The sequence below is a fragment of the Rhinoderma darwinii genome, chromosome 5 (assembly GCF_050947455.1).
Source record: "Rhinoderma darwinii isolate aRhiDar2 chromosome 5, aRhiDar2.hap1, whole genome shotgun sequence".
NCBI lineage: Eukaryota > Metazoa > Chordata > Amphibia > Anura > Rhinodermatidae > Rhinoderma > Rhinoderma darwinii.
This window is the reverse complement of record NC_134691.1, coordinates 311,952,851-312,097,029: the sequence shown is the minus strand read 5'-3', so window position 1 is coordinate 312,097,029 and position 144,179 is coordinate 311,952,851. Positions and strand designations below refer to the sequence as shown.

General features: G+C 42.3%; 1 protein-coding gene across 3 annotated transcripts; it reads right to left on the bottom strand.

Moving 5' to 3' along the window:
* Positions 1-55,549: 55,549 nt before the first annotated feature.
* On the bottom strand, positions 55,550-129,461 carry CUL2 (cullin 2). 3 transcript variants are annotated; one of them, XM_075827453.1, is made up of 21 exons: positions 129,317-129,461; positions 121,249-121,389; positions 116,190-116,292; positions 114,319-114,413; positions 113,073-113,178; positions 110,786-110,868; positions 106,511-106,607; positions 106,316-106,426; positions 105,727-105,889; positions 99,302-99,426; positions 97,987-98,094; positions 96,444-96,503; positions 95,575-95,703; positions 89,392-89,478; positions 85,342-85,494; positions 81,386-81,463; positions 80,336-80,402; positions 77,829-78,031; positions 76,375-76,476; positions 67,845-67,961; positions 55,550-56,195 (listed from the first exon to the last, which is right to left on the bottom strand). In XM_075827453.1, exons 2-21 carry the CDS (start codon positions 121,365-121,367, stop codon positions 56,064-56,066), a joined length of 2,238 nt encoding a protein of 745 aa, XP_075683568.1. In that variant the 5' UTR covers positions 121,368-121,389; positions 129,317-129,461; the 3' UTR covers positions 55,550-56,063. The 3 variants fall into 3 exon arrangements, with proteins under 3 accessions (XP_075683568.1, XP_075683566.1, XP_075683569.1); XM_075827451.1 differs by lacking the exon at positions 129,317-129,461 and adding an exon at positions 129,178-129,281; XM_075827454.1 differs by lacking the exon at positions 129,317-129,461 and adding an exon at positions 128,891-128,984.
* Between the last annotated feature and the right edge of the window lie 14,718 nt (positions 129,462-144,179).

Below are 144,179 nucleotides of genomic sequence, written 5' to 3'. Positions count from 1 at the left end.
GAATAACATTACATTGGCTTACCCATGCCAGAGGTGCAGTCGGGTGATAGCTGTAACAATATGTAACCAGTTTAAAGAGGCTCTGTCACCACATTATAAGTGGCCTATATTGTACATGATGTGATCGGCGCTGTAATGTAGATCACAGCAGTGTTTTTTATTTAGAAAAACGATAATTTTTGACAGAGTTATGACCTAGTTTAGCTTTATGCTAATGACTTTCTTAATAGACAACGGGCTGTTTTTTTACTTTTTGACCAAGTGGGCGTTGTGGAGAGAAGTGTATGACGCTGACCAATCAGCGTCATACACTTCTCTCCATTCATTTACTCAGCACATAGTGATCTTACTAGATCATGATGTGCAGTCACATACTCAACATTAACGTTACTGAAGTGTCTTGAGAGTTAATAGACATCACCTCATACCAGGACGCGATGTCTATTCACAAACCCGACACTTCGGTAACGTTTGTGTGGGACTTACAGCACAGCAGGCGTAATCTCGCGAGATCACGCTGTAAATGACAGCTTACAGCGAGATCACGCTTGCTGTGATGTAAGTCCCACACAAACGTTACCGAAGTGTCGGGTTTGTGAATAGACATCGCGTCCTGGCTGGAGGTTATGTCTATTTACTGTCAAGACACTTCAGTAACGTTAATGTGTGTGTATGTGACTGCACATAGTGAACAACGTAGGATCACTATGTGCTGAGCAAATGAATGGAGAGAAGTGGATGATGCTGATTGGTCACTGATTGGACAGCGTCATACACTCCTCTGTACAACGCCCACTTGGTCAAAAAGTAAAAACACGCCAAGTTGTCTATTAAGAAAGTCATTAGCATAAAGCTAAAATAGGTCATAACTCTGTCAAAATTGATCGTTTTTCTAAATAAAAACCACTGTTGTTATCAACATTACATCGCCAATCACATTATGTAGGAGATAGAGCATTTATAATGTGGAGACAGAGTCTCGATACTTACATTGTTATTAATGGACAGCTTTTTGTGTGTCCATTATCCTTCAGTTAACCCCTTCCCTCTTTAGCCACTTTTGACCTTCCTGACCGAGCCTCATTTTTCAAATCTGACATGTGTCACTTTATGTGGTAATAACTCCGGAATGCTTTTACCTATCCAAGCGATTCTGAGATTGTTTTCTAGTGACACATTGGACTTTAAGTTACTGGCAAAATTTGCTCGATATGTTCAGTATTTAATTGTGAAAAACACCAAAATGTAGCGAAAAATTGCAAAAATTAGCATTTTTCTCAATTTAAATGTATCTGCTTGTAAGACAGGCAGTTATACCACACAAAATTGTTGCTAATTAACATCCCCCATATGTCTACTTTAGATTGGCATTGTTTTTTGAACATCCTTTTATTTTTCTATGACATCACAAGGATTAGAAGTTTAGCAGCAATTTCTCACATTTTCAAGAAAATTTCAAAAGGCCATTTTTACAGGGGCCAGTTCAGTTGTGAAGTGGCTTTGAGGGCCTTATATATTAGAAACCCCCAAAAAGTCACCCCATTTTAAAAACTTCACCCCTCAAAGTATTCAAAACAGCATTTAGAAAATGTCTTAACCCTTTACACATGTCACAGGAATTAAAGCAAAGTAGAGGTGAAATTTACAAATTTCATATTTTTTTGCAGAAATACATTTTTAGTAACATTTTTTTTATAACACAGAAGGTTTTACCAGAGAAATGCAACTCAATATTTGTTACCCAGTTTCTGCAGTTTTAGGAAATATCCCACATGTGGCCGTAGCGTGCTACTGGACTGAAGCACCGGCCTCAGAAGCAAAGGAACACCTAGTGGATTTTGGGGCCTTATTTTTGTTAGAATAAATTTTAGGCACCATGTCAGGTTTGAAGGGCTCTTGCGGGGCCAAAACAGTCAAAATCCCCCAAAAGTGACCCCATCTGGGAAACTACACACCTCAAGGAAATTATCTAGGGGTACAGTGAGCATTTTGACCGCACAGGTTTTTTACAGAAATTATTGGAAGTAGGCCGTGAAAATTAAAATCAACATTTCTTCAAAGAAAATGTAGGTTTAGCGATTTTTTTCTCATTTCCACAAGGACTAAAGGAGAAAAAGCACCGTAAAATTTGTAAAGCAATTTCTCCCGAGTAAAACAATACCCCACATGTGGTAATAAACGGTTGTTTGGAGACACGGCAGGGCTGAGAAGGGAAAGAGCGCTATTTGGCTTTTGGAGCTCAAGTTTAGCAGGAATGGTTTGCGGAGGCCATGTCACATTTACAAAGCCCCTGAGGGGACAAAACAGTGGAAACCCCCCACAAGTGACCCCATTTTGGAAACTACACCCATTGAGGAAATTATCAAGGGGTATAGTGAGCGTTTTGACCCAACAGGTTTTTTGCATAAATTATTGGAAATAGGCCCTGAAAATGACAATCTAAATTTTTTCAAAGAAAATGTAGGTTTAGCTAATTTTTTCTCATTTCCACAAGGACTGAAGGAGAAAAAGCACCGTAAAATTTGTAAACCAATCTCTCCCGAGTAAAACAATACCCCACATGTGGTAATAAACGGTTGTTTGGAGACACGGCAGGGCTGAGAAGGGAAAGAGCGCTATTTGGCTTTTGGAGCTCAAGTTTAGCAGGAATGGTTTGCGGAGGCCATGTCACATTTACGAAGTCCCTGAGGAGACAAAACAGTGGAAACCCCCACAAGTGACCCCATTTTGGAGACTACACCCATTGAGGAAATTATCTAGGGGTATAGTGAGCGATTTGACCCCACAGGTTTTTTGCAGAAATTATTGGAAGTAGGCCCTGAAAATAAAAATCAAAATTTTTTCAAAGAAAATGTAGGTTTAGCTTATTTTTACTCATTTCCACAAGGACTGAAGGAGAAAAAGCACCACAAAATTTGTAAATCAATTTCTCCCGAGTAAAACAATGCCCCACATGTGGTAATAAACGGCTGTTTGGAGACACGGCTTGGCTTAGAAGGGAAAGAGCGCTATTTGGCTTTTGGAGATCACATTGAGCAGGAATGGTTTGCGGCGGCCATGTCACATTTGCAAAGCCCCTGAGGGGAAAAAACAATGAAAACGCCCAAAAAGTGACATCATTTAGGAAACTACACCTCTTGAGGAATTCATCTAGGGGCGTAGTGAGCATTTTGACCACACAGATGTTTCATAGAATTTATTAGAATTGGGCAGTGAAAATAAAAACAATCCTTTTTCTTCAATAAGACGTAGCTTTAGCGCAAATTTTTTCATTTTCGCAACAAATAAAGGAAAAAAAAGAACCCAAAATTTGTAAAGCAATTTCTACCGAGTACGGCAATACCCCATATGTGGTCATAAACTGCTGTTTGGGCACACGGCAGGGCTCAGAAGGGAAGGACCGCCATTTGGAGTGCAGATGTTGCTGGATTGGTTTCTGGGCGCCTGTGGGCCCAAAACAGTGGAAACCCCCCAGAAGTGACCCAATTTTGGAAACTACACCCCTCAATGCATTTACCTAGGGGTGTAGTGAGCATGTTAACCCTGCAGGTGTTTTGTAGAAATTAGTGTGAACTCGATGTTGCAGAGTGAAAATGGGATTTTTTCCACAGATATGTGGACAATATGTGGTGCCCGGCTTGTGCCACCATATCAAGACAGCTCTCTAATTATTATGCTGGCTTTCCTGGTTTTAGAAACACCCTACATGTGGCCCTAATCTCTTGCCTGGACAGTCGACCAGGCTCAGGAGTGAAAGCGTACCATGTAAAATTGAGGCCTAATTTGGCGATTTACAAAGTATTGGTTCACAACTGCAGAGGCTCAGATGTGAAATAATAAAAATAAACCCCTGAGAAGTGACCCCATTTGGAAACTGCACCCCTCAAGGCATTTATTAAGGGGTGTAGTGAGCATTTTCACCCCACAGGTCTTTTCCATAAATGAATGCGCTGTGGATGGTGCAAATGAAAAATTTATATTTTTCCCTAGATATGCCATTCAGTGGCAAATATGTCCCAGCTTATGCCACTGGAGACACACACCCCAAAAATTGCTAAAAGGGTTCTCCCGGGTATGACGGTGCCATATATGTGGAAGGAAACTCCTGTTTGGGCACGCTGTAGGGTTCAGATGGGAGGAAATGCCATTTGGCTTTTGGAGTATGGATTTTGCTTGGTAGTAGTTTTGTTTAGAGTCTTACTGGTGTTTCCGTTTATAATGTAGGGCATATGTAAGCCGGGCGGAGTATATAAGGGGCATAGTCAGGTGGTATAATAATGGGGTAAAAAAAAACAATAAAATAATCCATAGATGTGTGTTACGCTGTGACACAATCCTTTCTGCACAGGCCGGTGTCGCACTGATATATGGCGTCCTTTATTATCCCCCTTTTGATCCACACTCCGCGCCTTTGTAGTTTGGGGAATTTTGCTAGGAAGTGTTGTCCTGGTATAATACGGGCACCGTCGCTTCCAGCGGATATGTTTGGGCCCTCCCTTTCCTGGTTCCCTAATTTTAGGTCCTTGATAAATCGCCTCTTCAAACAGAAGAAATGTTCCCCTCGGGCACAACTGCATATTTTTTTATTTCCTGACTTATTGGAGCCATAACTAATTTTATTTTTCATAGACGTAGCGGTATGAGGGCTGGTTTGTTGTGGGACGAGCTGTAGTTATTATTGGTACCATTTTGGGGTACATGCGACTTTTTGATCACCTTTTATCCTATTTTTTGGGATGGCAGGTAAACAAAAAAACGCAATTCTGGCACAGCTTTTTTCGTTTTTTTTTATACAGCGTTCACCACGCATTATAAACTACATGTTAACTTTATTCTGCGGGTCAGTACGATTCCGGCGATATCTAATTTATAGCACTTTTTTATGTTTTACAACTTTTTGCACAATAAAATAACTTTTGTAAAAAGAATGTATTTTTTCTGTCGCCAAGTTGTGAGAACCATAACTTTTTCATTTTTTTGTCGACGGAGGTGTATGAGGGCTTGTTTTTTGCGGGACGAGCTATAGTTTTTATAGGTACCATTTTTGGATACGTGCGACTTTTTGATCACTTTTTATTCTAACATTTGTAGGGCAAAGTGACTAAAAAACAAACTCTGGTAAAGTTTTTTACGTTTTTTTTTACGCTGTTCACCGCGTGCAATAAATAATATAATATTTTGATACCTCAGGTCGTTACGGTCGCGGCTATACCAAATACATATGGTTTATTATTATTTTTCAATAATAAAGGACTTGATAAGAGTAAAAGGGGGATTGTGTTTTATTTGATTACTTGAAACTTTTATTGTTTTCAAAATTTTATTATTTGCACTTTTTTTTACACTTTTTCTCAAGTCCCACTAGGGGACTTGAAGGGCCAACGGTCAGATTTTTTTTTTTCTAATACATTGCACTACCTATGTAGTGCAATGTATTAGATCTGTCAGTCATTCACTGACAGCAAGCCGATTAGGCTTCGCCTCCCGGCGGGGCCTAAATCGGCTTCCGTAATGGCAGAGCAGGAGACCATTGTGTCTCCTGTTGCCATAACAGCAGTCGCCAGTCCTGATTGCCTGTCAGGGCTGGGGATCTGCTAGTAACCGCTACAATGCAGCAATCGCTTTCGATTGCTGCATCGAAGGGGTTAATGGCAGGGATCGGAGCTAGCTCCGGTTCCTGCCGTTACAGGTGGATGTCAGCTGTACAGTACAGCTGACTTCCACCGCTGATGACGCCGGATCAGCTCCTGACCCGGCGCCATCTTGCCGGCAGCTACGGAAGCCGATCAGGCTCCGCCGCCGGGCGGACCTTGACCGGCTTCGGTGCTAGGCAGACTGGGAGGCCAGTATTAGGCCTCCGGTTGCCATTGCAGCCACCGGAACCCCGGCAATTTCATTACTGGGGTTCCGATGAGCTGCAAACACCTTAAGTGCAGCGATCGCGTTTGAGCGCTGCACTTAAGGGGTTAATGGCGGGGATTGAAGCTAATTTCGGTCCCCGCCGTTACAGCCGGATGTCAGCTGTAAGATACAGCTGAGATCCGGTGATGATGGCACCGGCTCAGCTTCTGAGCCGGTCCCAAACATTCGGCGTACATGTACGGCAAGATGCGGGAAGTCAATGCTTTCCATGACGTACATGTACGGCAAATGTCGGGAAGGGGTTAAAGGTGTGCCCTCGAACCTTCAGTTGACAACACTACTTAGCCACCTACTAAGAGCAGCAGTTTTAAAACCCATAGAGCCCCCTATTACCTGTTACATTGGCAGTAAGGAGGAGTAAAACAGGGCCCGTGTTACTTCCTACTCACTAGGACTGCAGTGCAGACAGGACATGTGAATGAGTGGCTAAGATCCCGCCCATAGAGGAGGAGCTTATCACAGCATACAGAGCAGCCCAGGACCGTGCTGAGGTAGAGAAACTTTTTAATGTGTGACTATAATGTGTGTGTGTGTGTGTGTGTGTGTGTGTATGTATATCCGTGGTGTGTGTGTGTGTGTATATATGTGTACATTTTCTGAATGACTTGTTCATGGTCGGTCTATGAAAGTTGGTGTTTTGGACGACCGCTATAAGTTAACCCCTTAATGCACTATGACGTAACTGCACATTATGGTGCGCCATACACACTGAGCCAGCACCATACGCTCCGGGTGTTAGCTGTGTATTACAGCTGAAACCCTGCGCTAACGGCCATGAACAGAGAGCGCTCTGTTCCTGGCCGCTTAACCACTTAGATGCCATGGTTATTAGCGATCACAGCATCTAAGCCATTAGAAAGAGGTGGCGGCCATCGCCCCCCCGCGACACGATCGGAGGGTGCTGATGGTTGTCATGGCAGCCCGGAGGCCTAATGATGGCCCCACGTCTGTCTTCTTTCTGCCTCTGTTAAGCCGTGCCTCTGGCACAGTTTAACAGATGCCTGTAAAAATGACAATACACTGCAATACATTAGTGGCCTAGTCCTAAGATCTTTCATAGACATCAATAGAAAATGACAAAAATGTTAAGCAACATTAGCAAAATTTTAAGTGGGTCCTGGGATTTGACCAGCCCTGTCACATCAGGACAATCCGTGTCTATATGCCTCTATAGGAAAACGCCTCTGTCTTTTAAGAATGGATTGCAGAGGTGTGACTATGCCTTCCTTCACACGTTGTATAGATTTAGAATTAATACAGAGTATATCGGAAAACTGATTAACTTTTAATTACACACACAAAAAATTATTCTGCACTTAAGGTTCTGGTCGGGGGTCTGAATTAATTTTGCCATGTGTGAGGATATGGAGACTTTGTCTAGGCGCTCTATGGCGTTGGTACATAGTAGAGGCTGCATGAGCCAGAAGCAGCAGCAATAGCTGCAATTTTTTGTATGACTGTGCTGTGTACACCCACTTTCTTTACACCTCCCCCCCACATAGCCCCTGCCCACCTGTCTCTACCCTGCCTCTCCACAGAGCCCCTGTCAGAAAGCGTCTCCCACTGGCCCCACACCCACCCCTGCCACATTCCACTCTGTATATATCTGTCGAATAGACAATCAATAAAGGGATATTCTAAGAGTTTAAGAAATCTTATTAAAGACAAACAAACAATACCCACCTGTTAAATCCCCTGCTACTCCAGCACCGATGCTCCACTAGTCCCCGCCGGTCTTTGTTCAATTTTCTGTAGCGGTAACTTGCTGTACATCCACGTGACCACTGCAGCCAATCACTGTCCTCAGAGGTCACGTACCATGCATGCTAGCATCACCACTGAGGCCAGTGATTGTTTTCAACAGTCACTTGAATCGTTCCAGGAATATAATAAACATAGACTAACTGGGACCACCAGAGCATCGGCGGTGGAGTGGCGGTGGATTTAACAGGTGAGTAATATTTCTTTTTTTTGGTTTTATAAAATTTGCTGCATCTACTTGAATTTCTTAAACTCTCAGACAAACCCTTTAATTTAAGTGCCCTCCACCCCTCCCCTATTCTCAATCCCCAGCGTTATTTATAACACATACTCTCCATTTCCTTACAAACCTATCTACATTTGCATTTCTCAATGCTGGTCCCGCTGGCCACCCTAACAAATATCTGTGAAGCAAGCATTAAAGGTGTTGTCCATTACCGGACAACTGATGACCTATCCACCGGATAGGTCATCAGTTTATGATCGGTGCGGGTCCGACACCAGGACCCCGCACCAATCAGCTACTCCGGCTGCCTCCGGGCATCGAACGTCCATGCCGTAGCAGATGGCTCCAGTCATGGAATAGCAGCCGAGCTGCAGTACTGAGCCGGCCGCTATGCAGTGTACGGAGTCAACTGCTTCTGGCTCCTTACACTGCATGCTGTGCAATAACATGCGGTGGCCACAGGCAGCTAGAGCAGCTAATCGGTGTGGGGTCCAGGTGTCGGACCCGCACCGATCATTTACTGATGACCTGTACGGTGGATAGGTCATCAGTTGTCCGCTAGTGAACAACCCCTTTAAACCCCAGCATATACAGCATTATCACACAGAGCGTTTGTTTTTGTTTCTTTAATCCATAAATTGCTTCCTCCGCTCAATGGAGACTTAGGCAGCCGCCTACTCTGCCTACCCCTTGTCCAACCTCTGCTGGAAGCACTTTCCTGTTACAGGTATGACTATGGCTATTTTGTTTGTATAGTCAACAGTAGGTGCACAGTGATTTTTTGCTCACACTGTATAATATAACATAAAAATGAAATGTTATTAAAAAAAAAGAACATCATAAGATATTGTACGTTTCACTTGTTCTACTCTAAATATTGTTTAGCCATGTATAAGCAACATCACAAAGGATTAAGTGTATGGATAGAAAATAATGTGATTTTTTCTTTGTGGAGTTTAATTGCTCCATTTACGAGCCTCTTCAGAACCTCTCTGCGTATACCGGTATATGAGAAGAAGATAGACTGGTAAAGCAAAAACACAATGTGGAGAGCGAGCACAAAGCAGCTTTTCACGTTTCAAGTTTGAACATGTTACTAAGCTGAGTGGTTTTCCTTTGGCAGCATTGCTCTAAAGTAAAGTTTGTAGAAAAGTTTAGGTTCAAGAGCAATAATTATAGGGCGCCAGGAGGCTGCAATAATATAATAAAAAAGCAGCGAAAACAAAAACTAAGTCTTGGTTGGAAATACATTTATTCCAGATGTAAAATGAATGACATATTGATATGTACAGTATATACTATAGGCATGTCACATTTACAAATATAAGAAATACTATGTAAAATGTCCTTTTTCTGGGAGCAACCACAACGACTAATAACTACATGCTACCTCGGATACAGGATTTTGTCAACTCAGGGTACATAGACACATAGATAGTCAGCCATAAATGTTTCCATAGTCCTAATGCCCCTTCTATTCATCCTGAGCAATGTTTGATTGTTATGAAGTTTTCACAACATTAAAGCCCCCTGCATACGGCAGTGCCCGTAATCACGACCGGAGATCACGGGCACGGCCAGTCACCCGCATTTGCGGACCTTGCTCTCATTATAAAGTATGGGAGCACTGTCCATAAAAATAAAAAATAGGGCATAACCTATTTTTTGCTGGTCATTTCTATGGCTCGGACACAGGAATGTGTCTGTGGGCAATATAAATAAATGGGTACGTACTTTGATACCGTGCGGATCAAAATTACAGCCGTGTGCATGTGTAACAAAAATGCCACTTAAAGAGGTTTTCCCATCAGGGACATTTATGGCATATCCACAGGAGGTAGGACTCGCACCTAGCTCTAAAACACGGCCCCCTATACCCCATTCTATGTTTCTCTGTTTCCGCTATGACTTGGAATTTCCGACCATGTAAGTAGAACACAGCGTAGCTCACTGATCAACGCTGTTTACGTAACTACCATAGGATCTATCTATCTATCTATCTATCTATCTATCTATCTGTCTGTCTGTCTGTCTGTCTGTCTGTCTGTCTGTCTGTCTGTCTGTCTATCTATCTATCTATCTATCTATCTATCTATCTATCTATCTATCTAATCTATCTATCCAATAATGCACTCCCCTTCTGTAAATTTATACGATTGCTAGGAGTCACGGAGGAGTTTTGTGACCATAACAAAGTACAAAGACACAGACCTAGTGACTCTTTTATACAGAACAGGCAATTCTGAGGTGGAAAATTGGGAGGAGGAGAGTGCTGAAGGAGGCGGTGAGACAAAGGATCTAGGGGGACATATTTGGGATTTGTTTGTTTAGTGGGAAATAACACTCTTTACTGTCAGGTAATGTAGAAGTGCGGCACTGCTTCTATATAATAGTGAAATTCTAATTTAGGAACGTTATGGTTAGGGCTCTCATTTGTATTAAGGCTCTGAACAATCTTCAAGTTGTACAAAGTCGTAAAACAACGCACACAAAAATATGATGTCATACAGAGGTATACAAAGGTATTTTTTTCACTGATTCATATGGACGCTTTATTACAGGGGTATTCTCCACAAGGGAAGAATATGTCTATAAAAAGACATACTAAAACAATAATAATAATAATAATAGAGATAATTAATGCTTTCTTAATTTTGTAGTATCACTTTAGGCTCAGTTTAATTATGGCATTTAGGTGATGTTCACACGGCGTAAATTGGAGGCTGGACAAAAAGTTGTTGGTTTTTAACCTACGTACTTTACCATGAATACTTGTATTTTAATGTGCATTTGAGGCGTTTTTAGAGGAGTTTTTTCCGTCCCATTGAATTGAATGGAATACACCATGTGTGAAACGCTCCAACAATTGACATGAGGCTTCTTTATTACACAACACGTAATTGAATTTTACACGTGTAAAAAAACATGCACAATGCATTTTCCAATTAGAGTCAACGGAAAGCTTAATCAAAGCATTTTTTTATGCGTATTTCGGCATATAAAAAGCAAAATACACGCTGAAAATACGCCATAGAGCCTAACTGGTATTAATATGCAAATTTGACATTAAATGTGACGGTAATCTATGTGGACATAACTATAGTAAAGAGAACAGCTTGCTGAATGGCTGCCAAATCCGTGAATTCATGAGCAGCTCTGAAAAATCTATATAAAGATCGATACAAAGCGACTGCAGAAAGATCTGCTTACACTACAAGAACCTACAGGTGTATTACAAGGACAACAACATCAGATATGAAGAGCCGTACACAATGTGAATGTAAAACTGGTCCTAGGTTCCGGGCAAAATGGCAGCAGTAATTGTGAATATGTTGCCCAGAGAGACACAATGAGGGAGAAACTACAGAGGGTTTTATCCCTTTTCTTATGTATTTGACAGGAAGCACTTTGCACTTTTGCCCTAGTTCCCACACCTCTTCACTTGTTTGTTTCCCCTTAATCATGAAAAGTGTAATTATAAAGGAGGAGCGAGAAAGTTGCGACTTTTCTGTGATATCTACAATATTCTAAATGTAAAGGATTTGCCAGACACAGCTTCTGTGTCTACGCCCATGGGCAATCAGTCTGCACCTGCTCCTATGTCTGTGAGACTGACTCCATCTTCCACCACTCAGGATGGCAGGCTTAGGAGTGGGAGAGCCTGTCACAGCCTGGCCAGACGGAGCTAGCTCCCGCCCACTGTCTATTTATACCTGCCTTTCCTGTTCCTCCTTTGCTTGTGATTCTGCTCTGCTTGTTTCCTGGCCTTGCTGCTACTGCTTGTACTACTCATCCTCTGCTTGTTATAGACCTTGGCTTTCTGACCTCTCTCCTGCTCAGTGTTTTTGTACCTCGTTCACTCCAGGTTTGACTCGGCTCGTTCACTACTCTGGTTGCTCACGGTGTCTCCGTGGGCAGCTGCCCCATTTCCCTAGCTTCTGTGTACCCTTGTCTGTTTGTCTGTCTTGCACTTACTGAGCGTAGGGACCGTCGCCCAGTTGTACCCCGTCGCCTAGGACGGGTCGTTGCAAGTAGGCAGGAACTGAGTGGCGGGTAGATTAGGGCTCACCTGTCGGTCTCCCTACCCCGTCATTACATAATCACAAGCCCATATACCTAGTCTACCCTGGTCCCTGACACATCTATGGATCCCCTTGAGACCCTGGCTCAGCAGATGCAGGTCCTCTCCCTACAGGTCCAGGCCCTGGCTCAGAGGGACAACCTGCATGATGCTACCCTGGTAGTGCCCCCCACCTCACCTCTTGAACCCCACCTCAAGTTGCCTGACCGGTTCTCAGGGAACCGGAAGACTTTTTTCTCCTTTCGGGAGAGTTGTAGGCTCTATTTCCGCTTAAAGCCCCTCTCCTCAGGTTCTGAGAGCCAGCGGGTGGGAATAATTATGTCCCGGCTCCAGGACGGGATCCAAGAATGGGCCTTCTCCTTGGCTCCTGACGCCCCTGAACTTTCCTCCGTTCATCTTTTCTTTTCTGCTCTCGGGCTCATTTATGACGAGACTGACAAGACTGCCTCTGCCGAGAGTCAGCTGGTGACCTTACGTCAGGGTAAGAGACCTGTAGAGGAGTATTGTTCTGACTTTAGGAAGTGGTGTGTAGCTTCTCGGTGGAATGACCCTGCCTTGAGGTGCCAGTTTAGATTGGGTCTGTCGAACGCCCTGAAAGACCTGCTAGTTAGCTATCCCTCTTCTGACTCCCTAGATCAGGTTATGGCTTTAGCGGTACGACTTGACCGACGTCTCAGGGAACGACGACTTGAACGTTTTGGTGCCTTCTCCTCTGACTCCCCCATGATGCCTCCCGAGTTTCCGTTGCTTCATTCTTCCACGGAAGACTCGGATGTACCAATGCAACTCGGGGCCTCCGTGTCCCCCCAACAACGTAGAGAGTTCCGCAGGAAGAATGATCTCTGCTTCTACTGTGGGGATGACAAGCATCAAGTGAACAACTGTCCTAGGCGTAAGAATAAGCAGCCAGAAAACTTCTGTGCCTAAGTGATCATCGGGGAGGTCACTTGGGTGCACAGGTATTTCCCGTAATGATGAAACCTAATAAAATCTTGCTTCCCTTTCAGGTCTCTTTTGGTGGTAGGTCTGCTACCGGCAGTGCCTTCGTGGATTCAGGGTCTTTTGCTAATATTATGTCTGTGGAATTTGCTATGTCTCTAGCTATGCCATTGATTGATTTGCCTAAACCTGTCCAGGTAGTGGGTATCGACTCCACTCCTCTTGCTAATGGTTATTTTACACAGCAAACCCCTGTTTTTGAACTCCTTGTTGGCGCCATGCATTTGGAGCAGTGCTCTGTACTGGTGATGCAGGGATTATCGTCCGATTTGGTTTTAGGCCTTCCCTGGTTGCAGTTGCATAATCCCACGTTTAACTGGAATACTGGGGATCTTACCAAATGAGGTAATGAATGCATGACATCATGTTTTTCTGTTAATTCTATTTCTCTCCCTGAGGAGGTGAACACTCTACCTGAGTTTGTTCAGGACTTCGCTGATGTTTTCTCTAAAGAGGCCTCCGAAGTGTTACCTCCTCATAGAGAATACGATTGCGCAATCGATTTGGTACCAGGAGCTAAGCTCCCTAAGGGTAGGATATTTAATCTCTCTTGTCCCGAACGTGAAGCCATGAGAGAGTATATCCAGGAATGCCTGGCCAAGGGTTACATTCGCCCCTCTACTTCTCCGGTAGGTGCTGGCTTCTTCTTCGTAGGGAAGAAGGATGGTGGTCTTAGGCCGTGCATCGACTACCGGAACTTGAATAAGGTCACTGTAAGGAACCAGTACCCCCTTCCTTTGATTCCTGATCTCTTCAATCAGGTTCAGGGGGCCCAATGGTTCTCTAAGTTTGATCTACGGGTGGCTTATAACCTTATCCGCATCAAAGAGGGGGATGAGTGGAAGACTGTGTTTAACACGCTCGAAGGTCATTTCGAATACCTCGTCATGCCCTTTGGGTTGTGTAATGTTCCCGCGGTCTTCCATAATTTCATAAATGAGATTTTAAGAGACTACCTGGGGGTATTTCTTGTAGTGTACCTTGATGACATACTTGTGTTTTCCAAGGACTGGTCCTCCCACATTGAGCATGTCAGGAAGGTGCTCCAGGCCCTTCGGGAAAACAAACTGTTTGCTAAGACCGAAAAATGTGTGTTTGGGGTGCAAGAGATACCATTTTCGGTCAAATCCTCACTCCTCATGAATTCGGCATGGACCCCGCCAAGGTCCAGGCTGTGGCGGAATGGGTCCAATCTGCCTCCCTGAAGGCGTTACAGTGCTTCCTGGGATTCGCTAATTATTACAGGAGATTTATTGCTAACTTCTCGGTCATCGCTAAGCCTCTTACGGATCTCACTCGCAAAGGTGCTGATCTCCTCCACTGGCCTCCTGAGGCTGTCCAGGCTTTTGAGGTCCTTAAGAAGTGCTTTATCTCGGCCCCAGTGCTGGTTCAGCCCAACCAAATGGAGCCATTCATCGTGGAGGTTGACGCCTCCGAGGTGGGAGTGGGTGCTGTCTTGTCCCAGGGTACCAGGTCCCTCACCCATCTCCGTCCCTGTGCCTACTTCTCCAGGAAGTTTTCGCACACTGAGAGTAACTATTATATTGGCAACCGCAAACTCTTAGCCATTAAATGGGCATTTGAAGAGTGGCGCCACTTCCTGGAGGGGGCTAGGCACCAGGTAACGGTCCTTACCGACCACAAGAATCTGGTTTTCGTAGAATCTGGCCGGAGGCTAAACCCGAGACAAGCTCGATGGGCGTTATTTTTTACCAGATTCAACTTTTTGGTCACCTATAGGGCTGGGTCTAAAAATATTAAGGCTGACGCACTGTCGCGTAGCTTCATGGCCAGCCCTCCTTCGGAGGAAGATCCTGCTTGTATTTTGCCTCCAGGTATAATTTCCTCTATTGATTTTGATTTAGTCTCCGAAATTGCGGCTGATCAAGGTTCAGCTCCTGGGAACCTTCCTGAGAACAAGCTGTTTGTTCCCCTGCAATTCCGGCTAAGGGTACTTAGGGAAAATCATGACTCTGCACTATCCGGCCATCCAGGCATCCTGGGTACCAAGCACCTCATTGCCAGAAACTACTGGTGGCCTGGGTTGCTTAAAGACGTTAAGGCCTACGTCGCCGCTTGTGAGGTTTGTGCTAGGTCCAAGACTCCCAGGTCCCGACCAGCGGGCTTACTATGTTCTTTGCCCATTCCCCAGAGACCTTGGACCCATATCTCCATGGATTTTATCACCGATTTGCCTCCATCTTAAGGCAAGTCGGTGGTCTGGGTTGTAGTAGACCGCTTCAGTAAGATGTGCCACTTTGTGCCCCTCAAGAAACTAGCCAATGCTAAGACGTTAGCTACCTTGTTTGTCAAACACATCCTGCGTCTCCATGGGGTTCCTGTCAATATTGTTTCTGACAGCGGGGTACAATTTGTTTCATTGTTTTGGAGAGCCTTCTGTAAAAAATTGTAGATTGATCTGTCCTTCTCCTCGGCTTTCCATCCTGAAACTAATGGCCAAACTGAGAGGACTAATCAGTCTCTAGAACAATATTTAAGGTGTTTTATCTCTGACTGTCAACATGATTGGGTCTCATTCATTCCCCTCGCCGAATTTTCCCTTAATAACCGGGTTAGTAACTCGTCAGGGGTCTCCCCCTTTTTCTGTAATTTTGGGTTTAATCCACAGTTCTCCGTTTCACCTGGTAGTTCCAACAATCCCGAGGTAGATGTCGTTCATCAGGAACTGTGCACAGTCTGTGCCCAGGTTCAGAAGAACCTAGAGGCGTCCCAGAGCATACAAAAGACTCAGACAGATAGAAGACGTTCTGCTAACCCCTTGTTTGTGGTCGGGGATCTGGTGTGGCTATCTTCTAAAAATTTGCGCCTTAAAGTCCCGTCCAAAAAATTTGCTCCCCGATATATAGGGCCGTACAAGGTCATTGAAGTCCTTAACCCTGTCTCCTTCCGACTGGAGTTGCCCCCGTCTTTTCGAGTGCACAACGTCTTTCATTCCTCCCTCCTTAAACGCTGCTCCCCGTCCTTGGCTCCCTCGAGGAAACCTCGGGTCCCTGTTCTCACCCCTGAGGGGGTAGAATTCGAGGTGGCCAAGATTGTGGACAGCAGGATGGTCCAAGGCTCCCTCCAGTACCTGGTCCATTGGAGAGGATACGGGCCTGAGGAGAGGACTTGGGTACCCGCCCGGGATGTTCACGCTGGGGTATTGCTCAGGAGGTTCCACCTTCGTTTCCCCAATAAACCAGGTCCACCTAGAAAGGGTCCGGTGGCCCCTCATAAAAGGGGGGGTACTGCAAAGGATTTGCCAGACACAGCTTCTGTGTCTACGCCCATGGGCAATCAGTCTGCACCTGCTCCTATGTCTGTGAGACTGACTCCATCTTCCACCACTCAGGATGGCAGGCTTAGGAGTGGGAGAGCCTATCACAGCCTGGCCAGACGGAGCTAGCTCCCGCCCACTGTCTATTTATACCTGCCTTTCCTGTTCCTCCTTTGCTTGTGATTCTGCTCTGCTTGTTTCCTGGCCTTGCTGCTACTGCTTGTACTACTCATACTCTGCTTGTTATAGACCTTGGCTTTCTGACCACTCTCCTGCTCAGCGTTTTTGTACCTCGTTCACTCCAGGTTTGACTCGGCTCGTTCACTACTCTGGTTGCTCATGGTGTCTCCGTGGGCAGCTGCCCCGTTTCCCTAGCTTCTGTGTACCCTTGTCTGTTTGCCTGTCTTGCACTTACTGAGCGTAGGGACCGTCGCCCAGTTGTACCCCGTCGCCTAGGACGGGTCGTTGCAAGTAGGCAGGGACTGAGTGGCAGGTAGATTAGGGCTCACCTGTCGGTCTCCCTACCCTGTCATTACACTAAAGTTCTTGACACTTTTCTTCAGGTCAACATATCAGAGACTTTTAAATGAGAGCGAAGTGTGAATGTGAACATTGAGGTACGGCGGCTGGAAATACACGTTCTTATGCCTGAGGTTCTTTGTGTAGGAGCAAATAGCAACAAATATATACAGTGGAGGAAATAAGTATTTGATCCCTTGTTGATTTTGTAAGTTTGCCCACTGTCAAAGTCATGAACAGTCTAGAATTTTTAGGCTAGGTTAATTTTACCAATGAGAGATAGATTATATAAAAAAAAAAAAAGAAAATCACATTGTCAAAATTATATATATTTATTTACATTGTGCACAGAGAAATAAGTATTTGATCCCCTACCAACCATTAAGAGTTCAGCCTCCTCCAGACCAGTTACACGCTCCAAATCAACTTGGTGCCTGCATTAAAGACAGCTGTCTTACATGGTCACCTGTATAAAAGACTCCTGTCCACAGACTCAATTAATCAGTCTGACTCTAACCTCTACAACATGGGCAAGACCAAAGAGCTTTCTAAGGATGTCAGGGACAAGATCATAGACCTGCACAAGGCTGGAATGGGCTACAAAACCATAAGTAAGACGCTGGGTGAGAAGGAGACAACTGTTGGTGCAATAGTAAGAAAATGGAAGACATACAAAATGACTGTCAATCGACATCGATCTGGGGCTCCATGCAAAATCTCACCTCGTGGGGTATCCTTGATCCTGAGGAAGGTGAGAGCTCAGCCGAAAACTACACGGGGGGAACTTGTTAATGATCTCAAGGCAGCTGGGACCACAGTCACCAAGAAAACCATTGGTAACACATTACGCCGTAATGGATTAAAATCCTGCAGTGCCCGCAAGGTCCCCCTGCTCAAGAAGGCACATGTACAGGCCCGTCTGAAGTTTGCAAATGAACATCTGGATGATTCTGAGAGTGATTGGGAGAAGGTGCTGTGGTCAGATGAGACTAAAATTGAGCTCTTTGGCATTAACTCAACTCGCCATTTTTGGAGGAAGAGAAATGCTGCCTATGACCCAAAGAACACCGTACCCACTGTCAAGCATGGAGGTGGAAACATTATGTTTTGGGGGTGTTTCTCTGCTAAGGGCACAGGACTACTTCACTGCATCAATGGGAGAATGGATGGAGCCATGTACCGTCAAATCCTGAGTGACAACCTCCTTCCCTCCACCAGGACATTAAAAATGGCTCGTGGCTGGGTCTTCCAGCACGACAATTACCCGAAACATACAGCCAAGGCAACAAAGGAGTGGCTCAAAAAGAAGCACATTAAGGTCATGGAGTGGCCTAGCCAGTCTCCAGACCTTAATCCCATCGAAAACTTATGGAGGGAGCTGAAGATCTGAGTTGCCAAGCGACAGCTTCGAAATCTTAATGATTTACAGATGATCTGCAAAGAGGAGTGGGCCAAAATTCCATCTAACATGTGTGCAAACCTCATCATCAACTACTAAAAATGTCTGACTGCTGTGCGTGCCAACAAGGGTTTTGCCACCTAGTATTAAGTCTTGTTTGCCAAAGGGATCAAATACTTATTTCTCTGTGCACAATGCAAATAAATATATATAATTTTGACAATGTTATTTTTTTTTATTTTTTTTATATAATCTATCTCTCACTGGTAAAATTAACCTAGCCTAAAAATTCTAGACGGTTCATGACTTTGACAGTGGGCAAACTTACAAAATCAGCAAGGGATCAAATACTTATTTCCTTCACTGTATATATATATATATATATACAAAAGTTTACGTTTCCTTCGTCAGATTACATGTTCTGTTGATATTCTGTTTTTAGTTAACAGTACATTTAAGCAGGGTCTGGACGAGTAGGCGGTAGCCTGGGGCACCAATAGGGGGAATCATTTATGGGTTTTGGAAAAAAAATTCTTAGATACGTGAGAGATAGCGCCAGGAGAGGAGCTGTAGGAGCCAACGAACCCTATCACAGATACATGATAAGATGGCATTGAGAACTGCACATGTGTTGAGGGGATGGAAAGGAGGGAAATGTGGAATATGTGTAATGCTAGTGATCGGTGGAAAAGGGGGGTGTCATCCAAATGATTGTCTATCCCAACAGCTTTCATCCCGAACTTTAGGGATTGAGGATGTGGGGGCAGATTCTGAAACCCCTAACTTTGCACCAAAACAGCTGGTTCCACCATTGCATGTAAGTTGACAAGGTAAATTTTTTGCACAAGATTAAATGTAAATATATATATATATATATATATATATATATATATATACACTGCAAATACAGAAACAGCAATGTTGAATTTGGAATTCAGCTCTCTGCAGCTGCAAAGATCTGTTTGTGAACCAGTATCACTCTTATTGTTAAAATTTACATTGATGGCCTAAGACCCCAGGACCCCCACCGATGAGCAGAACAAAGGAGTTCTATCACTGTTGTAGCAGACACAGAAGTGCACACTGGAAGTACCTACTACTGCAGATTAGCCCCATTGAAATGAATGGGCCTGAACGAGGGATGGAAGCTATTGCCAGGCACGGAACTGAAGCGCCACTATGTCTGGTTAATCCTTTCAGACCTCCACCACTCCTAAGGATGGAACATGATTGTAAGTTCCTGGAAAACTTTTGACCCTTAAAGACTAAGCTAATTTTTCCGTCTTTTTTTCATTGTTGGATTCAAAGAGCCATATTTTTATTTTATTTTTACGTGATAGAACTCTTTTGTTCTGCTCATCGTGGGATGAGTTGTATATTTTGCAGGATGAGTTGTATTTTTCAGTGGCACTACTTTGAGGTTCATGTGGCTGATCGATTAACTTTTTTTGGGGGGAATGGAAAAAACAACAACTCTGGCATTATTTTTTGTTTTAAATTTACGCATAAATAAAATGTTACCTTTGTTCTATGGGTCTATATAATTATGCCAATATCACATATGTATAGTTTTTTTTATGTTTTAATACTTTTGCACAATAAAAACACTTTCAAAAGAAAACAATTTTTTTTGCATTGTCGCATTCCATGAGACATAAAATTATATATTTTTCGTCAATGTCGACATATAAGGGCTTGTTTTTTGCGGGACAAGATGTAGTTTTTATTGGTAGCATTCTAGGGTACATGAGAGTTTTTAATTAACTGTTATTAATTTTTGGGGGGGAAGGGGATGGAGAAAAAGCAATTCCATTGTTGTTTTTTCAGGTTTTTTTTAGGAGGGTCACCTTGTCGTTAAAATAATGTGTTAACTTTATTGCTCTGGTTGTTACAATTGCTGCAATATCATATACGTGTACTTTTAATTTATTTCTTTACGCTTTAACAAAATAAAATGACTTTTTTATGTAAAAAAAATTCTTTTGGTTTTTACTGTGAACATTTTTTTAAATTAATTTTATTTCACATTAATTAATTACTTTTGTGGTCCCACTAGGGGACTTCACTATGCGATCTTTTGATCGCTTATATAATGCTTTAGAATACTTAGTATGGCAACCCATCGGTGACCCCCGATCGCTTGGCCAAAAAATGCAATGAAAAACGCATGTGTTTCTACAACCTGCGATTTACACAATTGCAGCAAATCGCGGCAGAAAAACACATGCGTTTTTCATTGCGGTTTTTGGCCAAGCGGCAAAAAAACGTGGCAAAACCGCACCTTGTGAATACACCCTTAGATGCCAAAAACACATTTTCTTTTTGTTTTTTGGCCACCCTATATTAATACACCGTAAGGAGATGAACGGCTGCGATCGGAGTTAACTCCAATCGCAGCTGTTAGAGTAGGAGCCTGGCTGTCATCTGCTCCTCCCAGCACGGGACACTTGTATCAGGCTTTATCCGGTGCGCCGTAAAAACGCTAATGCATATGAATCAAGGCCCTTAGTGACCGCCGTTAAAAGCTGTATTGGCAGTCACTAAGGGGTTAATCACTTTTTATTAAAGGAGAATCTGGAATAGCCTACCTCAGGAGTAGCAGGAGTAAGGGTATGTGCACACGATAGCAGGCATTTACGTCTGAAAAGACAGACTGTTTTCAGGAGAAAACAGCTGCCTCGTTTCAGACGTAAATGCTCCTCCTCGCATTTTGCGAGGCTTCTCTGACAGCCGTAAATTTTGAGCTGCTCTTCATTGAGTTCAATGAAGAACGGCTCAAATTACGTCTGAAAGAAGTGTCCTGCACTTCTTTTGACGAGGCTGTATTTTTACGCCTCGTCGTTTGACAGCTGTCAAACGACGACGCGTAAATGACAGGTCGTCTGCACAGTACGTCGGCAAACCCATTCAAATGAATGGGCAGATGTTAGCCGATGTATTGTAGCCCTATTTTCAGACGTAAAACGAGGCATAATACGCCTCGTTTACGTCTGAAAATAGGTCGTGTGAACCCAGCCTAAGGGTATGTGCACCCGATAGCAGGCATTTACGTGTGAAAAGACAGACTGTTTTCAAGAGAAAACAGCTGCCTCGTTTCACACGTAAATGCTCCACCTCGTATTATGTGAGGCGTCTGTGACGCTCGTAAATCTTGAGCTGCTCTTCATTGAGTTCAATGAAGAACGGCTCAAATTACGTTGCAAAGTAGTGTCCTGCACTTCTTTGCCGAGGCAGTCAATTTACGCGTCGTCGTTTGACAGCTGTCAAACGACGACGCGTAAATTAAAGGTCGTCTGCACAGTACGTTGGCAAACCTATTCAAGTGAATGGGCAGATGTTTGCCGACGTATTGGAGCCCTATTTTCAGACGTAAAACGAGGCATAATACGCCTCGTTTACGTCTGAAAATAGGTCGTGTGAACCCAGCCTAACAGTTGATGGCTTCAAGAAAGGCTTAGATCATTTCTTAGAACAAAGTGACATCAACACTTATGTAAATGTATGGATGTTGATGCAGTTTGATTGCCATTTGGTATCAGAAAAAAAAACAGTTTCTTTTTTACAGCAGATTAACTCATGCCTTCTGGGTTTATTGTTGCCTTCCTCTGGATGAATAGGGGAATACAAACGTATAAAACTAACCATTAACGCTTACCCTGGATGAACTTGATGGATATGTGTCTTTTTACAACCATATTAACTATGTAAATATGTAACTATGCAATCCTGTGGAAAAGCACAGATAACACATGGTGATTTTACAAGGAGTTGTGCCAAATAACCAACTCAGCTCTGTACATCCACATATATTACTTCTTTTTTTTTACTATAGTTTACTTTGTTGTCGTTGCATGAGTATTATTCACAAACTAGGTAAATAGTTTTGTTTTAGCTCCTAATCCTCTATACCAACGGTGCGCACCATATTAGCTATAGAGGTGATTGCAGATGTATGCACAATGTTTTTTTAAGTCTTTCAATGGTCAGCCCAGATCCTAGTATCGCACCCTGCAATATCAGGCCAGCTTTCCGGTTTCTCTGCACATGTTACAAAGTGCAGACATTGACTATAGCAACTCATGGACATAGGGGCATAGCTATAGAGGGTGCAGAAGTAGCAACTGCACTCGGGCTCTGGTGACTGATGAGACTCCAAATCTGCTCTGCCACATAAAAAGGCCTCAGTATTATAAATTACACATGGTAGGCACCTGTTACGGAAATTCGAGTCACGTCTCTGCATGAAGAGTTAAGCTAGAATAATTAATTTATTGGTCAATCTGCCCTGTTTCAGTATAATGCATATGTTATTTTCTGAGTGTGACCCCAGGGGCATTCGTTCCATGTTTAATGTGTGTACCCAATATCTACCAATATCTACCAATGACCTTGTCTTCCTTATATATCTTGCGGGAAATGTCAGAGCAGTTTAATTTTTGCTTGCTCTATAAAATGGGAATGTGACTTATCATACCAGTGTAATGTGGTGCCATGCTATGATTTGCAATTAGGGTATGTTCACACGCAGTGGTTTCAGACGTAATTTGGGCATTTTACGCCTCTAATTACGCCTGAAAAAATGGCACCATTACACCTCCAAACATCGGCCCATTGCTTTCAATGGGATTTACGGTGTTCTGTTCCCACGAGGCGTAATGTTACGCGTCGTTTTCAAAATACGGCGCGTAAAAAGACACTGCGTCAAAAGAAGTGCAGGTAATTTCTTGGGACGTCATTGAAAAACAGCTCCAAAAACGGCCGTAAAATACGCCACAAAAAACGCGAGCTGCTACAAAAACGTCTGAAAATAAGGAGCTTTTTTCGCTTCAAAACAGCTCCGTATTTTCAGACGTTTTTGAGTTTGCGTGTGAACATACCTTTACAGGACTATTCCCTTACTCTCTATCTTGCAGGCTATGTTGTTTGTACGGTTTCTATGTCTGAAAAGTAAATGAGTGTTATTTTAAAACATCCCTACAATGTCCAAATGGAATCTGAGTCTAGTACTTTTCCTCACAGGGCAGTATGTACATACAACCAAAAAGCTTTGTTTCCTTCAACTTGCGTGAAACATTTTACAAAAATATAGAGCAGTCCTAAAAATGTTTTATTGAAAATCACTTTGATGGAAAATAAAAAAGTTAAACCAGCAGTTACTAAAAAATTCTAAGTAATGTCAATAATATCCTGATCATGAATAGGTGATGAATGTATCATGCTGTTGCCTATGGTTTTTGGTTCAATTTAGTAAGGGAGCTAGACTGCAAGGGTCAGACAGGTCCACCAAAGGATCTTTCAGTAAGCCCAGAATAATGGCGGCCCCTAATACAACAGTGCCCTTTAGGTCCAGCAGAAGACAGCCCCATTTAGAGCTCCAAAATCCCCCAAAAACTGTTTTTGCAATTATTTTATGCTTTGATGTTAATCCATTCAAAAATCTCTCATCTATAGTTTATAATAAACAAGTAGCAAGTGGCCCACAACTTGAATACGTCCTAAAAACACCCCTAAACTGTTAGGGGGAACTCAATTGAGTAGATACCAAGAAGAACTCAACACCTAAATTTATTTTTACAAAAGATAGATTAATATAGCAGCAAGGACTTCAGAAAAGTGTGGATTGCGTACTGTCAAGTCTCCTGTCCATTTCTCTGCCCACAGCTTACTGCCAATTTGGCTGGAATAATCAACACAGTGCATGGCCGCGGGACATCAGGTTCACTCAACTCCTGACGGCCGCAGCCATGGATCAGCTCACTTCCACTTCACTCGGCCGGGTCACTCGTGCCAGCTCTTAAAGGGCCAGCGCGCACCTGAGTTTAAAGAGGCTCTGTCACCAGATTTTCAAACCCCTATCTCCTATTGCAGCTGATCGGCGCTGCACTGTAGATAACAGTAATGTTTTTCTTTTTCAAAAACGAGCATTTTTGGCCAAGTTATGAGCATTTTTATATTTATGCAAATGAGCCTTTCTTATGGACAACTGGGCGTTTTTAATCTTATTTCCAACTGGGCGTGTATTGTGTTCGTTACATCTGGGTGTGTTTACTTGTTTTACTAGCTGGGCGTTGTGAATGGAAGTGTATGATACTGATGAATCAGCATCATCCACTTCTCTTCGTTACCACCCAGCTTCTGGCAGTGCACAGACACACAGCGTGTCCTCGCGAGATCACGCTGTGACGTCACTCACTTCCTCCCACAGGAGGAACGAGAGAGGACACACTGTGTGTCTGTGAACTGCCAGAAGCTGGGTGGTAATGAAGAGAAGTGGATGATGCTGATTAGTCAGCATCATACACTTCCATTCACAACGCCCAGCTAGTAAAACAAGTAAAAACGCCCAGATGTAACGAACACAATACACGCCCAGTTGGAAATAAGATTAAAAATGCCCAGTTGTCCATAAGAAAGGCTCATTTGCATAAATATAAAAATGCTCATAACTTGGCCAAAAATGCTCGTTTTTGAAAAAGAAAAACGTTACTGTTATCTACATTGCAGCGCCGATCAGCTGCAATAGGAGATAGGGTTTGAAAATCTGGTGACAGAGCCTCTTTAAGTACCAAATTAGCCCATGAGCACCCTGGACTATAAGAAGGGCCCTGCCCCTTCCTGCATTGCCTGAGCGTACTGTCACGTAGGGTGCGTGGACTCACTGGGCCGTACCGCCTTAACGGTATGGCAGCTGGCCAACAGGACACAGGCCAAAGCCTATAGTTTGTATAGGTGTACCTGTGGTAGCTTCAGACAGTAGCAAGCCAGGCTCGGATGGGACTAGGCAGCAAGCAGGCACCAGGTTTGGTGTAGCAGGACAGGCGTGGTACACAGCACAGCACGACTCCAACTCAATACGGCACTTGGACCAGGATAACACGGGATACAGGTCACAGGTAGCAGGAACGGGAAACACTGGGAACTGGAAACACTAAGGGACCATTTGCAGAGACAAACATAAGTAATGATAACAACGCTCAGCCAATGAAGGAAGGGGCTGGGCCCTTCTTATAGCCCAGGGTGCTCATGGGCTAATATGGTACTTTAACTCAGGTGTGCCCGCTGGCCCTTTAAGAGCGGGCACAAGTGTGCACGCGCACTCTACAGGACCCGGCCGAGTGAAGCGGAAGTGAGCGCTAGCGTCTCCTAAGGAGTAGATGCGGGCCAACGCTCACTGATCCATGGCTGCGGCCGTCAGGAGGTGAGTGAACATGACGGCCCGCGGCCATAGGCATTACACACAGACTGGTTGAGATGTCCTGTCTGTCAACCCTTGTAAATGGCTGCAGTTGTTAGGCAATGAATCTCCTATAACCAGTCTGTCTCAAGTGACTATTTAGCTCACAGCTTGATTGGTACCATACTACCAGGAGAGAAGGGGAAAAGCAGCTTGGCAACAGCTGGAGAATTAGTAAACCACAATTTTCTAAATATAAATTTTGGTAGATGACCGCTAAACTTCCAAAACTGGATTTGTGATAATTTATTAAATGTGAGACATGACTTGTACATAAATATGTCTTACGTTTGGCCTGTGTTTTTCAGTAACCCTTTAGAAGAATCTCCTACCTAACCCCCATTGTATATAGATGGAAATGTCTTTTTTTTTCCTTATGTAAACATCAAATAAAAGTAACTTCCAAATTCCCTTAAAAGTATATTTATATAATACAGAGCCACATTTACATTCATTTCATATTATTCTACAAAATTGCTTCCTTTAGCATTGGGATTAATCCAGTGTTAGAGCAACATTGGGGAGACCACATTCTCTACCGTGACCCTGTAAAATTCTCAGTAGAATAGAGGCCAACATTAATAGGGATCGGAGCTACGTTTTTCTGATACAGAGCTCCAAAACCCCTGCTTCCTATTTACACAGCCATAATTAAAATTCTGTCTTCCTGCAGCCGCCACCACTAGAGAGTGCTTAGGAACCTACTATGTACAGATTTATTAGCGAGTGTAATGGTACCTGTATAAATCCATTTTCAGTTCCCCCTATGCGTCACGCAGGCAGCCAGTATTTGCAACTCTATGACTGTGTGAAGGGAAGCAGTGTATATATATGGAACTTCATATCATAGAACTGGGGGTCCAACCCAAATGTGAACAATAAGTATATTTTTAGGTAATTGTTCAGTCTCAACTCAACATGACTAATGAGGAAATATTGGGAAGATTTGTTATTCAAAATGCACCAGAATTTACACATGCCATGCGCCAACTGTTTTAGACACTTTTGGCACTGCGCACAAGAAGGAGGCCTGGCTTAGAAGAAAAGTTGCAGTGGTCTACTGGAAATGAAGTGCGGCTTAATATTTTTTCCCAAAAAACTGACATTAACTAAGCCAACCAAGAGGAGGTGTAAGGAAACATGTCTAATATGCCTAGCAATATCCGCAAAATTTATCATACAGCATGCGCCAGATTGATACATTTGGCGCACCTTCTGACTACCTGGTCTACACTATCTCAACGTTAGATAGCATTAGTAAATCTGAAATCCAAAAATATACCTGATGTAAAAAATAACACCAAGTAGGCAGAAAATAAAATATGTAAATCTTTATTATCCCATACGGGAGAAGTTACCCACAAAAAACATACATCTAAAATACAAAAAACTAAAAACACCCCAGAAGGGAATGTGCATCAAGTCCCACGGAAATGACCATATGATATAGCAGGATAATAACATGAGACATATGAGTGAATAGCCAGAAGATCCAATATCTAGAATGATGGCAGAATATGACTCAATATAATGCAAAGGTGTATCAAAGTCTACAAAAATCTAAGTAGATGGTCATTTACCTGAAGTGGACATGATAAGAAACACACTCCGATCCAAGGACCACCTCGACGCGCGTTTCGCTTCCTTCGTCCTCCTGACGAAGGAAGCGAAACGCGCGTCGAGGTAGTCCTTGGATCGTAGTGTGTTTCTTATCATGTCCACTTCAGGTAAATGACCATCTACTTAGATTTTTGTAGACTTTGATACACCTTTGCATTATATTGAGTCATATTCTGCCATCATTCTAGATATTGGATCTTCTGGCTATTCACTCATATGTCTCATGTTATTATCCTGCTATATCATATGGTCATTTCCGTGGGACTTGATGCACATTCCCTTCTGGGGTGTTTTTAGTTTTTTGTATTTTAGATGTATGTTTTTTGTGGGTAACTTCTCCCGTATGGGATAATAAAGATTTACATATTTTATTTTCTGCCTACTTGGTGTTATTTTTTACATCAGGTATATTTTTGTATTTCTGATATATCATTGTCATACCTGATGGTTTGACTTATGCTTCAAGTACAATTTCTGTTGATAAGCATTAGTAAATCTGCCTGGATGTGTCATTTCAGGGGCAATTAGGGTGGCAAAGAACAGAAAAAGGTAACGCTACATGGTGCTATTCCATGGGTAGTCTGCAGGTTCATCCCTATATTAAGAGATTCAGTTCCTCAAAGCAACGTCATCAACAATAACGCTCTCTAAGATCAGGACAGGGTTTAAAGGGAATCTGATTCCTACTGTAAATACCATTTCCACTAGATAATGGTGACCCTAGGTGTCTAGACCAAGAATTTGCCAAGTCATTGAATAAAGACCACCTGAGATAAGTTTTTGAGTTTTTGTGTGTGTGCCCCCCTCCCCAATTTTTCAGTGCTTTTTAGAAAATAAAATCATCTGGTTCATTACTTCTGTTTGTCCCATAGTCTTTCGAAAAGTCAAAAATCTGCCCATAAATGTTAATGTTTGTGGATCCTATGATACCGTATTTGCAATGTGAATGTTACCTGCCGGTGGAGCTGAGCCAGCTGTGTTATTTTTTCTTCTCCACAACTGGGAGAAGTGAAACCAAAGATGTCTGGCAGCTGTTCCCTCATCTCTAAAGACATAAGGTTCTATTCACATCTGCTTTGCGATCCTCCTTTAGTGGCTTCATTCATGGCTTCCATCACTTTTGCTGGTAAGAACAATGCAGCATGCATCCTTATTCTTGCTGACAATGACGGAAACCTCAGCATAACCCCAACGGATCAGATTATAAGTCAATGCGGTCCATCAGGTGTCGTTTAGATACGTTGTACGACAGATCCGACACAGTGTCATGGCTTCCGTTATGAACAGAAGTCATAACACCAGCGTAAATCCAGCTTTAAAGGGGTTTTCCCAGATCTGATAAATATTTTAATTTATTTTTGCTGCCTTCATTTTCTCCACATAACCCTCCTCCCAATATATTTTGTTACTTTTCAAATAATTTTCATCATAAAAACGTAATTTGTTTTCATCCCACACTTTGTTGGCATCCCTTCGTTACTTCTATGACTGCTTCCGGCTCCGCTCCCAGCATGCACTGGTTCTCTCTCAGCATGTTGTGCGCCGGGATCGAGGGTCACCTTACTGAGCATGCGTGGTTCAAAGAGAGATTCTTTGAAACGCGCATGCGCTCGGATGATGCCTCGTCGACTGAGACAACTCACTGAACGGGTGACATTGATGATGCGCTGTTCAATGAGCCGACCCATAAGAGGCATTCATCCGGAAGAACAGATAAGCGCCGAACGGTCGGTACGTCATTAGAAGTCCAGATTTCCAATGGGGCAGCGTCTCGTAACCGGAGTTGAGATGAGGGGAAATCAAGATCTTTCAAAAAGTTAATATATTTTAAAGTTTGTTTAATAGTTATTTGGTATCTGATTCTTAATACTTAGTAGAATGCGGAAAACCCCTTAAACATTCACATGCAAGGAGGAACATGCACGTCAATAGGGGATTGGGAATGATGGTTGTTTGCCAAAGATTCTGTACCTCCACTAACAGCTATCTATGGTACCTTAACCACTTTGCATTGTATTTGATAAATCTATTTCTTAGTAAACTATAGGTTGGTGAGATAAAAGCATGCAGCTGTCAGTCCGGCACTTCTGCCCAAACATGTGGTGGAAATAATGTGCCTGGTTCTGTTCGTAGCTTTGAAAGCTTTTAAACAATTTTCCACGCACACTAAGCACTCGATGTTCAGTAAAGGGGTTTCTTAAAGTTGAGTTTAAAGCACAGTTGGGTTGTTTGAAGTGAAGGACGTGGCGGAGGAGTATGATGTGCCAGGTGGCATATAAAGTCTCTCTCTTGGTTTTTTAGCAGAGTACAAATGCTGACTGGACAGATTCAGCTGTTCCTGAAATTCTAAACATTTGGCACTACATCTGGTCTGTGTAATCCTGCGAGGCTTTCAGTATCCACTGGGTGCAATATACATTGCAGATCACATTCTCCCTCAGATGCCTGGGTATTGAAGGGCGCATTCAGGAGATTCTCATTAATCTTGTGGAGTTTAAAGTTTTCAGGGCAGGTTTCAGCTCTATTTCCTTAATCCCTTGCTCGGCAGTTGTATGAATTTCAGGTCCTGCTGCTGGGTTTGGTTTAAAATAATTTTCTGAACACTGAGTAAAATTTCGGTTCATGACGGCTATTTTACAATGTAGCGTCATCTGTGGTGGACCTGCGGAACTGCTTTAGGACAGTTTTCTCAAAAGTCATTAGGAACGGCTATACCAAGACTTCTCGGCGGCACTTTTAGATGGTCAAACTTCTAGTTTCATTTCGGGACCCTAAAAATGTCTGAACCATTAAGTGATGCTGAATTTGAGTTTGGATAGATTTGGATTCAAGAATAGTGGATTTTTTTACAATCTCTGTGTGCTATACAAATCGTTTTTTACTCTACATCTTTAAAGGGAAGCTCAAAAATCTTTTACTTAAGAGTACTATATGGAGTAAGATATGGACCATCATCAGTTTTACTACTTTTACAGTAGAAACATTTATTTGGCAGCACAATAACTTTATATTTCTTGTTTACTTCTACATAAAAAAACTTTTGGAGGTAAGTGTGTTGCTTGTTGATATTCTTTTTATTGGACATGCACCAACAGGAACATTCTCTAATACACACAAGAATTGCACAATCCGTTTGCATAAGGTCTTTGTGTCAGGTGCAGATATCATCAGAAGAGCGGTAAGAGGCTATAAGATCCTATTTCATTCTCTCAGGGTTAGATCTTATTTATTATCAAAAAGAAAATAGGAATAAGCTAACTATATACTAGGACATATCCAGCACACACACACACACACACACACACACACACACACACACACACACACACACACACGTATAGAAATGTATTAAGTGAGAGATATAAATACCATTTCCCAAGGCTATTTTCTAATAGAATGAGTTGAATATATGTAGAACACCACCTGGCCAGGTAATACAGTACAATTTTTTTTTTTCAGCATATACATAGTTACATAGTTAGTACGGTTGAAAAAAGACATATGTCCATCAAGTTCAACCAAGGGATGGGAAAAGGGAAGGAAAAATTTCTACACATTGACATAGGAGCTGATATTTTTTTGTTCTAGGAAATTATCTAAGCCTTTTTTAAAGCCAGCCATCTACTGTCCCTGCTGTGACGGCTCCTGCGGTGACTATTCCATAGATTCACAGTTCTCATAGTAAAGAAGGCTTGTCGCCTCTGCAGGTTGAACCTTTTTTTCTCTAGACGGAGGGAGTGCCCCCTTGTTTTCTGAGGGGTTTTTACATGGAACAGAATTTCACCATATTTTTTGTATGTGGCATTAATATATTTATATAAGTTAATCATGTCCCCCCTTAGTCGTCTTTTTTCAAGGCTAAATAGGTTTAATTCTTTTAATCTTTCCTCATAACTTAAATTCTCCATGCCCCTAATTAGCTTTGTTGCTCTTCTTTGTATTTTTTCCAACTCCAGGGCATCCTTTCTATGAACTGGAGCCCAGAACTGAACTGCATATTCTAGATGAGGCCTCACTAATGCTTTGTAAAGTGGCAATATTACATCCCTGTCCCGCGAGTCCATGCCTCTTTTAATACACAACAATATCTTGCTGTCCTTTGACGCAGCTGATTGACATTGCATGCTGTTATGTAGTTTATGATCTACAAGTACACCCAGATCCTTCTCAACAAGTGACTCTCCCAGTACAGCTCCCCCTAGGACATATGATGCATGCAGATTGTTGGTACCCAGATGCATTACTTGACATTTATCTATATTAAACTTAATTTGCCAAGAGGACGCCCAAACACTTAGTTTGTTTAAATCCGCTTGCTATTTACGAATATCTTCCATAGACTGAACAATATTACATAGCTTGGTGTCATCGTCAAAAATAGAAATAGTGCTATTAATCCCATCCTCTATATCATTAACCCCTTAGTGACCACCAATACGTCTTTTCATGGCGGTCACTAAGGGGCCTTAAGCTAGGCCGTCGCCTTTTCACGGCGGCCCAGTCTAAGTCCTGCACGGGTGTCCGGTGCAGGCTAGAGCCGGGGCTCAGCTGTCTGATGACAGCTGGGCTCCTGCTCCAACGCCCGCAATCAAAGTTTACTTAGATCGCGGCTGTTTAACCCGTTAAATGCCGCCGTCAATAGCGACCGCGGCATTTAACTTGTTTACAGAGGGCGTGAGCTCCTTCTGTCACCCATCAGTGGCCCGCAAATGCAATCGCGGGTCTCCGATGGGGTGTCATGGCAGCCAGGGGCCTGATAAAGGCCCCCAGGTCTGCCCTGGGCATATGACTATTAAGACATGCCGGAGGCCTGTCAGATTGCCTAGCAGAGATACACTGACAGGCAATAATGCTCTGGTATACTAAGTATACCAAAGCATTATAGCAGCGATCTGAAGATCGCATAGTAAAGTCCCCTAGTGGGACTAATAAAATAAGTAAGGAATGTGAAATAAAGATTATTAATAAAAATTACAGTATAAAAATAAATAAAACCGCAAGCAAGGTGAACACCGTAAAAAACAAACGCAAAAAATAATGGCGAAATTGCTATTTTTTTCCATTGCCACCCAAAAAAGTAATAATAAAAATTAACCAATAAGTCCCATGTACCCCAAAACAGTACCAATCAAAACTACGTCTCGTCCCGCTAAAAAACAAGCTAAAAAAATCACTACATTGATGGAAAAATAAAAAAAATGACGGCTCTTGGAAAGTGACGATGCAAAAAAAATAATTTTTAGTTCAAACGTGTTTTTATTCTGCAAAAGTCGTAAAACATAAAAAACCTCTACATACATGGTATCGTCGTAATCGTACCGACCCATAGAATAAAGGTAATGTGTTATTTACGCCACACAATGAACGGCGTCAATTTAAAACGCATAGAACTATGGTGGAATTTCAGGGTTTTTTTCTAATCCCCCAAAAAAAAGTTAATAAAAGTTAATCAAAAAATTATATGTACCCTAAAATGGTGCCATTAAAAAGTACAACTAATCCCACAAAAATACAAGTCCTCATACACCTATGGCGACGGAAAAATAAAGAAGTTATAGCTCTTTGAATGAGACCATAGAAAAACAAATAAAATAGCCTAAAATAGGCTGGTCACAAGTAGAATAATAGTGGTCCCAGCACGGAACCCTGGGGTACACCACTTATAACCGGGGACATGTACAAAACATGAGAATGTCGCAAACTAATTAGATCAATAGCAAACCATATGAGTGCCATATATTAATCAGAACCATAGTTCATAAGAAGATGGTGAAGGACAAGTCCGCCAAGTAGGATAATAGTAATAACCAAGAGATCATTTATTTTATCTTTCCATCATAGGACCCAGGGTAAGCCATAAGTGAAAAGTGCTTTAACTTTGACAAAAACTGAATTTTGAATTTGTGCACAATTAATAGATTAAAAAAATATCCAAAACAATTTTTTTTTAGTGTGTTAAATTTTATTTTTATTACTTGGATGTGCAGAAAGGTGGAAAAATTGGATGAAGCACAATGTGCAAAAATTCAGCTTCCTACCACTTCAGAACAGAAGTAGAGACGGGGGTCACTTATCATAGTAATTTGTCACTGTGACCACCGGCTATGTGTTATAATCACACCAATATCTCACCTGCGTTCGCCAAATATTCCCACTACAAATCTACAACACACCACGTGAAACGGCAGGGATCAGTGCCAATATATAAGTCCTGTGTCAACATAAACAAGAATGATCATGTGACTACTAATATTATTTTCGATGTCAGAGTATACAGGTGTGTTTACCCTTCCTGACAGCTATACATTACATTACAGAATACTTTCAAAATGATATCACCGTTAACCAAATATACTACTTTCTTGGAAAATGTTGATGTATTAAAGTGGTTGTCTGGTAAAGAAAACTAATTTGCAATTTATTCTGAGACGGTCCCCCATGTAGCATCCCTATCTGTTAGCCAGAGTAGTAAGTGGCTATAAAGAGGGTATTTTTCTCTTTCTGGGGAACCCAATATGTCTATGCATTATACAGACAGCCCATTGTTTTTAATAAGAACTGTGTAATGCCTTATATACCCTGTGGAGGCGCTGAAGGATAATTGACCACTTGCTGCTGGGCTCCCCATCAGATTATAGTTGAACACACTGGATTTCTGCAGTAGGACACCCTGTGATCTGCTTATTCTCGGTGGACAACCCCTTTAAATATTGAACGTTTATATCTATTTGAAGATGGTAGGGGCCTTTTTTTTAATGTCAATACAGTTTTGAGAAGTTCACGTGTCACATTAAGGAAAGGAAGCATTTCCAGTTTGTACGTGACACGTTGGACTTCAAAGAAGGTAGAATTTTTGACTATAGTGCCAGGTCTGGTGTATCTCATGAGCCTGACACCGATTTATCTTCATCGGAGCAGGAACAATCAGACTCTGAATTTGGTAGGAACCCACCTAGGAGAGGTCGGGGAGGGAGTGAGACTGGGAGATACCCGACCCGTCCCAACATTAGAGGCAGAGGAAGAGGAAAGAGTCAGCAGCGGGGTGGTTTTTTAGCCAAGAACCACCCGATTTCAGAGTACCTTCTGCGAGACAGAAGGGAGCTTTAGGCACCGTATCAGGGGAAAGTGATAGGCTCCAGGTAGTTAATCTCTCCACACGTAACCTCACGAGAGAGGAATTGGGAGTACTTAGTAAGGGTCTATCATTTGTCCCAACCAACAAATTTAATCTCTTTACTTGGGTCAAGGACTTGAACCTTTTTGCTAGAAAATTGAAGTGGAAAAAGTTTTTTAAGATGCATAATAAACGACAATGTCTTGATCTGGGCATCATGGAGGAAGATCTCCCACATTTTAGACTATTGGAGGGTCTGTGGGAGGAGGGTCACAGGGAGGAGGGCAAGGGCCCATTTACCGAATTACGGGTTCCATCTACAAAATATGCACCCCTAAGTGACAACACACCGATTGATGTTTTTGTGAAGGTGGTTGAGGATCAGCTAAAATTGATCAACCAAAGAGAACACTATTCCAATATTTCTAGCAATGAGATGGCTGGCCTACTATCTTTAGAAAGGGATGATAATATCATTATAAAGCCCTCTGACAAAGGGGGGAATATTGTGGTGATGAATCGACCACAATATAGTAAAATGTGCCATGACATCCTTGATGATCGCAATTGTTATGGGGTACTTACCAGCAATCCTACTGCAAACTTTAAAGATAAACTTTTGAACATCCTTGGTCCAGCAAAATCAGGCAATCTTATTAATGACAGAGAGATGAATTTTATACTTAAGGAGCACCCTCAAATGGCAACATTTTATAGCCTGCCCAAGATACATAAGGGGGTGAATCCTTTGAAAGGTCGCCCCATTGTATCGGGGATTGACAGCCTCACGCAGAATGCGAGTCTTTACCTGGACCAGGTCCTCAGGCCATTCGTGGTGTCCCTGCCATCATACGTGAGGGACACCATGGATGTACTGAGAAGACTGGAGGGTATACGCTGCGATGGCGATGTTTTGTTGGCATCTTTGGATGTTGAGTCCCTATATAGCTCCATCCCACATAATCAGGGATGTAGAGCCATTGAATATTTCCTAATGGATAAAGGGATACAATATCAGGCCCATAATAAATTTACCATTGAACTGTTGAGATTTGTTTTAGAACACAACTTCTTTTTATTTGATCAGAAGATTTACCACCAGCTCAGAGGAGTGGCCATGGGTAGCCCTTGTGCTCCTACCTTTGCCAACCTGTATCTGGGGTGGTGGGAAAAAGAGGTTGTGTTCAGTGACCTTATGGACAGATGGTCATCATCTATCCTTCTTTGGATTAGATTTATAGATGACATTTTGATTTTGTGGACAGGGACTAGGCAGGATTTTCAGGAGTTTGTGGAGATGCTGAACGCCAATGAATTGGGACTTTTTTTTACATCTGAAATCCAAGACACCAAAATTACATTTTTGGATATTCTGATTTCCAAAACTGACACAGGGATGCTACAGACGAACATGTACCGCAAAGAGACGGCGACCAATAGTTTACTGCGCTGGGAAAGCTGGCACCCAACTAGTCTGAAGAGAGGAATACCGAAGGGCCAGTATCTCAGGGCACGTAGAAATTGTTCCACCATTTCGGACTTTAGGGTATCGGCACGTGACCTGGAGAATAGATTCAGACATAGGGGGTACCCCAGGGATGTACTGAGAGGGGCATATCAAAATGCCTTGGGTTGCAACAGGAACGATCTCCTGAACCCTAAACCGAAGAGAGTGGAGGAAGAGTCGATCAGGGTGATCGGTACTTTTGACTCTGCCAGTAGAGAGGTGAGGGAAGTTCTTAAACGTTTCTGGGGCATCCTTAAGGCAGACCCCGATGTGGGGGACCTGGTAGGAGACTCCCCGCTTATTACATACAGGAGGGGGCGGAACCTTAGGGACCGTTTGGTTCATAGTCATCTACTACCACAGGCACAGTGCAGTACTTGGTTGGAGAACAGTCTAAAAGGTACCTTTAGATGTGGAACATGCAAAGCATGTGTGTCCATTATATGTAGCAGGAATTTCAGCAGCACGAAAACTGGTAAAACATTCGACAATAGATCATATATCAACTGTAAAACGAAAGGCATTGTATACATGATTACCTGTAGATGTGGTCTACAGTACGTGGGTAAAACAAAAAGGGAGTTTAGGAGAAGGATCCGTGACCACATTGGGGATGTCAGAAGGAAGGTGGACACCCCGGTATCAAGACACGTATGGTCCTGTCACGATGGGGATGTTACTGCTCTTGGCTTTCAGGGAATTGAATATGTCAGACCGCTCGCGAGAGGGGGGGATCTGGACAAGAAAATTTTACAAAAGGAGGCTGAATGGATTTTTAGGATGCAGACCATTAATCCTCATGGATTGAATGAACAAATCTCCTATTCTTGTTTTCTCTAGATACATTGCGCCTCTTATTTCTCATTCTTCTTTGTCGAGTCGTTTGTGTCTACTGCGATTAGTTGTTATTTTGGTTACTCCCAGCTATCTCTGTGAATATACCAATATATAGTATTTTGACTGACAGGGGCATCTCTGAGAATTGGGGATGTCCCTGTGATTATATCAATATTTTGACTGATAAATGGTATTTGAGTCCCTGTTCACACTATGCGTTTTCTATTGCGTTTTGTGGGTGCATTATTCTCCACTTGCTGACTTTTTTCCTTTCTATTTACTTTTTATGTCTACCTATCGCATCTTGAGATTTAGGGAGCGACTATTGATGGGGGTTTTTCCTCCGCCGGGCACCCTCCGTTTCTGTTTGGGAGGAGGCTCGTATAGGACGTCTATGCATAGTCCTTGTGGGATATTGGGCTATATCCATCTTCTATCTGAGTCTGATCCCTGGCTAGTAGGGTAACGATAAGTTGCTAGGCAACTATGGAATCACTGGGGGTCAGTCTTCTCTTGACGACTCCCGTGATACTTATCTCCTCCACCTCACACTGCCCCGTTTGTTTGGGGACGGTGTTATGTGTGATAGGAGGGACATTCGTTCCTTTTCCATTCCTTGCTGTTTGATTTTGACAGCAGTTTAGGAGCCGCGTCTAGCGTCCCCTAGTAACTATGGACGCTTGTCGTCCAGATACCTTCATTGGTCGTCTGTGTCGTGAGGCGCCGCCTCCGGCACGTCACAATGTGCGTGTTGTATGCGGATTGGCGGCTGCTCCGGTGACGATTGGAATGAGGGCGGGCTCTCAATCGTATAAGCCTGCAGCTTCCCGGGCGCGTATGCGGTCATTGTATCAGAGCCGTTCACGCGTCTGGAGGTTAAAATCTGCACATATACAGTGCTATCCAGCTTTTGTAACCTAACAATTCTAACTGAAATTGCTATCTAGTAATCCCTGATGAGGCATCACTCTTGATGTGTTGCTGAAACGCGTTGGATCTGGATAGATTGTTATCTATTGGCAAGGGTGTAGCGAAATATTATACAATAAACAGGGAGGGTGGTCCTGGAGTGTTTGAGAAACTTCGTTCACTCTGATACACCTCTACTGTCGCCAATCACTTGCTTTTGCCTGTTTCTGGAAATAATGGCTGGTTGAGCCATATCTTTTATCAATTTAATAATAAAATCAATTTTTAATCGTTCTATCAGGCGGTGAATATATTTACATTTTTGAACGACATTTGCTATCTTATATACAGTGAATCATTCAATACAGTTTAGCAGGGACATTTACACACAAGGACAATTATCAGGAGATAATATTTGACATGTTATTGTCTCATATATTCTTTTTTATCAAATCTGTTTTTATTGAGTAAACTAATAAAGGAAAACATAACAGTACATAAATCTTACTTGGTAAAATCTGTATACACAGTTCTATTACATAAGTTTGATAAACATAAGTAAACATCACAATTGGTGGCCTGAGAACAAAGTCTGAATACAATGCAAACAAAACTTGACGTTCAAGAGGTCAATGCATCCAAATCCGACATGATAATCGAAAAATTCTATAGTAATTCCCATGGACAAAGCATCACAGACGGAGATTTAGTTGCCAACAATGGGAGTGAACATGACACTTCATATATTCTATTATTCATACATTTATTAATTCTGTTGCCATAAGGGATTGTATAATGTATATTAATCATAGACATTAATGCTCATGCACACACAGCGCAATAAAGAACAATAACCTGCACAATATGCCTTGGGTAACACTTGTATTTACTGATCCATATTCATAAACAGATTTTTTTGATCACATTCATTACTATTACTAGGTTGCTAACTAATTAAAAAAACCATGTCCTTATATGCAATAGGGCCGTATGATGAGCACCTCAATCTAAGGCCTCATGCACACGGCCGTGCCTGTAATCATGGTCCGCGATTACGGACACGGCCGGCCGTGGACAACCACCAGCAGTGGTGGGACCCTCAGCGATCAAAAACCTATTACCTAACTTGTGGATAGGTGATAAGTTCATGTGGTGGGATAACCCCTTTAAACATCTACTGCCGACTTCTACCACAAATCCCAGTTTTGGAGGTCTCATCAGCTCGGCTCCCTGTCATCAGATTATTATTGGACGATCCTTCTAACAAAAAGGCATTATATAAAGCTAGCAAATCCTTTACCGCCACCTATGATTCTCTAGGCCTGTCCTATGAATACATGGGTCAGGGATATAGAAGGTGCGCGCAGTTCAGATTTTAACAGTTTCTACACATGATTATACAGTATAAAAAGCGGGGAGTGCGGCTGCCACATGTATGAAAATAAAAATTAGCTGACGTCCTGCAAATTCTTACATTTTATACAAAAGTGAAGACCCCTTTAAAAAGGCTCCTCGTCAAGAGTGTAATACACCTGCTGCAGTTTCTGTATTTTTCTTGCTCAGTGTGTGGCACTTATAGTTCTAGCCACATCACACATTATTATTTCACATTCCTCTTAAAATTGGCGTTAATACAGATTCTGCGTGAAGTGTGACAGGTCCATCGTGTAGAGTCCTCTGAGCCTCCCTTACCGTTTCTCAATAATGAACAAACAAATCCACTGAGGGGGATAAATGGTATTACTGTTCTAATGCGGCTCTGAGCGAATTATTCTCTAATATTCTCTGTATCCTGTTAGTGGGAGAATGCTCATCCTGACATGGGAGAAGATTAAACCTTCACAGACCGGGAGAAGTCTGAAATACATTATCTTTGTGTCAAGGGCAGACTCCCTCAGGCATAAAAACACCTGGAAAGGAAGATTTCCTATTCTGACAGGCACGATTACTATATATATGAAGGTAATTTATGGTTGTAATTCATATGTGAGGTTATTAGACAATAAAAGATTAACCTTCCTCGGATGGGACTTTGAATTTCATCTTCATGAGGTAAGAAGAGAGATACAGTGAATTTAGGTCAATTGTTCAATAAATGATATAATATGGCCAAACAAAGACCCCAATGCATCTTTCTAACTATTCCGGGCTATGTGTCTGCCCAGGTCAATTTTAGAGATCTGTAAGGCTAGCATTTTACTTTTCCCAATAAATCATTACCATAATAACCTGAGCCGGCCATTTACACCAGTACTCTACTAGAATAGGAACCTGCTGTTCCCCACAGATAGCTTTCGTAACTGTATCAGTTTCCATACCACACCAATAATAATGATTGGGTCATTTTGCACATTGATTATCACTACAATTAGGCTGTAGCAAAAATATTATTTGTAAACCAAGCCAAACTTGTAATGATCATCTTCAAATATTCCTCAACGTAATGCAGACAGTTAAGGGCCTGTTCACATTTGTGTTGGAGGCTCCATTACAGGCCTCCGTCACAGATCCGGCTGAAAAAAACAGAAGGAAAAGCGCAGCAAGCAGCTCTATTATTTCCGGTAAAGCCACGGAGAGCATGATGAACCCATTTAAGTCAGGATCGGCGCTCCCTGTTCACATAGAAAAACTATGAGAGTCGTCTTTAACCTGGCGATGAACGCTAATGACAGCCTGAGGCTGGGTTCACGCGACCTATTTTCAGACGTAATGGAGGCGTTTTACGCCTCGAATTACGTCTGAAAAGACGGCTCCAATACGTCGGCAAACATCTGCCCATTGCTTTCAATGGGCTTTACGATGTACTGTGCCGACGAGCTGTCATTTTACGCGTCGCTGTCAAACAACGACGCGTAAAAATACAGCCTCGTCAAAGAAGTGCAGGACACTTCTTGGGACGTAATTGGAGCCGTTTTTCATTGACTCCAATGAAGAACAGCTCCAAATTACGGCCGTAAAAGACGCCCCGCAAAACGCGAGTACATGCAATTACGTCTGAAATCCAGGAGCTGTTTTCTCCTAAAAACAGCTCCGTAATTTCAGACGTAATTGCAGTTAGGGTATGTGCACACGCTAACTGGCTTTTTCGTCTGAAATTACAGACTGTTTTCAGGAGAAACCAGCTCTGTCATTTCAGACGTAAATGCTCCTCCTCGCATTATGCGAGGCGTCTTTGACGCCTGTAATCTTGAGCTGCTCTTCATTGAATTCACGAAAAACGGCTCAAATTACGTTTCAAAGAAGTGTCCTGCACTTCTTTGCCGAGGCAGTCATTTTACGCGTCGTCGTTTGACAGCTGTCAAACGACGACACGTAAATGACAGGTCGTCGGCACAGTACGTCGGCAAACCCATTCAAATGAATGGGCAGATGTTTGCCGACGTATTGGAGCCGTATTTTCAGGCGTAAATCGAGGCATATTACGCCTCATTTACGCCTGAAAATAGGTAGTGTGAACCCAGCCTTATAGTGTGAACATTCCCTAAGGAGCAAAGCACTCAGCTGAGCACTTCTGCACCTTCTTTTAGCAACGGTGGGGGTCCCAGCACCCAGACAACCACCGGTCCAAACATTTGAAATGTTTCTATGACATATGATGAAAGTGCAGTTCCTATTTAATGTAACTTTGTAATGACTTTGCTTAATTGTTTTTGTATCGATATTGAGTTTATGCTTTAACAATTACCCACCTAAATTCACCCAGTACCGTGAATATTTAATACTCCACATAAACTCCTCACTCCTCAATCTCTACTTGTAAAATGTCCTATTAAAATGTATGTATTGCTACTACTAAATCACTGGGCAGGAGAAAATGAAGGTATATTATGGATGCAAACAACGTCCAAGTTGTACAGAGACTTAATATGGCACCCATCAAAGTCTATGGGGTCCTTCCGTACCTCCGTATACTTTAGATTTTATACTGAGCTTTTCATATAAAATTTGACGGAAAAAAATTGTAGCATGCTCTTATCAGAGGCCCTAATATGGAAACATCCTCCCCTAAACGCATTGCTTCAAGAAGAGAATATCTCCATAATATAGTGCTGTACAGAGGCACCATATAGTGCCATAAGGGGTGCACACAACTCTATAGTATGGAGCCACCATAGTTACATAGGTTGTAAAAAGACACAGAGCCATCAATTACAACCTCACTCGATCCATTACTCGCCATTCATTGATAATTAGTTGTAAACCATTCATCATTAAATAAGCATCCGGCCCTTTTTTAAATGCTGACATGGTATCTGCCATTACTACCCCTTGGGGTAGGACATTCCATAGTTTCCCTACTCTAACTGTAGGGAACCCTTTCCTATATTGATATCTGAATGGTCTTTCCTCTACACGCAATGAATGTCCCCTGGTCCTTTGTACAGTTCTTGGACGGAATAAACCTTGTGCTTGTTCTTTTTATCGACCACACATATACTTATACATGCTAATAAGATCACCTCTTTTTCCAAGCTAAACAAGCCTAGATTTTATATCCTTTAATTGTAAGAGAGAACTCCCATCCCATTTATTAATCTTTGAAACCTCTCCAGTTCTCATATATCCTTTTTACATTGTGGAGCCCAAAACTGATTCCCATATTCAAGATGTGGCCTTACAAGGTGATTCGAAGAGGGGTAAAATTACATTTCAATCACATTTTTTATCTTTCTTTTAGTACACTCAAAATCGTATTTGCTTTTGCAGCTGCTGCTTGACATTGAGTACTGCTGCTTTGTTTACTTGTAACCAGAATACCCAAACATTTATTTTGTTCTGTTATCCCCAGTTTTATTTTTATCTAATGTATATGCATTATTACTGCCACCTAGGTGCATTATTTTACATTTATCAACATTAAAATGAATCTGCCATGTTTTTGCCCATGCTACCAGCTTATCTATGTTTTTCTGTAATATATTAAAATCAAGCTGTGTTTTACGTGTCCTACATCGTTTTGTATAAACAGCAAATATGGCAGCCACCATAGGGGCTCTGTGTGCCTCTGTACAGAGGCTGCCATGTTCATGGAGCCTAGGTGTAACTATTTGCATCTTGTTGTAGTCTACTCCTGTGCCAGTGTCAATTTAATTGTCTATAGCTGTTCTGATTCTAAGTGTCCTCCACTCGGCTTCCAATTTAACCCCTAGTTTGCCCTATTGTTCTGATGTTCGGCTCCAGTTTGTCTCCTGGTTCCAAGTCCAGCTTACACCTCTTGAATCCAGTCTGATTATTCAGTTTCTTGGTTCTGTGACTTCACCTTAATTTATTGACTCCTAAATAAGATTTCTGACGACCACTCTGAGGACTATGACCTGGGTAACCTCTTGCAGAAAAGAAAAAGAATGGTGAAATCTTCAACATATTCTTTACTGCATTCGACTCTTAAATTTTTGTTTTAAAATATATTTGTCCCTCCTGATATCCCTGTAAATACCCTGCATTGTGGTGAATAATAGCTGCAAGCATAGGAATTTAAGAGAATATAACCCCCTATAAAATACATTGGACCATTTTCAACTAAACGTCTTTGCACTCCTCAGTTTGTATACACTGAATATATATTATTAAAATATAACAAGGAACAAGTGGACATGAGCCAGAATTCCGGCTTTTAGAGTATTGCGCTGTATAACACAGGTGTACAGGTCTCCTGAGAGCCGGGCTGTTCCTGGAGATAGACCAACATCTCTGCTGCTAGTTTTTACGAGATTTGATATATTATTTCACTAAGGCCCCCCTTCACATGAGCGTGAATCACGTCCGTGTGCTGTGCATTGAAACAACACACAGCACACGGACCCATTGATTTCAATGGGGTCATTCACACATCCGTGATTTTTCACGCAGCGAGAGTCCACTGCGTCAAACTCACTGCATGTCCTATATTGGTGCGTTATCACGGCTGCGATTATGTCTGCAGAATAATAAAACATGTAGCGTTTCTGTTTTAATCTTTATTATATTTTTTAGGTTAACATTTTCATTGTTTGAATTGTTTTTTTTTAACCCCGGAACTTTATTTCCATTGTTACTGAACGCTACAGTGCTACTCTTCAGCAATAGCTGAAAAATGTGTTCAATACTTATTAAACCTGTTATGATCGATTGAAGAAATTGTATTACTAGTTGATCTAGTTGCAACAATTACTGTTAATGATCCGGACAATTTCACAATAGTTTACCATAATTTTAGGTGTATGGTATTGAAAAAAATCAGTTCCAGCCAATAGAGGTCAGGACGCTTGTAACTTACAGTATACATACAAATTTTTCTCAATTGTGGTGTTTACTTTTGTCCAGGAATAATACATGTGGCAATGTAAATGCTCAACTTTACCCACAATACAAATAATTTTCCATGTGAAAAAACGTTCTTATCGTGGGAAATATATTTTGTTTAGTGGTCCGATTGTAAAAAAAACAAAACAGAATGCTCGTCTTATTAGGCAAAAATCTTTATGTCTGGATAGTCGTTAAAGAAAGTTTACCATCTTAGACCTTTATTGCATATCTCCAAAATATGCCATAAATATCTAATAGTTGGGGGTTCCAGCTCTGTGAGAATGGGTGTGGCCAGCCACAGTCACCTCTCCATTTAGGCTGGGTTCACACGACCATGTTACGTCCGTAATGGACGGAACGTATTTCGGCCGCAAGTCCCGGACCGAACAAAGTGCAGGGAGCCGGGCTCCTAGCATCATAGTTATGTACGACGCTAGGAGTCCCTGCCTCGCTGCCGGACAACTGTCCCGTACTGTAATCATGTTTTCAGTACGGGACGTCGTGTGAACCCAGCCTTAGCCTACTCTGCCTCTCCTAGCAGAATTGGAGTAAAGGGACACCCATATTCTGATACGCAGGGGTCCCAGAGGAGGTACCCCAGACTATCAGGCATATCATGATATATTCTGTGGATATACCATCTGTAATGGGAATACCCCTTTAGAGGAACTCTCCTGACATCTTTTCTAGTAAATACTTGTATTCCCCATGAAATAACAATTTTGGAGAATCTTTTCCTGTTATTCCTCCTAGAAATATGTAAATAGATTTACAACTGGGTGTTACCCTTCCCCATATCACAGGGGCGTGTCCCTATACTGTCTCACTCTATCAGCACTGATTGGACATTGGACATAGGGACACCCCCGCAACTGGTTACACCCAGGTGTCAATTTATTCATAAATTATTATGAAGAATAACAGAGGAACAGTCCAACGTAGAGAGGTGACAGGCCATTAAAGTAGTATGCAAGTGCCAAAATTCATTATTCACATAATACCAAATGTAAGCATTTTCTTTCTCCTTGGCCAACCAGATGACCACTATACGTAGTAAAAAAAACACAAACCTCTGCCCATGCATATCTTTTCCGCCAGCTTCTGATTTGACTCAGGATGGTGTATTCATTGGCATGGGCACAGGGAGTAGGTGCTTCTTCTGGGCAGAATAGCTGAACACTATTGAAGAGCAGTGTATGTGCACATAGGCTTGCCTTTAGTGAGTCGTGAGTAGCTATATGTCATACAGAAGATAAAGGGACCCCTTCCTTGTCATGATATGCCATCAATGTCTATTGTCAGAATACCCTTTAAGATCTATGGCTAACAGAGGAGACAGATTATTGACCTTTGCATGGCTTTTCATAACTTCAATTCCAATTTCTGATGTTTTCAATTAAAATTGTGGAAAAAAAAACTCTTCAACAATTACTGAGGGCACCTATACATGTATAGATTATACACGTGGTGTTTGTTATCCCCTAATATAACCCTATGGGCGGGGGGACACGTCTGAGCATTATCTGTAGTGTTTTGATATTCTATTCAGCCTTGTCTGATGCTTTTCTAGTTTATTCACATACTGCATGTCACCTACTACTGGCAGCCATTACAGTGCCATTGTGGTTGTCACCTTACCTACACTTTAGCTCTCTTTCGTACCATGCTCTTTGCGTCAGTATTTACTGCACGTCTATCATCTTATTTATGGATCAGTAGTTTATAGGCACTATTTAGATTGAGGAATATTGCTGTGCCGCACTTCATCAAATTGCTTGAGATGCAAAAAATAATAATTTCAAGTTGACTAATTACTTCAAATAAATTATCATCAGTTATCAATGCTGGTGGCAATATACCGGGGTCTGGATTACATAGGAGATTGTCATATCCTAGGCTGAATCCACTTGCCACAATTGTATGCACAAAGCTGGCATCAGGATTCACGACGGCCTAGATTCCAGATGGTTTTAGCCTTCACACATTAAGGCAACCTACAGTTTTGATGCCGTTTTTTTAATCAGTTTTTTAAGCCAAAAGTGGATCCAAAAGGAAGGAAAGGTATAACTAAAAGACTGATGCATCTCCTTTCTTTTGTATCCACTTCTGAGTTTGGCTCAAAAAACGGAGCCAAAATCTGCCACAAAAACCGCATCAAAACGGTTTGTGTGATTCTGGCCTTAAGCTATAAGGCGGACGTTTGATAACGGTTAACCTCATCCTCTATAAATCTTGGCCTAAAAGCTTTTATAAAGCCTTCTTTAAACACAGCTCCTGAAAACAAGAAAGAGATAGAGACCTGCCAAATGTAATGCTAAAAATAAGTGTGGGATGGAGCAGCCGCACAAAATACAGTGGTGTGCGGGGATAAGAGCGCAGCCAGGACTCCACATACATTGCACAGGTCGCTGCTGTTACTGAGCGTTACATGCTTGCTGAGTGAGTCTGCCAGTAATTACATCAGTGTATGAAACCCAAAAGGCCGGGACTCCTTCTCCTGAGGGAAGGGCGTGTGCTGGGATTTCTATGAAAGAGACCACAAATGCAGCTTAACAAAACACAGGCCGCTGCTGCACAGACAGGTTACACAAATCAATCATGCCTGCTGTGTTTTCCACTTCACTTGTAAAAAGAAGTTCCTTAACCCCATCCCTGCCAAGGTAGGAACCAATAATTAGTAGGAAAGATTTGGCAGAGACACAGCACACACTTCAAATCTTCCATCCTTCAGTATTGTGTAGGTGTTATTTAGAGGGACATGTGCAACTGCTGTGGAATACAATAGTCAGACATGACAATGGGTCACTTACTGCGGAGGTTAGGCCTAATTTAATCTGTTAGGGACCTCAGTCACAGATTCTGCCAAAAATACCAGAAACCATAGTGCAGCGCTATTGTATTTAGTAAAACCATGGACACAATGACTGAAAACCGTCGGAACTCCTTAAAGTCAATGGGTTCCGTCAGCCACCAATGGTGTCCGTTGTGCAATGGAAGTGGCGCTTCCAGTTATTCCCTTGTTCTGCTCCTCTGACCGGGCAGATCAACGGAATAACGAACGCAGATGTGAACTAGGCCTCGTACCGCATGTGCAACGATTAGGCTGGATTCACACGAGCACATTAAGTCTGTAATGGACGGAACGTATTTCGGCCGCTAATCCTGGACCGAACACACTGCAGGGAGCCGGGCTCCTAGCATCATAGTTATGTACGACGCTAGGAGTCCCTGCCTCGCTGCAGGACAACTGTCCCGTACTGTAATCATGTTTTCAGTACGGGACAGTAGTTCCACGGAGAGGCAGGGACTCCTAGCGTCGTACATAACTATGATGCTAGGAGCCCGGCTCCCTGCAGTGTGTTCGGTCCGGGATTAACGGCCGAAATACGTTCCGTCCATTACGGACGTAATGTGCTCGTGTGAATCCAGCCTTGCAGCCGAGTTTACCAGGAGTGGATCGTAAACAGATTTTTTTTTTTTTTAAATCCGGCTTTAAGGGCGGTTTTACACGAGCATGTGCGTTTTGCGCGTGCAATACGCGTACAAAAAACGCGCCGTTTTGCGCGCGTAAAAGGCACTTAACATCTCCATGTGTCATCACCATATGATGCGCGGCTGCCATCATTATGACACTCTGTTTGTAAACAGAAAAGCACGTGGTGCTTTTCTGTTTTCAATCATAATTTTGACTGCTGTTGCGCGAATCACGTGCGTCACCGGAAGTGCTTCCGTGTGGTGCGCGTGATTTTCATGCACCCATTCACTTCAATGGGTGCGTGATGTGCGCAAAACGCACAAATATAGGACATGTCGTGCGTTTCACACAGCGGACACACGCTGCGTGAAAACCACTGACTGTCTGCACGGCTCCATAGACTAACATAGGTCCGTGCGACGCACGTGAAAAGCATGCGCGTTGCACGGACGTATTACACGTTCGTCTAAATCCGCCCTAAAGGCGACAAACTTATATTTTCTGTGGAAGATAAGGCCTCATGCAGGTGGTCGTATAACAGCGAAGTACTGCATGAAAAAGTAATAGGGCACCCAATGTGGCCCTACGTTAACTCCGTACGCGTCCAATTTAATATGGAGGGTTTATCTGTTGGATTACGTAAGAGGCAGACAGAAAAAAATTAATAATAGGCAAGAATATTTTCAATATACGGCACCCAATGAAGTACCATATGACGGCACTAAGGGTATGTTCACACGCTGTGTTTTTAGGCGTATTTCGGAGCATAGACGCCCCGAAATACACCTGAAAAAAATGGTACCTGAACGCCTACAAACATCTGTCCATTGAATTCAATGGGGAAAAACTGTGTTTTGTTCAGACGTGGTGTGTTTTTTTACGCAGCTGTTTTAAAAAGGCGCCCGTAAAAAGGAGCATGTCACTTCTTGAGTCGTTTAAGGAGCTGTTTTTTATTGTGTAAATGGCAAACCAGCTCCAAAAACGTCTAAAAAAAGCATCTAAAAAAATGTCATCAGCTTCAAAAACAGTTCCGTAATTTTCAGCCGTTTTTGACTCAGCGGGAAAACATAGCCTCAGGGTATGTGCACATGACAACGCCAAATACGTCTGAAATTACAGGGCTGTTTTCAGAAGAAAACAGCTCCTGCATTTCAGATGTTTTTACAAGTGCACGCGTTTTTCGCGGCGTCTTTTACGGACGTAATTGGAGCTGTTCTTCATTGGACTTCATTGGTGTCCTGCACTTCTTTTGACGTAAAACGCCCGAACTACGTCTGAAACTTGGTCGTGTGAACATACCCTTAGAGTTCCTGTAGCTCCGTACTACACTGTAAACACTCATGCACTCTCATGTGAGGCTTTAGGTGGCCATAAACATTAAGGGTATATTCACACGGCCTATTTTCAGTCGTTTTTCTGGCCGTAAATGCCCCCGAAAAATGGCGGAAAATACGGGGGGCTGAACGCCTCCAAACATCTGCCTATTGATTTCAATGGGAAAACCGGCGTTTCGCCGCCACGGGGCGTTTTTTTTGCACACCGTTTGTAAAAATGGCACGTAAAGAAATGCCCCGTAAAAAAGAAGTGCATGTCGCTTCTTGAGCCGTTTTTCATTGTCTCAATAGAAAATCAACTCCAAAAACGGGCGTAAAAAAAGGCATCAAAAAACGCCTGATTCATAAAAAATGGCTGAAATCAGAGGCGGTTTTCCCTTGAAAACAGCGCTGTATTTTACAGCCGTTTTCTGTTAAGCGTGTGAACATATCCTTAGATATAAGATCGTTGAACGACCGTTTGTCTGGTAAACGATTGCTACAGTGACACATTTTAGACGATATTGGCCACTACAGTTGTTCATAGTGACCACACATATTCGACTACGCCAGGCGAGTAACGGCCAATGTAATACCTGGAAGTGACAATATGAAAATAAGGTGGAATTCCACGCCCACCCATGTGTTAGCAAACATGTAATCTACACACATCTACTCCCCTCCTCTGTGGGTTGGTCTTTCATGGACGATTGTGCGTGTATCAATCAAGTGATATCGAATGGTGAGATACACTAGGAAATTCTGAGCGCAAGACGGACAAAAATGACCATTTACTAAGGAAACTTAACAAGCATGTTACGATATTAATAAAAGGTTAACGTTGGCATGACTCCAGAGGATCGTCCTTAATACTGCAAAGGGAACAGCGCCTTCATAAAGGGTCATTTTTCGGCGTCTTGCACTCAGAATTTCCTAGTGCATCTCAGCATTCGATATCGCTTGTACTCTGTCTGGGACAAGCTCTTCACCCAGGAAGACCCCACGGCTAGCAGTCTCCCGAACCGGAACTTGGACTATATATACACATCTTTTTGACCAGTTGAGTGTATACATCTCACTTTCCTACCTCTCCAATTTATCGCCCCATGTTGTGCCATTGTGTGTTTTTATTCTTTAGGGTATGTTCACATGGCAGCGTCCGTAATGGCTGAAATTACGGGGCTCTTATCAGGAGAAAACAGCTCCGTAATTTCAGCCGTAATGGCATGTTGAGGCGCTTTTTGCTGCGTCCATTACGGACGTTAAATCGAGCTGGTTTTCCATGGAGTCCATGGAAACCGGCTCCATTTACTTCTGAAGAAGTGACAGGCACAAAAAATGACCGTGTGCACAGAACATCGTAAGACCCATTCTAATGAATGGGCAGATGTTTGCCAACGCTATCGAGCCGCATTTTTGGACATAAATCGAGGCGTAAAACGCCCGAATTACGTCCGTAAATAAGCCGTGTGAACCTACCCTTAGAGTATATAAATTAAGTGACCCATTTACACTCAACTATTAGTGGCAATCAGATGAAAACTTCAAACACGACTAACTGCTCTTCAGAAGATGATCTGTCATCAGTCGACTTAAAGGCTATGTCCACTTTTGCAAGCTTTTTTTTATTTTTTTATTAAATCAATGTTTTAGGTGCTTTGTTTTTTAAATTGACTAATTAAAAATGTTGCTGATTTCTTCCCATTCAGCTTCTATGAATCCTCTATACATAGCGGTTTCCTTCACTGAGACGATTCTGTCAGTTCATCTGAACAGACGGCTCAGCTGAGAGCGGGCGCTGTGTGTGACACATCTAAGTTCATGTACTTAGGCGTGTCTATATTATGGTTGTCCTGAGTGTTAGGCTATATTCACATGAGCGTATAAAACCTCGGACGTAAAAAACTGCAGTTTTTCCCGTTTGAGGTGCATCCGTGCTGTTCCCTGCGGGACGCGTTACTAGAGTCTATGGTGGGATGTGTGAAGCATAAAAAAATGGGATGTCCTATTTTTTAACAAACCCTTCACACGGTCCGTTGAAACAACGACCGTATGATAGGCCCCATTGAATTACATAGGTCCGTGTGACGGCCGTTGTTTTAACGGCCGTCACACTGACGTATTATATGTTCATGTTTATAAGGCCTTAGGGTAGGTTCACACGTGCACGTCCGATACGCCTGAAATTACGGAGCTGTTTTCAGGAGAAAACAGCTCCTGAATTTCAGACGTAATGGCAAGTGCAGGCGTTTTTCGCAGCGTCCACTACGGACGTAATTGGAGCAGTTTTTCTATGGAGTCAATGGAAAACGGCTCCAATTACATCCCAAGAAGTGACAGGCACTTCTTTGATGTGGCGTCTTTTTTACGCACCGTCTTTTGACAGCGGCGCGTAAAAAAAAATGATCGTCAGCACAGAACATCGTAAAACCCATTCAAATGAATGGGCAGATGTTTGCCGGCGCATTGGAGCCGTATTTTCGGACGTAATTCGAGGTTAAAACGCCCGAATTACTTCCGTAAATAGGGTGTGTGAACCCAGCCTTAGACACACACACAGTACCCGCACTCAGTTCAGCTAAACTAACGGAATCGGATCTAAGTGAGCGATACAACTTATATTATATATGATACATAGAAGCTAAATTAGCTAAATTTGTAATGGAAGTCAATTTAAAAAATGGCACCTAAAACATTGATTTACTTAAAAAAACAAAACAAAACTTGCAAAAGTGCACGTAGCCTTCAAACAATTGTTCGTTATAGTAAATCGCACATCTGGTCTAACGTGTATGACCACATTAAGGTTGTTCTCGGACGTGCTTGAAGACACAAAAATTCATGAGAAATGTAAAAACCACAAACAGTAAAACCGCACGCGTTTCTTGATGCGGTTTCATCCACACTTTTTGAATACAACCTCAGGTCTCTTTCACACGTTTTCACATACGGAAATTCCGCAGAATATTACAGCAGCGCCAAAGTGTATAAAATTCTAACTAATCTCTTCCACAAACTGCGGAAAAAAAATGCAGTGTGGAAATTTACCTGCGGTGCGGATTCTCAATCTGCAGCATGTCAATATCACAGAAAACGCGGTTGAAAATTCTGCAGTGTTTACGCTACGTGTCAGTTCATTCATATGAATAAGGGTTTCTACAGCAAGCACATGGATTTTTGCAAGTTTAATTTAGATGAAAGGAACAGGTTTTCAGTCTTAGAAATGTTTGCAACAAAATCTACCGTGTGTCAATCCACCCTAAGGCCTTGTTCACACAGTGCAGATTTGATGCGGCTTTTACATGTTTTTTTTTTTAAAGCCAAAACCAGGAACGGAACCTAAGCAGAACAATTTCAATGGGAAAAACGGCGTTCTGTTCCAACGGGGCGTGTTTTTACGCTGCCGTTTTTAAAAATGGGCGCATTAAAAAACACCCGTGAAAAAAAAGTGCATGTCACTTCTTGAGCCGTTTTTCATTGACTCTATAGAAAAACAACTCCAAAAACGCCAGTTAATTAAAAAACGTCTGAAAATCAGGAGCGGTTTTCCCTAAGGGTATGTGCACACACACTAATTACGTCCGTATTTGACGGACGTATTTCGGCCGCAAGTACCGGACCGAACACTCTGCAGGGAGCCGGGCTCCTAGCATCATACTTATGTACGATGCTAGGAGTCCCTGCCTCGCTGCAGGACAACTGTCCCGTACTGTAATCTGAAGGATCTCCCACGGTCCTGCACATGACAGATAAACCCAGCCAGGGTTTAGGGTGATCAGGATCACAAGTAGCTTGAGAAGTAACACTGACATAATCCACCCGGATTTTAGCTGAGAACACAATAGAACTGGCTCCTGTAGACCTAAAAAGGCGTAATAAAGTCATCACAAGGATATTTACTAAAGCCCCTACAAGACAAGTACAATTTCCTTACAGCACCTCAGCAGGAAATAACTAATTCTCATTGTTTAGAGGCTGAGCCATCAATGTTTACCTGCAATTTCCCCGATTGCGCTCCTTTTAAGGTCTTATTCAGACGAGCGTTGTAAAACTCATCCGTGCTTTAGCAGTAAAAGATTTTCCATCCGAGTAATAGGAGTATTGTGTCCGAGTGTGTTCTGAATGTCCGTTTTTTATCATAGCATCAATTATTGCTTTTCAAGTTCATAAAAACCACCCAAAAAAAAAACCAACACAAGAATGCTGACTTTTGTCACAAATTCTCCCAACCCACTGAAAACACCCCCACTAACATGTCCTCCTGCGCCATGTCTTTCTTGGCCCAGTCAGGGTTGTGGTTGGCATGGTTGTCCCACAGCTCAGGCTTCTCCTGGACCAGCCAGATCAGTTTCTTGCCATCCATTGGGCAGGGCATGGCTGTTTGGCGCTGTACTGGGCAGGGACAGGTTGCAGATGTGTCTCTCGACTGTCACGCTGCTCTGGCAGTACTTCCTTTCTTTTCAACGTCTCCTAGCAGCCCATCCGTTAAAAATGGACCGCACTTGGATAGCGTCCGTGTGCTGTCCATTTTTTTTCACTGTCCTATTGACTTGAATTGGTGAGCATAGCGTAAAAATTGGATTAAAGTACTGCATGCTACAATTTCCATGTAGAAAATCGTGAAAAACGCTCATCTGAATGGAGACGGCCCGAGGAGTTTACCACGGGAACAAAGGATCGGGCATGCTAAAATCTCACATGACCGATCCTTCTTTCCCCTGACATTTGCCTTCGGAGGGAGGGTCGGGAGACCTCCATACACACTTCAGTTAATGTGTATGGGCATCTTAATACACCCTGAATGTGGAGCATTGGATTGCGTTCTGTTGAGTTAGGCTAGATTCACACAAGCACATACGTTCCGTAATGGACGGAACGTATTTTGGCCGCAAGTACAGGACCAAACACACGGCAGGGAGCCGGGCTCCTAGCATCATCGTTATGTACGATGCTAGGAGTCCCTGCCTCGCTGCCGGACAACTGTCCCGTACTGTAATCATATTTTCAGTACGGGACAGTAGTTCCACGGAGAGGCAGGGACTCCTAGCGTCGTACATAAGTATGATGCTAGGAGCCCGGCTCCCTGCAGTGTGTTCGGACCGGGACTTGCTGCCGAAATACGTTCCGTCCATTACGGACGTAATGTGCTCGTGTGAATCCAGCCTTACAGGTGATATGGCCATTGTGTATGCGTTTAGCTAAATCTAATATCACACACGGGGATTAGCCCACATTTGTCTGGCAACATCAGGATGTAGGCCCAGTTCACGCCAAAAAGACGCTGAAATCGCCAGCCATTGATTTCAATGAGAGCAAGAGGAGTATTTTTTTTTCCAGTCAGCTTTCAGGCGCTCACAGGGGAAAAAAAGGCGGCATCTCTTGTCCACCTCTGACCTCCCATTAAAATCAATGAGGCAGAAAAACCGGCGGCGCTCTTTTCCGAGCATTTTTCGCTTGTGATCCTTGCATTAATGCTTCAATGGCCGCAGGGGAAAAACACAGAAAAAAAGCACAGGCAGGTCAAGATTTTTTTTTCTGCCTGCAAAAAACACTGTATGAACTAGGCCTTACAGTGTATTTACATGAATAATTTTTTGTTGTGATTTTCGTAAACGCGGCAAAACAACAATATTTTAGTAAAGGCCGCCATGCAACGACGCTTGTAAATACAACCTTATACATAATAGCAAAGTAAAACAGCGTTTATATATTTATTCACAATATAGAATGACCCGGTATAGGAGTGTCCTTTGTTGTCCTCTATTGTAAGCAGGGCAGACTACGGTGTCAGAGTTACATTATATTACATAGGGCATTATTCTATACATGTAAAAATAAGTGTCCCACGTACTATAGGAGCACGGCTAAAGCTACAGTATAAGGAGTGTGTCTGGTAACCAGCTTGCTGACTGTTTCCAATGACAACCAGCAGCATTGTGAATGTAGCTCTGGGATATAAAGCATGATGTAACTCAGGATCAGTACAAAACAGGTAAATCAATGTATTTACAAGGCTACTCAAACGTTTATGTAGATTATATTTATACATAAACTGTAAAATAGTGCTCAAACATGGACATGGGGGGGTTAATGTTGTAAATATAATAAGCAATTAACAATTTCTTAGGCTCTGTAAGGCCTCATGCACATGAGCATATTCTGGCTCCATACAACCTCTGTACAGAGCCATAATACTGCACCCAAAGACAATTAAGGGGCTTTAATGTACCTCCTACGCCTGATTTCACATGGAGACATACAGAGGATTTTCCTGACGGATTCCTCTGGATATCGACAGAAAAAAATAAAATAGGACCTGGTTACATTGAACGCCATATAATAGAGGCTTGCTTCAAGGGGAGACTATCTCCGTAAGAGGTCATTGTATGAAGGCATATTGTAGTACAGTGCTGCAGGAATCGCATGTGTCGCTGTGCACACCACACTGCCATGTGCATGAGGCCTAAGGCCGGTATTACGCTGGTCATTTTGTTGGCCCTTTTCTTCCCACTATATGACTGCAGAGCCACATGTGCACTCAGATGGAGAGCTGCATGTCCAGAATGTGACATGTTTAGCCAATAACTTCAATGAGAAAAAAAAAACACGAACTAAGCAAAGGTGGTTCTAGGCAGTGTCTACATTTTAAAATACAAAAACTGTATTGTGTGAACAAGGCCTATTAAGAACAAGGTATTATGGGAAATTTCACTTACAGTAGAGCCTCACCAATAGCAGTGCAGATTGAGAACGGCACCATTATTGCGCAAAAACCCAACGTTTGTCATTTGGATTCGCTGCAATTCTGGACTTCAGTAATATTTCCTGATACTGTTCCTTTAAATAATGAAAAAAATTCCTATTCAAACATATCTAAAACATTTCTATATTCAGTTCATCCCCCCAACTTCAGCCTTTCAACAAGGATACAAATCTTCTTTAAAATAGTCGCCCCACAAGTGCGGTCAAGTTGTATATTTTCTGGTGATCTTAAGAGATCACGTGATGATGGCCAGGAGGTAAATTCAAGGACTGTTCCTGGTACCCGGAGAGAATTCTCTCGATACACGGTACATGTCTTTATTTTTTAATCTGACAAGCAGCCATATCATGTTTGTTGTTTTGTACATTTTAAAGTAGATACAATTATTAGGTTATTTTTGTTTTTAATATTACAATATTTAGTTTCGACTTTAAGTCCTTTAAGATATATTTTAAAAAAAAAAACAAAAAAAAAAAAACTGCAATCGTGTTGAGGAAGGTGAAGGGGGAAGAAAAAAAAAAAAGTTACCCAACCAAAAAAAAAAAAAGCAAAAATGAAATAAAAAATATTCCACATTCCAGAAATACTTCACTCATTCCTTTTAGTAGAGTTGTAAGAAATGTTACAATGGCATGAGCTTGAAATATTTATAGGCATTTTCACTGACGCTCATGACGTGGCACTGGTGATGTTGTAAACAGCATAAAAACAGGGACTGCCAAGGTGATAGAGTATGGAGGCAAAGGCCTGCTTCTTCCAACAGGAACACACCGGACAGTGATGTGATGACTTCCTCTTACACACATCGACGTGATGACATCATCATGCTACGTAACTGTATTCATCTGCTGAAGCTTGGCTGCGCTCTATGTACTGCTTGTCTATGAGGACCTCAATACACTTCTTTATCATACTGATGCTTGGGTTAAATCGCGCTCTGGACTGGCTAATCACCTGAGAAGAGAAAAGCATATTATTACAGTCAACCCAACATGAAGATTTCATAATAATCACAGAACAGAAAATACAGAAGATGTGCAAGTTCTAGGTAATGGCAGGATCTAGACCAGGTCACATGTTGTGTTCATGAGTAAAAACTAATAAGACTGAATACAACTAGATTATGCTCTCAGAATTTAAGTGGGTTGGGTGTAAAGACCTTTTTACACAGGTAAACGATCAGGCAGGCAAACATTTGTTCATCGGGTGATCTGCCCGTTTACGCGGCCAATAAAATGGTCGCTAGTCAGCAGCACATCTCCCTACGTAAATTGGAAGATGTGCTGCCGACATAACGGAAATGCCTGGGGACAAACGATCGTAGTAACGATCGCTCGTCCCAATACATAACGGATCAATGCTCCTTCTGAAAGGAGCAAACAAGCGGCGATCAACAAGCTAACTCGTTGATCGACGCTCATTTTCACGGCCCATATTGAGCAATGTAAAAAAGGACCCCTAGTATAATTATAGATGGTTGATGTTTTTTTTGGTGACACAACTCATAATCGTAGTAAGGATCGGTCATCCCCATACATAGCCGATTATTGCACCTTGTAAAAGGAGAAAATTAGCGCTGATCAATAAGCCGTCTTGTCGATCCTTTTCACGGCCTATATGACCCTAAGCTGGAAAACCTGTTTGGAGGGGTTAGATAACAGCACAATAGGACTTTGTGGATAAGCCTCCTGTTAGCTCCAAGGATATTGAGATTTAGCGCTGCATAGCCAGCTTAGTCATGGGTCTCTACGCCAGTTTTCTAGATCTTGCCACATTAAATTGTGCATACAAGTCCAATTCACTCAGGTGGTGCCGTCAGCATATATAAATTTGTAAGGGTATTCGTGTAGGGACTCATCTGGATGACTTCATCTGGTCATGTCAGGTGGGCTCAAAACATGCGCCAAGAACCTCACATTTGAAGTTTAGTATGTATGGCACTAATGCAGTTTAAAATGATTCAATGTCCATATATCTTAGTCCCCATAAAGCACTGGTGCATCGTGTTCGTTTGTTTGTTTATGCATACCTAATACAGAAGTCAGCAAATTAATGTTCATTTTTGTTTAATTAAAAAAGTTATACAATTTTCCAATATAATTTCTGTATTAATGCCTTACGATTTTCAAGATCTCTGCTTGTTGTTATTCAGCAGAAACATTCATTGTTTACTTCCAGTGGATAAAATTATGTCCATGGTCATGTGATGGACACTCAGGTGCATGGCTCGTTACAGTTACAGTATGTGTATCAGAGGGATCTCTTCTAGCAATCCGAGAAGCCTGGGTGTTCATCACATGACCATGGACACAATTTTATCCGCTGGAAGTAAACAATGAACGTTCCTACTGGATAACAAGCAGAGATGTTAAAAACCACAAGGAGTCAATACAGAAAGTATATTGGAAAAATTGTATAACTTTTAAAGGCTACATACCGTGTTTTTTTTACATAAAAATGTGTATCAGTGTGATTTTCACTTTTTCAGATACCGCTGCTTTGTATCATGTATAAAGAGCAGCTGTACCTAGCGCTAAGACCTGTATCCATCAGGTCAGCGGGACTGACTGGTTTAGTGAACGCGGGTTCTGCGCTTCAGAGATGAGCTGTGATTGATCACATCTAAGTACAGAGCTAGATGCAGCTGGTCTGTATACAGGATACAAAGCAGCTGTATCTGAAAAAAAAATAAAAAAAAAAAAAATATATATATATATATATATATATATACACACACACACACACACACAGATATATATGTATGTAAAGGTGTACATAGCCTTTATTATAACGAAAAAAATAACATTCATTTACTGAAACCAGAAAACCCCTGTAGGGCCTTGTTCACACAGTGCAGATTTTGCATTTCTTTTATAAGTTAAAGGCAGGAATGGAACCTAAAATAGGAAAAAATATATATAAAGGAAGGCCTCCTGGATCCAATCTAGTTTTGGCTTAATAAAAAATGCATGCAAAAATCTGCATCAAATCTGTACTATCTGAATAAGGCCTAAAAGGACATTCCAGGAAAACATTTACCACCTAACCATTGGTAATTGATGGTCATACTGCCATCGAACTAACATTTATCACCTATCTAGTGGACAGGTGATAAATGTTTCCCAATCGGAATACCCCTTTAAGGCATAAGGCAATGCAGTTGTGAATCAGGATTGAATCCAAAAATAAGCAGCAGTCATTTCTGCATCAAAATCCCTGAAACGGCCCCTTTAGGGACCCTGTCCTGATTCACTGCGCATTGCACATCCTTTAATAACCCTAGCTATAAGCACAATGTTATAGGGACACTTTCTGCAGGACTAGGACAGTCTAACATTGTTCATGTCTTTTTTTCCTGCATACAGAAGAGCTGTAAAGCAGAATCCCACCGTAGAGCCAGCGACAGGGCTGCGTGAGGACTAGGAATGTGTTAGGTGCGGGCTATGGAAATGCAGTAAATGAATATTTGATGAGAGCGATGCTTTGTTCATGGTGTATTAGTGATGGGTTATGTAAGGAGCTCAGAATGACAGGTTCTCCACAACGTACATGTGATCAGAGAGGAGTGGAGAGGACATGTCACAAGATGGAATCTCATCCAGGTGTAGAGTTTTTTTTATTTTTGTCCTCACAATCCTGATGCAAAGTCTATAGGGACAAATTCTCTCTTGTGCTATAATCTAGCAAATTAGGGCCATGTTCACACAGCTGCATTAAAGTAATGAAGTAAAGAAAAAAAAAACCCACCAAGCCGTGAAAAACATTTTAGAGCACGCTGTGGCTTTTCAAATCCGCAGAAAGCTCTATCTGTAGCCTATTACTTGTGAATTTTCACAACAGATATCACCCATTCCAATGCAGATTTAGCAGCGAATTTGTGGCCATATCCCCCAGCTTTCCTAGAGTCCTGAATGACACATTTGCCTAGTTACCCCCATATTGCTGCATTGGTAGGGAGACATGCTGTTTAGGAGACTGGGAAAAGCAGGCAATAACCACTATGATAGCGGTCATGAAGGCCATATAGTCTGTCACATTACCAACATTACAAGAAGCAGATACCCATAAGGCCCGATTAACACCTGTGGTGGTTCTTTCACGGTTTTGGTCAGTCAAAAGAGCAGAACATCAAAAACACTGGAAGCAGTGCTTCCATTGTACCACGAAAAACCACCGGCGGCCGATGGAACACATTGACTTTAATGGGTTCCCTGTATTTCCATCAGGGTGTCCGTGCTTCTACCAGAAATAATAGCGCAGCCTTTAATGCACATGTGAACAGGCCCTAAGAAATGGCTGAATACGCTACATAACTGTCATGTCTGATGCTGTCAACACTGATTAGAAAGTGCCAGACTATAAGAACAAACACTAATGACAAGGAAAATGGAAACACCCAGTTGCCAATTTATTCATACATTTCCAGGAGGAATAACAGAGGAACTGCAAATTGCAGAGTTCGAAGAAAAGATGCTCCAGAATTATTTTATGGGGAATACAAGTATTTACTACAACGGATCTGTAAGGAGGGGCGACAGGTCCTCTCTAAAGAAACGGACAGAACAAACAACAACTCTAAGGCCTCGTGCACACTTCCGCCACAGTTTTCACGGCCGTTTGTGACGGATCCGTGTGACCGTTTTGTGCACTCCGTGTGCCGAGCATGGTACTGTCCAGGGTGCTGAAAGAGTTAATGGGCTGCACTGATCGGAGGTAACTCTTTCAGCACCCTGGACAGTACCATGCTCGGCACGCGGAAAATACAATTTTAATGTAATAAAAAAAAATTATAATAATAAGTTCATACTTACATTCCTCCTGTCCGGCCTCCAGCGATGACGTTTCATCCATGTCAGCCTGTGATTGGCTGCAGCGGCGGTCACGCACGTCAGAAAGCCAGCCTCCAGGGATGACGCTTCATCCCACGTGACCGCCTCTGCAGCCAATCACAGGCTGCAGCGACCTCTGTAGCCAATCACAGGCTGCCGCATCAGAAAAGAAGGTCAGACTGGAGGAAGAAGAGGGACTAGTCACCAAGACAACGGCTGGGTACGTATGAAATTATTTTTATTTCATTTTTAATCAGCAGCCTCTTTTCTCTATCCGTGATTGATAGAGACAAGTGGCTGCCAATTAGTGTAATATTTTTGTAATGTTTTTCTGCCCGCCAGCGGTTGCTAGGCAACGGCTCTGTCACACACGGATGGCACACGGGTGCCTTCCGTGTGCCTTCAGTTTTTTTGACGGCTCCATTGACTTGCATGGGCCTCACGGTCACGGATTCTCTGACCAAAGTAGGACATGCTCTACTTTGGATCGGAACGGAGCAACGGACCGTCAAAAAGCTGAAGTGTGCATGGCCCCATTGAAATGAATGGGTTCAGGGTGCTATCAGTGACAAAAACGGATCTCACCCTGAATGAAAAAACCGAAGTGTGCATGAGGCCTAAGAGTTATTTTCGGAAGAAAAGCTTCAAATGCAGAACCAAATAGCAAATGTCCAAACAGTCAGGATTTCTGGGAGCTCATAAGCTGTGTATTTAAATCTCTGATAAGCGTTTCATCCGCCTCATCACATGTAAATATCCTTTGTAACCATTTACTAACACGCCTGCAAGCGGTGATGAGGTTCGGTAGAGAGCATTGTGAAATGTGAACACGTATATAGAGCGCAGCCATGCAAGAACTCCTTGTAGGTGAAAGATAGAAACGTACGGACACACGACCAAGGACGAGGAAAACATTCAAGCCATGTAAATGGTAACATCTCACTAAATAAAGCATTGAAGCGTTCGCAGTGCCCTTGGTGGCCAGGACGTCCTTCTGTGCTACAGCTCATAATGTGATAATTATTATCCCTTCTCTCCAGATATCAGATCGCAAAAAATATATACTTCTCATATAAGAATGCGTCTTAGCCAAGTCAAAGGGTTTCCTCCCACACTCCAAAAGATACTGCTAGAAGTTAGAGTGTCAGCTGCCTGGGGGACAGGGATGATGGGAGTGATAATCTCTATACAGGGATGCAGAATATGTTGGCGCTATGTAAGCAATAGGAAACATTCTGATATACATCTTAATCTGTAAATCTCCATGCAAACAATCCTTCCTCCGCACACAAATGATTCTGTCTAGTCTGCTGTAGAGTTCTTGGTATGAATATTTTACACGCGGGTCACGTGTGCTGACCTTGTATATGTTTATACATCCCCTCCGAGGCGTCTTTATTCAAGCAGCCGCTCATTACACAGGAGACCAAATATCCAATTCCTTATTCTAGTTGCTTCCCACTGAATGCGCTCGAGCTCGCCTTATCTTGCCTCAGTTTTCCTCCCAGCCATACTATTATATAAGCCTCTGTGTTAAGACCCTTTTACACCGGCCGATAATCGGCCAATGCAGCGAGCGCCGATCAACGAGACATCGTTGATCGGCGCTCACTTGCTCCTGTCACACGGAGCTATGGATGGGGATGAGCGGTCGTTACTCCGGTCACTCGTCCCCATCCATTATTATCATGTCGGCAGCGCGTCTCATTGTTTACACAGGGAGATGTGCTGCCGACAACGATAATATTTCACTTTTTTTTTTTAAACGATACGACCAGCAGATGATTGAGTGTTTGCTCGTTCATCTGCTGATCGTTCCTGTTCACACAGGGCAATTATCGGCAACGAGCGTTATATGAACGCTCGTCTGTCCGATAATCACCCAGTGTAAAACCACCAAAGACAACCAAAGCAGCACTCCAGAGGAAACCTCCAAACTGATCCCATTTTTCAGATTTGACACTTGTAGGTGCAGGAAATTTTGAGGTTAAACACACTAACAACTGAAGTATCAGGCGCCCTAAATAGAGCTAGATTTCTACTTAGAAGACATTATATGTGTAATATATATATATATATATATATATATATATATAGTATACATATAATATATATATATATATATATATATAGTATATATACACACACACACACACACACTTTGTGGTATAGTGTACACAGAGACATAATCCGTAATATCAGGAGGTGAGGCAATGATAATTCGCTATCTTGTGTTCTCATTTTATACACCACACAAATGCAGTTACATCTCAGGATATTGTATGTCTAGGTCCGAATATTTTAGCATGTTCACAATGCCACACAGCGAATATAAGAAAGGACATCCATAGAAATCACCACCTGGCTCTATTGAATTTAGATCGAATTTCAATTAATTGCACACATATCCAGTAGAGTTTATTATTGCTTTCATGGCCAGTGGTACGGAAGTTACATAATCATCTTTCTTCTTTCATAGCACTGAGGCACGGTCATAGAATTAGAGAACGAGGAGGGGGCACAGGAGGAATAAACCCGTCCGGTCATTCCACAATTCAGTTTTTTTCCTTAAAATAGTTTTCATATTGTCAGCAGTATGCGATGACAAAATGTTTTGTGAAGAATTATTTTTTGAATGTTCAGATGCTTTGAGTAGCCCCTGCTGATCTAAAGAGGACAATGGCCAACATTAGGGGCATCTGAGCTCTCCTGACATGTTTGTTTTAGTAAATACTTGTATTCACCATGAAATAACTCTCGAGCATTTTATGAACTTTGCATTGTACCATTCCTCTGTTATTCCTCCTGGAAATCTATGAATAAATTGAAAATTGGGCATTACCAGTCTCTGTCCAATAGGGACACAACCTATTGACAAAGAGGGGTGCAGAGATTAATAACACCTAGTTGTCTATGTCCCCCCCCTCAATAACATCCATATGCTTTTTAACCCTTGATTATGTGCGTTGTATATAATTCGCTCTTTACCTTGTATGCATTCCAAGATGATTGAGAGGCATATATATATATATATATAAAACCCATGTCACACATTAGGCGGTATCATTTTCTATACCACGTTCTCAGGACTTTGTGTATGAAGTTAGTGGCTTATGTATAAAACAAACTGGTGTTTCCTATTCTAACAGACCCTTTTAACCTTCACTCGAAAAAGGCAATTTAAAAAAAAAAAAACTACATTTCCAGATTGACCTGATTTTGTGCACTTCAAAGAATAATTTGACGTTAGAAGTGTCACGGGACAGGATTGTGACTAGTTCTACCTAGAAAAGGAAATCGGCATGACATTCAATTATTCTCTTGATTAAAGACGACCACTCCGCTTCATCACAGAATGCAAACACAGTAGCGGGTTTGTGACATAATGAGAACGATGTTGCTGTAATCCCAAGTGGAAAACAAAGTTATGTTATTTCTTATGTAGCTGCCAATGGCCAGTGTTATCTGCAACAATTTTTCATGGGAAATTGGGTTCAGTGTAACTGGATCATGCAGTTTGGGGACATGTGGGGGTCTTCTCCTTGGTTTCACATACTCACCTAAAGCTGATGTCCGTATCCTGTGGGTATTGCTAACCTGCTGGCTGCCATTTTAGCGCTGTACCATTAGGCCAGGGCTTCACCTAGAGACTTTTTATGTGCTACTGATTGATTTTAACCATTGAGTCACAGCTGCAGTCCAAATGAATACATTGAGCAGCATGCAATCTTGTGGACTGCAGCGGTCACTTAATAGTTCAAACCAATCAGTAACGCTACAAAAAGTCTAGGTGTAGCCCTGGCCTTAGGGCGCACCTATTATGAGTGACTTAAGCTTCACTAAATAGTCTAATGCAGTGGTTCCCAACCGGGGTGCCGTGAGAACCGTCCAAGAGCACCGCGACACTCCGCTCATCCACTGCCATAAAAAAAATGCTTTTGCTTGCAGCAGACGTGACGCACGCACGTCTGCTACAAGCACCGCCCAGTAGAGGGCTGATGGTCACTTTACTGCGAGTGGGAGGCTGATGGTCACTTTACTGCGAGTGGGGGGGCTGATGGTCACTTTACTGCGAGTGGGGGGCTGATGGTCACTTTACTGGGAGTGGGGGCCGATGGTCACTTTACTGCGAGTGGGGGGCCGATGGTCACTTTACTGCGAGTGGGGGGCCGATGGTCACTTTACTGCGAGTGGGGGGCCGATGGTCACTTTACTGCGAGTGGGGGGCCGATGGTCACTTTACTGCGAGTGGGGGGCCGATGGTCACTTTACTGCGAGTGGGGGGCCGATGGTCACTTTACTGCGAGTGGGGGGCCGATGGTCACTTTACTGCGAGTGGGGGGCCGATGGTCACTTTACTGCGAGTGGGGGGCCGATGGTCACTTTACTGCGAGTGGGGGGCCGATGGTCACTTTACTGCGAGTGGGGGGCCGATGGTCACTTTACTGCGAGTGGGGGGCCGATGGTCATTTTACTGCGAGTGGGGGGGGGGGGGGGGTCGATGGTCATTTTACTGTGAGTGGGGGGGTCGATGGTCATTTTACTGTGAGTGGGGGGGTCGATGGTCATTTTACTGTGAGTGGGGGGTCGATGGTCATTTTACTGTGAGTGGGGGGTCGATGGTCATTTTACTGTGAGTGGGGGGTCGATGGTCATTTTACTGTGAGTGGGGGGTCGATGGTCATTTTACTGTGAGTGGGGGGCGGATGGTCACTTTACTGTGAGTGGAACAGGCAAAAATTAGCCCCGTTTCCCAGCTACCATTAAAAATGTTTTTAGTAATCTTTATTGTGCTATATTTAGCAAAGGACTAACAGACAAAACAAAACATGAAGAGTTAAAATTTCCAATGCTTGGACCAGGCCAACAGAGTGGAGTATTTATTGCAGAGTGCACGTGTATACAACGCCTGTCAAACAAGACGTGCAACCTAAACTCAGGGACCGCTGGGATCAGCAACAGTCGCCTCGATAGATTAAGTATTGTGCCCCAATGTCCAAGCGTGTGTTAAAATTGTAGGATGGTCATTTTACTGTGAGTGGGGGGGCTGATGGTCACACTAGCTTAAACAGCTTAAGGAAAAAAAACAAAAAAAAACACGCGGGCAAAAAACAATTTATAAAAAAAAAAAATCAACGCTGTCAATTCAAAATCAGATTTTTTCTGCCTTACAAAAAACTCTGTGTGAACATGCCCTAAGAGTGTAGTGCTTGTTTTTAGTAGTGTTTTTATCTTTTTGTAAACTATTTTTGGTAGGTGTGCCCAGAGGATATGGATATATATATATTTTATTTTTTTTACATGGGGTGCCTCGAGCCTGAATAGGTATGGCAAATTCTGGTCTAATGAGATAGGATAACCCGATAATCTCTCTCATCAGAGTCTCAAGCTGCTAATCTGTCCTTCCCTATGCTTTACACTGCAGCTCTGCCAGTTCAGATTGACAGTCTATAAACCCACACCCATCAGTAAATTAATGTATGGAGATCTGATTTTGATAACAGCCCAATTCTAAATGACTAGTCAATAAACCACCAATATTATCAAGTAACTACCACACATACTGAAGCAAGAGAGCCTCAGTAAGGTAGAGGTGGAGGTCTGTTTTAAGTTTACAATAATGTATGTTCTTTTTCAGCACACAGACAACCCTCCCCAGGTCTGGGGAATTACAGCCAATAAAAAACAAAGGAATAAAAACCTATAAATAATGTAAACAGCTGCTAGTTTGTAAGACCCACATAAGGGTTATTAGAGTTTTGTAGTTAATAAATAAGTTGCACTTCGTAAACTTATCACATTGATATTATATACCCCTCAGGGGCGGAAGCTCCACCGCTTCCTCATCCTCCTCTGAACCCCCTACTCACTCCGGCACAGCCGACATACAGATGTAGCGAAGCTTAACTTGACTGATAACTTGTTGCAGCGTGAGATCACATAATATAAGTTATTAAAAAAGTCAAATTATTCAGCACGTTAAGAGTCAAGTTAAAGATTGCTACATCTGTAGTAACCTGTAAACATTTTTTGTGAGTTCAAATCAGTATATAGCGAGTGTTGGAATTTTGTACATGTGAAGCGTGAGCAGGGGATTATCACCGCTAGAAAAATATGGCATCAATGTGATTAGCTAATAAACTTTAATTAAATAATTTGTAGGACGATACACTTGATACTGGTTCCCTGCCCTGCAATTTTATCTGCACCTGGATTATAATGTATAGGCTTGACAAAAAAAAAAAGTTCCTTTATGGACTGTGTACATAGGTACAAAGGTTCCCTATAGGTCCATTTACACTTTAAAAATCATGTATGGATCAAATGGAGATTGATTTTCTTGATACATTCACCCTCTACTTTATACGGATGTAGCCATCTTTATCTTGACTGTGATAACTTGTTGCAGCGTGATCTCACAACAAAAAGCTATTGAAAATCCATTAAAAAAAGTCAAGAAAGTTTCTTGACACTATTTAATGCGTTAAAAGTCAAGATACAGACGGCTACATCTGTACATCACAGTTGGTTGAGTTCCTCTAAACATGAAGTGTGTTGTCTTTAGTTGTCGTAAAAGAGAAAATAGTTTTGAAGGGTGCAAAGAGCAAGTTACTCCACCCAAAAACTGAACCATTAGTTATGGGTTGTGTCACCCAAAAAGCCTCACCATCTGAAATTATACTAAGTGTCCTTTTACATTGCTCAATATGGGCTGTAAAATCGGGCGCCGATCAACGATCAGCTCATTGATCGGCACTCGTTTGCTCCTTTCACAAGAAGCAATGATTGGTTATGTATGGGGACGAGCGATCGTCACTATGATAGTTCGTCCCCATACAGTTCCATTATGTCGGCAGCACATCTCCCTGGTAACACAGAGGGATGTGCTGCCCACTAGCAACCATTTTGTTGGCCGCATAAACTAGCAGACCAGCTAATGAACGAGAGTTTCCCCGTTCATCGGCTGATCATTGATCGAGAATGAGCGTTCGTATGAATGCTTGTTTGCCCGATCATTGGCCCATGTAAAAGAGCCTTTACTTGGAGCGTCAGTAGCTGGAGAGAGTTAAAGAGGCTCTGTCACCAGATTATAAGTGCCCGGTCTCCTACATAATCTGATTGGCGCTGTAATGTAGATAACAGCAGTGGTTTTTATTTTGAAAAACTATCATTTTTGAGCAAGTTATGAGCTAGTTTAGATTTATGCTAATGAGTTTCTTAAAGGCCAACTGGGCGTGTTTTTACTTTTGACCAAGTGGGTGTTGTACAGAGGAGTGTATGAGGCTGACCAATCAGTGACCAATCTTGCCTCATACACTTCTCATTGTTCCAGCCCAGCATGATCCACAGGACAGTGTGATTGTGCAGTGAAAGAAGCTGGGCTGGAACAATGAGAAGTGCATGAGGCTGATTGGTCACTGATTGGTCAGCGTCATTCACGTCTCTTTACAACACCCAGTTGGTCAAAAGAAAAAACACGCCCAGTTGTCCATTGAGAAACTCATTAGCATAAATCTAAACTAGCTCATAACTTGCTCAAAAATGATAGTTTTTCAAAATAAAAACCACTGCTGTTATCTACATTACAGCGCCAATCAGATTATGTAGGAGATAGAGCACTTATAATCTGGTGACAGAGTCTCTTTAACAAAAAAAAAAGATTAGATGTGAGCTCAGCAGGTTCCATGACTGCTCACCAGCATTTATAACAACCCATTCTATGGAACATGGCTGCTGTCATTGCCGAACACGAGTCCACATAAATAGTTCTTACCTCCTGTATCAAAGCATTATGCCTTAGTACTTTGCGGGCTTTCATGATTCGCACTATAGCAGCTTGTAGATACATTTTTCGGTCTTCATCTACAGCACTTCGGGTCTGTTCCACTTCCTATGACACATAAAAATCAGTCCATATTAGCAAACAGTTCGATATATCTTTTCTTAATTTCTCCAAATATAATATAAAATATACAATATTATTACAATTAATTTATCATGGCAGGAAAAACCCCTACTTCTCCACTCCAAGGCGATACTGAAAAATATTATTGGTCAAGTCATGTCCAACTAGAAATAAAGGAATATACTTCAGCAGTGTTATCGTGTCGTGAACGTACAGCACTGGGGGGGGGGGGGGGGTGAGGGGTTAAAGCCATTTCTTAGGCTTTGTACACATACGCGCTAGGGTCCCGTTCCGACTGAGCTTTCCGTCGGAACGTGACCCTGACTGACACAAACGGAAACCAAAGGTTTCCATTTCCATCACCATTGATTTCAATGGTAATGGATCTGGAGCCAATGCTTTCCGTTTGTCTCAGTTGTGCAGGGGTTCCGCTACGCTATTGATTCCGTCAAAACGACAGAACCCTTGCACAACTGAGACAAACGGAAACCATTGGCGTCGGATCCGTCACCATTGAAATCAATGGTGATGGAAATGGAAACCTTTGGTTTCGGTTTGCGTCAGTCAGGGTCCCGTTCCGACGGAAAGCTCTGACGGAACGTCGGAACGGGACCCTAGCGCAGGTGTGAATGAAGCCTTAGTTGAATCTGTCTCTGGAACACCTCAATGGCACAACTGCCTAGTTACGCAGTGAAATGTCCCCTAGTCTATTATAGCTCTGGTGAGCACTGGAGGTCTCTTCATTGCTTAACAGGCACAGTGCCATACATTCGGGAGTGGCTGTGTGTGGTACTGCAGTTAGGTAACATTCGCTTGAATTGGACTGAGATGAAATGAGCTGAAGTACTGGGGACAGTCACTACAGAATGTCTTTCATGCAACCAGTAGGAAAGTTCTCAAATAAAAAAATACCCCAAAAAATCTAAAAACAAAAAACAGCAATTAAAGAAACACTGCACTAAATATTAATGGATCCATTATGATTAAGTATTCAGTCAGTGAAAGCTCTCCACAATGCTGCTCCGTCATACATCCCTGTCTAGCGGTTACACGAATGCCGCTGCTCTCTATCACTCATTACACTGGTTTCCTGTTTTTGCATAGCTAAATTAAAAACTTTCTAGTCCCTAAAGCTCTCCACAATGCTGCACCGTCATACAGCCCTGCTCTCATCTCGCTTTACCAACACACTCACGCACTTCACTCAGCCAACAACCTACAACTCTCATCCTCCCATATTACATCCTCTCACTCCAGTCTGCACGACTTCTCCCGTGCTGCACCCATTCTGTGAAACTCACTGCTCCAGACCATTAGACTTAACATTCCCAATTTTAAGTGTGGCTTGAAAACTATTTTTTTAAGGATATTTGTGTCACAGAACCATAGTCCATAGTCCATAGTCCATACACAACCTGATCTGGTCTCAGATTTCTCCACTCTGCTATTTCTTCAAGTAGCTACCCTTGTTGCATCACTCTGCACTTTATATCTGGGTTAACTCCGATATTGGCTGAGTGATGAATTCAAGCAACTTTATTTATATTCCCTTTGCCAACACAAGGGGCCAGTTTCCTGGCTAAAATTATCACTTTGTACCTACCATGTCACTCCTCCCAGTACATTTAGATTGTAAGCTCTTGCAGACAGGGAACTCTTTGCTTTGTTGTTTGTTCATTTGTTTTGATTATTTCTCATTAGCTACTTCGCCCAATTGTAAAGTGCTGCGGAATATGTTTTGCCACTATCTAAATAAGGATTACTATTATTATTATGGTTTCCTGGTACTTCATGAAGTTTCCCAGGTAGTGTAGGTCTTATTTAAGGTAAATGCTCTTTAAAGTCTAAGCACAGGCAACCATAATGGTCAATATAATGAAAGCCTTTCACAACTAAATGGCGGATTCCAGTTTCAGTTCAAATCCAGGGAAACCATCCAACCAGTCGAATCAAAGGTTAGTAGGTAAATGAGGTCAATAGCCGGATGCCCACTACCCTCTAGTCACACTGACGCCAACATTGCTACTGGGTTAATTTAAATCCACATACAAGCAGTTAACAAACGTCATGTTACTGTGGTTCGCACCCACGAAAACTCTTTGAAGTCTAGTCATATGAAATAGTTTCACTATCTGCCAAATCTGTGATCACAAATAATCCAGAAAAATATCACAGGTTCATTTGGAAAGGATTTCATGAGAAATAAATTAAACTATTTAGTAAAGGCCTGGACACTGAACTAAATTCAATTAAATCCTTAATTTTTGTTCAAGCATTACTAAAAAAAAAATAAAAAAAAATAGTGCCAGATTTATAACCAGAGGGGTTTTAATGTTAACTTGAATGAGAAAAAAAAGGAAACATTGCAAAAACAGGCACAGAAGTGAATTCTCCCCTGCATCATTGGCATGGTCTCCACTCAACACAACCCAGTGGAGCCGCCCAAGGGATCATGCACACTGGCACAGAGCCTGCACGATTACTTTAGACTTCGTATACACATTAGCTTAAAATCTGACGTATTTCTGGACCTTTGGATTTCTGCGGATGTGAAGTGGTTGTGCCGTAGAACCGGACGAGGATCAGCCCCATTGTCATTGAATGGGTCTAATCCTCGGCGTCTCAATCTGAAATACATACCTTGCTACTTATTTCCATGCAGATGTTTTTTCCACCGCGCAGATTGTAGTTTCCGTTGCTTGTGAATGGGTTTTGCAGAAACCAAGGGATGCAGATTGTCATTGGATCGAATGAGGATTTCGGCGCAGAATCGGCATCAAAATCAGTGTCAATACGGACATGAGCCTTTGTGCACTGCTGTACAGACTCTATCGGACTCTGGGTGTATGGAGATATTCTTCCCTAGCATACCAATATTTTTTAATGAACTGATATGGGACACAACATATAATTAAGTTTAGGATATCATATATGCGGGTATATGAAGCAGAAAAAACATTTCATCCCACCTTGTGCTTCGAATATGCTAATCAGTAGTAAAGGCCCTTTTACACGGGTCAATGATCAGGCAAACGATAGTTTATAAACAGGGCAAAGATCAGCCGATGAATGATGAGCGAACAAAACGCATCTTTTATGCGGTCAAAAAAATGGACGCTAGTCGGCAGCACATCTCCCTGTGTGAACAAAGAGATGTGCTGCCGACATGATGCAAATGCATGGGGAGGAACGATCGTATTAACAATTGCATGTCTCCATTCATTGCTCCTTGTATTTGGAGCGAACAATCGTCGATCTACACTCCTTTCACCAGCCGGGAATCGGGCCATGTAAAAAGGACCTTTAGTCAATCGGTTGCTATATAATCCTATCATATCTAGAGTAGTCATATTACATACTTCGTTATCTGCCCCTCCAGATTGACTGACATACTGCCTTATCATAGGCTCACACAATTCCACACATGTTGGTTAGTATAAAACGTACAGGACTACCGGCCACGAGTCTCCTTAGACATTTGTCAGGTTTTAGGTGATGTCTCTACCAGCGGGGTACACAGTGGTTCATAGCAAACATTAAAATAGAAGCCATTCGGATACTGGTTACCACCACCACATCTCCAACCACCTGGGACTGGAGCAGTTGTTGACCCCAGTCTTCTTTCCAGGATCCTTAGCATAATTCCCCACACCCTTGTCTGCTATCTTTGTAGGGAGAGTATCCCTCCACAGTTTCTCCAAACCCATTAACATTAGGGACTTTAGCAACTTGTTCTAGGCCCCCCCTCTCTAGTGAACCCATAGCCGTCACATGGGCTGCCTCGATGGTACATATGCACTTGGGCACTACTACAGAGCAGCAGGTTAATCACTCTAGAGTACTTGACAACAAAGCATATATAGTATGTATACGTTGTGCCATTTGTTTCAATTTGCTTAAAGAGGCTCTGTCACCAGATTATAAGTGCTCTATCTCCTACATAATCTGATCGGCGCTGTAATGTAGATAACAGCAGTGGTTTTTATTTTGAAAAACGATCATTTTTGAGCAAGTTATGAGCTAGTTTACATTTATGCTAATGAGTTTCTCAATGGACAACTGGGCGTGTTTTTTCTTTTTACCAACTGTGCGTTGTACAGAGGAGTGTATGAGGCTGACCAATCAGTGACCAATCAGTGACTAATCAGCCTCATGCACTTCTCATTGTTCCAGCCCAGCTTCTTTCACTGCACAGTCACACTGTGCTATGGATCATGCTGGGCTGGAACAATGAGAAGTGTATGATGCTGATTAGTCACTGATTGGTCACTGATTGGTCACTGATTGGTCAGCCTCATACACTCCTCTGTACAACGCACAGTTGGTAAAAAGTAAAAACACACACAGTTGTCCATTGAGAGTCATTAGCATAAATCTAAACTAGCTCATAACTTGCTCAAAAATGATCGTTTTTCAAAATAAAAACCACTGGTGTTATCTACATTCCAGCGCCGATCAGATTATGTAGGAGATAGGGCACTTATAATCTGGTGACAGAGCCTCTTTAAGTATATATCCGATGTAACCGCCTAAAGCTGCATTTTTATTATGCAAATGTCAGAGGATTTTAAATACTGGATGATGGTAACAAGGGCACATTTCTGTTTGGATGGAAATCATTTAATTACCGGACTTGTTGAAGGAGTAGTCCTCTTTTGGACAATTCATAAAAACACCACCAGAAAGCTGCATAAAGTGGCTTCCAGGGGTACAATCCAGTTCCTCGCTGGGTGCACAGTCATATCAGGCTGCATACCATAAAATAGATAAGTGAAAGGTGCTAGCAAAACTCCTATTCTGTTAAAAACGATCTTTATTGATCATTTTTTTACTTAAAACGTTATTTAGATCTCAGAAATGTATGCAATAAATCTGGGACCCACACCTATATCGAGAACGGGGGTCAGACGACCACCGACCTTGTGAGTCGGCCACTAATTTCATGCGAGGAATAAGTGGAGAGGTGGCCATGCATGCGCGCGGCTCTCTCTATTTTGTTCTATAGAAGTAACGGAGAGTCGAGCAGTACCAGTTGATGTTTATAATGTGCTTAATAAAGACATGTTTTAATATAATAGGATGTAAAGACTTTATTTTCAGAAGTTGGGACAGATATTAAGTCTGGTGGGAAGTTAAGCAGCAGGATAGCGATGTAAGTGGAGATCTCCCCTAGCCAGCTGAGAGCGGTGGATAACCTGCCTTACTGGAATCAGACATGTGCCTCGTGATCTATTACATAACTATTATATATTTTCGAAAGTTTGTTTGAAGCCCGATTTTTCATTGGTTTAAAATGAAGTGACATCATGCTCCATCCTCCGTAGCTACGCCTTGGCATCAGAGGAACGCCACACACAAAAAGGTGCTGGGTCAGAGGATACTCGGAGCGCAGTGTCGGGCGCTGCCTCTTTGTCTGCTCACAGCCTCAGTACAGTAACACGAACATGTGCGATATTTCTCCTCAGGAGTGTCTGAGGTAACGTTCTCACGCCCCCTCCACGGCCTCCGCATACTTTACCTGCTTGGACTTGGCCTACGGGGAGGTCGGGCCCTTCTTCCTCAGCACAATCACGGTGTCCCAGTCACGCTCAGCCATGTCTCGTCTTTTACCTCACCAGACGCTCCACTAAAAATTCCCAACACTACGCGACGAAGGGCCGACCTCCAAACCCTGCCTCCACATTAGTTACAACAACCATCAATCAGTCTCATACAAGCGCTGATTGGTGGAATATCGCCTAGCTTCCTCATTGGCTAAATCCTGAGGAAAGATCTGGAAAGGCTGGGGCTTCGTACCAAGGAAGACGTTAATTGGATAGATTGGCCCAGAACGCTATGCGTTGATTGGTTGTCTGTTTGCAAGTGCTGATTGGATAGAATGTGATGACCTGCCTGATAAAGGTGGCTTGTTGCTATAACACTCCATTAGCTGATGGAAGAAACACATATACAACAACACTTGGAAGACCAAGCGGGACCAGGACGTCTGACACTGATGTAACCCGGAGTAATCTGTGTCGGTCTCGGCGTTGCAATATTGATCAAGCATGGGTGCATTTCCTGAACTGCTCGCTAGGTGGCGCGGTATCAGAAGACTTACTTGTGCGATTGTCCCTCGCCGCAGTCGGGCTGTGTAATCATTACTGCTGCTGTACTACAAATCCCAGCGTGCTCCATTAGTTGTATAGGGGGAGTGAGGATGTTGGTGAGGGGGTTATTGATGGCCCCTGCATGGAGGGTCCTGAGAGCTGCTGCTCCTACTCTCTTCCCAGGCAGGTCTCCATAACCTTCAGGCTGACCCTGGGCACACCTCTTTAGTTTCATTCAAAATTACCACCTATCACGAAATGAATGAGAGATAAGCAGTGATCAAGTGCTTGATGTGACTATTGAGTCATGTGACCTGGAGGCCCCTATATATCTGTACGTCATGTGACGCTGTCCGTGTATACTTGTGTTCTTATATTGATGCCTTTTCTGACAGGCGTCCGGTACAGCTCTATCCAGGCCTATGAAACCCCAGAGGAGGCTCCACGGGGAGATCCAGACTTCATTGCCCAGATTATTGCGCCACGTGTCCTGTACCCGCATCATATTCCCACCAACACGCTGCAGAAGTTGCTGCTGTCCGCTGGCTCAGCATTTATCTATTATATATTTTCGAAAGTTTGTTTGAAGCCCAATTTTTCATTGGTTTGAAATGAAGTGACGTCCCGCTCCATCCTCCACAGCGTAGCCTCTTTGTCTGCTCACAGCCTCCCCGGGACGGACGGGCAGACACGGCCGTTGGCGGAGGGAGCTGGGTCTGTGCTTTGAGGGCGCGGTGGAGAGCGAGCTCCGTGAGGTTACGTGTGCTGTATGGTAGGCCTAGGCCACACCGCTCCCATACGGACCTTCCCAAAATGGCGGAATGTTCCCGACAACAAGCTGTTGGGCCGCCTCGCTTTCCGGCTTCTCCGCCGTCCGGTGTGAGATCCCCGGGCCCGAACGACTACGGTCACCCACAACAGCCTTCCCGAGACGGACGGGCAGACACACGATCTATACCGTAACTCAACCTCCCGAGCAACGACAGGTATAACAGCTAGTCTACCCTAAACTATGATCATTTTATTTAAAGAATCACTTTTTTTTCTATCATTAGATACCTATCCCCCCAATACATATACTCAGCGAGTAACTTATTTAGTTATTCCTTTCTATGTGAATTCTTCTTTAGTTGGGTCATGTGACCTCACTCTGACCTGATAAAATCTACAGCAGTTAATGTAGATAAGAGTCAGCCTCTTCACTTCCTGATTTATGGACTGTACCAAACAGGTTATCCACAGAGGGGATACAGAAACTTGTGTTACTAACTAGTGATGAGCAGACACATAACTGTCACACATTTATAAGCCAGGAGGCTGAGCTACCATCTCCTTCATTATAACTGTATGATAGTTATGTGTCTGCTCATCAGTAGTTAGTAACATAAGTTTCTGTATCCCCTCTGTGGAGAACCTGTTTGGTAAAGTCCACAAATCAGGAAGTGAAGAGGCTGACTCTTAAGGCCCTATTACACTGCCGCTGCCACGGAGCTGTGGATGGGGACGAGCGGTTGTTACTCTGATCTCTCGTCCCTATACATTATCATCATGTCGGCAGCGCGTCTCCCTACTTACACAGGGAGATGTGCTGCTGACCACGATAATATTTTTACTTTTTTTAAAACGATACGATCAGCAGATGAACGAGCCGTTTGCCCAATAATTGCCACGGGTAAAACCCCCTTTATTTACATTAACTGCTGTAGATTTTATCAGTTCAGGGTGAGGTCACATGACCCAACTGAATAGAAGAATTCACATATAAAGGAATAACTGAGTAAGGGAATACTTGCTGAGTATATATATCGGGGAGTAGGTACCTAATGATAGAAAGAAGGAAAAAACGGTGTGCTTGTTTAATCGTTATGTTCCTATTTACATGTATGTATAAGGAAGACATTAATCACTTGAAATACAAATCTATTGTAGGCCAACTATTCTATTTGCCCTTAGTAAAGATGCATATTTTTTCGGGAATCAAGACTCCATTCACATCGCTTTTGGAGCATAAATTAGATTTTTTGTTAAATACACACATATATACATACCATTTGCATCTGCTTGACAGAGCTGTGTTTTGTTTTTTGTTGAAGGAGAAAGTGAAGTTTTATTGGCTTTTTTCTCATTCAAGTGGAACCAAACGTATGCAAATTTATATCCATATGTTTAGATCTGTCCGTCATTGATCTGTGCGTTTTGACAGGACAGAATAGTGCAACAGGCTACGCTCTTCTGTCCATTTAAAAAAAATAAAAAATAAAATAAAAACACCAGGATAGCAGGGGAATCAAGTAAAAAATAAAACTTACCTGTGGTGTGTCTTTTTGCATTGGTGTAGTGATTTTAAATTTCGTCCTTTTACTGCTGAAATTCATATTTAATGAAAATATTGATTCAACATCCACATCTTCCTGCAGTGGAATAAAAGGAAGTCACATGAGATTCATACATTTTCATATTCTGTAGTTTGAAATGAAGTCATGTATAGAATAGCATTATAGCAGACACCCATAAGATTGAAATTTATAGATGTGGCATTGGGTGAGATCAGATCAAATAAGTGAATGTTTATTTGTTTTTCATGATTTGCTCAGGTCCTAATTTGCTTCAACTCTAGAAAACCAGATCAAACTACCAAAATACGTAGGTCTGGTGGAGCCACGACCGCTACGATGGATCCATTTTCAAACAGATCCCAATGAATTCCATTGATGTCCATCAGGGTTCTGGTACAGTATTTGTGAAGACATAGCTGTGTTTGTATACATTGTTGTGTCCGTGTAAACATCATTCAGTTGCAGTTCATCCTGAGGGCTGGATACATGGACAACGTTGTATAAACAAACACACCAGGCATGGTCCTTGAGATCAGAAGACGATGGCTATACACATAAGATATTTGTTGGCTATCATCTAATGTGCGTGGGGACATCAAGATAGTCCCCGACCCCTTAAGCATGGATCAGGCATAACGTATTTAAAACATGTGTTTTTTTCCTGGAGATAATCAGTAGTTTCTTGTCTCGCTCAAGCCATCCATGTTTACAAGGAATACGGGGAGCACCAATGCCAGTATGAGCAGGAAAAATACCCCCAAAAAAACAGTGTCACACTTGTCCACAGGTTGTGTGTGGTATTGCAGCTCAGCCCTATTCATAGGAGTGGCACCGTTTCTGGTCATGTTTTTCTAATCCTGTACAACCTCTAACAGTTGAAGTGCCTAGTCTAAATGGGCTCTGGTTGTTAAAAGTGAACTTCTCCTTTAAATTAAAGGCTATGTACACCTCTGAACATCAATTTTTTTTTTTCATAAAACAATGTAGGTAATTTTAAGCAACTGCACAATTGACCAACTATTTTTTTTTTCCACTTTGTAAGATACAGCTTCTATGTATCCTTTATACATAGTAGCGGTATCTTGCCATCAAAGCAGATTCCGTCAAGTCAGCTGGTCCGCCGGCTCAACTCAGATGTAATCATTATTAGCTTGATTCTACTTGTCTCTGACTAGCTTTCAGCCGAGCCGTCAGTCCAGCTGACCTGACGGGAACGGCTTTGACGGCAAGATACAGCTCCTATATATACAGGATACATAGAAGCTGTATCTTAAAAAATAAAACATTATAAATAAAGTCAATTGTAAAGTTACTTAAAATAACCTAAAACATTGTTTTATAAAAAAAATTTTTTTAAAAAGTTTGATGTTCAAAAGGTGAACATAGTCTTTGAATGCATTTGACTTGCAGTTACAGTGAACACAGACCTTGTCGGAATCGTGGTTTATCATCTTGACATCGAGTAGAGATTTGATGGTCTTGGTAAGCTCTTTTTCATTCATCTGAGTGCTGTCTTGTAGCTCCTTATAGGTGACTGATTCGCTGTTGTTGAAGGCAAGTAGGACGGCCATTTGGTATGTAGTGACCATAGCTACGTAGGGTTTAGACAAGTAGTTCATTTTTACTTCACCTGTGCAAAAAGATGGATATCGATAAATCTAAACATTCAAAGCTATGAATACATCTTTACATGACCCATACAAATGCACAACCCAATGAGACGGTCAATTGAGACACATCCTTAGTGTATAATCTGCCAGCAGATAAGATGCTCATGAATGCAGCAAACACATCTGCAGCTTCGAAATGTAAATTTCAAAATGAAAATATTGTTCCCAAGCTGACTTGTTTCGCATTAAAGTTAAGATTATTCTGCACTTTGAAGGAGGGGACTTTACCTGTTCTATTGCTTTGTATTGGGGTGTTAGGTTGTAAAATGTTGCAATATAAAATGACTTGATTAAGAAAAAAAAAAAAAGTGAAGATTATTCCAATACAGAGAACTGTCTTTTAAGTCCCAAAAAGAAAAAATGTCATAAATAACACCGTATCAAACACACAAAATGAGGCTTCGGTCTACTCCTATGGAGTCTAGGAATCCATTGGGGGTTAGTTCTCTGGTTTCTTCACATAAATTTATGGATTAAAAGCCCCTAATCAATCGGAACGTTTATATATTTAAAAAAAAAAAAAAATCAAATATTTATTTATTTTTTAAATCAAAAGCCGGTTTCACACGGGCATGTTCGGTGCCTGATATACGAACAGTATGTCAGCAGTATTTCCCAGACCGAACCCAGTTCAGGGAGCCGGGCTCCTAGCATCATATTTATCTATACTGTCCCGTACAGAAAACATGATTACAGTGGAGGTAAGGACTCCTAGCATCATAGATAAGTATGTTCAGTGGCGTAACTACCGCTGTAGCAGCTGTAGCTATGCCCGCTATGGCTGCTACAGCGCGACGGAATTTATAGGGAGGCACTATCTACAAGTGGGTGTGGGTTGTCTGATACCCAGGGGAGGGGGGGGGGGCCCAGTCAAAAGTTTGCTATTGGGCCCAGTCTTTCCTAGTTACGTCCCTGACTATGTTACTAGGAGCCCGGCTCCCATAACGGTGTTCGGTCCGGGAAATACTGCCGACCTACAGTCCGTATATCACGGACCAAACACGCCAGTGTGTAACCGGCCTTTTGCTGTATTTATATAGGGATGCAAATTGCATCCATTTAAAGAAGATACACTCAAAATATAGAGTTTGTGTTTTAGATCTGTCCCAAACTTTCACTAAATAAAACCGAGGCCTACAGTCAAAAGCAGTTCTGATGTAACCTCCTTTCCAGCCCATTGGTTTACATGACAGTACCCCTCCCCACACAACCAGGACCCATTCTATGAAATCTCAAGTCAATCGACGGGGGTGGAAGCACAGCGGAGTTCATGAATAGTCCTGACCCTTACTGGTCCCAGCTGACACATCTCAAGTGATTTGCATACAACATCAAAATACGTAAAAATGTAATTGCAGGGGTATGGTGCATCATAAAATGAGTGAGGACCGACATCTACATGGCGGTGTGAATAGTTAAAAGATAGGAGTTAAGAGGTTTCCATTAAAACCAAATTGTCTTTATTCAGGCTTCTGGACAAGTACAATCACAAATAAAATGGAAATGCTTTCTGTACTATTCTTTACATAAACACATTTGTTTGTAAAGTCATTACATTTATTGTAAGTTAAAAGCTTTATAATGGGTTTAGTCTGTTAACGAAGGTCCTTATGATAGGATATCATGATCCCCCCGATCTGACCCACTGAAACCCCCACCATTGAGCATAAGGAAGGAGTTGTGGTGCCCACTGCAGTATGTGGCCGTGTTCATTCATTAGAATGGGCAGAGGTGCAGTACCAGACATAGCTGCACTGGCAGACAACCTGGTGAACAAAAAAGTCCCCGCTAAACAAACGCAGACTATTTAAAGGGGTTTTCCCATCAGGGACATTTATGGCATAACCACAGGATATGCCATAAATGTCATATAGATGCCGGTCCTACCTCTGGGAACCGCATCTATCTCTAGAACAGGGCCACATAAACCCCGTTCTACCTTTCTCGGTTCCTGCTGCCTCCCGGCCAATTACATGGTCGGAAATTACGAAAACTGGAATTCACTTCTGTGACCATTACGGAAACAGCGTAGTTAAAGCTAGCTACGCGGTTTTCCTGAATACATAGTCGGAAATTACAAAAAAGTGGCAGCGGGAACATAAAAAAAGGTACAGCAGGGTTTAGGGGGCATCGTTCTATAGATGGGTTCTGGTCCCAGAGGTGGGACCTGCACCTGACATTTATGGCAAATTCTGTGGATATGTCATAAATGTCCCTGATGGGCAAACCCCTTTATTGAACCTTTCCAAATTCAAGCTTCTTACCTGTACACAAATAGTGCAACCATGTCAACTTCCTGCCACTGAAATGCTGGTTGTAAAATAATTCAAACTGAAAAAAAGCAGAGTATATAAATCAACACATGAACTTCATGGAATAAAGACATCACCTGAAGGAGAATTTAAAAAGAATTCCCACGGTTAAAAAACATGTAGTATTTCGGCTTATACCAACATACCATTATGATCTTAGCAAAATCTAATCATTACATAACCTCACCAGAGGAGTATTAGATATCATTATTTTGCCATATAGAAAGACTTATAGTCTGGAAAGATAAAGAAGAATTTCTACCTATTGCCAGTTAAATTCCGATTACTGGCGATTTTAAGGTATTGTTCAGAATTTGAAAAACATGGTTCCAAAAATAACGCCACATCTCTCCACAGGTTATTTGTGGTATTGCAGCTCGGTCCCATTCACTTTAATTGAGCTGAACTGCAATACCAGACACAACCCATCGACAGGTGTGGTGCGGTTTCTGAAAGAAATCAGTCAAGTTTTTGTAATTCCCCTTTAAGACAACATCCCTATGTCGGAGGTGTAAGCCGGGAGTATCACCTCACCTATACCTCGAATAGAAGGCTGTAACGTATGTCACTGTAAAGGCATACATCGCTCCCAAAGTAAAAACAAATACTGCGCAGGTACTTTTTTTACTGTATCTATCTGTACAGAATAGCGAAGTCTACTACACTATTTTATACAGCAAATAAAAAGATACGCCGAAGCATACCATACAGCCCAACAAAGCTCTTTGCAAATGCCGGGTGAATGGGGCAAGAAAACGGCAAAAAGCGCTGGTCTCCGATATAAATAAAAAAAGTCTATAAGAAAAGGGGGATCCCCCCCCCAAAAAAACAACAAACAGTGCCACTCTTGTCTATGGGCAACGTATGGGGCAGAGCTGCAATACCAGGCAAAGCCAATAGACAAGTGGCACGGTTTCTGGAGGAAAACCAAAGTAACAGACTTTTTTTTCTTATTCCAGACAACCCCTTTAATTATGGCTGTGTCGTAGAATCAAAACTTACCATCTGAACACTCTTTTCCAGTTCCTGAGGGATGGCAAACGTGGAGGATGGAGCCTGAGTCAACGGCCATGCACCAGCCTAAGACATACAGACGCAGGGATTATACATCTTAAACTAAATTGTGATATAAAACAGTAGAGACACTACAACGGTGTTAACAAAGGGAGACTCGGGCAGCACATCCAAAATAAAGGAACTTTTATTCACCCATGCGACGTTTCAGCGCCTCAGAGCCTCTCTCAAGCATGGAACACTACAATAACTTGATCACTGCATGTATGTTAAAGTGTTCATTCTAGGCTTAAAGAGACTCTGTCACCACATTATAAGTGCCCTATCTACTACGTAATGTGATTGGCGCTGTAATGTAGAGAACACGGTTTTTTATTTAAAAAAAAAATAATCATTTTTGATCAAGTTATGGGCAATTTTAGATTTATGCTAATGACTTCTTAATGCCCAACTGGGCTTTTTTTTAACTTTTGACCAAGTGGGCTGCCGGCATGATGGAAATGCATGGGGAAGAGCAAACGTAGTAAAGATTGCTCGTCCCCATGCATTGCTCCTTGTGAAAGGAAAAAATGAGTGCCAATCAACAAGCGTTTACACGACCCATGTCGGGTCATGTAAGAGGACCCTAAATTGACACTTGCATTGTATAATTCGTTACACGTTAGTGAAGGATTGCCCATTACCGTACATGTAGGTACAGTTATTAAAGGGGTTGTCTCATGAAGACCAGTCCATTTCAAAAATCAGAATTTTTTTTCCAATCAGAGAAAAAAAAAAAAGGTAATTACAAAGAACGAACAACCTATTGTCATCCACATCAATAATTTACCAGTGAATTACTTCTCTCCATGTGTTCTAGTTACAGTAGGAGGACAGTGATGTAACCGGCTGTCTACGCTATTCTACTCCTTCTGTATCCCAGTGGTGCACCACATTTTATCTAGCTGGGATAAAAATTGTTAATGTGACATTTATCCGATATGAAAAACTGGGAAGCCAGCATCAGGGGAACTACAAACCTTCCAGCAGCCGTGGTGTAAATAGATCTATCCAACCATGTATATGTATATGTGTATGTTTATGTATCATAACAGATCAGAATCAATAGCTGAAAATATCTGATCATCTGGAATCTCAGTGATCTCAAGCATTCTCATATTGTCAGTCTACAAGACTTTCTGCATATTCCTGGAACAAAATGTTGAAATCTTAAATTTTGCAATCTGTCAAAGAGAACAGGGGTCCAGCTGAGCTGGCAGGGCTTTGCTAAGGGGGTGTGCTTTATCAGTGGAGGAAGGTTTCTGCAGCTGCAAGCTACTTCACAGCCAATAAGACAACAGCTTAAAGGGTTATTCCCTGCCCAGACATTTAGGGAATATTTAAGGAATATGCTATAAATGACTGATAGATGCGGGTCCCAGCTCTGGGACCCTCAACGATCTCAAGAAAGTGGGTCCATTAAGAATCAATGGAGAGAGCCGTGCACATGCACGGCTACTTCTCAATTTATTCGTGGACGGGCAACCCCCATTCTCAAGACAGATGTCCCAGCTCCAGGACCTACACTTATCAAGGATTTATGGCATATCCTGTGGATAAACCATCCTGTGTAATACCCCTTTAAGCGCTTCTCCTTTCCTTAAATCACCATGTTATATGCACTTTATATGGTCGGAGACCGAATTAAAAACGTATTCCTTCTTGGCACAGAAGACTTTTCCCCTCTTTTTTTCTGTATTTCAGACAAAACCCAGGAAGAAGAGTGTATTATATTCAAGCTTGATTCATACGAACGTGTCCGTTTTGCGGACGCAAAAAAAACACACCGTCATCAGTGTATGTTACGTGTGGCATCAGCGCTGCCAGGGGTCCGGAAGTCTAGTGGCACAGTCTTCCTTCATGACGACACAACTCTTCGTCATGTGACCAGCCCCGCTGTACTACCGCTATAGGGAGTACATGGAGTACAGCTGGCTACATGACACTTGTTTGGAGGCGTTCTACTGGTCGGCGGTTTATTTTATTTAGCAAATGCTAAAAATCGGGACAAAACCGATTGGCTTCAAATCGAGGTTCAGAGGTGGAAACTGCTCCAAGATAGGGCATGATGGGTTTTTTTTTCCACTTCTACCTTCCATTAAAAAAAATAGAGGTAGATTTGGGGCGGTTTTTGTCACTGTGGCCATAGGGCCGAATGGTTTCCATTTAATGTATAGATCATGAAAAGCTATTAAAAAGCCCATGACATAGTTAAACGTTTACCTGTCACGTATATCATACAGTAACTTACGGCTCCCACAAGAAGTATACGGTGTGGTATAGATTTTTTTAAACTAAATTCCGTTGTATGGAATTGCATAGTCTACTACATTATTACATACCTAAAAAAAAAAAAAGAAGTATACTGACGTATGCCAGTCTGGCGGAGGCCAAAAGGATACTATCTTAACCTACGACGGGCTAATGGAGCCCTATATACACATTTAGTGTGTACGCCGAGAGCTTTCCAGACGTACACGCTAAACGTAGTGTGAGAACAAGATGTGAAGGGGCCTAATGTGTAAAAAAAAAAAAAGTTCATCTTTGGTGGAGAGGAAAAGTTTCCAACAGCTCTGGTCTACATCTGATATCACAGGAGATTCTCTAGTGGAGTATACTGGGGAGGACAGATCGGCTTTGTTCAGATGTTGACAATATCAATATATGTGCATGTGATCATTGCTGTCAAACCGGTGCTACAGACTATTTCCTAATAACCCAGTGACCCGGGTTCAGCAATACAGCTCTAGCTGTGACACCAATACATACATTATGTAAATAAGTGTACAAAGGAATTAAAACAATGAAAAACCAGAATCTCGAATCAGAGGCGGCAAGATAGGACAAACCCTTGGATGGAAATTCGCTATTTATCATAGTTGTGAAGTGAAGCTCCACCTTAGGAGTCACTGTAAGGCCTTGCTCACACTATGCATATTTGCTGCAGATTTTGAATGTATTTTTCTAGCCAAAACAAGGACCGGCACCTAAACAGAAGAAATATATAAAGGATGGCCTTATAGGTCTGCTCTCCTGGATCGATCTTTGGTTTTGGCTTAAAAAATGCATGCAAAATCTGCAGCAAATATGCACTGTGTGAACAAGGCCTAAAGGGGTTGTCTCACGAAAGACAATATGGTTAGCCTATGCCTAGGATATGCCACAAATGTCCAATCACTCGGGATCCAAACGCTGTGATTCTCATTGATCGCTAGAATGATGTGGCAGTGGTGCTAGGAAAGTATGCCACTTTGTCTCCTGTCAGCCTCGCTCTGCTTTCTATGGTGGTGGTGGTGGTGGCGGGGGGGGGCGGGATGGGGCGGAATGGACAGCCACTAACTATAATGGCCATCCATACAGCTGCCCGGAAAAAGTAGAGCGGAGCCGGTAGGAGACGAAACGGCATGGTGCTTTCCTAGTGCTTAGGTCACTTCATTTTGGTGACTGGCGGGGGTCACAGTGGCTGGACCCTCACCGATCAGACAATGGTGGTTAAGTAATTTAAAGACTGTCTGAAACAAGCAGATTAAAGAAGTTATCCGGGACGTGAAAAGGTTTTATTAGGGGCTGGAAATACTTACCTCCGGGGGCAAGGATAGGTAAGTATTGCTTTTTTGGTTTATTTATTTAATTTTCAACCCCCAATAAAAAAACAAAAACATCCCGGATAACACATTTAAGGCTTTGCATACAATTTATATTTGACACAAATCAGTACTTTGTATGTTTTTATGTGTATGAAAAGAAAAAATGTATAAGTCCAGCAATCCCAGGTTTGTAATCCGCTAGTCCCACACCTGCGCACCTAAATTCTACTGAGAAGCTTCGGCCTCCAGTAGGAATACCATGAGGAGATCAGTATTCTATACAGTTATAACTTCTGACACACTGGAAGGAGAACTCACCTGTAATACATAGATCTGAAAGCTGATGCCCAGATCTACAACGGTGTCTTGATTTCTGATGAAGTTGTTGAACTTGTTATTAAGATCTGCGCTCACGCTCATGTCTGTGTACATTCGATGAAGTTTGCTGGTGAATTCATACCCACATGCTTGCTGTAACAGTGTAGAATAGAAGTTAGACCAACAGCTGACCAGGTAATTATCACTTTTCACATCATCAAATCTTTTCAGAGGCTTCGACTACACACAAACTTGTCATAGTAAGACCTTTTCCTATAAAGTAACCTAAACATTAGCGAGCGATTTGAAAGATTTCCATGCAAGGCTAAGTTCACACTAGCATTATTCACCTCTCTTCCGTCTGAGGGAAAAAGGATCGAAAGATTAAACGGAAAGCAACGGTTCCGTTAGAATTACCATAGATTTAGATGGGAATTCTTTTGTTTCGATTGCTTTCCGTTTGTCTCCGTTCGCGAGGTTTCCATTTTTTTTTCACGGAAACAGAAGAAGTTCTGCAGACTGCACTTTTGCTTCAATAAAAAAAAAAAAAAAACTGAAAACCTGGCGAACGGAGACAAATGGAAAGCAAATGAAACAAAAGAATCACCATTGAAAGAAATGATAATTCTAACGGAACCGTTGCTTTATGTTTAATCTTTCGATCCTCTCTTCCTCTGACGGAAGGAGGTAAACTTATACGAACACTAGTGTGAACTTAGCCTTACTCTATAGATAAAATCGTTCTGAATTCCCAGCATGTAGCGATTAAAAAGAACAAAAAAAACGCTAGCAAATAAATTCACTGTAGTAGTTTTAAAGAGATTTTATAGCTACTTAATATATTCCTATGGACAGCGATTTCATAGCGAATTTTTGGAACTAGGCGTAGCCCAAGCCTCATTTTTTATTTATTTTTTTCTCTTTTCTTACGTCAGAGTTATTTAAAGAGGCTCTGTCACCAGATTTTGCAACCCCTATCTGCTATTGCAGCAGATCGGCGCTGCAATGTAGATTACAGTAACGTTTTTATTTTTAAAAAACGAGCATTTTTGGCCAAGTTATGACCATTTTTGTATTTATGCAAATGAGGCTTGCAAAAGTCCAACTGGGCGTGTATTATGTGCGTACATCTGGGCGTGTTTACTACTTTTACTAGCTGGGCGTTCTGATGAGAAGTATCATCCACTTCTCTTCAGAACGCCCAGCTTCTGGCAGTGCAGCACTGTGACGTCACTCACAGGTCCTGCATTGTGTCGGCACCAGAGGCTACAGTTGATTCTGCAGCAGCATCAGCGTTTGCAGGTAAGTAGCTACATCGATTTACCTGCAAACGCCGATGCTGCTGCAGAATCATCTGTAGCCTCTGGTGCCGGCTCATCTGACACGATGCAGGACCTGTGAGTGACGTCACAGCGTGATCTCTCGAGAACACGGCTGTGTCTGCACTGCCAGAAGCTGGGCGTTCTGAAGAGAAGAGGATGTTACTTCTCAACAGAAAGCCCAGCTGGTAAAAGTAGTAAACACGCCCCGATGTACGCACATAATACACGCCCAGTTGTACTTTTACTTTTCAACACGCCCAGTTGTACTTTTGCAAGCCTCATTTGCATAAATACAAAAATGGCCATAACTTGGCCAAAAATGCTCGTTTTTAAAAAATAAAAACGTTACTGTAATCTACATTGCAGCGCCGATCTGCTGCAATAGCAGATAGGGGTTGCAAAATCTGGTGACAGAGCCTCTTTAAATCCAAAATGTCTTACTGGTTACCCTTAAAATAATGGCATACATAAGATAAGGGGCGCCATAGCAAAGACCAAACTGGGCCTCCGATTTTGGTGCTGGGCTTTGCCACCGGTGACAGATGCGTCAGGCCCTTTCCATGACTCTTTTGCCACTTCCCCACCCCCTTGTTTGCTAATAACTCGTGGTCACCCAATACCAAATAACGAGACCAACCAAGGCGGTGCACCTACTCTCCGAGGGACCCAGAGAAGCTGCATGGTCTGCCTCTATGGTACGTATTAAAAAATAAAACGCATGCTCCACTGTACAGCTGGACACCAATGGCCAACTAGTCCTAATTTACTACCTTACTAATACTAATTGAAAAAAAAAAATTCTAAAAAATGATTTTTTTATTTTTATTTGTCTTTTTTTTCTATTTTAATTTTTTCTAAACTTTGTTTTACTTTTAACTTTTTTTACCTGGAGGAAGCTGGAATATCATGATGCAGATCATAACCAATAATTTCCTCCCAGCATGCCCCTCTCTTCTCTCTTACAGTTGGAGGCCCGTGACATCATTGTGATTCCATGACAACGACCCAAATGCATTCGGGCCCCAGTGCTGAACACAGCGCTTACTTTGATAAAGCATTTTTGTGTGACACAGTATAAACCCAATCTCTTTAATGGCAGAGATTTATACAGTGCGATCTGCCATTTAAGAGGATCACGTCTATATACGGTCCAGCTGCACGGGGCATCGGCACATAGAACGTACATATAGGTATTATAGACGTCTAGGAGATAAGTGGTAAATTCCACTTATTGGTGGATGCAAACAGCCAGAATGTTATCATTTACCTCTAGATCTATGCAGGGGATTTGGAGCTTAAATATATATTAAGACATTAATCAGCACACAATGTTAAAAAGGTGTAGATTCATATTAAAGGGGTTGTAGCAAAAAATACAATTTTCACCTATCCACAGGTCATAATTGTCTGATCGCTGAGGGACCAACTGATCGGACAACCACTGATGCCGAGAACGGGGGTCCTGAACTCCCGTTCCTCCTCACTGTGGGGGTTCAGTGAGCTTGAATGGAGCGACCGTCGAGCATGCAAGGGAAAAGGGGGGTTCAGGACCCCTGTTCTCACGATTGGATAGGTGACAATTGTCGATTCTGGGAATACCCTTCAAGCTCTGTCAAAGTGTGCTTGTCCGGCCTTAGTATTACTACACCTATAATTAGTGGAGTCTAAAGGCCCTTTTCCACCGGACAATTATCAGGCAAAGTTCCCGATAATCGCCCTGTGTAAGCAGGGCAATGATCAGTCGATGAATCAGCAATCGGCTGATTGCAACGTTTTAAATGCCAAAACTATTATCGTTGTCGGCAGCACGTCTCCCTGATGTGCTGCCGACCTGATACAAATGTATGGGGATGAGCTATTGGAGTAACGAGCGCTCGGTCCCAGGCTAACGCCTTGTGAACGGAGCAAACGAGAGCTGGTCAACAAGCTGTCTCGTTGATTGGCGCTCGTTTACACGGCCCACGTCATGTAATATCACCTTTACAAATAACAGATTTAGATGTGAAATGCAAATAACTTTTATTCTATTTTATGTATGCAAAGCATATAAAACATACATAAACATAAGGGCGGATTCACACGAACGTGAATTGCGTCCGTGCAGGCCGCGTGGTTTTCACGCGGCTGGCATGGACCAATAAAAGTCTATGGGCCAGTACAGACAGTCCGTGCTTTTTGCGCAGCGTTTGTCCGCTGCGTAAAAAGCGCGACACGTTCAATATCTCTGCGTATTTTGCGCATCACGCACCCATTGAAGTAAATGGGTGCGTGAAAACCACGCAGGTCGCACGGAAGCACTTCCGTGCGAACTGCCTGTTTCGCGCAACAGCTGTCAAAAGGATGAATGTAAACAGAAAAGCACCACGTGCTTTTCTGTTTACAAACATCCAAATGGCGTGTCATAATGATGGCGGCTGCGTGAAAAGATCATATGATGCTGCCTCACGGCGCTGGTATGTGGCTTTTGCGCAGGCAAAACGCCACGGTCGTCTGAATCAGCCCTTAAACTAACCCATGTAAAAACGTGTAACGGATGTGTCAGAAAAATACTGTTTGGTATACATATGGATACAAACGTGTACCGAGCAAATGAGAATGTGAAAGGGGTCCCAAAAAAAAAATTTATGCATAACTTTTTCTGTATACCAAAGTATGGCCTTATTTCTACACGCCTTGTCCGTGACCTTGTTCACAATTTTTGCCTAAAATACTAAAATCTGAAAATTACCTTTAGCTTATTGATCATTGTTTCTTCAGAGTCCATTGACATTGATAAGCCATGAATTAATCGTTTTGCCAACATTCTAGCGTAGAACTAAAAAATACCAGACAAAAAAAAAAAAACGGTTATTACACTGTTTAGGAAGGATGGATATCATCACAAACACATCTTGGTAACTGGATTGTGATGTTCTGATACAGGCGTCCCTTCTTCTAAATGTCCTGTGCGTCCTGCTTGGAGTTGAGGAACACGTATAATCTAGGGTATGATGAGATGATACAAGTATAGAGAAATTCTTTCAGCTGGTCACAGATAACATAACTGAATGGTCATGTGGATAAATGTCATCAACGCTGATCCGCCATTAAGGCCTCACGCACATAACCGTAATTTTCATCCCTAATTACGGATGAAATTGCAGATCCATTCCTTTCTATTGGCCACGGACACCTTTCCGTATATTTACAGGTGTGTGTCCAGGCCGTAGAAATGATCTGCAAAACACAGAACATGTCCTATTCCTGTCCACAATTGCGGCACGGACTTGCCCATAGAAGTCTATGGGTGTTTCTGCAATTGGAAGGCTCCCCATGCATATCCATAGCAGTCTGATCCGTATTTGCGGACAGTAAAAACTATTACGGTCGTGTGCACGAGGCCTAACATGCACATTCTTGTCTTCCCTAAAGGCGGCCATGAGCTGGGGGTCTGCCTCTTCCCATTGATAAGATTTATTTTGGATGTCTATTGATTTTAACAAATTCCCGACCGCTGGCTGTATTTTTACGGCCAGCGGTCAGAGTCTCTGAAGTCCGCCGTATAGACTATTTACGGCGGCACTTCAGAGACTGTGCACGCGCGATCGCGTGCACACAGCTCTATGCCCTGGCTGTTGCTAACAGCCATGGGCACTGGGCAGAATGTCAGGGGCCAATCTTTTGGCCCCTGAACATGTGATCGCTGTGACAACCAATCACAGCGATCACATGCATTTGTACGTATAAAACAGTGTGCACGCGATCGCGTGCACACAGCCCTGTGCCCACGCTGTTACCAACAGCTCTGGGCAGAGTATCAGGGACCAATCTGATGGTCCCTGAACATGTGGTCGCTGTGAAAACCTATCACAGCGACCACATTTGTTTTATTTTGACATTTCTGGCAGCAAATCTCCTGCCTCTTTTCTTCTCCTCAAACATTGTTTCAGTTTGAGGAGAAGAGAAGACTCGAGAGAATTGCTGCCAGAAGATTACAGTGAAAAATATACAGTTACACAAAAAATACAGTTACACTCTAAAACATTCTCTGTATAGATAGATTTCTATCTATCTATACAATCTATCTATCCATCTATCTTTTTTTCTATCTTTCTTTTATTCTATTAGAATAGGCAGGTAGGGAGTATATAATTATATATATATCCACATATATATAATATATATAGCAATAGCGGTTTATTTTTTTGTTAGCGGTAGTGTAGATATATATACCAGTTAGTTTGTGTGTTTTATAAAAATAAAAATTTGTTTAGTTAGGCCTCATGCACACGACCGTGTTTTTGCGTCCGCAATTCCCCCGCAAATCCACGGGAGAATTGCGGACCCATTCATTTCTATGGGCCCATACACACTATCCGTGTTTTCACGGGTCTCCGCATGTCCGTGCCGCAGAAACTCAGGACATGTCTTATTACGGGCCGCAAATTCGATGCGGACATGCCAATAGAAGTCAATGGGCCCGTGGAAATTGCGGATACACCTCCGTGTGTCATCCGCAGTTTTGCGGATTTGCGGAAGTGTTGCTAGGCGACGACCGGGAATGAGTTCTGTCGTCATCCTGTTTTACCTAGGCTTTTTTTTTTTCATCCGCATTTTGCGGATTACATACGGATGAACTGCGGAGGACATACGGATGAACTGCGGATGACATTTCACGGAACACGGTCCTGGAATTTGCGGACCAGAAAAACACTACGGTCGTGTGCATGAGGCCTAAGTGTTAATGACGTTAGGGCAGGGAAGTTGTTTAGCGCCGAGGAGGCATACGCCATGCTGTGGTCTGAGTCGGAGACCGCATCAGAGATGGCGTCCGAGATGGAACCTGTTTTGGGCAGTGACGATGACAGCGTCACTTCAGGTTCATCTTCAGGGGACGTTGTCCCTGATGCAGTTGAAACTGCAGAACATGAAAGCGCAGGGCCAAGTAGCGCTGTAGCACGGGACAGCCTGGTCCCTTCAGTCCAGGCTCTTGTATGGGCACCTGCCCCATCTTTTGGGCCTAGAATCCACGGATTTACGGCCACTCCTGGCATAACCGTGGACAATACAAATTTTGTCCAAATGGATTACTTCCATTTATTTATAACGGACGACATCCTAAATCAGATTGTCCACGAAACAAATTTATATGCCACTCAATATCTAAGGCAGAAACCTTCATCCACCCATGCCAGAGATTGGACGCCCACCAATTTGCAGGAATTAAAAAATTTTTTGGGGCTCACTCTAAATATAGGTATTGTCAAAAAGCCCTCCATTAGGTCTTACTGGTCAACAAGACCCGCCCAAGCCACCCCAGTATATTCTGCAGTAATGCCCAGGTCTCGTTATGAGACAATAATGAGGTTCCTCCACTTCAATGACAACGCACAGGCCCCCCCAAGTACCGATGCAAACCGGGATCGGTTGTTCAAAATTAGACCACTGATAAATTCCCTGAATAATTTATTTCTGCAACTCTACACCCCTGAGCAGAATGTAAGTGTGGACGAATCCCTCCTCAACTTTCATGGCAGACTTAGCTTTCGCCAATATCTACCTTCCAAAAGGGCAAGATATGGCGTTAAGCTTTATAAACTGTGCGAAAGCGGGTCAGGATATACCACCGCCTTCAGGATTTATGAAGGGCCGGACCGCACAATAAATGTTCCTGGATGCCCCCCTGATCTTTCCACCAGCAGTAAGATCGTGTGGGAGATAATGCAGCCTCTGCTTCACAAGGGGTACCACCTGTACTGTGATCATTTTTATTCCAGTGTGCCCCCGTTTAGGCATTTGCATGCTGCAAGGACTGGGGCATGTGGTACCATGCGCAAAAACAGAATTGGTTTTCCACAGCAATTAGTGGGGAAGCGCATGGTAAAGGGGGACTCCTGTGCTTATGCATCTGAAGAATTGCTGGCGGTCAAGTTCAGGGATCGCAAAGACGTGTATGTGCTAAGCACGATTCATACCGCAGGAACAGTGGCAGTGAGGGAAAGAGGGGCAACATCGGACAAGCACAAACCAGTGAGCGTGTCCGAATATAAGGGTATGTTCACACGGCCTATTTACGGACGTAAATCGGGCGTTTTTGCCCCGAATTACGCCCGAAAATAGCGCCTCAATAGCGCTGACAAACATCTGCCCATTGAAAGCAATGGGCAGACGTTTGTCTGTTCACACGTGGCGTATATTTACGCGCCGCTGTCAAATGACGGCGCGTAAATAGACGCCCGCGTAGAAGAAGTGACCTGTCACTTCTTTGGCCGTAATTGGAGCCGCTATTCATTGACTCCAATGAATAGCAGCGCTAATTACGGCCGTAATTGACGCGGCGTTCAAGCGCCTGCACATGCCGGTACGGCTGAAATTACGGGGATGTTATCAGGCTGAAACATCCCCGTAATTTCAGCCGTTACGGACCCCCGCCGTGTGAACATACCCTAACAAGTACATGGGGGGGTGGATTTAAGCGACCAGGTTTTACAGCCCTATTTAGTAAAACGCAAAACTAAAACCTGGTACAAAAAGGTGGCCATTTATCTGTTACAGGTGGCAATCCACAACTCATTTGTGCTCTACAAAAAAAACAGAGGCAGAGACACATACCTGGATTTCCAGGAAAAAATTATTGAAGGCCTCATTTTTGATGTTCAGGACACCAGAGAATGCCCCCAGTCTGAGGATGTCACGCGACTGACTGAAAGACACTTCATCAGTCGGATTCCCCCAACACCAACCAGAAGCAACCCCCAGAAAAAGTGCAGCGTCTGCAGAAAAGACGGGCACCGCAAAGATTCCCGATATTTCTGTCCCTCATGTCCCTCACAACCAGGCCTGTGCATTGAGCCATGTTTTAAAAAATACCACACTGTTCTGAATTATTAGATTTTAGTTAATTCGTTGAAAATATATTTGCCCTACATTACGTTTTTATTTTTCCCCTGATTTTACTCCAAGGGTGAGGGAGGGAATGGGTGGGGGGTGGATGTCATGTTTGCATATGTTCTAAAGTTCATCTGCTGGAGAGCTCCATTTGCATAAACCTGCAATTTCTTATTTTAGAAAACCCAAAAAAATTAATTCCCATTATACCCCTAGATGAATATTTTGGGATTTCTGCTTCAAGAGCAGATATTTTGGAAGTGTTATAGAAACTCTGTGTTTTGTAAAACCAGCTTTGAAAAAAAGCGATTTGTGAAATAATCTTCTTCTATCCTCCGCCCTCCTACATCTCTATGTGATAATAAGGCCCACATATTTGGTATCCCCGTGCACCGGAGAAGTGGCAGAATGTGAAAGGAGATGCATTTTGGCCGTGGTCTATACCGTGTGTGAAAAATGCTGGTATAAACTGACGCATTTGCTAAAAAAGCGCTGATTTTATTTTGTTCCATCTTATTCAAGAAACTTTCAGAAAAAAACTGGACTGTCTAAAAATATGATAAACCCCTTGAAGGAAACCTTGTGGGGTCTACTTGTGTGAATGAAGTCATTTATGGGGTGTTTCTAATGTTTCAGCAGCATTAGGCCCCCCAGAAAATAGTATGCGGCTATAAAGTCAAGTGCAGAATTCCTGGACCGAAAAGGCCAAAAAGCCTCCTTTTATGCTAAGCCCTGGCACATGCCCGCACAGCGAATAAGGCACACATATTTGGTATCCCCATGCACGGGAGAAGTGGAAGAATGTGAAAGGAGATAAATTTTGTCCGTGGTCCATTTTGTGTGTGAAAAAGCTAGCATAAACTGACGCAATTGCTAAATTCTTGCATTTTTTTCCAATTTTGCCCACTTTAGAGAGAAAAAAAAAAAATGATATATACTGACAAATGCCACTAAAACAAAGCCCTATCTGTCCTTTAAAAAGAGTGTAAAATTCAAAGATGAACTTTATTCACCTGCAGAGTTATAGTCATGTAAAGAAGCGCATAGCAAAATTGTGACATTTGCTCTGGTCATTTAGCTGTAAAACAGCCTAGTCCTTAACCGGTTAACAGGATCTGATCATAAAATAAAACGTTGGCGTATGGCTGGTATTAATCCAATATCAAGCAACATGGCTTCTTCGATTGCAAAATGGGATGCAGCCTGCCACTTGATACCCCATATATATGCAATACTGATGCAAGACTTTATCAGAGTCTACAAAGTTCCCAATATTGCCGGTGTCCAGAGATGTGGGATTGACTGGCAGGGAAAAAAACCATTTTACTTTAACATTAATTGGCAAGAATAATAATAATAACGATAGAGTGACAAATGCTGCTCTCTGGACCAGCACTTCAGGAAGGTAAAGTCCGTTAACATGTGCTTTAGTTTGTTCTATATATAGACAGAATATATATCACGGTGGCTATACGTATATCCTGGTAAACTAATCTGTGAGGAGACTCGAATAGGTTGACATTGGAGAGTAGAGATTGGTTGGGGGGGGGGGGTCACACAATGGAGAGGCAGGTAGTGCAGCGTTGAAGAACAAGAGCCGTGAGGGACCAGGCACATTCTTTTCAATGGGGTCATGCACACTTCTGTTGTTTTAACGGAACCGTGTGGCCGTTCCGTCAAAAATAGGACAGGTCCTACTCCTGCCCGTTTTTGATGGAACAGTCTCGGCCTTTTCATTGATTTGGTCCGTGAAACAACGGACTGCACATGGAAGCCATCCGTGTGCAGTTCGTGTTCCACGGATCAATCATTATCGGCCGTACGACGGCCAACGGAAGTGTGCATGAGGCCTTACCCTGATTTACTCGGGGAATCCCCGTATTTTTTAGTAAACAATATTGTCATCCATAACAAAACAAGATTACTCTAATAATAAGATATATACAAAACTCAGCCTTTTCTGCACTAAAAGAAAACTTTGGAAAAGTTTATAAAAAGACGGCTGGTCAAATGAAGCAGACAATACGCTGGATATAAAACATACCTTCTGGAAAACGTCTTTATCATCTATGTATTTGAAAACGGTAATAAAACTTGTGAGCTTGTCCTCCACCTCATTCTCAGTCATTCCCTTGGCTGACTTTTTCAGCATGTTATCACAGTATTTGGCCAGCTGTGGGGATGATGAAGACATAGATGAAGCACGGGGTTACATTCTGCATGACACAACTATTACACTATAGATTGCAGCTGCTTAGACCATTAGGAAAAAAAATCTAACTTTATTTTACTTTTGTGTCCTTCTTTGTTTAATACAAACATTTTAGTTGTTTCACATTTGGAGCTACTTTAAATTTATTACATTATGGAAATGCTGAAAATGCAGTATCCCATTACCCAAATGACTCCCTTTACAATTGAATGCAGTTTGCTCATCATAGCAAGACCGAGGCACCCAAGTCAAATTCCGCGTAGCTGTCCTCCAAGCCAAGCCGGCAGAATACAAGCACCATCTATACTAGCAGGTGTTATGTGAATGGAAGGGGCAGAGATGCCGATCTGAACATTGAGACTAACCGATCATAATGCAATTCTCTAATATATTAAAGGGGTTGCCGCGCAAAGTCAACCCCTGTTCATATGACCCATTTGGGACCCGCCTTCTAGGAGCCAGAGCAGAAAAACTGCTAACAGCATTTACATGCAATACTGTATTTCCCCTATAGTAGTCGCTGAAGGGGAAATGTATAGCCGACAGTAACTTACCCCAGGCAAAATCAGCTGTTTGCCAGGGGTGATGTAAGCCAGACCCGAGGTGATCCCCTTTTATGTGGTGCTTCAAATAAAAAAAAACCAAAAAAATAAACCCACAAAAAGAGCCCCAACAATATTGCGTGGAAAAAGGTGACTTACCAATTCAGGTGCTTTGCAGACAGATTTGGGCTCTCTATAGTTGACAACACATGTAAGAGCCTGCATAGATAAAGAATTAAAATATTAACCTAAATCATCTGCCCAGGTCACATAAAAATGATCTGTGGGTTGCTAGACTTTTCTGATCAATGAAATAAATTTATGCTAAAAGGCTGCTTAAAAATACAACCCCTTTCTAGCACAACTGGATTGATATGATCATCACTCAGTCAATTATCAGGAACTGGGCGGTGGTGGTAAAACAAAGTAAAAGAAAAAAGTATAAAAAGGTGCAGGAGTCGTGGCTTTATGTAACGGATGTGCATACCACTGGCCTGCCACCTTCAGGCAGAACACTGCAACTACATAAAAAAACAGCTACAGAAGGAAAACTATTTTGACCCTGTCTGTGCTCTTCTCACACGGATGATCATTTCCGGAGGAAAAATCTGACATACACTTGCCCGAGATTTTGCGGCAGAAATCCTAGGCTGGCACTTGGATTTCTGCCACAGTTCTGCACTTAAAAAAAAAACAAAAACTGTTTCTGCACCCAGATTAGCCCCATTCAAATAAACTAATCTGCATGTGGCTACTCCTGCTTTTTTTTGTGCGACCTACGCTTTTTTTATTTATTGCATACGATGGTTTCCCCTACAGCGTTCTATAGAACTTGAATGCAGTATCAATTTTATGTTCTACTGCAATGCAATAAAAATCTGAAATGTAAGTAATGACACTATGAAAAACATATAACTGATCTATCTATGCCTCCAGCTACTACTGCTCTGTTATACAATTGCGAGTGTAATAAAATATGCATCAGTCGGTTAGTGCCTGTGCTACAGAGACTTCAGTTGGTTGGAACGCTGGCCTGCTGCACAGCAAGATAACCCGCTTGTTCATACAGGTTGTCCTGTGTACAAAATCCAGCTCCTGCAGCAGTAAAATGCAGCTGTAATAAGCACGCACATCGTGAGCCGTAATGTAAACCAGTGAAGGGGCCTCAAACAAGACAGCTACCCAACTTCAAACGCCATGGTTCAGCAGATATTCCAAGTAATCATCTAGGCCTAGCTTTACACCAGCGATTTTCCTTAAAGGCTAGGTACACCTTTGGAAAAACATTTTTTAAATTAAAAATGTATATCAGTGTGTTGGGTGCAACTTTCTAATGACTTTTTATTAAAAACTGTTACTTTTTAAGATACAGCTGCTTTGTATTCTGTATACTGAGCAGCTGTATCTAGCGCTGAGCCCTAAATCCTTGATGTCAGCGGGACTGACAGGTTCAGTGACAGCGGGTCCTGCGTGTGTCTGACACACCGGATCCACCTGTTACCGATCACATCTGACACTGAACCAAACACACTGAGAAACATTTCTTATTAAAAAAAAAAACAAAAAAAAGAAACGTGTGAATAGCCTTTAAAGTGTCTCTATAATACCGTTCTACCATCCCAACTGATCTGGCGGGACAGTAGAACAGTATGGGACGTGGAGATATTTCAATTCCGTTTTCTTTCATCTTGGTTTAATGTACCTTGTCTAGTGCACTCATAAAATGTTGATCCCCATTTAAAACGGTGTTGACGAGCTGGACAAATTTACTGTGGACCTCTAAGACGGATTCCACAAACTGGGTTGGCATCTGGAAGCGCATAGAGACGAGAGAGAAAATCAAATACACATTATAAACAAAAGAACAATGTTTTACAATAGACGAACTACTCCTATTTATTCATCCTACAGACACAGACTAAATATACCATATTAGACACCATGTGAATATATGGGTTTTATTACAATTGGCTTTGATAATATGACAACAAATCACCTGAATGGTTACTTTAAAAAATAAATAACAGAACATGTGTTACGTCATATCAAATTAGAATCAATCAGTAAAATATTATGAACACCTTTGCAACCAAAATGCTATTTTTTTTTATTATTGCTTCAACGCATCTAAAATGAAAAATAAAGCAACTTTGCAAATAGTCTGGATTAAAAAAGGTCCTATTGTTTTGACTCTACAACTCCTGTACACCTCCGTGGTAACAGACCACAAACAAACCCGGTGTAGTCGGATGCCGCAGTCTTACTCCCTCTCTATTATCCGTTTCCTACTTCTTGTAAACCTTCCTTATATTAGCACGAAGTAGGGGACATATGGAAGGAAGTATGGCTGCAGAATCAGGCTAAACCGAGATTGTAGTCTATTACCACTGAACGGTGTATATTATTTAGGAACTCTTAGGGCATGTTCACATGGAGGAATTTCGCCGTGGATTCCACCTCCTATTAATTTCAACGGGAGTCGGAAGCTTCTTTTTCCCGCTGATTATTTCAGCTAGCTGGAAAAAGAAGCGTCCTGCTCACTCTTCAGGCGGATTCCACCTGAACCTAACATTGATGTCAAAGGGAGGGAGGAATTTTCCTGCCGTCGTCAGAAATTGTTTAGCAGCGAATTTAGCGATGGGACTCGCCACGCAAAATCCGCCGTGTGAGCCTTTAGTATTGTGTAAATAGGAGGCAGACATCCAGGCAGAAACAAGGGGGAGGCTGCTGAGGGCACTGGATGTTGCGAGAAGCGCTCTGCAATGTTCTGCTTTATGATGAAAGAGCAGGCAAACCATACAGGTCTTCCTACAGGCTCCTGATGTAGATCTGGTACTGTATGCAGTGCTATAGACGTGCACACACTCATCTCTCACACAGGGGTTACGGATTTCAAATGTATTGTCCTTCCCATAGGCAACATAACAAACCAGAAGCAGTCAGCTACTTTTATTTTATTTTTTTAAATAATTTAAATTAAGAACATTGATAATGTAACCGTGCTAGGAAATACTTACATTTTCCTGAGAAAGATTACTAACAGCTCTAAGGCCTTCATCGTGGATATGGTTTTGTAATTCCTGAATCATATGAGGTAAACCATTGGATACAGCACGAAGAAGGGTGTACATATTGGCCATGTCTGAAAATAGGAAGGAAGGAAGACTCATCAATGTCAATCTCATGTTCTCAATACAATTTTTTTCTTATTATTTAAAGGCTATGTACACCTTTGAAATATACATTTTTATAAAGAAAAAAAAAAAAACTATCCGTGTGTCTGGTGCAATTTTGAAAATACTTTTTATTAAACATTTTCACTTTTTGATATACAGCAGCTTTTGTATCCTGAATACAGAGCAGCTGTATCGTGCGCTAAGACCTGAATCCGTCAGGTCAGTGGCACTGACGGGTTCAGTGACAGCAGGTCCTGCGCATCTCTTACACGCAGGATCCCCCTGTAATTAATCACATCAAAGTCATGAATTTAGATGTGATCATTAACAGCTCGATCCTGTGTGTCAGATACACGGAGGACCTGCTGACATTAAACCCGTCAGTGCCACGGATCTGACGGATACAGGTTTCAGCGCCCGATACAGCTGCTCTGTATACAGAATACAAAAGCAGCTGTATATCAAAAAGTTAAAATAATTTAAAAATTATTTTGAATGTTGCACCAATCACACTGATGGACATTTTTATTGAAAACAATTTTAAAAAAAGTTTTCAAAAAGGTGTACATAGTCTTTTTTAACAACCGGATATCACATTATCAGATATATGCCATATATAATATAATGCAAGGTACCCAAAAAATTGCAAATGAAACTCCCTGTTAAAAACCCTGGCTAGTAAAGCAAACCGCATGGTTCTTCAAAACAGTCAAGTACACTTAATGGAGTTCACCTTTCAGATCTGTGTTGATAATCTGTTCAATACGCAAGCTGAAAGTGAATGTCCATCCTTGAATACAATTTTGCTCTCTTAACCCCTTCAGGACTGAGCCTGTTTTGGCCTTCAGGACGAAGCAGATTTTTCAGATCTAACATGTGTCACTTGATGTGGTAATAACTTGGGAATCACCTATCCAAGTGATTCTGAGAATGTTTTCTCGTGACATATTGTACTTTATGTTAGTGAAAAAATTTGGTCGATAAATTCAATATTTATTTGTAAAAAACACCAAGATTTAGAGAAAATTTGCAAAAATTTGCATTTTTCTAAATTTAAATGTATCTACCTGTAAAACAGATAGTAATACCACACAAAATAGTTACTAGTTCACATTTCCCATATGTCTACTTTATGTTGGCATAGTTTTTTGAACATTCTTTTATTTTTCTAGGACGTTACAAGGCTTAGAACTTTAGCAGCAATTTCTCATATTTTGAAGATCATTTCAAAAGACTATTTTTTCAGGGACCAGTTCAGTTCTGAAGTGGCTTTGAGGGCCTTATATATTAAGAAGTCCCCATAAATCACCCCATTTTGAAAACTGCACCCCTCAAAGTATTCAAAACAGCATTCAGAAAGTGTTTTAACCCTTTAGACGTTTCACAGGAATTAAAACAAAGTAGAGGTGAAGTTTACAAATTTGATTTTTTTTTGCTAAAATTCATTTGTAATAAAAAAAAATCTGTAACACAGAAGGTTTTACCCGAGAAATGCAACTCAATATTTATTGCACAGATTCTGCAGTTTTTAGAAACATCCCACATGTGGCCCTAGTGTCATAATGGACTGAAGCACTGGCCTCAGAAGCAAAGGAGCACCTAGTGGATTTTGGGGCCTCCTTTTTTTAGAATATCTTTTAGGCACCATGTCAGGTTTGAATAGGTCTTGTGGCGCCAAAACAGTAAAGACCCCCCAAAGGTGACCCCATTTTGAAAACTACACCCCTGAAGGAATTTTTCTATGGGTAAAGTTAGCATTTTGACCCCACAGTTGTTTTGCTGAATTCATTGGAATTAGTCTGTAAAAGGTAAAAATCTACTTTCTTTGCTGAAAAAAAACGTAGACATTTTTAATTTTTACAAGGAATAAAGGAAAAAAAGCACCCCAACATTTGTAAAACAATTTCTCCCGACTACGTAAATATGCCATATGTGGTAATAAACTGCTGTTTGGCCCCACAGCAGGGCTTAGAAGGGAAGGAACGCTATTTGGCTTTTGGAGCTCAAATTTAGCTGAAATGGTTTTCGAGTCGCATTTGCAGAGCCCCCGGGGGACCAAAACAGTGGAAGCCCCCCAAAAGGGACCCCATTTGGGAAACTACACCAGGTCTTTTGCAGAATTTATTAGAATTAGGCCGTGAAAATTAATATCAACATTATTTCCACTAAAACATTGAATTTTTTCAATTTCACAAAGGATAAAGGAGAAAATGCACCCCAACATTTGTAAAGCAATTTCTCCCGAGTACGGCAATACCCCACGTGTGGTCATAAATGTCTTTTCCATTAGAAAGTAATTAACCCTTTCCGGACTTATCCATGTTTTGCTTTTTTTTTCTCCCCGCTTTCCGAGAGCCATAACTTTTTTTATTTTTCAGTCAATAGAGCGATGTGAGGGCTTATTTTTTGCGGGACGAGATGTAGTTTTTATTGGTACCATTTTTTGGTACATATGACTTTTTGAGCACTTTTTATAAATTTTTTTGGTAGAGCCAAGGTGACCAAAAAACAGCAATTTGCCGTTTTAAATTCTTTATTTTTCACGGCGTGCACCGTGCGAGTTAAATAATGGTATATTGTAATAGTTTGGACTTATACGGGCACAGCAATACCAATTTTGTGTATTTTTTTGACATTACTTTAGAGAAAAAATGTGAAAAGGTTTTTTTGTTGGACTTTAAATATTTCATTTTTTCCACTGATAATAACCATTTACTTTTGTTTTTACACATTTTATTAATCCCCATAGGAGACTTGAACCAGCGATCGTTAGATCACTGGTAGACTACACTGCAATACTAATGTATTGCAGTATATTTTAATTTTTACAGGCTCCTGTAACAGCGCCATCGCGTTTTCTGTCCGTTAGTCCCGGGTGTCAGCTGTAATACACAGCTGACACCCGCAGCGTATGGCACGGGCTCAGTGAGTGAGGCGCTCCATACATCACCCCCCACACCACGACATGCTATTAAGTCATGTGTGCGAAAGATTTAATGCGCAACGGATGGTGCAAAGTGAAAATTACAATTTTCCACTGATGTGCGATTTTAGTGCACTATATGTTGTGCCCAGTATGTGCCACAAATACCTCATAAAACATTAACTGGGTTCTCCCGGGTATGGCGATGCCATATCGGTGGACGTAAACAGCTGTTTGGGCACGCTGTAGGGCTCAGAAGGGAGGGAGTGGCATTTGGCTTTAGGGCGCACATATTTTGCTTGGTAGTAGCTCTGGCGTTTTGCTGGTATTTCAGTTTATAATGTGGGGGTACATGTAGGCTGGGCAGAGTACATCAGGGGCATAATAAGAGGGTATAATAATGGGGTAAATAAATAATAATCCGCAGATACTGTATGTGGCCAGTGTCGAAATTATAAATGGCGCCTGATCTTATCCGCTTTTGGAACGCTCTGCACATTTTGCAGCGCCATATTCTGGGAGCCAGAACTTTATTTTTTTCACCACCGAAGCTGCATGAGGGCTTAGTGTTTGCGGGACAATCTGTAGTTTTCATTGGTACCATTTTGGGGTACATGCGATTTTTTTGATCACCTTTTATTCCATTTTTCGGCAAGCAAGGTGACCAAAAACCATCAATTCTGACAATGATTTTTATTTATTTTTTACGGCGTTCACCCTGGGCTATAAATGACCATTATATTTTATTCTGCGGGTCGATACGATTACGGCGATACCATATGTATATCGTTTGCGCAATAAAATAACTTATTTATAAAATAAACTATTTTTTGTGTCACCATATTCTGAGAGCCATCATTTTTTTATTTTTCAGTCAAAAAAGCGGTGTAAGGGCTTGTTTTTTGCGGGACGGGTTGTAATTTGTATTGGTACCATTTTGGCGTACATGCGACTTTTTGATCACTTTTTATTGTATATTTTGGAGGGGGGGGTGACCAAAAAAATAGTGATTCTGGATTTGGAAAAATAATATTATAGTTTTATAGTTGGGGTCGTTACGAACGCGGTGATACCAAATATGTGTACTTTTTTTTACGTGTTCATTTTTTTCCTAAAATAAGACTTATTATAGGAAAAAAGAAGTTCTTGATTATGTCAGTTATAACTTTTATTTTTACACTTTTTAAAAAATATTTTTATTCTTTTTTTTACTTGTCCCACTAGGGGACACTTAGACTTGCAGCTCTGATCGCTGCTGGAATACATTACACTACACACGTAGTGTAATGCACTCCAACTGTCATTGTGACGTGACAGTCACTGTGACAGGAAGCCTCCGGCTGGTCCTCATAGGCTTCTGTACATGGCAGCCCGAAAGCCATTGTCGCGTGGGGGCTGCCGATCTGTGCTAAACACCTTAAATGTGGTGATCGCAATCGAACGCCGCATTTAAGGGGTTAACTGCCGAAATCAGCAGCGATGGGCCGCTGATCGGCAACAGGGAATGCAGGGCAGACACCCTGCACAGTTAACTGCCCCTGCGGTGTAGCGCCGCGTGGCGGTTAACTGTCAAAGTACTGACGTAACTGCACGTTGAAGTGCGCAAAGTTACTGCACACCTCGACGTGCATTAACGGCAAGGTGCGGGAAGGGGTTAAGTACGCAGCCTAGTTTGGGCCTTAAGGCTCAGAGCCCATTTTGCAAATCTGACATATTTCACTTTATGTGGTAATAACTTCAGAATGCTTATACCTATCCAAGCGATTCTGAGATTGTTTTCTCGTGAAACATCGGGTTTTAAAACGTTTATTTTCTTAGTTTTACACAACTTTTTTTTACCTTTGTTACTTTGTCCCACTAGGGGACTTGAGGGCAGGAGGCCCTGATCGCTATTCTAATACACTGCACTACATGCGTAGTGCAGTGTATTAGAGCTGTCAGCTACTCGCTGACAGCAAGCATAGTGGGTCCTGACTGTCAGGACCCACTAGGCATCCATAGATGGCATCCCCCGGACGCGATTGTTAGGCCTCCGGTTGCCATAGCCACCATCGCTGGCCGCTATCATGTAGCAGGCCGTCGATGGCGGTTTAACTCCTAAGAATCTGCAATCGCTATTGAACGCGGCTTCTGAGGGGTTAAATCGGCGGGGACCACCGCGATCGGTTCCTACACATTGAGCTGTGATAGCTGCTGTTTCCGACAGCAGGCTATCACAGCTCATGAACGCGCCTCGCGCCAACGGTGCCGTGTTTTATCCATGACATACTATTATGTCATGGAGCGCGAACAATGCAGTTACTATGACATAATAGTATGTCCTGGAGCATTAAGGGGTTAATCTAAATGAGCTCAAAATTCTGCACTGCTTAGTTATCATTACAGTGGTTGGAGTATTGTTTTTCTGACAGAGCTCCAAATCATCTGCACAAACAGATCTAAAATATACAATTCTGGCGACCTGTCGCCACTACTAGAGGGAGCATGGGGGTAGTGTCACCACAAACATTGACGGCATATCCACAGGATATTACATAAATGTCTGACAGACGCGGCTCCCGACTCTGGGACACGCACCTATATGCCGGATTTCTGTCCTGTCGTGCACCTATGCATTTCTGTCCTACGTCGTGCACTGGATTTCTGTATCAGAATAACAAAGCTCCTACAGCTGTAACGATAACTAATTGGCAGAGTTTTGTGTACTTAGAAACAAAAAGGATGATAAAAAGGGGACTTTCACTTTAAAGGGGATTTCCACCAAAGAAATCGAATGTTAAAGCGCTGACTAAAGTTTTATGTAATTACAGGAATATTGACATTTCTTATGTTCAGCCGCATCAATCATGGGAAGTTGAATCATATCTGACATCACCTCTACATTAGCTTCTCGGAAATAGATCGTAAATTCCTAATCTATCAGCACGTAGCATCAATAACAAAGTGACAGTCAGAAACGCAGTTCTGAGCCCCCGTTAGCAGTTCTGCAAGATTTCACGGGAAGAATAGCGCAGCATGCAGGGCTATTCTTCACGTCAATACAATGGACACCACAACGGAACCCTGACGGACCTCATTATGATCAACGGGGTCAGTCGTGCGCCATTGGTGACCGTCGTGTGACATATCCGGCACCGCTGTTACGGTGTCCGTTACAATGGAAACCATGACGACTGTGTGAACAAAGCCTAACTCCAAGCTTACGCTCAATATGCAGAAAAATGTTAATATCTCAGTAAATAAATAAAACATGATGAGCCGGCTTGGGCTACTGCCCTAACTTCCGATTTACTAACATACGGCCAATTTCACGTGTAATTACAAATATAGAAGTTTCACTTACCACTTCTCCTTTCTTGCCTAATGATATTGTGACATTCTGCATGGAGGAACTGCAAGTGGTCAGCAACCATTCTCTGTTGGCATTCGTGTATCACTTTAGTATATGAACTGGGGTGTAAATACTTTCTACATCGAATCTCTTCATCTTTTAATCTACCTAAAATCTAAACAGATTTAAAAAAAAAACACTGATCACACATTACAACAAATACAGGTCAATTTGAGAACGTAGTACATAAAAAGGAAACAAAGGCAGGTGAACTAATCCAATGTCAGTCATTTTCTTTTAGAATGGGCCCTACGTGCCACATATTGTATGCCTATACTATATACTAACTGCCCATGTATAAACCCGTCAAAACCATGCCCCACGTGTGCCAGCGCTGGTGCCACAGGTCGCTGACCCCAGTCCTAGAGCTTTTGGATAATTTTCCCCGTTATCTATAATCAAAATCATGACTATATGAGCAGCTATATAAACAATTTATGGATACGTTTTACAATTTATTATTTATTTCCCATTGCTTATATAGTGCCATAAGTAAATTAAATGAAAATGGTGCCAATAAAAGCGTATTAGTAATACCCACTTTTTCCATATATTGTGAGCAGTTTGACTCTTGTAATAAATTTGACGCTTCTTGCTTGTAATACTCCCCTGTTTCAGCCAGAAAAGGCCACTCAAAAATTTCATGATAAAACTGCAAACAGAAAATACAACATGGAATCAAACAAGCCATACACAAAGAAAAACGTCAATACATAACGAAAAAAACTTGGAGTACCTTTAAGGGAAATTTTTTCTTATACTGTTCAACATGAACAAAGGAGTTGATAACCCCGTGGATTACTTTTTGATTTGGGTCTTCCCCACATCGATCACTGAAAAGTAAAAGTCAACTAGTGAATAACACAGACTAGCAAAATAATGATACCAAAAACCTGCTCACAGGCGGGAATATAAGAGAGTTGACGGCTATTTGTCTGGAACAGAAGAAAAGTCCCTGAAGGAAATGGGACTTTATTGGATATGTGAGGCTATGTACACCTTTAGAAGCAATTTTTTATTATTAAAGGGGTTTTCCAGTCCTAACCATCTAATGGCTATTTACCTCAAGTTACCAATCAAACACACTTCGTAATTTACGAACGTCTCAGAAAATGCCCTGTTTTCCCATTCTCGTCGCTGGTCACGCGACGCCGACCCCCTGTGAAATGTACACTTCCGGTGATTTCCCGTCCATAGTCTGCAACAGCTTCCTTCCGGCCACTGGACTGTACAGCACGTCATGTTAAGTCATGACGTCTGTTACAGGGATTGGTCCAGTTAGCAGAGATCTCTGTTCCACGCATGCTCCATGCCTGCGCCTTCTATTTTAACACCAACCCAAATGTGTCTACTGCGCATGCGTCGCCCACAACCCAATTACATCAAAGCAGCCGCGGAGCAGGAATCATGTATAGTAATAAATACTGGAAGCAACCCTGGGTAACGAGGATCGTCAGAAAAATGTATTCAACTGGAGAAAGGTATTTGAGGGGACTACTTGGAACATTTGTAGTACGGCCAGACCTTTTCAAAATGTGTGCAATAGAGTTGGAAAACCCCTTTAAATTATTATTATTATTTTTAGGTATTTTTAAGCTATTTTTGAATTTACTTTTATTGCATTTTCCTTTTACGATACAGCTTCTGTGTGTCCTGTATACATAAAGTTGTATGGTTCTCTCTCAGCCGAATCCGTCAGTTCAGCTGAACTGATCGCTCGGCTGAGAGCGGGTCCCGTGTGTCTCTGACACACCAGATCAAACCGCTTTTTCTTTTGTATTAATTATAATAAATCTCCCCCAATGTCCATCTAAACATTAAGCACCAGTGGTCCCGCAAGTTACAATATTAATTGGCGACGAATGGAAGTTAAAAATATTGTAACCGGAGGCCATAACTCTATGGAAAACTAGTAATTGGTTCCAAAGCCTCCAAAATGTCAGCCGCAGATAAAAAAAAAAAAAAAAAAGATTATTTAGCAGATAACTCATACGGATAAAACAAGTTCTCACATATAAAAGTCAGAAATACTGCGGCCGCTGGAGGCTGAAAATCACTTTCTACCATGAGGACAGGAGTCTGTACAGTGCACAGAGTACCAGAAAGACAACATGGAGCCACCCTCACCTGGTGTCCAAAGGAGCAACTCATCCTGACGCAGGTAAAGCGCAATACAGGAGATGTAGTACCGTACTATACTGTAGAGAGGCGCTACTAGACAGCCAATCATGCACTGCAGGTGTCTTACCAGTAAAATGCCCATGCTGATTGGCTGGCTCTCCCAGCCAACCACAAGCGCCCGACATCCAGACCTTTTGCGGCATTGTATGTTGAATGTGGTTTCAAGTTACAATGACCCAGGAAAGACCATTCATTGCACGTTGAAAATATTGTAACCGGAGGCCATTGTAACTTGAGGGACCCCTGTACTTATACTTTATATCTGCTCGCTATGTTTATCATAGGTGCATGTGGCACATTATCAGTATATAATGTTTCTCATATCATAGCTGCGTACAATTACACAGACTTCTCTTCACAGGACAGGAAAGAAAGCTCGCCGGCAGCAGTGAATGACTTCATACTGGTGAAGAGAAGAGCGTATTATACCTCCATTCACAGATGTGATGATATCACCGGGGTTGGCAGCAGAAGACACATCTGGATATCTGTATTGCTTTCCTTCTCTGTTTTTATGTTAGTCATATATCATTTATAACACCATTATTCTGCGTCATACATTTCTTCAGGACTAGAGGTTAACGGAGTGTTTAGAGTGTAATATAACCAGGCGGCTAAACTGGACACCTGCAGATAACTGAGGGAAGGAAGAGGAAGACCCCGGGACCTTGACATGTATGGGTCACATCCAAGCTTTTTGGCTCCAAACAGAATTCCACTTAACAAAACAATACAAATCAGATATGATTTACCTCATGCAATATACATTCTTTCCTTGTGTGTCATTTGGCGAACCATCATTTATGTTTATTAAATTAATGTAAATTTTGTATAATTAAAAGTTATACAATTTTCCAATATACTTTCTGTATTAATTCCTCATGGTTTTCAAGATCTCTGCTTGTTGTTATTCAGTGGGAACATTCATTGTTTACTTCCAGTGGATAAAATTCTGTCCATGGTCATGCGAGGAAACACAGGTGCTGGGATCGTTACAATATGTGTATCAGAGCGGTGTCTTGTAACGAGCCGTGCACCTGTGTCCATCACATGACCCTGTAACGATCCCAGCACCTATGTGTCATTCACATGACCGTGGGCGGAATTTTATCCACTGTCCGCAAACAAAGAATGTTCCCACTGAATAACAACAAGCGGAGATCTTGAAAACTGTGAGGAATTAATACAAAAAGTATATTGGAACAGGGGATGGTTTCACTTAGAAATGGAAAGCAGGGCTTTCTACTCTAATGCTCGGCAATCAGAGATTATTGCCTGGGAAGACTGGGCTGGCCATTTATTTCTCCTGCAGAGGCAGCGTTACAACTGAATAGCCAACCATGTAATGCATTGACAGGCTGACTCCATCAGAGCGGGAGCGGCTTTACGTTCCGGCTCACAGAAGGGAATTCCGGGCATCCATAGTCCCTAATAAGACATATGGACAGGGGTTTTTACTGTATGTCTGTATCTGCTTTTCTTATTGTGATTATGCAGCACTGACTTGCTAATATAAAGGTTGTGTTAAGACAACGCAAAGTCTCAGTCTCCTAGATTGTATCCAAAACCGGAGCCTAAAGGCCCTTTTACTCTAGGCAAAAATCGGGCAGCCGAGCGTTCATAGAATGCTCATTGCCGATAATTGTCCTGTGTAAACAGGGCAGCGATTAGCAGACACTCGTTCATCTGCTGATCGTATCGTTTTAAAAACCTGAAATATCATGATTGTCGGCAGCTCGTCTCCCTGTGTAAACAAAGAGACGCACTGCCGACATAATAATAATAATAATGGATGGGGACGACCGCTTGGACTAACGACCGCTCGCCTGCATACATAGCTCCTCGTGACAGGAGCAGACGAGCGCTGATCAACGATGTCTTTTTTGGCCAGTGTAATAGGGCCTTTACTCTCTAGCATCAGTAGGGGATTCCCAATAGAGGATTCGGTCCCAAGTATAGGCGACCTAGTCAAGGACTCCTTTTCTTCATTTTATGGGCATCCCATGGCACATACATGAGCAGATCTGTACTGCAATAGCACAAGAAGGGGGGTGTTTATGAACATTTATGAAATTATGGAAGGGTTAATTGTTAGTAAGAAGTTGTCTTCAACTATCAAAAATCTGCTGTCACCATTATGATCCTCAGGCACCAGGTAGCTTGTATTTTCACACTTGTCTAAAGTTAGGTGACGTTTGCTGCTCTTGAAGGTTTTGTGCTAAACCATTGTGCCCTTGTCTTCTGCCCTCTTCTATACCCATAACAGCAGTGTTATCACTGCACCGGAGAAGCTAATGTTAATCACTAAACAGAGTCCAGGTTAGCCATATTGGAAAATGAACCAGCTGAGTAGGAGCATCTCATTAATGTGTAGTTCTAGTCAGACATGTCAGAAGTTCTCATCGGTCGGGGTCCATGTGTTGTGACCATTGGAAAGAAGGGACTATGACACTCCGAATGGCACCGTGCCACTTCATCTCCATTTGTGGGAGGTTAAGATGGGCCGAAGACTTGCACTTCTCTATGGCCTGTTTTCACGACATCCCAATCTAAGTAAATAGAAGCCAGAGGGGCACAGGGCTTGGCAGAACACCTTTGTCAAAGCTATCAGTCAACAAGCCGGTCTACTCCCACCCGATGACAACTACATGATTTCTGATATGGTGGACGTTAACTGGAAGGGTCCACTTTAACATGAACATGTCTTATACTCCTTCACAAACCTAGATTCTAGACAGAAGCCATTCAAGTTGACCAGACTAGGTCTGTAAGAATGCAGAACGCCCGTGTCCCCATCAATCATTCTCCAGTCATTACAGATTTCACTTACCTCTTAATCTCTTTGAGGAGCATTCTAAGGAGGGTTTCCTGCAGTGGTTCAATCATCAGCTTCCTCCACATATCAAGTGCTAACTGCAATATACAGTGGAAAGTGTTACAAAGACATTAATCTGAACACACTTTATCTTGACAAGATTCCTCCAGGTATACCCTGCAGATTCTTATCAATATCCAAAACCAATGAGCGGCAACTAGTGATCAATAAGAGTCCAAAAGGAACATTATAAAACGAGATAAAGTTGGATTTTCCTAATAAAATGTTGTGAAGTCGGATGCATTTTGTAAGGTAAAGGCAGCGATAGACATAATTATCTATCACTGATCTCTCCCCCTGTACAGCCTTCCAGTGACTACCGGGGGGTGTGATAAATGAAGCTGTAGTCATGTTATAACCGCTTCATTACCAAACAGAGGTAACATGTGCCCCTAATGGTCACATATAGGGGGGGGGGGTTGTTTTTCTATTAAAAGGGGTAGATCAGCAGTTGCATAATCAAGCCACTAATCGAAGATCACAAAGTCAAGCACTTGCACCAGGCACACATTTTACGCGATCCTTATTTCAGTCGGTACATGATCTTTAGTGTAAACTCCTGTGATCACTTCTCTATCGACACCGGTTACACGCTACAGTCATAGCAATAACCATTATGGCTAGAGAAAATGTTTATAGATTTCTGTTAGTCAGAAGAGACATTTTCAATGACAGTTCCACAAAAACCCTGTGAGTTAAGGCCCTTTTACACGGGCCAATGATCATGCAAACGGGCATTCATATGAAGGCTCGTTCCCGATCATTGCCCTGTGTAAACAGGGAAACGATCAGCTGATGAACGAGCAAACGTTCGAAGTTCATGAACTGGTCATAAATGTAAACCACTGGGTAAATAGTTTATAAAGTTCTGTTTTCTTAAAATATGTTGTTTTTGTTTGCACAATACAAAGAAAAAAGATTTGAAGGAAAAATAATATTTTTTATTTCCGGCAGTTTTGCTGGATTTGTGGAGACATATTGGTGCATACATCGGCATATGTGGTATGTACGAATCCTGCGCATTTTGCATTCATAAATCTTAGGCCTCATGCACACGGCCGTGCCTGTAATCACGGCCCACGATTGCCGGCACGGCCAGCCGTATTTTCGGGCCGTGCTCCCATACAATGGGTTGTGTGGTTTTAGAAATAAGGTGTGGGGTACACCCATTGTGTATAATCCCCGATTTTTATTAGGTGTTACTTATTATCAATTTGTGTCTCAAACCCAGATTTTTGGTCTCCTTAGTTATGGGTAAGTGACGATATGTGCACAGGCATAAGTGGCAAGTATGAACTCTGCACAGGTTGAACTTTTATTTTTAGGAGAAGTTGTGCATGTGCTTGGGTCAGACTTTTACCTAAAAACATGAATGTCTGTGAATGTTTTTAAACAATTTTATTCCGTTTTGATGCTAAATTGCATGAAGGCGCCCATTAGTGTAAAGTGCCAAGCCACAGCGAAAGGATTGAGGCCTGGCCTCCAAGACAAATTATAAGTGTTTTTTTGTTAAAGTGTAGCTAAACGTTCGACAAACTTCTGACATGTCATAGTGACATGTCATAAGTTTGGATCGGTGGGGGTCCGAGCACAGAGACCCCCACCAATTGGTAGAACGAAGCAGTGAAGTGCTCGTGTGACCGCTTAGCTGCTTCGTTTCTGTTCGGCTTTTTCCGGAAAGCTGATGTATCGGAGTACGGGCTCATAGACTTTGTATTGAGTCCGTACTCCGATACATTTATTTCCGGAAAAAGCTGAACAGACACCAAGCAGCTGAGCGATCACACGAGCACTTTAGCTGCTTCATTCTAGCGATTGGTGGGGTCTCAGTGCTCGGACCCCCACCAATCCAAACGTCTGACATGTCACTATGACATGTCAGAAGTTTGTCGAACGTTTAGCTACCCTTTAATCAAAGTTTTACAACTTGGCACTAACAAAACTAAGAGGTGTCTGGTAGTGCTAAACCACAGACGCACTATATATAATTCCACAGACACAATATGCACACATGTATGGGCACATTTACTACTACCATTGCTGTTTTTCAAGTATGTACGTTGTTACAGGTAGCCACTACTTTCAGAACAATAGACACAGAACAAGTCTGAGAACAATAGACACACAGACTATGGATAAATGATTTATTGTACTCTGTACAGACCCTAGTTTTCCCATTGTGGTGGTGTGCTTTAAAAAAAAAAAGACAAATAATACTTAGAATATCTATTACAATACTCACTTCACCTATCTCCATCAGCGGTTCATTCATATCTACACCTCCGTAGCCATACTGCAGATCTGCTTCAGTCAGCTTGTTCTTTTTTATGAACTGTGTGTTGAGATACCTGTGGAAGATGAATCATTATGATCATGAGAATAAGGTGCACTACAACTCCCAACCAGATGTTGTTCATGATTACGATAGATTGAGCATTATACTACAAGCGAAATGTGGAGAAAAGGAGGTTATAAAAATAAGAGCCAATTCTACACACTGAAGAGAAGTTGGTTTAGGCCACTATACGTGAAAGATGCCAAGGAGAATCCTTTGTTCTTGTAGACTGATCTTGTAAAACTGTGGGCATAAGATACAATGCTACACCTGCTATAAACCGAACTATAGAGTATAAAATAGTTGCTAAAAAGGTGTTGTCTGGGATATAACTTGTTTCTTCTTCATGCAATCTCTATTATTCATGAAGAATAAGAGGTCTTCTGAATGACTTGTCTTTAAAATCCCCTCCCTCTCTACAGCGACCACAGAACACAACACCGCTGCCTGTTAAAAATGCAACAGGGTTACATAGTTACGGTGTTGTGTTCTGTGGTCGCTGTAGAGAGGGAGGGGATTTTAAAGACAAGTAATTCAGAAGACCTCTTATTCTTCATGAATAATAGAGATTGCATGAAGAAGAAACAAGTTATAGTTCGGTTTATAGCAGGTGTAGCATTGTATCTTATGCCCACAGTTTTACAAGATCGGTCTACAATAACAAAGGATTCTCCTTGGCATCTTTCACGTATAGTGGCCTAAACCAACTTCTCTTCACTGTGTAGAATTGGCTCTTATTTTTAGAACATACTTTTCTCCACATTTCGCTGTTAAAAATGCAACGGGGTTCAGTCCGTACATGGTCCCCGTCCTCCCTCCCAGTCTAAGCAATATGCTGGACACCTGTTTATCGCACAGAAAGGGTTTCCACGTGGCAGCCATGCCACATAAAGACATGGCTGCAGAAGTGATTGCCTTTGTTTTTTAAGCCTCGGTTCTTTGACAGCTCATGTGATTTACCAATAACAGGAACTTGGTCGAAAACATTATCACGATTGTAAAGAAAGTACCTGTAGTAAATCCTTCATGCATGCATTTATAAATATTACCACCTACAGCTCTACGGAATATGTTGGCGCTATATAAATAGTGAGATTTCATGGTTTTGAATCTCTTTTAAAGCTAGGAAACCAAATCAGAATTCATTCTTTACCTATATAGACAGTCCATGTAGTCGGCTCCTCTACTGTATTCCTCCCAGGACCGGTGATACACTACCAGAACTTGTTCTGCTGACGCCAAAACTTTCTGTGAAATACAAAGTCAAGCTTGTTTAAACATTTTGTTCCCTGTAAAAACAAACAAAAAAAACCCTTTAGGGGGAGTTCACACAGAGTTTTTTTGATGAGTTTGACGGGGAAACCGCGTCGGAAAACACGCCAAAAGACGGCCGAAAATGCCTCCCGTTGATTTGAATGGGAGGCGTTTTTTCCCGCGAGCAGGAAAAAAGAAGGGACATGCGCTATCTTCAGGCGTTTACACCTCTGACCTCCCATTGACATCAATGGGAGGCAGAGAAAGCGTAATTTTGCAAAAAACGTAGTGAAAAAACTCGGTGGGAACCCAGCCTTAGGCTAGATTATGAGTGCAGTCCTAGGCCTTGTTCACACAACGTTTGACACGCGTTTGCCGCATTTTACGCACTGAAAAACACATGCCACACGCAAAGCACACTGATGCCAATACGCAACAGACAAGAAATGTAGGAAAAAAGCTGCGTTTTTTACACGAGCAAATCGGACACACTCGTCTTTAGCCTTACGCAACGATTGATGACTATCTCTAGTAGGGTACATTTAGTGGGACCGCCCTCCGGTCTCATAATCCAAGAATGAGTAGAGATTTACACCAATAAATTCCTAGTTATACTGAAACTTTTCCTACAAAGCTTTATATCAATCTCGTCAGCAACTCCAATATGACAAATCTTAAGATGCGCATAGACACTAGCTATGAGATTATTTTTTGTTTTTTTCCTAGATTGGATGGCCGTTGGAGCCTGGTAGTAAACATACGCATAAGATTTTGAGCATATCTTGCTAAAAAACACGGCGATCCTTAAATATCTGTCAGGAAGGAGTTCAATCCTTCTCTCTACCTAGAAATATCCTGTATGGTCAGTCAAGTTAAAGGTGCATGTTAGTAGAGGGGCGCTGACCAAAGAATTTACCAGCAGGCCCTCAGCTAGTTTTCTGTAATAAAGCCCTCTAGTATAAGTAGTTGTACGGGTCTAAAGCAAGTCGATCGGCACTCATTTAGCTCTATTTACATGGAGCAATCATTGGTACTGTATGTGACCTAATTAAATGAACGACCGTTCGGGCACATACAGCTTCATTAGGCCAGGGCTACACAGACTATTTGTAGTGCTACTGATTGACTAACTATTTAGTGACAGTCCACAAGATTACATGCAACTCAATGTATTTAATTAAACTGCAACTGTAACCCAATAGTTAAAATCAATCGATAGTGCTACAATAAGCTTCCCTTTCCCCCGGCCAATACTGGCCCATAAAAACAAGTGCCGATTGCTCATTTCACAAGTAGCTATGACTCACAAGTTACTATGGTCGCTCGTCCCCATACATTTCCATCATGTCGGCAGCACCTCTCCCTGTTTACACAGGGAGAGGTGCTGCCGAGAACGATAATATTTTGTGAAACAAACTATATGGTCAGCCGCCGAACTAATGTGTCCCCGTTTATCGGCGGATTGTTGCCCACAGGGCAATGATTGGGAACGAGCGTTAATATGAATGCACGTTTTTTCTCCGATCATTGGCCTGTGCAAAAAGAGCCTTTAACGTCTCAGTGTAGCCCTGGTCTTACGGTCGGCAGTATATCCCTAACAACACGGGGAGATGTGTTGCCGACAACCGATGACTTTTATGTCCGTATAAAAGATGCGATCAGTGGGCATGTTTACACGGGGTAATGATTTTTTGCCTGATCATTGGCCTTTGTACAAGTGAAGAGAATCTGTAGGAATGTCAGGAGGAGTTATAGAAAAGGAAGTCTTACCGCATGCAACTGTAAAACATGATTTTCCAGGAAGGTTTTCGTTTCGGCATACAGTCTCTCTCCTAGAGGCTCTGGATAGGCAACACAGAGCGCATAAATATCACTGAATAGATGTTAAAGAAAACATTTTACGAACTTCCAACATTTACAGGTTATATAAAAAATAGATGTATTCAGCCATACACAAAAGCCCCTACATGAAAACACCTTATACCAGAATTACTACTCTGATTAAGATGTATAATTGCATTATAAAGGTTAGATAGTGCCAGGAGTAAAAGGGGGAGGGCGATGAACTAAGAATGAAAAGTTTTCATCTGACAGCTTCAGGTGTCTGGGATCCTCTCCCTCTTTCTTGTGTCTGTGTCAGTGAGAGGAATTGGGTTATTTTCAGCATATGGAGAACATTAGGGAGTGTTAACAAGATCGGACAGTATGCCATACAAAACCGCCGCCTTCACTGTATGCAGGCGGCTTCTGACGTACAAGTAAACCACTGCCATTAATTCTCCTCACAGCTGTTCCAGCATGCCCACAGGCTCAGCAACTACAGATCTGCCAGTCTCAAAATAGTGCATGCTGGCATGATGCTAGAGATCAAAGCAGACTTGGAAGAAAGTAACTTGCGTAGCTCTTGGCAACCAGTTACCAAACTAAGCTTTCATAATGAGAAAGAACGCAAACACACAGGATCACTCATCGTCTACTAATAAATACGCTCTATGCTTCAGGCAGCCTTAAAAAAACTGTACTGGAACAGGAAAGCTACGCCGACAACAGGAGCCGACTGACAGAACACAGCAGAGCCGACATGGCGGTTGTAGCACTTGATGACTGTATACCAGCAAGTCACTAGGCTGTGTGGCTATAGAATAACTATCCATGTGTAACGGAAATGCCAGCAATTTTATTTTCTGTTTTTTCCACACCTTAATTGAACTGTACCTGCACATACATGAATTTGACCGTTTATTATTTATAACATATGCTACTGCCTAATGTCTACACATATATATTATACATAAAATAAATAAAAAAGGTACACAATTCTAATGGGTAGACCTTGACTACATGTGGTGTTTTATGCCAATTTTACTGCTGTTGGTTAGGCAAATAAAAGGGAAGGGGACTTAAAGGGGTACTCCCAAAATAATTACAGGATATGCCATAAATGTCTAATAGATCCAAGTGCCAGCACCTACCTCGAGAACAGGGGGGGGGGGGAAATCACTCAGCCTAGCCGTTGGAGCAAGGCGGAGAATGGAGAGGTGGGCGGGCGTGTGCATGTGATCCCCGTCCAGGTGGATATTTCATAAATGTCTGAGATAAGAATGACACTTTAAAAGGGGTTTTCCCAGAATCACGAATCCCCTATCAACATGAGAGGTGATCATTTTCTGGTCGGTTGGGTCCCCACCGCTGCTTTACTGCATTCAATGTCCTCCTCCCTGCGGTCGAGTAGTGACGAGGTACAGGGGTTCGGGACCTCCGTTCTCATGATCGCTGGGGGTCCCTGCGATCAGAAAATGATCACCTCTCCTGTGGATAAGTGATCATTTAGGATCCTGGGGAAACCTCTAATTACAGCAGTTTTGGTGTGCAACCACAGCTATCCACTGCTTCCTGAGGACTGATCAGTCTACAGGGGCTCGACTAAAAGGAATAAATCTACAAAATAAGTCCAAAAAGTAAAGAAGTGATTTAACAGTACAGCAAAAAGAAATAGCGCTCAACTACAATCTGTGATCGTGGCCGGACTCACAAATGGCAACTGGTGAATAGGCCTTGATCAAAGACATCCCACTACAGACTGTGTAAAACTGCCAACAAATATTTTTTAATGATCATACTCATTGTTCCTGTGACACTATTAAAAAAAAAAAAAAATCTATTGTTTCTAAGGGTGGAAAAAGGCCTAATGAATTGATGTAGAAGCATTTACAACAATTATGTATTTGCCAAGATTGCCACCACTTTGGCTGGTTCTCACAGATCATCTGCCCAGAATAAACAGCCAGAGCAAAATACACACGCCGCCAGATGCCTTCAGTTCAGTACTCCAAATTTATCTGGAATCTGGCCGATATCAACAACTGCGATGACGTAACGGCTTGCCAAGAATACCATGACCTTAGAAATATTCCATCCTCATGTAAAACATTACACATACATCTAGTTTAAAGTGAATTTCCGCATTTTAACATCATATTGTTTTTAGGTCTAATATTCTGTGCAGTCATTGCTTGAAGGGGTTGTCCAGTTCCAAAAAAATTGATGGCCTATCCTCAGGAAGAGGCTGCAGCGCTCGCAGCACCTTCGTACAGCTGATCAGCGGGGGTGCCGAGAGTCGAACCCCCACCGATCTCTAATATTGACGGCCTATCCTAAGGATAGCCCATACATTTTCTCAAAGTAGTCCTTTCCTGCTCACACTCGGTATTAGTCTTCTCCCATTGGAGTGAATAGGAGAAGGCTGTAATACTAAGAACCGCCACTACAAGTGTGCCGGCGATTCAGTGTGAGCAGTGGATGATGAACATAAAGGATTATGAAATTATGTAATTTTGAAAGGTGGGGGGGGGGGGGGGATTCAGAAAAAAGGGAAGAATGGGCTAGAATGACGAACCTGTGAGCAGCAAGGACTACTTTGAGAAAATGTATGGGCTACCCTTTGGATAGGCCGTCAATATTAGAGATCGGTGTGGGTTCGACTCTCGGCACCCCCGCTGATCAGCTGTATGAAGGTGCTGCGAGCGCTGCAGTCTCTTCATTGTTTATATAGGTTTAATTTCTGTTCGTACTGGAACTTGCATGGGACAAAGCTGCAATAACTTGCACAGCTGCTACGAAAGTAACGGCGCGTGCAAGTACGAACAAGAAAGATAGGCCATTAATTTTAAAATACCGGATAAGCCATTTAAGTCATAACAGTAATTGTAATAGCAAGCGAGGGTCAAAACTGAGAATAAGTGAATGAATTGTATAATAAGGGAAGGAATTAAACTAATTTTCACACAAGTTATACTTCTAGGTCAGATTGTATCTGTGGAGGTCTCTGAGCTTTATAGGGGTTATCTGGGAAGTGACCTTTTTTTCTTTAGGGGCTGCAAAATAAATAAATAAACCAAAAAAAGCAGTACTTGCCTATCCTTGCCCCAGGCGATCCAACACTGATGCTCCAGCAGCAGTCCCGGTGATTATTTGCATGCACATAACATGTGACCGCTGCAGCTAAACAGAGGGCTCAGCGGGGCTCTGTCCAGCCAAATTGTATTTCTGGCATAATGCCAGAAATAACATATTGCCGCTGTGCCCTCTGATTGGCTGCAGCGGTCACATGCTATGTGCATGCAAATAATCACCGGGACTGCCGCTGGAGCATCAGTGTTGGATCGCCTGGGGCAAGAATAGGCAAGTACTGCTTTTTTTTTGTTGTTTTTTATTTTAGATGCAGCCCCGAAAAAAAATTCTGCTTCCCAAATAACCCCCTTTAAATATATATATATACACACACACACACACACACACACGTAAATATATTGACTGCACCACCATAGGATTCAATGGGAATCTGTTAAACTAGACAATATAGGGCTTCATGTATGAGAAAAAGTGCTATAGAAACATGAACTCTGGTAGCAAAATGTATACTTTTTACAGAGAATCTTTATTTGTTATAGTCTTTACAAACATTTAAAATGTCCAAAAAAAAAGAAGAAAAGATTAAAAAGAAAAAAAAACCCTCAACCAATTCAACAGGTACATACATATTTACAAAGTAAAGTTCTTGGTAAAAATTTTCAGCTCATAAGAAAAGACGACAAGTTCATAGTAAAGCTCCAAATGAAACGCATTCATGAGTTAATATTAAGCATTAAAACAAAATCTACGGCTTTCCGAATAAAAGACAGTATAAGGATATAAAACGATATACACCTAATAACGCGACACCTCTCCTTAAAGAGAGACTCCAGTGTTTTCTTTTTCTTTTTTATTGTGGCCCCCGTTTGTGAAGTACACCCAGTAAAATGTAGGACAGGTCATCCTCTTACCGGGTGCTCTGTTGCCGAAATATCTGATTCCTACAGCATCTGCTGTGTGGATCGCAAGTCACTTACAATATACATTCCGGAGACTCACATTGATTGTCTCATAGGAATGAAGAGAGATAGAGACTTCCAGTCCACACAGCAGACGCTGTAGGAATCGGCTGGTCACAGTGCGGTCATGTAACATAATTGCGACCGGGAAAGTTTGGTAGCAGAGCGCCCGGTGAGAGGATGACCTGCCCTACCGTTTATCGGGTGTACTTTAAGAACGGAACCACAATAAAAATTTTTACTTTTTACCAACTGGGCGTTGTACAGAGGAGTGTATGAGGCTGACCAATCAGTGACCCCCAATCAGTGTCCTACACTTCTCATTGGTCCAGCCCAGCATGATCCACAGCCCAGTGTGATTGTGCAGTGAAAGAAGTAAACACGCCCAGTTGCTAAAAACACAAGACACGCCCAGTTGTCCATTAGAAAGGCTCATTTGCATAAATATAAAATTGCTCATAACTTAGCCAAAAATTATCGTTTTTAAAAAAAAACGTTACTGTTCTCTACATTGCAGCGCCGATCACATGCAATAGGAGATAGGGATTTGATAATCTGGTGACAGAGCTTCTTTAAATGTGCACAGCAAATTATTTGGTTTTCTTCTTTTGCACCACAGATGCGGCTTTCATAGATTCGAAAAAAAATAAAATAATATTTGGGAACACAGCGCGCTTTGTGTAGCACTTTTTGCGACAGGGAGCCAACCATTCTAGCTCCTCATGACCTTAGTACAGTCAGGCTGAGTGTGATTTGCCATTCAGATAGAGTATATTTATCGCCTAGCTGTAGGGGGCAGCATCAGTGAAGACAAATACACACGTATCGTTGAAATAAACCTGTTAAACACTAACAAGATTTATTAGGAAATAAAAGAACTTGTCTATAAAAAGGGCAACTCACACCTGGAAATAATACCATAACAATTTAACAAAACCATCCCTATATAGAAAGGATACGAGAAGCGGTCATTCCACGTTGCCCTCTCAACGTAATCCAGCTTGACAACGGCGTTGATTGTCGTTAAAAGTTTGTTCCATGTCTCATCAAAATCCACGACTCGTGGCTTCAATGACATGGTGGGGTTTTAATGTTAAAACCTGCAAAAAAAAATACAATTATACAAATTTATTTAAAAATCATTTTAAAACATGCACTCAACGTCAGATTATGTTTTCTGCAGTCCTTTTATTTTGTAAATTGTAGTTGCATAAAAACAATATTGAATGCATCTACATGTTCTGAAGTGGCCTCGCGGAAAGCGGATCGGTCAGATTTTTATGCTGCCATGTCTGAGGGCAGCATAAAGTAGTGTCAGACAGGCTGACGTCAGCGGTCTATCATGTTATCGTGCAAGCGTTTGAGAACTTACATCTTATATTTTGCGGTGTGTGTAATAATGAGAAATGTGCCAATGTGCGGCTGGAGGGCGGAGTGTGAATATCATTGGACTCCCGCTTTCTAGGCGCGGTGTAGAAATCGGGGATAAGCTGTAAAAAGGTATTCACTTTTATATAAATAAAGCTTGAAAGGGTTGTTACAAGACAATACAAAAAACGTGGCGGCTTTCTTCCAGGAACAATGCAACACCTATCCATGGGTTGTGTCTTGTAATGCAGTTGAGGTCTACTGAAGTAAATGGGGACTAGCTGCAATACCACATACAAACTGTGAACAGGTGTGGTGCTGATTTCAAAAGTAAGCAGCCATGTTTTTCTAGTCCTGTACAACCCCATAAATCATTGTACTTTAATTACCGTATAAATGAAAAGTTCCACAACTTTCTAATAGACCATCAGTTTAAATTTCTCACTACTTTCACGATATTTGTTTACGGTCAGTGAACGAGAACGCTCGCGAGAGATCACAGTCTTGTCCTGGTCTGCCGAGAGCGGAAGAGTGAGTGAGAGCGCTAGCTCTCCTCTCTCCAGCTGTTGCTGTGACACTGTCCGTAGCTGATTGGACAGTGTCACAGCGATGTTACACGCCCCATTGACCGTTCAGGGGGTTATACAAATATCGGGCACCAAATATAACGGCACCGATATCTAAATAACGGAGGAGGGTAGGAAAAAAAATGTCAAGTGCCCCAGGGTTTGTGAAGCCCTGCCTATTATGTGCTGCACATGTACGGGCAGGTGAAAAGTTCTCTTTAAGATCCAAAACAACGTAGGATTGATAACACATACATAGATCTCCTATTGCTAGACTACTAAAAAAAAAAACAACAATCAGTTCAATCCTACATTGTAAATGTTACACTATACAAGATCGTAAGAAAGCTGCAAAATTGTCTCCTTTTTTAAGTCCAGCAATAGTAATCAACCCAAAAAGCCTACAGGCGGCGGCAGCAGCGGCAGCATACCTCTAGCACATTATCTGCCTGGCTCCCGGGATTTGTCCAGTTGAGGTAAAGAAGTGGCTCGAGACAAAATCTGTGCATCCATGATCATTTGTTATTCTATCTGTGATTGACCCGTAAACTATTCATCAGGCAATCATCACGTGCACACAACCCAATACATAATACATTTAGCCCAGGATCACACACACTTTTGATACAGATTTTTGAGCCATACACAGAAGTGGACACAAAAGAGATGCATCAGTCTTTCCTTTATATCTTTCCTTCCTTTTGGATCCACTTCAGGCATTTGCAAAAAAAATAAAATAAAAAAAATAAAGCAAAAACTGCGTGTGTGATCCTGGCCTAAGAAATGTTTATACGATCCATCACCCTCTACTACCTCAATCCACTCCAATAGGACTTCATCTAGAACTGATTCGGAGTGATCGCCTGTATAAGGCTACATGCGCACCTTGCTTAATTGGATGTGAAAATCCGAATCAAAACCGCAGGTAAACATGTAATTCCGCAGGTAAAGTCTGCACTTAATACTGCGCTATTAGGAGCGGTTATTACATTTTGATGCAAAAACAGGTGGATTTAAGGTCATGGATTTTTGTGTTTATTTTATAAACTTGTCAGATACAATTCTGAGACGGAAACGCAGGATAAATTAACAGGCTGCAAGATTTAAATTACGCACCGCAGGTCAATTTATGTGCGGAAAAATTACGCAACAAGTAGATGAGATTACTCGAGGTCTCATTTACTGTGCCGGTGCTGTATTACACTGCGGATTTGCAGCAGGAAAATCTGCGTGACATATCTGCAAATAATACACATCATGTGCATGTGGCCTAATAGTCCTGCCCTGCCTGACCGCAGCATAAAGATGTGACAGGTAAGCGGATTTCAGCGTGCGATCACTTATTCAGTAACGTTAAGTAGTTTGAGTTTTTAGCTTTTATACTTAAGTTGCGGCCAGCGAAGCAGCCGATGAGTCCAAGTACATTCATAAAGTCACACTACCCCCGCCACCACCCGCTGATTGACATTTTATTTCCCTATTACTGTGCATCAGCGGCTGGAGGGCGGAGGATGAATATATAAACTGACTCATCGGCGGCATCGCTGGCTGTGCGCCACAAGTATAAAAGCTAAATAGTTGTAAACTACTAAACATTACTAAATAAGCGATACCACGCAGAAATCAGGACGCCTGTCCCTTCTTTATGCCCGTCCTTAGACGGCAGCATGGAGAATTGACAGATCCGCTTTTACATCAAGTAATTTATAGTAATCACATGAAGAGAAAATAAAACAAAAACACAACAGCAACAACTCTTTCCCACAGTATTATAGAAGATCAGCTGCTCGGGATGTGTCTGTTGAAAAGCTTGCTGACTGTTTCCAATTTGAACCGGCAGAGTTGAGACTACAGCAATGACTAAAGTACAGACTGTATCTCGGCATCAGTGTAAGAGAAGTAATGTATTTACATTTATTCTTTTATGTAGACTATCTACATATAATCTGTATAGCGCTGTCTCCCAGATTCGAGCACTGGTTTTCTTTTTTCCCTGCCCCCTAACCCCCCCCCCCCCCGCCCCGAGATATGGTCCACTGATGAATTGGCTCCCTATATGCTAATTTGCCATAGCTAACATAGCAGGGTGTGAAATACCCTCAAGCTGATTGGTCAACATCAGAGGCAGGGAAGCTAGCTCCACCCAGTTACCAAACTACAGCAAATTAGCCTATAGGGAGCCAACACAACAGTGGGCCATCTCTCTAGAACAGGGGGGTCCAGGAAAAAAAGAAAAACAGCGCTGGAATCAGAGAGACGGCGCTATTCAGGTCAGTAAACCAGCTTAGCTTATTTGACTTAGTGACAGGTCCTCTTTAAGGTGTCAGAGCCATGAAACAGTGATGCTTTGACACTACTATCTAGAGCAACTGTACATATGTATAATTATTACTACTATTTGGATGCGTAATTTGTGTAGCAGCCATCTAACAATAAAAGCGGCCAAAGTAAATTATCCAAAGTTTGTAACATTCCCTAATAAACTTTAATGAGCCGATTCCCTACACGCAGAAAACATACGTCACCATGCACCATATGGCGACACACAAAGTACCTACGTATTCTAAGCTACAGGGACGACCGTCTATAGACTACAGACTCGCAGAACAGCCCGTAGTATTAAATGATCTGCATCATCCGAAGGGGAAAACATTTTGTAATAAGGATTCAGCTACTGAAAATACATCATTTAGTTGTATATAAAGCAGTTCCCTAATACATTACTTTGTAACCCTGTAAGAAAGCTTGAAAAGATTATTTTACAAAAGTCTTATACAGCATTTATTTCTGTTACTTTCCCATAAGGAGTTTATTCTTGAGGAAATCGCAACAAAAGTGAATCTTTAGAAATTGTGCACTTTTATACTAGTGAACAGTTCACATAAGGGCAAGGCTAGGTTCACACACAGCATAAAAACTGGAACCGGTCCAAAACCCACAATTAAATCTGCATTCGTTACATGCCGATTGTGGTGCAGAAATAGCCGAGGATTTCATTCTTGTGTAGTAGCTGTGGATAAAATCTGCTGCGAAAATCTCTGTCATTACCGCAACAGATAGGGCATGCTGTGGATGTGAAAACCCCACTCATACACATTGTACTGTACTTGAAGAATTTCGGTGCGGATTCCGGAACCAAAATTCCACAACAAATATGCAATGCATTAATTCACATGCTACCGAATTGCTGTTGATTTGCCGTGCGGATTCCACACTGAAAATCTGCAGAAATTTACAGTACAAATCGTGTGGATCGGTTTTAAGAACCACAAGTAGCGGAACAATAACCCTCGGAATGGAGGGAATGCTGCAGATTTTCTCCATCTGTGGATAATGGTCTTCATTATGATTCGTGGAGTCCCAGAGCCTTAGGCGCTATGCACATGGCCGTGCCCGTAATCTCGCTCCGTCATTATGGGCACGGCCGGTCGCCGACAGCCACCCGCATTTGTGGCTTATGCTCCCATATAAAGTATGGGAGCATGGTCTGGAAAAAGCAAAAAATAGGAAATGTCCTATTTTTTACGGAGCCTTTCTACGGCCGGGACACCTTAACGGGAATATACGGGAAGGCGTCCGTCGGCCATAGAAATGAATGGGTCCGTAATTACGGACTAAATCTATGGTTGTGTGCACGGGGCCTTAGCAATGGCATTGTAACTCTTTCCAGACTGGTAGATTTCAATGACTTTGTTTGGCATCAGTATTTGAATCTCTTTAGGACGTGGCATCATATGTGACATTTCGAGACTTTCGAGCGGTTTTTACATTGCTTGACAGGTTCTATAGAAGGCCTCATACACACGACCGTAATGGTTTTTACTGTCCTCAAATACGGATCCGTAGTCATCTGCATATACGGCATGCTGTCCACAAATACGACCCGTAGTGCATCCGTATCTACGGATCCGCAACAAAAAACAGGGAGGAAACTTGGGTAATCCCCTGGCGTCGTATAGCAACGCTTCAGTAATTACGGACTGCTACAGGTGCACATCTATAGTGGTCTGTAATTACAGAAGCGCCCATAGACTTCTATGGGGAGTCCATGACATAATTACGGACAAAAACAGGACATGTTCTATATTTTACGGCACATTTCTACGGAACGGACACCCATCCGGAAATTACACAGAAAGGCGTCCATAGAAATTAATTACGGATGAAAACTACGGTTGTGTGCATGGGGCCTAAGTGATGTTTAGATTGAGGAGATCTGGCAGGCTTGTATGTGGCTAGTGAAATTAAAAACATGTCTGTACGGCTTTCAGCTTCAGCTGCGCTGCGGCCACTACAGTCGGCTATACACCCAAGATAGCTGCTGGCCGAACTGCTACTCCTCTCGACTTCACCATAAGCATTAACAGTAAGCTTGGACAAAAATGCAGGTTTTTTGAATGGGTAGGGGAATATACCGCTATCAGATCCCTTTGACAGCGGCGTATTTCCCGCAGGATCAATATGCACCCCCCCCCCCCCATCTGCCATCAGGGGAGAGTCAGGAGACCCCCACACACATTGTATAGTTAGCCGATCCCGCCCGAATCGTCATTTATCTACTGTGTATGGCTTGGGGTTATATTCACATGAGGCAGTTTGGTGGCAAAAATCTGTAGTGGGTATGGATTTTATTCAGAAGTGTTGTTATATCCATTACTCCGATTGTTCCAATATTTTACATCCTACGTAGGCGACCAGTAGATCACGAATGTCTTACCTCAATAATAAGGACAGTTCAGTCTACAAGTTCTGGACCGAAGGAATAGGAAATTCTTACTACAATAGTCCTCAGGAAACCGGTGTTTTTGTTTGTTATCATCCTGACGGACACATTAGGTTTCAAGCTTAGGTTTCCGTTTGTCTTTCCGTTGAGGGGTTAACCCGACGGAAACCACCGACGGAACCCCTCAACGGAAAGGCAAAGGGCTCTATTCACACCGCGTTTGTAGCGTCCATTAAGTGTACGTGACGGGAAAGCTCCCAAACATATCCATTAGCCGCTATTCACCTCAGTGTGTCATTTTGGCTCCCGTCAGGTCAATACACAATGTTATATCTCTTTCCCAGCTGTATGGAATAGTGTAGTCGACCACGCTACTCCATACAGAGAAATCCAGTTTAAAAACCGTTTACATTGCGGTATAGGTTGTTGTTTTTTTTTTTACAATAGAAGCCTATATGGCAACATATGCTACTGTATGACTTTCCGATGGCTTACTTCAGAAGTAAATGTAGGGAAATCCTCCCGACCTATAGCTCCGACGTCCGCTGTGAAGTACAGCGTACGGCCTAAATGGGGGTCGCTTCTTTTGTGTGTGAAGAGAGACATTTATATCTCAGTAGCCAGGGTAAGCGCTGTGCTGCTTCGTTTCTGATCGGCTTTCCTTGGATCGGTGTATGGGCCCATAGACTTTCTTTCGAGGCGGGGGCACTTCTGCCGCTACGTTTTAGCGATCGGTGGGAGTCTCAGTGCTCGGACTCCCACCGATCAAAACTTCTGACATGTCACTATGATATGTCAAAAGTATTTTAAAAGTTTAGTTACACTTTAAGTTATTTCACACTTAGTTTTTGGTGCGGATTTTGACACAGAAAGTCCTTCGGAATGAGCGCCAAGGAACACCTCAAATCGCCCCCATTAATTTCAATGAAAGGCAGAGGCATTTTTATTCTCCAGACTCTTGGCCACTCACGGCAAAAAAGTCGGCATGCTCTTTATTAGTGCGGTTTCCGCCTCTGACCACCCAATGCAATCAATGTTAGGCAGGAAAAACCCGCGTTGCTCGTATGGAGCGTTGTGTGTGGTGGTGTTTGCATTAGCTTCAATAGCTTAAAAGAAAAACGGTGAGGGAAAAAAAACATGAAAAAAAAAAAAAGCATCAAACAACGCTGGCAATTCAAAATCTGCCTGACAAAAAACGCTGTGTGAACTAGACCCAAGACCCTTCTTTATTATTACATTTGATGCCTCCCCTGCCCTCGATGAACCTTCATGTAATCAGATGAGGGCGCAAACCTTTGCATTCCCGTCTATCTTAAGAGTTTGTCCAAGTATAAAAGAAATGAAAGTAACTGCAGGAAATGTTATAAAATAAAACAATCTCCCGCCGCTCCAGTGCCGATCTTTGTTTTCCTGGAGCGATGAAGTTCAGTGTAGTCCACATGACTGCTGCAGCCAATCACAGGCCTTCGTGTACGGCACGGCACGTCATCCCTCCAGGAAAACAAACAAACTCCGGCGTGGAACGTTGAGGGATCTAACAGGCGCGTAACGTTTGTTTTTTACTTTAAAACATTACCTGCAGCTTCTTCCATTTCTGAAGTTCTCGGACAACCCCTTTAAGAGTACGAGCGCACCTTCACATACACATATATTCCAACTACTGGTAACATGGGCACGAGTGCGTCTATATTCCTGGACCTGTGTTGGTGACGGTCACTATTTACGGGCACAACTGCACTGAACTGATGTAACGGTGTAATAGAGATGCCCGGTTGGCGCTGGAGGGTGGCACACTCGTACAACTGCTTCATATATAATACGTGGCCCGTTCACCACGCCCGTCACGTAAAGTGTGGTGGAGAAAAAGAAAAAATATATTAAAAAAACAAAGTGCAGACACAATAGTAAATCCCACAATCACCATAACCCGGTCACTGAACGTACTAGACTCAGTTTGGTAACCTGAGAGTCTGGCTGCCAGCCTCCATTATTACAGTGTCCTGACCCGGGTCTAGTGCTGGTGACTGGAGACAAGGTCCTGGAGGGATCACCAAGGCTTCAGCCTTATGACAGAGGCCTACACGTGTGTGCTGAGCATGGGCCAGTGAGGAGGTGCCGGCTCCCCGAGGTACCAGGGGGAGACTCCGGCTACAACGTGCCAGCTGCTCCGATGCCCAAAGCCCCCAGCGGGGGTGTAATAAGGGGAAAGTACAGAAGGCAGAGGCCGGTACCTGTCACACGCGTCACTGGGGAGCGCTCTGGGGGAGATCATCAGCTGTCACCGACACCGCTCACTCAGCTGCCATTACCTGGGATGCCGGAATGTACCATCCGCTGTTTTCATGGGGGGGAGCTGGGACATTTACTTACTGCACCATCGACAAAATCTGTTTCCTTCTCTGCACAACGCACAGTCTATTGCCCCTCAATGTTCTCCGCCAATGATGAGGTAGGAGCTGGTATGAGGGGAGAGAGTACGTGAGTAGACAGTGGGTATCGTGTCTAACATCCCCCGTCTGCCGCATCGACTGCTCCAGAGTACGGGAGCTCCGGAGGGTCAAACAAGCTTCTGCTCCATCCCCTGATGACAAGCAGGAAAGGGGAAGCCCATGGTAGGCGGCTCCTGTAGTTACTGTATGGACTGAAAAGTTAAGGAAAAAACGTCTTAATAAAAGTAGAGTTGATTTGTTCTTTGAAGTGTCTGTTAGAGATTAATAAAGCTACACGTGATTGAACTACATTACTTTACAAGGCTGCTATAGTTTGCACTGATGAGTGCTTAGAAGCCGGGCACAGCGGTATGAAGGTTAGGACAAGGTGAGGGCTTCAGGGCAACTTTTGATGCGCTATTCCCACTCAAAGCCGCATAAGATTTCATTCAATCCAGTTTGATACAACTTTGTCGTTCAACTCATTTTGTTTGACTTTAACTCCCTAAATTCCACAACCTGCTTTCCAAATCCCAAAAATCTGCATGTTTAGTCAATTTTTTTTTGGGGTCTTTACCGCCGTAATTTCAAGTATTATTATTTAGGAATTATTAAATTTAGACGACCTTAGTAAAAAAACAAACCGGAAGCTTCTGGTCGTTGGTTGCACATATGTCCGTTTTTTGTGTCATGGGGAGGGGGGGGCGGGTTATTCTCTTATTTCCAAATAATAGAGGGTATGTTAATTTTCAGTTACATTAAAAACGTTATTTCATTTACTTTGCTACAATTGTGTCCGGGCTAGGCAATACTCTGTGAGCTCACGCCTTGCAGCGCTGGGGTCCTGGATCCGAATCCGACCATGGACAACATCTGCATGGGGTTTGCATGTTCTCCCCGTGTTTTTGTGGGTTTTCTGTCACACTTCAAAAACAAACAGGTTCATTTGCAATGTCAATTGTGATCCCCAATGGTGACAGGGACCGATGACAATCTCTGTACGGTGCTGCAGAATATGCTGGTGCTATAGAGATTAATAAAATAAATACATACGTCAGCAGCACAATTCTCTCTCCTGTCTTGATAGTTTGCCACAAATGTATCAGTTTATGTCAGGGTATGTTCACACGCAGTGAGCAAAAAACGTCTCAAAATACGGAGCTGTTTTCAAGGGAAAACAGCTCCTGATTTTCAGAAGTTTTTTAAGCCACTCGCGATTTTCGCAGTATTTTTTACAGCCGTTTTTGGAGCATTTTTCGCTAGAGTCAATAAAAAACGGCTCCAAAAACATCCCAAGAAGTGACTACGTGTAAAAAATGCCACGAAAAACGCTCCGTCGGAACATGCTTCCAATTTTTCGGCCGTTCTTAAGGCGTTTACGGCCCGAAAAACGGCCGAAAATAGGCCGTGTGAACATACCCTTAGGCTCCACTCACGCTGCATCTGAGCAATACAGTTCATACTGTCAAAAGGGATGCAAACGTATGCATCTGTATGTGTACATCGTTATATATGCCTTATAGATTGTACGTGCGTATGGGCAAGGCTCCTACCTAATGCATATGTAAACACTGGTTCATTATTCTTTTGTAGTTAACCCCTTCCCTCTTTAGCCACTTTTGACCTTCCTGACCGAGCCTCATTTTTCAAATCTGACATGTGTCACTTTATGTGGTAATAACTCCGGAATGCTTTCACCTATCCAAGCGATTCTGAGATTGTTTTCTCGTGACACATTGGACTTTATGTTACTGGCAAAATTTGCTCGATATGTTCAGTATTTAATTGTGAAAAACACCAAAATTTAGCGAAAAATTGCAAAAATTTGCATTTTTCTCAATTTAAATGTATCTGCTTGTAAGACAGGCAGTTATACCACCCAAAATTGTTGCTAATTAACATCACCCATATGTCTACTTTAGATTGGCATCGTTTTTTGAACATCCTTTTATTTTTCTATGACCTCACAAGGCTTAGAACTTTAGCAGCAATTTCTCACATTTTCAAGAAAATTTCAAAAGGCCATTTTTACAGGGGCCAGTTCAGTTGTGAAGTGGCTTTGAGGGCCTTATATATTAGAAACCCCCAAAAAGTCACCCCATTTTAAAAACTTCACCCCTCAAAGTATTCAAAACAGCATTTAGAAAATGTCTTAACCCTTTACACATGTCACAGGAATTAAAGCAATGTAGAGGTAAATTTTACAAATTTCATATTTTTTTGCAGAAATAAATTTTTAGTACAATTTTTTTTAGAACACAGAAGGTTTTACCAGAGAAATGCAACTCAATATTTGTTGCCCAGTTTCTGCAGTTTTAGGAAATATCCCACATGTGGCCGTAGCGTGCTACTGGACTGAAGCACCGGCCTCAGAAGCAAAGGAGCACCTGGTGGATTTTCGGGCCTTATTTTTGTTAGAATAAATTTTAGGCACCATGTCAGGTTTGAAGGGCTCTTGCGGTGCCAAAACAGTCAAAATCCCCCAAAAGTGACCCCATCTGGGAAACTACACACCTCAAGGAAATTATCTAGGGGTACAGTGAGCATTTTGACCGCACAGCTTTTTTACAGAAATGATTAGAAGTAGGCCGTAAAAATTAAAATCAACATTTCTTCAAAGAAAATGTAGGTTTAGCGATTTTTTTTCTCATTTTCACAAAGACTAAAGGAGAAAAAGCACCGCAAAATTTCTAAAGCAATTTCTCCCGAGTAAAACAATACCCCACATGTGGTAATAACCGGTTGTTTGGAGACACGGCGAGGCTGAGAAGGGAAAGAGCGCTATTTGGCTTTTGGAGCTCAAGTTTAGCAGGAATGGTTTGTGGAGGCCATGTCACATTTACAAAGCCCCTGAGGGGACAAAACAGTGGAAACCCCCCACAGGTGACCCCATTTTGGAAACTACGCCCATTGAGGAAATGATCTAGGGGTATAGTGAGCGTTTTGACCCAACAGGTTTTTTGCATAAATTATTGGAAATAGGCCCTGAAAATGACAATCTAAATTTTTTCAAAGAAAATGTAGGTTTAGCTTATTTTTACTCATTTCCACAAGGACTGAAGGAGAAAAAGCACCACAAAATTTGTAAAGCAATTTCTCCCGAGTAAAACAATGCCCCACATGTGGTAATAAACGGCTGTTTGGAGACACGGCTTGGCTTAGAAGGGAAAGAGCGCTATTTGGCTTTTGGAGATCACATTGAGCAGGAATGGTTTGCGGCGGCCATGTCACATTTGCAAAGCCCCTGAGGGGAAAAAACAATGAAAACGCCCAAAAAGTGACACCATTTAGGAAACTACACCTCTTGAGGAATTCATCTAGGGGCGTAGTGAGCATTTTGACCCCACAGATGTTTCATAGAATTTATTAGAATTGGGCAGTGAAAATAAAAACAATCCTTTTTCTTCAATAAGACGTAGCTTTAGCGCAAATTTTTTTCATTTTCGCAACAAATAAAGGAAAAAAAGAACCCAACATTTGTAAAGCAATTTCTACCGAGTACGGCAATACCCCCTATGTGGTCATAAACTGCTGTTTGGGCACACGGCAGGGCTCAGAAGGGAAGGACCGCCATTTGGAGTGCAGATGTTTCTGGATTGGTTTCTGGGCGCCTGTGGGCCCAAAACAGTGGAAACCCCCCAGAAGTGACCCCATTTTGGAAACTACACCCCTCAATGCTTTTACCTACGGGTGTAGTGAGCATGTTAACCCTGCAGGTGTTTTGTAGAAATTAGTGTGAACTCGATGTTGCAGAGTGAAAATGGGATTTTTTCCACAGATATGTGGACAATATGTGGTGCCCGGCTTGTGCCACCATAACGAGACAGCTCTCTAATTATTATGCTGGGTTTCCTGGTTTTAGAAACACCCTACATGTGGCCCTAATCTCTTGCCTGGACAGTCGACCAGGCTCAGGAGTGAAAGGGTACCATGTAAAATTGAGGCCTAATTTGGCGATTTACAAAGTATTGGTTCACAACTGCAGAGGCTCAGATGTGAAATAATAAAAATAAACCCCTGAGAAGTGACCCCACTATGGAAACTGCACCCCTCAAGGCATTTATTAAGGGGTGTAGAGAGCATTTTCACCCCACAGGTCTTTTCCATTAATAAATGCGCTGTGGATGGTGCAAATTAAAAATTTATATTTTTCCCTAGATATGCCATTCAGTGGCAAATATGTCGTGCCCAGCTTATGCCACTGGAGACACACACCCCAAAAATTGCTAAAAGGGTTCTCCTGGGTATGACGATGCCATATATGTGGAAGGAAACTGCTGTTTGGGCACGCTGTAGGGTTCAGATGGGAGGAAATGCCATTTGGCTTTTGGAGCGTGGATTTTGCTTGGTAGTAGTTTTGTTTGGAGTCTTACTGGTGTTTCCGTTTATAATGTAGGGCATATGTAAGCCGGGCGGAGTATATAAGGGGCATAGTCAGGTGGTATAATAACGGGGTAAAAAAAAACAATAAAATGATCCATAGATGTGTGTTACGCTGTGAAACAATCCTTTCCGCACAGGCCGGTGTCGCACTGATAAATGGTGTCATTTCTTATCCCCCTTTTGGTCCACACTCCGCGCCTTTGTAGTTTGGGGAATTTTGCTGGGAAAGTGTTGTCCTGGTATAATACGGGCACCGTCGCTTCCTTTCCTGGTTCCCTAATTTTAGGTCCTTGAAAAATCGCCTCTTCAAACAGAAGAAATGTTCCCCTCGGGCACAACTGCATATTTTTTTATTTCCTGACTTATTGGAGCCATAACTAATTTTATTTTTCATAGACGTAGCGGTATGAGGGCTGGTTTGTTGCGGGACGAGCTGTAGTTATTATTGGTACCATTTTGGGGTACATGCGACTTTTTGATCACCTTTTATCCTATTTTTTGGGATGCCAGGTAAACAAAAAAACGCAATTCTGGCACAGCTTTTTTCGTTTTTTTTTTATACAGCGTTCACCATGCGTTATAAATTACATGTTAACTTTATTCTGTGGGTCAGTACGATTCCGGCGATACCTAATTTATAGCACTTTTTTATGTTTTACAACTTTTTGCACAATAAAATTACTTTTGTAAAAAGAATGTATTTTTTCTGTCGCCAAGTTGTGAGAACCATAACTTTTTAATTTTTTTGTTGACGGAGGTGTATGAGGGCTTGTTTTTTGCGGGACGAGCTATAGTTTTTATAGGTACCATTTTTGGATACGTGCGACTTTTTGATCACTTTTTATTCTAATATTTGTAGGGCAAAGTGACTAAAAAACAGAAACTCTGGTAACGTTTTTTACGTTTTTTTTTACGCTGTTCACCGCGTGCAATAAATAATATAATATTTTGATACCTCCGGTCGTTACGGTCGTGGCGATACCAAATACATATGGTTTATTATTATTTTTCAATAATAAAGGACTTGATAAGAGTAAAAGGGGGATTGTGTTTTATTTGATTACTTGAAACTTTTATTGTTTTCAAACTTTTATTTTTTGCACTTTTTTTTACACTTTTTTATACTTTTTTTACACTTTTTCTCAAGTCCCACTAGGGGACTTGAAGTTCCAACGGTCAGATTTTTTTTTTTCTAATACATTGCACTACCTATGTAGTGCAATGTATTAGATCTGTCAGTCATTCACTGACAGCAAGCCGATTAGGCTTCGCCTCCCGGCGGGGCCTAAATCGGCTTCCGTAATGGCAGAGCAGGAGACCATTGTGTCTCCTGTTGCCATAACAGCAGTCGCCAGTCCCGATTGCCTGTCAGGGCTGGCGATCTGCTAGTAACCGCTTCGATGCAGCAATCGCTTTCGATTGCTGCATCGAAGGGGTTAATGGCAGGGATCGGAGCTAGCTCCGGTTCCTGCCGTTACAGGTGGATGTCAGCTGTACAGTACAGCTGACTTCCACCGCTGATGACGCCGGATCAGCTCCTGACCCGGCGCCATCTTGCCGGCAGCTACGGAAGCCGATCAGGCTCCGCCGCCGGGCGGATCTTGACCGGCTTCGGTGCTAGGCAGACCGGGAGGCCAGTATTAGGCCTCCGGTTGCCATTGCAGCCACCGGAACCCCGGCAATTTCATTACTGGGGTTCCGATGAGCTGCAAACACCTTAAGTGCAGCGATCGCGTTTGAGCGCTGCACTTAAGGGGTTAATGGCGGGGATCGAAGCTAATTTCGGTCCCCGCCGTTACAGCCGGATGTCAGCTGTAAGATACAGCTGAGATCCGGTGATGATGGCACCGGCTCAGCTTCTGAGCCGGTCCCAAACATTTGGCGTACATGTACGGCAAGATGCGGGAAGTCAGTACTTTCCATGACGTACATGTACGGCAAATGTCGGGAAGGGGTTAATACCATGTCTATTGTCATATGTAAAGCCTTAGGGTATGTTCACACGGCCAAATTTCAGACGTATACGAGGCGTATTTTGCCTCGTTTTACGTCTGGAAATACGTCTCAAATACGTCGTCAAACATCTGCCCATTACTTTCTATGGGTAGAACGCTGTATTGTCCACACGTCGTACGGCAATTACGACGCGTAAAATTACGCCTCGTAAAAAGAAGTGCAGGACACTTCTTTGGACGTTTTTTGGAGCTGTTTTCTCATAGACTCCAATGAAAACAGCTCCAAAAACGGACGTAAAAAAGGCCGCGAAAACGGCGTGAAAACGCCGCGAAAAATGCGAGTTGGTAAAAAAACGGCTGAAAAGCAGGGTCTGTTTTCCCTTGAAAACAGCTCTGGATTTTCAGACGTTTTTGTTGACTACGTGTGAACATACCCTTAGGCCCTGTTCACACGGCAGATTCCATCGCAAAATTTCACCTCCCACTCATTTTAATGGGAGTCAAACACTTCTTTTTCCCGCTAGTTTATTTTAATTATTTTTTTTTGGGGTGACAAATTATGCAGATCTGCTTTATTAACCAGTACTTTTTTTTTTCTTTTTTTTTAATAACCATAAATATTTGACAGTTCAGACCAATATAACAGCTAAAACACATACTGAATCAGGCTGTCAGTCGGCACTAAGGTATAAATGCACAAAAAGAGAACTGTTTTTGTGATTTAAAAAAAAAAAATTCCACCTAAAGTTCATGCACATAACTGAATGCATTAGATGGAAATTAATTCTCCAGCTAAACAATCTATGGCAGACTAAGTTAACACAATACTCTGACTCTTCCATTTCCTAGAAAAGCAGCAGGTACAACTTTTACATGCATTTCCCGCAGGTTGTGCCCAGTTTTGCACCTGGAAGGCTGTTATATAGAAGCACAAGCTTTCAGTTAAGCCTGAAGTCCAATAAACTTATGTCTACCACATCCACCCAACAGTCTTAAAGTGTTCTTCCAGTTTAATTATCTTTATTTCTTAAAATAAGTAATAAAGTAGTTTATTCCATGGTAGAACTTTTCTTCGCATTGTGCTTTAATTGGTTGATACAGCTACATCAATGCATCTCATCCGTGTGCAATGAACGGTCTAGATTTTCAGTCTGTTAGGCTTGCGTATTCCTTGCCAAAGTGGGCACGGTAAGAGATGCAGACTTACCCCAGCTAGAAAATACAACCGATTCAAGTCATAGTAATATTTTCAGAGTAAGGACATGCAACAATTACTGGTGGGTCTGCTTTATCTACAACTGTATACAGTTCCTAGTGGCCGTCATGTATAGTTGTACATGGAGAAGACTACTGAGATTCTCACAGTTAAGGGCCTGGTGTGACATTTACTGCTCCACAGCTAAGGCTTCATGCACACAAACGTATTTTTTCCCAATACTGGCATAAATACGGGTCCTTGGTCACACATATTCCACCAGTATTCCACCCATATTTACGGACCCGTAAAAAAAAGGTGAGGGCTGGAAATGATGTCACAATCATGTCCAAAAAAGTTTGTGTCCTCTGCTGGGGCGGTCCCTTGGCAGATGATGCAATCCACGGCGCAAATTAATTGGATATGGAAAGTTATCATTTTTTAATTGGTTCCGGACTGTTTATTTTAGTTAGTTTAACCTGGTTGGAGTTATTAGTTAGGGACTCGCAAGTCAATGAGGTCCCTTGACATGGGTTGCGAGCTTATGTATTTCTGCCGCAATATCATTGTATGTTATGTAAGTTAATGGAAAAAGGTATTGTGTGCAGAAATACATACCAATACCTAATTTCAATTATGATATGTTCACTTTTTCAATAAAAAAAAAAATGCAAACACAATGGAAATTATAATTTTGGTTGTTGGTTAATAATAACACACGCTCACAGATTTTTTTGTCAAAAATCCAGACCAATATGAAGTGTAATGTGGAAATCTACATACATACAACGTTTGTTCACATACATGAAATGTATGGTATCTAATAAGCATAATAAAAGACAACGCAAATTATTTTGGTGCAACTAATTTTTTAGTAAAACAAGCGCAAATTTAAAAACAACAATAAAAACAGTCAGATAACCCCCAAAAAAATCTACAAACGTACAAAGTCCTCATTAGAAGCCCCAACCACAGTAGCACCTTGCAGTTCCCCTCCCTGCACTTGCGTATTGGCCACCAGGAAACTGGCCGGGGGCAGTGAACGTTGGAGGATCCTGGCTGAATTGTGGCTGGTAGGAGGGCACACATCCACGATAGGTTGGAGGCACGCGGCGGCGGTGGGGGTGGAGTGGCAATAGGGTAAAATTGCATTACATGCCTGCTCCGATAAAACTCTATTGCATTGCAGAGTTCCATCGGAGCAGGATTGTTCATAAATGTGTCAATGACGCCAAGGATTGCCGATTGGCATCGAAGTTGCCTTTCAGAGGGCACCCTTTTGAGATGTTGAGCCACTGCTTTGCCAAACACGTCCTCCAAACTGTCCTCTGATCTTCGCTGAAGATGGGCCAGCACTTGAGCGTCTATGGATGAGAGTCTCTCCCCTTCTCGTTTTTTATTACGACGACGACGTGGTGGGCGCGATGTCCTATCCTCCAGCACAGGCGTACTTTCCTCCGTGGGTGGATTCGTGGTCCCTGACGGAGACTCCACCAACGTAGCATCAGAGTCAAGTTCCTGAAGATTATCGCTAGTTCTATGTTTAACATAAAAGTATTGAATCAGTTCAATATAGGTTGCTAAAATATAATTAAAGCTTTTATAAAGGAGATAAAAAATAAAGAAAAACGTATAGAGCTATGCGATGTCACACAGGTATCTGTGGGACATAACATATCCCCATGCGTATAAAATAAACAATAGCATGTGACATTTGACATAATTGTATACTTATGACCCAATGTCCATCATAGCTTTCAAGAACTGCAGTTGCTGTGTAAAGATATATGGCCTTTTCTTCAACTGTCCTTCGCCGCTGCGGCCTTTGGACACCATCTCGCGGCGGAATTGGTCGCGACCGGTGCTCCATCGTGACTTAGCATTGACCACTGTGTGAGGAAAAAAACCCACAGATTTTTAGTATACATTTTCAATTAAAAATAGGGTGATTGAAATAAGATTTGGGGGGAGAGGGTGGCAACTTACCTAGTTTGCGGCGCTCTCTCACCGTCGCCGACTCCAATTCCTCCGGGTGGAGGGACTTGTCCACCTCGTTCCAGGCTTGTTCCTTTGCCACAGTATCTTTATACTCCTCCAGGCGTTTGTCCCATATCACTGGGTAGTCTTCTATAAATAAAATGATGCTCTCCACTTGTATTTTTGTGAGTGCCATTTTAACCCCTTCCCTCTTTGGCCACTTTTGACCTTCCTGACAGAGCCTCATTTTTCAAATCTGACATGTTTCACTTTATGTGGTAATAACGTCGGAATGCTTTTACCTATCCAAGCGATTCTGAGTTTGTTTTCTCGTGACACATTGGACTTTATGTTACTGGCAAAATTTGCTCGATATGTTCAGTATTTAATTGTGAAAAACACCAAAATTTTGCGACAAATTTGCATTTTTCTCAACTTAAATGTATCTGCTTGGAAGACAGGCAGTTATAACACACAAAATTGTTGCTAATTAACATCCCCCATATGTCTACTTTAGATTGCCATCGTTTTTTGAACATCCTTTTATTTTTCTAGGCCGTTACAAGGCTTTGAACTTTAGCAGCAATTTCTCACATTTTCAAGAAAATTTCAAAAGGCTATTTTTACATGAGCCAGTTCAGTTTTGAAGTGGCTTTGAGGGCCTTATATATTAGAAACCCCCAAAAAGTCACCCCCATTTTAAAAACTTCCCCCCTCAAAGGATTCAAAACAGCATTTAGAAAATTTATTAACCCTTTAGACTTTACACAGGAATTAAAGCAAAGTAGTGGTGAAATTTACAAATGTCATTTTTTTGCAGAAATACATTTTTAATACAATTTTCTTTATAACACAGAAGGTTTTACCAGAGAAATGCAACTCAATATTTATTGCCCAGGTTCTGCAGTTTTAGGAAATATCCCACATGTGGCCGTAGCGTGCTACTGGAGTGAAGCACCGGCCTCAGAAGCAAAGGAGCACCTAGAGGATTTTGGGGCCTTATTTTTATTACAATATATTTTAGGCACCATGTCAGGTTTGAAGGGCTCTTGCGGTGCCAAAACAGTGGAAATCCCTCAAAAGTGACCCCATTTGGGAAACTACACACCTCAAGGAAATTATCTAGGGGTATAGTCAGCATTTTGACCGCACAGGTTTTTTACTAAAATTATTGGAAGTAGGCGGTGAAAATTAAAATCTAAATTTTTTCAAAGAAAATGTAGGCTTTTGGAGTTCACATTTAGCAGAAATGGTTTGCGGAGGCCATATCACATTTACAAAGCCCCTGAGGGAACAAAACAGTGGAAACCCCCCACAAGTGACCCCATTTTGGAGACTACACCCATTGAGGATAATTATCTCGGGGTATAGTGAGCGTTTTGACCCCACAGGATTTTTGCATAAATTATTGGAAGTAGGCCCTGAAAATGACAATCGAAATTTTTTCAAAGAAAATATAGGTTTAGCGATTTTTTTTTTTCTCATTTCCACAAGGACTAAAGGAAAAAAAACACCACCAAATTTGTAAAGCAATTTCTCTGGAGTAAAACAATACCCCACATGTGGTAATAAACGGCTGTTTGGACACACGGCAGGGCTTAGAATGGAAAGAGCGCTATTTGGCTTTTGGAGATCACCTTTAGCAGGAATGGTTTGCGGAGGCCATATCACATTTACAAAGCCCCCGAGGGGACAAAACAGTGGAAACCCCCCACAACTGACCCCATTTTGGAGACTACACCCATTGAGGAAATTATCTAGGGGTATAGTGAGCGTTTTGACCCCACAGGTTTTTTTCATAAATTATTGGAAGTAGGCCGCCCTGAAAATGACCATCTAAATTTTTTCAAAGAAAATGTAGGTTTAGCGATTTTTTTTTTTCTCATTTCCACAAGGACTAAAGGAAAAAAAACACCACCAAATTTGTAAAGCAATTTCTCTGGAGTAAAACAATACCCCACATGTGGTAATAAACGGCTGTTTGGACACACGGCAGGGCTTAGAATGGAAAGAGCGCTATTTGGCTTTTGGAGATCACCTTTAGCAGGAATGGTTTGCGGAGGCCATGTCGCATTTGCAAAGCCCCTGAGGGGACAAAACAATGAAAACCCCCAAAAAGTGACTCCATTTAGGAAACTACACCCCTTGAGTAATTCATCTAAGGGTGTAGTAAGCATTTTGACCCCATAGATGTTTCATAGAATGTATTAGAATTGGGCAGTGAAAATAAAAACAATCCTTTTTTTTCAATAAGACGTAGCTTTAGCGCAAAATTTTTAATTTTCTCAACAAATAAAGGAAAAAAAGAACCCAACATTTGTAAAGCAATTTCTCCCGAGTACGGCAATACCCCATATGTGGTCATAAACTGCTGTTTGGGCACACGGCAGGGCTCAAAAGTGAAGGAGCGCCATTTGGAGTGCAGATTTTGCTGGATTGGTTTCAAGGCGCATGTGGGACCAAAGCAGTGGAAACCCCCCAGAAGTGACCCCATTTTGGAAACTACACCCCTCAATGCATTTACCTAGTGGTGTAGTAAGCATGTTAACCCTGCAGGTGTTTTGTAGAAATTAGTGTGCAGTCGATGTTGCAGAGTAAAAATGGGATTTTTTTCCATAGATATGCCAATATGTGGTGCCCAGCTTGTGCCACCATAACAAGACAGCTCTCTAATTATTATGCGGTATTTCCCGGTTTTAGAAACACCCTACATGTGGCCCTAATCTTTTGCCTGGACATTAGACCAGGCTCAGAAGTGAAAGCGCACCATGCGAAATTGAGGCCTAATTTGGCGATTTACAAAGTATTGGTTCACAATTACAGAGGCTCAGATGTGAAATAATAAAAAGAAACCCCTGAGAAGTGACCCCATTTGGAAACTGCACCCCTCAAGGCATTTATTAAGGGGTGTAGTGAGCATTTCACCCCACAAGTTTTTCCATAAATGAATGCGCTGCGGATGGTGCAAATTAAAAATGTATATTTTTCCCTAGATATGCCACTTCAGTGGCAAATATGTCATGCCCAGCTTATGCCACTGGAGACACACACCCCGAAAATTGTTAAAAGGGTTCTCCCGGGTATGGCGATGCCATTTATGTGGAAGGAAACTGCTGTTTGGGCACCCTGGAGGATGACATGCTTAAAATTAAAAAGACATCTTGGAGGGCTGTGCAGGATTCTATGGCTTTGTGGGCAAAGGTGGATGATCTGGAGAATAGATCTAGACGCAACAATGTCCGTATTATTGGGGTCCCGGAGAAGGCAGAAGGAACTAACTATTGAAGGTTGGCTTGCCCAACAAATTGGGAAGGATGTATTGTCACCATTGTTTGCAATTGAAAGGGCACATCGGGTGCCCACCTGGCCATTACAGCCACCGTGCCCAATTCTGGCCAAAGTGCTTCATTTTAAAGACCGGGACACCCTGCTACGTAGAGATTGGGATATGCCGGACCTCAGCATTAATGGATGTAAAATTTCTCTCTTTCCGGATTATTCGGCAGAGGTCCAGAAAAGGAGGGCCCACTTTATGGATATCAAGAAACGCTTGAGAGAATTAAAAGTGGTCTACTCGATGCTGTTTCCTGCCAAACTTTGGGTGGCGGCTTTGGACAGCACCCATTTCTTTGAAGATCCTAATAATGCTTTGCAGTGGCTTGATCAACATGAGGGAAACATTCGCATGGAGCCTGCACCTCCTGACACATGAAGTGTTTCCCCACTGGGAATTTTTTTTGAGTATTTTTTGTCTTTAATAGACACGTTTGACTGCTTAATGTTTGGTGCAACGTGTGTTTTCGCTTCTGTCCCCCTTGGATTTATCCTAGGGGTGGCAGGGGTAGAGGGCGAGTGAGGGGTACTTCTTTTCTCACTGTTTATGCATAGTTTGGGTAATGTGCTACAGTAATGCCAAAGTTTTTGCTGTATTTAGGTTGGCCCTGATTACTGTATTGATTGTGGTAGTGATGGTTCTTTGGGGGGGTGACAGTTTTGGGAGGGTTGGGGGGAGGGGATTCGACCATATTGTATACTCTGATTTGGGAGGAGGTGGGCTTTGTGGGTACGTTTGCTATTGTATTAATGGTAAAAATGTGACTTATGTCTGTAACGCCGATAATTAGCTGGAGTGTCAGAGGGCTCTCTGATGCTACTAAACGACACAGTGTCTTCAGATTTATGTTGAAATGCTGCCCTGCCATATACTTCCTGCAAGAAACGCATCTTACTGCGGACAAAATAGATTTACTGAAAAGGCCATGGTTAACCTCTGCGTATCCTGCTGTTTATTCTCATAATTCCAGAGGAGTTAGTATTCTGGTGTATAGAGACATACCATTCCAGGGAAAGGCGCAGAGTATTGATGTTGAGGGCCGCTATATTTGTTTGCTTTGAAGAATTGACCAACAGCTTCTTGTCCTGGTATCAGTATATATTCCTCCTCCATTTTCTTCGGCTTTGCTGAAAGAGATATTGCATTTTGTGGCCTTACACCCTGGCATCCCCTTTTTTCTTGGTTGGAGACTTCAATAATGTCCCGGATTCCGCTTGGGGTAGATGTAGAGTTGAGGGCCAATTGGTAGGATCGGCGCAAACTCCTCTTGGGGTCCTTCTCACGGAGCTAGGCCTTATAGATGTATGGAGGGTTAAACATCCCCAGGTTAGGCAGTTTTCTTGTTGCTCTTCCACCTATGCTTCACTATCGAGAATTGATTTGGCCCTTTGTAGCCCGACGCTGCTCCACAGGATAGGGGAAGTGGTATATATGCCTAGGTCTCTGTCGGACCACTCTCCCTTGCGAGTGGTTCTGGAACCCGTGGTGGGTTATCATAGCTCTCGGGGGTGGAAGCTTAACCCGTTTTGGTTATCTATAATGCATGATAGGGAACGAGTTCCAGGATGGTTACAGGAATATTTTGAATTCAATGCGGGGTCGGCAACGGTGCATTCGGTGTGGGAGGCTATGAAAGCTTACTTGAGAGGGATAATGATAAAGTCCATCAATATCACGTCTAAGTCGAAGGCTCTGGATGATAAATTGCATGCATATATGGCCGCGGCGGAGGTAGATATTATAATTAATCCTGTGGCGGATGCCAGTGAGCGCTTGAAACAAGCTCAGACGTGCTTGAGAGCCCATCTTCTAGAGGTGGCAGATAGCAAGAGACAGTTTGCTAAGCAGAGGTTCTATGCGGAGGGGGAAAAGCTTGGCCACATGTTGTCTGTGATTTCTAAAGCTCAGCATGAGTCCTCCCATATTGCCGCTTTGAAAGAGGATACGGGCACCTTAGTCT

Coding starts and splice junctions, on each gene's coding strand:
- CUL2 (XM_075827453.1), bottom strand. CDS start 121,367: ATGTCATTGAAGCCACGAGTCGTGGATTTTGATGAGACATGGAACAAA. Junction 105,890..106,315: donor GCTCACAATATATGGAAAAA/GTGGGTATTACT, acceptor AAATCTGTTTAG/ATTTTAGGTAGATTAAAAGA. Junction 98,095..99,301: donor GTAATCTTTCTCAGGAAAAT/GTAAGTATTTCC, acceptor ATGCGCTTCCAG/ATGCCAACCCAGTTTGTGGA.